This window comes from Cupressus sempervirens, chromosome 9 (genome assembly GCF_028749045.1).
Source record: "Cupressus sempervirens isolate cs-2001-9-10 chromosome 9, ASM2874904v1, whole genome shotgun sequence".
Classification (NCBI taxonomy): domain Eukaryota; kingdom Viridiplantae; phylum Streptophyta; class Pinopsida; order Cupressales; family Cupressaceae; genus Cupressus; species Cupressus sempervirens.
In genome coordinates this window covers 321,698,276-321,842,454 of record NC_143126.1, presented here as the reverse complement: position 1 = coordinate 321,842,454, position 144,179 = coordinate 321,698,276, and the positions used below count along the sequence as shown (strand labels likewise).

Sequence of the window (144,179 nt, the reverse complement as noted above, 5' to 3'; positions counted from 1 at the left end):
ATGGCCATCTGACTGTCATTTTTGAACTACTGCAATGGTTGTTTGACCATCAAATTTAATCTCATAGTTTTCTGCCCAGACCCCTCTCTAGATGTAGTTTTGATTTGACAGTCCGACTATGGGAGGCCATAAATAACTCATCTAGACTCCAAATCAGGTGGATTTTTTTTTATTTTGGGTAGAATTTCCTAAACTTTTTAGTGGTGCAGTTCTTTTTTGGTTTTGATGCATGGATTTGTCAATTATTACATTTTTTGGCAACTATACCTATCTAATCCTACATTTTACAACTTGAAATGCTCCATACGGGCTCATCTAGACTCAAAAATAGGTTCCATTTTTTTAAAGTGCTTAATTTTTTATCTATTTTCCAAATCTACATTCATATTATAGGGTTGTGTGGAAAAAAATATCACTTTCAGACTTAGGGCCTTTTCCGCATTGTATTGCTTTGATTACCTTTAAAAATTGTTGTACATTTGAGCTACAATGCTTAGTGATAGATTTGAGCCTCAAAAGGAAGTTGTAAATAGAAAAATCAAAAGCCCACTTTTTACATTTTGACAAGTGGCCTATTGTACACGCACTACATATAAAGTGTCAAAAGCATTTTTATTTTTTTTTTGGGGGGGGGGGGGGGGTCTTTTGATTGAGTGAAAAGGGGGGGTGTATTGTGTTTTTGTGTCTATCTTTTGTGCTCTTTTATTTTTATTCATCATGGATCCACCTAAAGGTCCACTTCTAACTTCACACAATTATTCTACATGGAAATATATTGTGTGGAGTAGATTAATAGAAAAAGCTTTAAATATTTATGTTGATGGTACAATCCCCAACCCACTAATGCTATAGCACTCTCTGATTGGAAAATTAAAGACCAATAGGCTTTAGGAATTATCAAGATTTGTGTACATAGAGATCTCTTCTTCCACATTTCTATTTTTAAGGAAGCCAAACCTAATTGGGACAAACTTGAATCATTGTATGGTAAGGTGGATGAGGAAAAGGGATACCATATTGAGGATGACCTACTTCTCTTGGATCCTAAGAACTTTGACACAATTCAAGATTATATCAACAAAGCCAATGAGTTTAGAGCACTACTTAAAGATTGTGGTAATCCTATAAAGGGTCATAGGTTGATTCATCACATCCTAAAGAGGTTACCTCCAAAGTATGCTTCTTTTGTTTCGAGTTATAACACTCATAGGTTAACCATGGGAAGTGCTTTCCAAAAGCCTACATTTGATGCTTTTGCAAAAATCTTGATGATGGAACAATCCAAGTTGATAGATATGGGATTTCTCACATCATCAAATACCAAATCATTGGTGGCAAGTGATGAGAACCAATCAAGTCAAAGTGGAAAAAGTTCTAACAACAGCAAGAAAAAGCAGTGGAAGCAAAAATCACAATTTGAGACACAACAATCCTCCTCATAGCAAGATAATTCTTCTTCCAACAAGAAGGGAAGTAATGAAAAGAAGGATAAACATTTTTGTGCATACTTTAAGAAACTAAATAATGATGAGAAGCATTACAAGAGTAAGAGAATCGATGAGTTGGAAAACCTACTCAAGAAGAAAAAAATTCAAGTGCCAAATGCTTCCAAGGATTCAATTCCAACAACTTCAAAGGGAAAAGGTCAAGAACTTATGGTTGGATCAAGTTCTTCATCAGAATGGATTCTTTACTTAGGTGCCTCATATCATATGGGTTCTTGAAAAGAAGACTTTTCTTCATTGAAGCAGTCATAAGTACCGCACATCTTTGTGGGAGATGATACAAAAATGGAAGTTGAAGGGAAAGGACATGTGGAAATGGAAAATGGGGAATTCAAAGACCTTCTCTATGTTCCAAACCTTACCTCTAATCTCCTCTCAATTTACCAAATCACTCACCTTGGAGATGGAAACAAAGTTGATTTCCTTCCAGATTCAGTAATGGTGCGAAGTCTCAAAGATGATTTATTGGTTGCAGTGGGAAAGTTAATCATGACAAGAGGCTTTATTCCTTCTCCCACTTTGTCCCTAAGTCTCCTTCACATGCCTTGTTAACTCAATCTAATTCACAAATCAAATTATGGCATGAGCAGCATTGTCATCTTGCATTCTGCTATCTTTAGCAACATTGCTCAAAAAACATGGTCAAAGGTCTACCTACAATCAACTTTTTTAAGGGTGAACGTTCAACATGTTCAGTGGATATGCATCTAGAGGAGAAGTTTGATAAAGGGAAGTCTTCAAGAGCACCAGTTGTTCTTTAATTGGTTCACATGGTACTAGCAGGTCCTTTTGTAGTGACATCAGTCAGCCAAGGCTACTACATCCTTACTTTCATTGATGACTTTTCATGCTACACATGGGTCTACTTTCTTCATCACAAGAATAAAGTGGTTGATAAGCTTCAAACCTTCAAGAGTCATGTTGAATAGCAATCAAGGAAATCCATCAAGGTTCTTTGGATGGATAATGAAAGTACATATGTGAACACAAGACTTAAAAACTTTTGTAAACTTGACGGTATTGATCTCCAAAATCCACTAGCATTCAGTCCGCACAAGATAGATGTTACACCACTGAGGATACAAACTCTTAAGACCATGGCAAGTTGCATGATACAAGTCAAGTCTCTTGATCCAAAACTTGAAGTTGAAGCTATCAGTAGTGCCAAACACATACCTAATAGGTCTCTTCATAATTCCTTAGATGGAAAGACTCCTTTTGAGGCGTGGTGTGGCAAAAAACCAATTGTGAAACACTTCAAAGTCTTTGGTTGTCCAACATGGGCAAAAATATCTTCCAGGGGATGCAAGGCACCACCACCTAGGCCTTGTACATTCATCAAATATGAAGATGATGTTAAGGCATATAAACTTATGAATCCTAAGACACATGAAATCTTTGTAGAGAGGGATGTACACTGTGAGAAAATTTCACCTAGCTTATCCTATAATCCTCTCTGCACTTCATACATTGTGGAAACTAATAGTGACACCAGCGATAGTGATTCAAAAGACTCATATTTGTGGGATGTATTGATAGAAGCAGAAAGAGGTCATATCATTAGCACATTACACATGCATATATTTCCATATTGATAGGTCTAGCATATCAGAGTACACCTTGTCTTCTAGCTCCAGCAATAGGGGATGACTACATAGTAGACATTTCAGGTTTGTTTATGGAGTCATACATAGCAAACTTGGGAGACATAATTGATGAAATACATCTTCACTTTGATGAAGAAGATCCTTGTCCAGTTGTTGTGAGGGCTCACTTTGACCCTCATGTCCATTCTCTACATGATTGATCTTCATAGGTTGATATGATTGTGGATCCTTATGTACAGTAGTTGTAGGAGGTCTCTTTATCATTTGAGGAGATAGTGGGTTCTTTGGGATAGGTTCTACATCCATCCTTGTCATATCTACACTCATTCTTTTTAGCAGTCTTGGAAGGGATGACCATCAGCATTGATATAGGGATAGTTGAGTAGGTTTTAAAGGTACCTTTCATCATTGGGATTCTTTCTACACATAGGGGAAGCATCTCACTTTTACCTTTTCCATTGTTTCTTCCAAAGGAGAGGAACATTATTCAGCACTCATAGACCAACTTCTACCTTGGAGTAGCTATCATTGATCAGCACTCTTCATTGGGGGGGGGGGGGGGAACTACCTTGTCTCTCTTCCTCTTCTTTTTTATGGGGGGGACTTTTTCCTCTTGTGGGGTTTTGCCCTTCTCATTCTTCACTATTGCATATACTTGATGTATGTCGTAATAGGGGCGGGTCTTGATTACTCCATCCATCAATGCACCTTGTCTTTTCATCTCTCTTTTTGGGGGAGGTTTTCCCTCTTTCTCTACTTTATGAGAGATTTCATTTTATTATGTACATGGGTACCTAATATGGCCTAGTAGCTGGGACCCATTATGCATTTCATCCTAGCTTTCGTAAGCTTAGCATTCCCCTAAGTTACACTTAAGGTAGGGGTGTTGGTGTAAATACATATTTACTATTTACGCTTTACTTAAGTTTACTTAGGTTAATGCATTATTTTATTAGTATGCATTATTTTATTATTTCTTAGGTGAGACACTTAGGAGTTTGCATACTTTTATGAGTTGTCATGTTGACAACACAGAAGTAAGCAACTCTAATTTAGCACATGGTGTCTACAATACAAGAGTTTGCATAATTAACTGAGTTGTCATGTAGACAACATAGTTATTCACACTCCTATTTTAGCACATGGTGTCTACAACATTATTCTTCATGCTACACCTTTGTAGGCTTATCCTTACATCATCACACTTACTCATGTGCTTAATGGAGGATAACCTACATCTGGTGGACCTGTGTCTAGTTGTATGACTTATCATGTTGTTGATTCTTATGCATTTTAGAAGCATTCCAAAGGCCTTTATATACAGGCACTCCCAGTGTACTTTTACATTGAATCAAATGCATATCGATATTATGATCAAACTCTTTTAGTCTACTCTTGTGCTTGTGCTTGAGTTCCTTGATCTTTGGTGAATTTTTCCCTAAGGTAAATTCTTACACATTAGCTCAGCATTTATAGAAGATTATCAATAACATCAACTAGTAGTCCATTGTCCTAATAATATTAGACTTTTGGAATGTAAAACATTAACAATAAATCATCACAGATAACTTCACACAAGTTGACACTAGGATTTAACATGGAAACTCAATTTGGGAAAAACCACCAATAACATGTCACCAATTTTTTACTCTTTTTAAGTGAGCTATGTTAGGATCCAACCCTATTAAAGTGGCCTTGTTAGAGGACTTTAGAGCATTCCATTAGAATGCCACCATGATTAAAGGATTTATATATGATTGTTAGGTCAACCTTGTTTAAAGGATTTCAATACTGATATAATGGTTAGAAAGTAATAGTAGGTTTGATCTATAAAAATACAACTCACTTTGCAAATACATATCACATTTTGGTTCACCTGTTCATCTATTTATTGGCCTCCATTATCATCTATGTCTCTAATTTTCTTCGAAACCCTTAAAACAATCACTCTTCACCTCTCCACAATACCTCGCAGCCTCTTTATCAAGTTCACTAATCAATAGCATCAACAACTTCTCCAACCACATTAGGTTAACCCTTGTACCTCCTTAAATAGCTAATTCTAATATTTTTCTTCTTAAACACCACTATAGATCTTAGGGTTTGGTAAGATTCATCAAATCTTTCCATCATTTAGTCTACTCTTTTATCCTCTAGAAACTTCTCTAAACTTCTCCTTGAATCTTCGAATAAAAATACACAAATAGGATTTTATTTGATTTAAATTATCCAACACAACATTCCTTATCTTCAACACACTTACATATTCCAAGAAATTAATTGTGTCGGCTAGAAATCATGATTTCCTCATAAACTGTTAAATGTTGTCCCCTACCCAACCCTATGTTCTGACACTTGGTCATCACTAGATTACTCAGTCGCTAATAACATTTCTATTTGACACATATACTAACACTCAGTGAATACTGATGCTCGATCAACACTACTTCTACTTGGCACATACTAGCACTCAATCAACATTAGTATCGTTCAGAATATACTTCTAGTTCCTTAATCTTCTCCTCTTTCTCTTGGTCAAGCCTATGCATTTAGTTATTATTTAATCACTTCTTCAAGGCTTCAAAGAAACTATCTTCTTTACTTGTGGCATGACTAAACAATCACTTTATCTTGTCAAAGTCTAACTAATCAAGTGCCCATTGTAGTTTCCTCATAACTCAACCTTTTCTTTAGGTGTTATTGTTATGTCTCCTCTCAAATCCTCTTCATCAATCATCTAGATATGACACTCAAATCAAATAGAAAATAGTAATACCAATAATATTTTTCATCAATGACAACATAATAGTTGTTCCAATTTTAGTTTCCAACATGTTTGAATTGGTCATTTATGGCTTGATATTGACCCTTGATTTGACATACCACCAACTCAATATCTCCTTTTACATATAAATTTTGAATTCCTTTGATCTACACCATGTTCAATCCCAATATCAAGGCCTCATATTTAATTTTGTTACTAGTATTGGGAAATTGTAGCTTGTATGGATAAGGGAAGCATTCCCCTTCAAGTGAAATCAGCAAACTATTGCACCAAATCATGTAGAAGCACAACTTTCCTTGAACTCCATGGTCCAAACATCATTAGAGATGCTTTTACTTACTTCATAGTCCATTAGAATAATCTTTCCTTTAAGAGAATTGATAGAATCTCCTTCATAAACAATTTCTTCTTCTTTAGCAGGATCCATAGGATCATCTTCAAGGTCAACTTTTAATTCAACCATGACTGGTGGTTGATTTGGAATGACAACCTCCTCTAGATCTTCAAAAGCATTTATAAATCTTTTAGTATCTAAAATCAAGGATGAACTTTTAGACATACTTGTCTAGTCCATTACAAATCTTATTCCTTCATCAACATGTAGGTAGAAATCACCCATTCTAGCTTATTCAAAAATAATTTGAGCATGTGGATCATTAGATTTGACCACCACATACTTTGTCTCTCTCTCAAAATGAAAGTTTTGCATAAAAGCTTTCACAGGTATTATGGCTTTGGTCATGTCCATATTGAGTTCTCCAGCCATGTTCTTACAGAAATTAGAGCCAAGTAACATTCCATAAGAAGCAGGTATATTTGCAACCAAGATAGACATCTTGATCTTTTTGTCTAGGAAGGACACAAAGGAAAATTGAGCATCTTTGATATGTCCTTTTAGTAGTACTTTATTATTCTTTATGGAAGAGAAATTGCCAATGGACTTAGTCAAGGTTAACCCCAAAACATCTGAAACCTTAGCTAGCATGACATTGTCAATGGTGTCAAAATCTATGATGCAATTTTTTAGTTTGAAACCATTGATCAGTAGGGAAAGGTAGAAAGGCTCAATCTTTCCTAAAAGTAGGGATGGGATAGTAACTAGGTTATTAGGCATGATCTTAGATTAAGGGGAAATAAAATGAGGTTGATTAGGTTGTGATTCCTTGACAAATTCGATAAGCCTGTCCAGCTTATCTAGAAATGCTTGTAGGTATTCTACCTTAGACATCTGGATTTTTGTCCTCTTAGCATGATCTATGATATCAAAATCTTGGAAAGAACTAGCTAAGGACGAATTAAAATGGTCATCCTAGGGCTTAGCACTAGTGTAAGGAACATTGGGCTTTGAAATACTAGATGAAATAGCAGGTAGCTCAGCACTAACTTGGTTTTTACTTGGATCATTTGGTAGGGTTGGCAGAGTTGTTCTCATCTTTGCAATGGTAATGAGCATTTGAGGACCATCCAGTTTCATTTCAACCTCTTCTTATTATTCAGCCAACTTTGTTTGTGAATGTGTCATGATTCTGTAAGCTTGTGCAAAATTAATCTCATGGTCCTCATCATTGTATTAGGCATACTCAATAGTAGAATTTCCTGTTGCTTGGTGATCTTCATAATATTGAGCAGAAGTATCTTTAGAAGGATATTCTTCTTGATCATCACCAATAGGATCATTTTCATAATAACTAGTGATTGAATTACTTGGTGGTGCTTCAAGTAAAAGCCTCTCTGAAGGAGGAGGAATCTTGTTCTGATTCTTAGTTGCATAGTTATTTATAGCATTAAGAGATGCTTTCCTTGTTATATCCTTGTATTGGGTAGCAAATGATCCTTGAGAAATATGCTTCTTGAGAGAAAGAAGTGTGTTTGCTAGTTTCTAAACCATAGGATCAATTGAACCTAATGAAGAAGATTTTGTATACAAATTATTCTTGAATTGATTAGAATCCCTACAGATTTTTCATGCAAGTATCAAGTCATCTTCAATCTTTGTTGCTAGAGTTTTTGCAAGAGTCAAAGTCATAGGGGTATCCCTTCTTACTAAGAAACTCACTAATGGAAGTTGAGTGTTAATGAAGAAACACTTCAAATTTGTAGCAATAGGTTGAGAATTAGTAGGATTTTTGTTAGCTAGTTCATTGAATTTGGCAATAAACTCTTCCATTCCATCTTGTGCATCCTTCTTCATTTACATGAGTTGTGCTCAAAGAACATGTTCATATCATTTTGGCTTGAATATTTCAAGAATTTATTCTGCAAAGAGGCCCAATTTGTGATGGAATTAAATTCCAAATTGTAAAACCAATTAGTTGCTATACCTTGTAAAGTCTTAATGAAGAGCCTTATAGGGATACATTCATGTTCAATGCCAAAAACTCCTATAGAAATGTAGAAAGCCTCAATGTGTTCATTAGGGTGTTGTTTTTCATCCCTACAAAATTTGAAAAAATTCTTATGGGTACCTTGGTATAGTGCATGTAAAGGTGTTGCAAGGTTCAGTGGGCCAAAAGCTACTCTCCATAGATTAGTACCCATATTAGTATTAGGAATATGAGTATGGGAAGTATGAGTAGTAAGAATAAAATATGCAACATTAATAAGAGGTTTGAGGAAAAGTAAGGAATCTTCATTGGGTATAGCAGTCTTTTTTATTGAAGGTAGGTAGCTTGTAGTTCGGGAAAGAGAAGGAAATTTAGTGTGTAAATTGAAACGAGTTTGTTGGGCCCAAAATGATCCAACAAAAAATTGAAGAACTTTTGGCCTTCTTTATCCTTAAAAATTAATACTCAGAGCTTTCTAGTGCAATAGTTTATAATTTTCCAAATGCTAATTAGAACAAGGACATAAAACTTCAAATGCAAGAAAGAAGCTTACGAATGTGTTTGTGTCCCCAGTGGAGTCACCAAAATTTGTAGACCAGCCACATCGTATGAGATAGTTTATCCTACATTTAAGTGAAGGCACCCCCTTCTCACAATTCCTTGGATCAACTCAAGGTAAGGAAGAATCTAAGAGATTTTGAAAGGGTTTTACTAATACTCTTTCCTCTTAACTTTCAAGGAAGAATCCAATTACCCATGGAGTAGGCAATGGGCAAAATGAAATCTCTAACTACACTTCTATCTAATAGCTGGAAATAGTGATACTGATAAACCAACACCAACTCCAATGCTTATTAAGAGCACACTAATTTTACTTTAAGTCATGTTTTAATCTATTTTATACAAATAGCCTCTACCACTATGGCACAAAGACTTCCAAAAGTAGGGAATTCTAATTATTTTTGTAAATTGAGAAGGTAATACAAGCTAAAGTCAAAGCTTCTAGCCCATGTATCACTGCAATTGCTCCTAGTCAAATCTTCATCTCTGATTGCTTCTTAACTCTTTATACTCAATTATTCAAATGCACAACAATAACATGAATCAAAGATAACATATACAAACTATAGTCAAAGCTTCAAATTTTTTCCATCATAATTTCACTCAATCAAAGTTTTAGCTCCAATTTCTTTCTTGTATTCACTCTTGATCAAAATAGTACTACACAATCAAAGTGATGCTTGCACAATTCTTCATAACTTTCTTGCATATAATAAAATAAAATGTTTACAATGAGGGAGGAACTTCTTATATTGGAGAACAAGGAAGAAAAAGTGGGAGAAACTCAACTAGTTTGACATGGTAAAACTAGGTGAGAAGAACTATTGGATTACATATCATGAGGACATGCAATAGAACTATGTGTAATTGCATCACAAGCAATTCATCTTCACCAACTATAAACATCAAAAACTAAAAACTAAAAGAAAAAACAGAAAAAGTTGAATGAATCCTAAAGGTTTTTTCTAAAAAGCCTTATATTTGGTGATACAATCATCAACTATAGAAAGATCTAGTACCTCCATTTTCTTTGAGATAGCTTCAATTTTGATTGTATTCTCATGTGCTAATTTTATAACTGTATAGTTTTTTGTAAGATAATCCCACAAGTTCCTTGCTACAGACTTGTATGTAGTAAACCTATCATTGTGTATGATCCAAATACTTCACAATCAAGGTCAAAATTGACTATGTCGGTATATTTTTTGGTTGTCTCTTCTTCTATTAACAAATTTTCATGTTTAGTAAGGGTATTGCATCCCACTTTCTCCAAATCTCATATGATCTATGTTTTCATTGTTTGACAACCTTATAATGGTCCTCATAACTTTGCATAAGTTTTCCAAGTACCTCCTCCTTATAACCCATGAGTCCCTGATATCTGTAGAACATTTTTAAAGATGGGATGACATTTCATGCAAGAAAGGTGTCTAGGTCAATGTTTTACATTTGATTCCAAACACCCAAAATTTCTTTCAAGGTATTGGTTTCTTGATTTAAAAAGGCAATCAGGTCATGTAGTCTCTCCTCAACACCTCTTATATGTTCAAGAACTTTGACCGCATCCTTCAGAGATCACTTCCTCAAACCAAGCCTTTGTTGCTTTGGCTCTCATATTCTCCTGAATTGTCTGAGGTGTGATGACTACATGATGTGAAGGTTGTTGATAGATGACCTCATTGAGATGAGAAAGCTAATTATTCTTCTCCCAAACTCATGATTTCTCTTTGAATTCCTTTAGAGATCACTTCTTCAAACCAAGCTTTTGTTGCTTTGGCTCTCATATTCTCTTGAATTGCCTAAGGCATGATGACTACAAGATTTGAATTTTGTTGATAGATGACCTCATTAAGATGATAAAGCTCCTTCTTTAGCTAGTTCTTCATCTCCCAAAGCTCATGATGTCACTTTGAAAAATTGGCAAGTGTATCTTGGGCATCCTATAAAAACCCCAATCATGATTATTTACCAAATTCAATTTTGGTGAACTTGTAATCTAATTGGTTGAGTTCCTTAGTTGGTTTGTCTACCAAAGGCTCTACAACCTCCACATACTTGGTTTTTTCACAATCAACAACAATCCTTGAAACAACCTTGGATTTTGAAGATTTAGACAGGTCTTTTTACAGGAAAATTATTTGTGGGTTCTACAAACTTACTTCTCTTTAGATTAATTTTTCCCATCCATGTGGGCAAGATGAAACCTTCATTTGTTGGAACAGGGTCTGTGAGGTGTGTGCACCAAGATGGTGTACAATTCAACAAACACCACAAAGAAAAAACCCAAAAATATCAATAACCCAATCGAGTTATTTGAAATTTCAAAAAGAGGCTAGGATTGGTTACCAAGCCTATAAAATATATATATATAATAATAAATGATTGGGTTTTGAAACTCAATCAGGTTACTGGGATGGAAAATCCCTTTAAAACTTGATCAAGTTTTGAAGAAATAAAAATAGGCTCCACTCTAGAAGCCATAACTTTCACATCCAAACTCTGATTGACTCTTTTAAAAATGTGTTGGAAATATATTGAAGAGATCTACAATATAATCCAACTAAAATTATATTAGGAAATCAAGATTTTGTTTTCCATCCATTAGAATCAATCATGGCCTAAAATATTAGTCATTATTTTCCAAACATGAAGTGAATAGGTAGGTAAGAGTATTATCATAGCTTTTATCTCTCTCTCTCTCTCCCTATGACACACTCATGCACATTAACTCCTAAAATGTCTCTCTTACTAGCTCATATTCTCTCTCTCTCTCTCTCTCTCTCTCTCTCTCTCTCTCTCTCTCTCTCTCTCTCTCTCTCTCTCTCTCTCTCTCTCTCTCTCTCTCTCTCTCTCCCACACACACACAAATAAAAATAAATCCTAAGATCTCTCTCTTACTAACTCTTAAAACCTCTCTATTCCATACACCCACATACTCATTAAATTCCAATATTTCTTTCTCACCATCTCTTACTAATTCTTAACCTCTATAATTATCTCACTAACTCCTAACCCTCTCTATCTATCTCTTATTAGAGAGATGGAGAAGTTAAGTTTTACAAGTGAGAGAGAGAGAGAGAGAGAGAGAGATTATTAGTTCATTTGAGAATGAGAGAGATTAGGCTTTACTAAGAGATGGATCCTAGGAGTTTGTGTGTGTGTGTGTGTGTGTGTGTGTGTGTGAGAGAGAGAGAGAGAGAGAGATTAGGGGATATGATGGAGAGAGTGAAGAGATATCAACAGAGTTAGAGGGGTTTGGACATGGATAAAGAAGGTGATAAATATGGAGAGAATGGGATAAGGTGGAGAGACATGTGTATGTGTGTGTGTGAGAGAGAGAGAGAGAGGGAGGGGGATAGGGGCTACTCAGAGAGAGACATCACTTAATGGTAACAAATTAGAGAGAGAGGTAAGGAGTTAGTGAGAGAATGTCATAGGTTAGGAATCTATAAGAGATATATCTTATGTGTTATTTAGTGATTTATTTATTGTGTGTGTGTATTTAAGAGAGAAAATGAAAAATATGTTAGCATTTGTGTTCATCTATTAGTTGCATATTTGGGAAACAACAACTACCTATTTTAGACCATGCTTCATCAAATTTATAGAAAATAAAATTTTGATGTCATAGAATTTGTTTATATATATAATTTTTTAGATCTCTTCAACACATTTTTTATGGAATCAATCGGGATTTGTATGTGAAAGTTATGGCCTCCGGAGTAGAGCCCATTTTTACTTCTTCAAAATCCAATCAAGTTTTGAATATACTTCTTGATTTTTATAACCCATTCAAATTATTTTAATCCTAGAGACCCAATCAAGATATGGATTGGTAAAAGGATAGAGAAACAACCCAAAGGCTTGGGAGACTATTTCTCCTCCATTTTTTTTCCTTTAGACATTTTTTTCATTTTCTCAGATGAATTCTTGTATTTGACTTTATCAAGTTTACCAATGGAAAAGTGGTATCTCTAAATTACAACCATAATATTACACGTCCTCTTAGCTTTCTAATCATATAATTTGTTCTATTTTTGGTTAACATTATCATTGTAAACTCTAATTATTTATACCAATGTCTTGATAATCCTCACAGACATATGCCTACCTTTTTTTTAATAACTTTTGATATAATTAACCAGATTCAAAATAAATTACATATTATTGTTATACACATCATTATTTACACTTTTTTTTAAAGTTTCCTTTTTTTATTATTTTGATGCAAGTTATGCTCAACACACAAATAGGTGCCAAAATTTCAAGATGTAGTTAGTTCAATAATTCATAATAATAAAATACTCATCAAAAAATTATAAAAAAATATACAACTTCTAGATATCACTCTTAACTATCATCCTATCAAAGGGATTGTCCAAATATCAAATATAACTATGTCTTTTATGTTTCACACAAAAATAGCTATTTTATGTTTTCGAAAAAAATTAGGAGTTATTTTTTCGTGTGTGCAGGGTTTGACCCACCTAATCTTATATGTTTTTTAAAAACTCTAGTAGTTTAGAAAGTAAAGTCATATTACTACAATTTATATGTTTTTACACATTTTGTCATTTTGAGCAAATGACCCTCAAAAGTCTCATCCAAGTTCACATTTACCTGATTTTAGAAAAAAGGTGTCCACTTATACCCTCCTTTTTGTACACCATCTTGGTGCACTTACCCAATGGTTACAATAGAAATTGATCTTGATGATTATTCCTACTTTAGTTTGCATGGTTGAAACCATGGTTTTCCTTTGAGATGACTCTATCATGAACATCTCAAACCGTGTAACCGAGGTATCAAGTTGGGAAGCTTGATCTTATGTAAGAGTTGAAAAATCTTCAAACACATTTCCCAAGTTCTCACACTACCTCAGAGTGAGGATAAGAGGTTTTTTTGAAGAGATGGGAGGTGTTGACATGTTCACTTCCAAGAAAAAAATGGTAGGTGCAAAAACAATGGAGAATGAGTCCATGTCGTTGTCTATGGTATCTAAGAAGGGGCTTTCCTAAATGGATGGATTCTAATTTCTTGTGGGTCGTGCGAGAGATATGATCAATATCTCTCCCTCTTACCCTTCATCTTCCTCATTAGATTCTTTTTATAATTCTTGGGCTTGTATAGGTGCTTAAGAAGATTCTAGAGGTGGTTGTGATCATTTTCCACCATTGAGCTTGAATTTGAGCATTTTTCTCAGCGTTGACAAGGATGAACTATCATTGCTTATTATTATCACCCAAAATATTCTTCCAATAGGTCAAAAATGATTGCAATCTAACCCAAGTTTTAGATGTACTCTTTTGAGGCCTTGGATTTTCAACCACTTATTGGTCTTTACTAAAATAGATTGGAATCTATCAAAGATGGAATCTATCAAAGATGGAATTGTCTTCCTTTTTTTGTCACTGAATAGGAAATGGGCTAACTATATAGGGACTCGGGCAAATTGCACTACTTACCATTACGTAGTGCAAGTACTTCAAGCCTACATTCAACTCCCTTGGGAGGACAAACTCAAAATGTATCTTCGATCAACTCTCATAGGAGGCCATATACTATGTCATGGACTAACTCCCTCAGGAGGCCAGATAGACACACCTTTGATCAACTCCTTTGGAAGGCTTGGTGCTACATAATCTTATTTTTCATTAAATTTATGTTCCCATTTGTTAATTTTGGTCATCTCTTATTTAAAACCTCTTTATGTTACCTTGTCAACCACTTTCACGTCGGGTTACAAGAGAGAAGCCATTCCACTGCCTACCCTACATGCCCATGGTCATCACATGATGAGTGCCCATAGGCAATTCAACTTCCCAACTTAACCCCAAAATGAATAATCCCTCAACCAGCCTATATCCAAGAGTTTGAATCTCGCAAGACCTCATCATATGCATGTGATCGTGTGTGGGCACAACCATCTTCACAAATGAAATCACATAATATCATTGTAAGGGTTGGATATGATAAATGCAAAAAATGATACAAGTACAATCTCACTCAATCAGCCTGTATTTGGGAGTATGGATTCAACATGAATTCTAGTGAGGCAACAAAATACCAAACATCGTGAACTCACTTGACTGACCTAAATCTAGGAGTGTGGATTATACACAAATCCCAATGATGATAAAGTAAAAGTATAGTAGAATTGGAAACCTATTATACATTCCAAATCCATGACCTAAATAAATGTTAATAAATACCTAAGAAAATTATGCAGCATGTAAAACAAGGCAATGTGAAAATCACTCAAAATCAATGTTGTCAAAAATTGACAAAATTAAAACCCATTATCCAAACGGTTGCCAAACTCCCAAAAATTAGATAAAATATGAGTTCTAAGCTTGTTTGCAAAAATGACCATTATAGCGGCATAAAACTTCAAACTAAAACTCCAGAAAATATTAAAAAAATTGTTCCCACCCAACAAGGTAGAACTAGCATACCAAAATAGAGGGGAACACTAGTTCTCAACCTCCAATCAAATTGCTATCAAAAACAAGAACTAAAACAAAGCCAAAACAATTAAATGAGAAAGCCCTACCTCACAACCAAGTGGGCATAATAGGGAAATCCATAGTAAAATAATCAGGCCACTGAGTTGGATGAAACCATCAGGGAAGTGGATCAATTCCAGTACGAATCCAATGAGTCACTCAATGCTCTAGTCCACCAAATGAATCTCAATCACAACAAGAAAAATGAAGGAATTTCTCCAAAAGGGTTTTAGAGGAAATTCCTCATTTTACAAAAATATGAAAATAGAAAAGTGAGTATAGAAACTCGATTTTGACCTAATATAAGCACTTTATCAACTGACTTAGAAAATATATTATTAATCACTTAATAATCTATTTTCCCCCTTTCCCAAATTAGATTAGGAAAATTCCAATTGAATTGGAATTCATCTACGGAAAATTAGTTGGGAAAATAAAATAAATTAGATCAAATAAATAAAATCCCTCTAAGCCATCAAAAACAATTGAATTTAATCTTTTCCACAACAACTACAGAATCCCAAATACACAGAGAAACTTACAGGTCAAATTACATATGCATTATTAATTTGAATTTACCAATTAACTAGAGGGTTTATTATTTAATTAAATAGGATACATCACCCACATAGGGACAAAATTGGCTCATTGTGAATAGTCAAATCACTAACTTCATGTGTCATTGCTAGGGATATAAGTACTACATAATAAACAACCTAATCAAGTGTAGATGTGCAGTAATAATATAGCTAAAGAAATAGTGGGTAAAATTGTGTAAATAATCATTTAATTAATTTCACTAAAATATTCTATTTAAATCATTCATTTGCACCATGGTAAAATTTAACTCCAAGAACCATGTAAATATGTGTAGTACAATCACATCACAATAAATCCAAGAATATCCATCTATAATCCTAATCCATAATATCATCAATCAAGAAAGTTCATAAACAACCAACTACAGCAACAATAATCAAATTATCCCAAGGGAGTCATCCACTCACTAATCCCAATCATGATCAACCAAAAAGACTTACATAAATCATATGGGAGAGGCACTACATCATCCCCCCCAAGACTAGGCTTACTCCTGGAACCTATGATCCAAGAATAGAGACCAAGCATCCAAACAAAATTCAATGAATCACAAAAACCTCATGTAGCTACAACTCAACACTGAAAGGCAAGATAAAACACTCAAAATCCTAGATCCCAAAGAATGCAACAATAAAATGCTCAGAATTAGACAAGAGGAGGAATGATGAGACACACCATAGATCTAGATAAACAAGTAAAAGCACATTATCAAGCCATATACTCTCATTTAACATAGCAAACATTAATTCACCCACCTTATAAGAAGTTATGAACAATTAAGCCAAAAGATTTTCACAACTAGTAGCAAGAATAAGTAACCATTTAACAAGTTCATACTTATATCAACTTCCTTTATTTTTCATAAAAATATTATATTCATCAACATTAAACCAAACAACATTTTCATTACAACTTTATATCTATTAACACACACACCAGCATGTTCTCAGCAATGTTATCCCTAGTACATACTATCAGCAGTCCAAAATGGACATGATAAAGTCACAATACACAATTGGGAAGTAGTAAAAGACATTCAAAATAGTCACCATGAAAAAAAGATGAAAGGTCCCAAGTGGGGGAATTATCAATTCCAATAGAAAAAATCTCAAAATGTGCATAGTTCAACAATAAATAAGTGTGACAACAGTCACAAAGAGAGCGATGGAGAAATTTTGATGGCTAGTCCAAGAAAGAAAGAAAAAATAATGAAAACCAATGCTAATCAAAACATGTGGAAAGTTCCACTAGCTAAATAAAATAAGCCATCAACCAAATCACATTACATGTGATGATTGAGAATAGTCACACAAGAGGGATTAATTACCACACATTGCTAAGGAATACATCACCCTAGCAATGTTGGAGAACATGCTCACACACATCAAGTAGTATACCACTAATGACCTCATGCATGTGCATTACTAGATTTTCCTTAATTCTTTTCCATACAATGCAACATTATGATATGTAGCAATATCACTACAACTTTTCATAAGCTTAAGAAATAAGCGATTTGGGGACATAAGTCATTAACCCAAATGATCTAATGCAATAACTATTACTTTTTGAACAATTTCATAATATACCCTCATTTATTTAAATAAAAGTAACCATTTCATTTCTATAATGAATTAGCAATTAATTACAATTACATTCATTTCTTTACTTTCAAAAGGAGAGAACAAGGAAAATAATCCACCTTACTCCACAAGGAGCAAAAGAAGAGGCACTCAAAGCCAACACATGGACACCAATTAGTGGCTCCATCTAAGAGGGTTTCACAAGAAACCAACCATGTCAAGGCACATCAATTTGGTCTAAATAGAAAAGAAAGACTCACTTCCTTCTCCTAACATTACTTGAGTTGCATCTATTGGATAAGAAAGTTCATCCCAAGTAGGTACCCAAGCAACATGAAATCATGAGCTCTCAAAGAGGCACTCACACTTGCACAATCACAACATCAACCATGTGGACAACATATTCATAGAGATCTCAATGTCTGAACATGGGCTCTGATACTAGATGTCATACCTCACCCAAAGATCCTTGGAACTCAAGGATAAAACATGCACTAAATAATAATAATAATAAATTGATAAGTTACTTAACCAAAACATAAAGTAACCAAGTGTAAGAATGAAACATCTAATCAAGATAATAAAATGGGAAGCATGGCTAAACTCACATGTCCACCTATAGCAACGGAAGTCTTACGGACAATTCGAAAGATCCCAAGCACTAAACCATAACTAACAAACCAAAGATCACACAAGTCAAGAGAATACCCAAAAGAGATCTGGATAACATCCATGGATCACAAGAGGTAATTACTGGACTATCAGTCCAAAACAAGATGTTCTTTTTAAATCCCAAGGTAAAAGTTCCTAGCATGGTTAAACATACAAGTCCATTTCCAACCAACCAAAATATAATCACGAATTACAAGAAGAGACCCTCATACGGTCATGCATGAGATGAGGGATCAAGATTACAACCACTCCTCTACTAAAGACCACGCTAAAAGACAAATGTTGAACCCTAAAATTGGCTAAGTTTGAAATCTTGAAGTCTAGACATTTTCTAGAATATGTATCTTATCTCACAGAGGTCTAGAACCTATCTTAAATAAATCGTTGCATATATAATGTATCTTAAGTATAAGAAATCATAAGAAATCATATATTTAAGGAAAAAGAGAATGCTAGATTATACATAAATTATATATACTATATATTCCTTGACTAATGGAAGTATGAACACCCACAAGGGTATCCAAAACAACTTCTAGAATGTAATGCCCCGCCTGGAGGTCCTTGGAACAAGGATTCAATTCAAGACAAGATTTTTTTTTTTTTACAAGTATGAATGCACATGACAACATCATACAGGGATCGCAAAGATCACAATGGAAGACTTCACCACAAACTCAGCAACCAAGAAATCTCCAGACACCACTACTGAACTGATACACACAAACTCAAGAACAAAAACCAAAGATGGTATCAAAAAACAAAATCTTTGAACTATCGAAGCATGGAACCACAAGAAATCTTAAAGGGTACTCAAAAGTCCAAGTTGCATTCCTCAAAGAACGGCGAAAAGGCTCCAAGTTTTTCACATGAGAGAATAATAACTAATAGTCTCACATGAGAAAGTACACTAAGCCACTTAAGGAAACACCATCTCATGCGAGGACATGCTTGGCCCAACAGCCAAAACACCCAAACTGGTGTGGGGTTTCGCATAAGGATTCACCAAGTTGTGCTAAGAAACCCAGCACACCATGCGAACAATTGCATTCTCACACTAGAAAACACAATTTCGCACGAGGATACAAATCAGCAAACCAGAAAACATAAAGGTAAAAAGATAGGAAATAAATTTCCTCCACACCAAAAATACTAGATCCACATAAATTGAGGAATGAACACTCGAGTGCATAAACAACAAGAAGGAGGAACATCTATCCATCTAACCATAGCAGTAAAGAATGTACTGAAAGAAACATCGCAGTGAACAGAAGTAACATCGCAATGTATAGAAATAACATTGCAATAACTGAACAACCAAACTAAGTATGCAATTCCTCCCAACCGTCAATAGCATCATAAGACCATCATGAATCTTAGCCATCCCTCGTCCATAACATCCCAAGCCACCAATCAAATCATCGGTACTATCGTAACAAGGATGTCACTACTAAAACATGCTTTAATATAAGCATAAGGAAATCTAATATGCTAGTAGTAAAGCATAAGATAATCCTTCAAGTAGATAACATCACCTATCACATGTTGATCATCGTAATAAGGAAATCTAACATGTTAAACCAATAAGCAAAATATAATCCAATACAGTAATTCACATCATCTAGTCATATGTTAAACATCATAATATGGGAATGCATCAAATAAACTAACATCATCTAAACATGATATCCAAGCATTCTAATGAAAGCATAAATCACAAGAAAGAATACTCTAGAACACGAAGTACCAAGTGAAAACATCCAGCAACGGTCGCACTAGGATAAAAGATTGTCTATGTACATCAGTCCCTAGCAGTGGTGAAGGTAGCTATACCTCTTAATCACGTGGCACCTACAGGTCCACACCCGTCGTGCTGATGAAGATAATGATCCAACCAAAAACACACACAAAAAACATCCATGGCAAGCACTCATGCCAGACATTATGATGGTTGTAACCAAGAACCTAAGACAATGCAAGAAGTACAAGTCCTGGTCAAACACTCGTAAGGCTACTAATAGGGGTTGACATCTTGGAGAGTCACTTGGCATCAACAAGCCCAAGCTCGAATCGTGCAGATTCAGCTCCCTCAATAGTAAGGCTCTAGCACACAACATTTTTTATTATCTTAAGTTTTATTAACACTCACACATTTTATTTAGTTATCACTTATATAAAGCTTCCTCTGCCAAACTCTGGTGCTATGATCACCGAGCTACAAGATAGAAGCCCCCTCCAGATGCTACCCTACCCTACTCATGCTCATCCTATGACAAGTGCTTGTGGGCATGCATACTCCCAACCCAACCCCAATGATCATAACTTCTAGAAGTACCATAGAAGATTGAGATCTACAAGTCCTTTGACAAATGTATGCACACGTACTCATGTGGCACACCACCATCATGAAGATCATAACACAAGGACTAGATGAGAACATAATGCAAAATAACAGTCAACCAAAAACAACTCAGGAGGATGGATTCTACACAAATCCCAAGAACTAATAAAACCATACACCATGAAATCACTCAACCAGCCTCAATTCGGGAGTATGGATTCTACATGAATCCCAATTATGCAACAAGACCAAACATCATGAACTCACTTAACTGGCCTCAATCCGAGAATATGGATTCTATACGAATCCTAGTGTCCACAAAGCAATAACAAAGGTCCAAAATAAACCATAATTTCAGGTATAAAATCACTCAACCGAACACAAAGTCGGGAGTACGAATGTGACATGCATCCCAATGTAAACAAAAAAGTGCAACAAAGGTTTGACTAATATCCAAATACATAATTCAAGTCCACAACCCAACTCATGCTAAGAAAACTCGAGAAAATAGGGTGGCACACAAAATGAGGTTAAACCCCCAACTTTTGGAAAGCCTCAAAATTAAAACCCATTTGGCCTTTGGGTACAAAAATACCAAAAATCCAAAAATAATTAAGTTCAAATACCGTATGCAAAAACGGCCAGCATAACAACTCAAAAGCCCAAACCCTCATCACAAAAAATAAGGAAATGCTCATAACCAACCAACTGGGCAAAACTAGCAAATAGAAACGGAGGGGAACACTAGTTCTCAACCTCTAGCCAAACGGCTACCAAAAATAGAAGCAAAAACAAAGCAAAATAATAAAACAGGAGAGCCCTATCTCACAGCCAAAAGGGCAAAACGAAAATCTGAACCAGAAAATAAAAACCCTGTAGAGGTAGCTAAAAAGTGTGGTAATCCAAGGTCTCCACAAGCTGGATCCAACGAGCTCAACCTCACGATGATCCCACACCCATAACTCCCTCAATGAACAAAACAATAAATCCTCATGAAGAGGATTTTGGGTTTTACTCTCTAACATTATAATTCAAAAGTGAGAAGTGAGGAATTAAATTCCTTTTTGGATACTTATTCACTTTTTGAGAAAATAATCGATTAGGGAAAATAACCAACCAACTTAGTTAAACCCTGAATCAACCCAAATGAAAATAGGCTATTCCTAGAAATAGGAATTCATCTATGGAAAAGCTGCTAGAAATTAAAATAAATCAATTAAAAGCCCAAAAACATAGAAATTTCCTTAACAACTTTCACGACGATGCGAACCTCTAAATGTATAGACACGCTCACTGGACTAATCACATAATGCAAATGAGTTTGGATTTAATAATCACCTAAAGGATTAATTAAACAATTAAAATAAGGATATGTTGATCATATAGGGATGACATTGGTAAAATATGAATAGTTGAATCACTAACTCCATGTGCCACTACCAGCAATATAAATCATGCACACTAAACAACACAATCAAGTGCAATTGCATATAATAACATTGTCGAAGCAATAAATGCATTAAATCACCAAATTTAACTATTTATTTAATTATATCAAAATAATCTATTTACATCACTCACGTTCGCGTGAAGCATAACAACGTAGGAATGAAGTAAATAACCATAGCATTAAATCCATCACATAACATAATTAGAGATATGTCCAAATACTAGATAACTAGATATCATCATAAAACACACTATCATCTCACAATGGCATCATCATGCAAATATGATCAAATGAACAGCATAGTGGTCAAGAATCTATGATACTGAAATCAAGGTATAACATTCGGCCCTCAAGTCATCTCAAAAGTAAAACATAACATAAGTAACAAAATATCTCTCAGATCAAAATGTAACAAGGCAAATATCTTCAGCAAATAACCAATGAATCCAGCATGGAAAATCCATTCGTAATTATTTAAGCATTTAATAATAGTTGTTTAAACAACATAAAAAGGCACTTAAAACGCATAAGCAAACTGAGAAGAACCTCCTTATAGCAATATCGTGAGAATGCTCGAAATAACAGAATACAAAGTGATAGCAGAACTCAGAATAAATCTACTGATCGCAGGCCACTTCGAGGGGGTAACCTCCTTTGAGCAAGCTCAATACAATAAATTCGTCCGTGCCCATCAAGGGCCTCAACCTATTCTTATATACTGGGTACGATCTAGAAAAGTAATAATACCTATGCATGTGGGATAATAAAATAAACTCACGGGACGACTTACAAAGCATATGCATCCAACAACTCTACTCTAACAAAATAAACAGAAGGAACACACAGGTTCCTAACATCCCCTCTCCCTTAGAAAAAAGCTTTGTCCTCAAAGCTTAAGGTGTGGAAATTGTTGTTGAATCTGAAGAAGGGGTTCCCAGGTAGCATCCTCTGGTTGCATGCCATGCCACTGAATCAAGACCTCAGAGATGGAGCGAGACCGAAGCTGGCGAGTGCGCTGGTCAATGATTGCCACCGGCTCCAGGATAATGGATCCTTCCGTATCCATTTCAGGGAGAGTAGTTTGTGCTCTGACAGTGGTACCCAGAACTTTCTTTAGACAAGAAACATGAAAGACTGGATGAATGCGGGAAGAAGGAGGAAGTTCCAGTTTATAAGCAACTGAACCAATCTTCTGCAGAACCTGATAAGGCCCATAAAATTTTGGGGCCAGCTTATGATGCCCTTTCAGCTTTAGGGAGGATTGTTTGTATGGCTGTAGACGAAGAAAAACCATATCCCCAACTTGAAATGAGCGCTCAGAACGGTGTTGATCTGCTTGTTGTTTCATCCGATTACGGGCCATGTGAAGATTATCCTGTAAGGTACGAAGAATCTGATCCCTGCTGCGGAGAACTATGTCAACTGCCTGGACTGGTGAGCTGTTGGGAGTGTAGGGAAGGAGCACTGGAGGTGCCTGACCATAGACTGCTTCATATGGAGTCATTTTAGAGGCAGTGTGGTAAGAGGTATTGTACCACCATTCAGCTAAAGGGAGCCACTTGGCCCACTGATGTTGCTGTTCAGAAGTGAAGCAACGAAGATAAGTTTCCAAGCATTTATTGACAATTTCCGTTTGACCATCAGTTTGTGGGTGATAGCCCGAACTCATCTTCAGTTTGGTGCCAGTTTTCTGAAACAGTTCAGTCCAAAAATGACTGGTAAAAGTTGCATCACGATCAGAGACAATGGAAGAAGGGAGTCCATGAAGACGAAATATCTGGTCCATGAAGATTTGTGCAACAGAGGAGGTAGTATAGGGGTGGCTGAGGGCACAAAAATGACTATATTTCGAGAGACGATCAACGACAACCAAGATCACTGTCTTGCCACCGGATTTAGGAAGCCCTTCAATGAAATCCATAGAAATATCAGTCCAAATCCGTGTAGGGATGGGCAATGGTTCGAGCAAGCCAGGAAGGAGGGTCGTTTCACCCTTGTGGCGTTGGCAAGTATCACATTCAGCCACCATCTGTTGAATCGTCTGTTTCATTCCTTTCCAAAAGAAGTTTCTCCTTGCTCGCTCATAAGTTTTGAGGAAGCCTGAGTGCCCTGCTGAAGGAGAAGCATGGAGTTCATAAAAAATAGCCTGATGTAGAGCTGGGTTCTGAGGAAGCACTAGCCGACCCTTGTATCGAAGAGAAGCACCATCCCAAGAGTAATGTGGTATAGCAGAAGGATTATTGGCTAGCTGGTGAATGATTTGAGATAAAGAAGAGTCACTGTCATAGCCCTGCTGAACAGACGCTAACCAATTGGGAATGGGCATAGAAATAGCGGAAAGGGAAGCTTGATTATCAAATGTGCGAGAAAGAGCATCTGCCACAATATTCTCCTTACCCTTCTTGTAGGTGATCTCATAATCATACCCCATGAGTTTGCTGACCCATTTCTGTTGTGTAGGAGAGGATACCCGTTGTTCCAGGAAGTATTTCAGACTTTGGTGATCGGTTCTGATGCAAAAATGACTCCCTAAGAGGTATGGCCGCCACTTCTGTACAGCATGCAAAATAGCCATCATTTCTTTTTCATAAGTAGAGAGGGCTAGATTCTTACCAGAGAGGGCTTTGCTAGTGAACGCAATAGGATGGTCATCTTGCAGGAGAACAGCACCCAATCCTTTGCCGCAAGCATCACTCTCAATAGTGAAGGGTTTGGAAAAATCTGGCATCGCGAGAACAGGTGTACTGCACATAGCCTGTTTCAGTTGTTCAAATGCAGTCTCAGCAACAGGGGTCCAGGAGAAGGCATCCTTTTTTAACAGAGCTGTCAATGGTGCTGCAATTTTCCCGTAATCTTTGACAAACTTGCGGTAGTAGCCAGTCAACCCCAAAAAACCCCGAAGGCTCTTGAGAGTTTTAGGATGCGGCCAAGTTTTCATGGCATCTATTTTTGTAGGATCCACCCGCACTCCATGGTGTGCAACAATATGCCCGAGATACTCCACTTCCTCCTGGCCAAACACACATTTAGATAGTTTTGCACAGAGTTGATGATCAGAGAGAAGTTGCAAGACAAGCTCCAGATGATGGAGATGCTCAGCCCAAGTTTTGCTATATATGAGGATATCATCAAAGAAGACTAGAATGAATTTCCGGAGGTATGGTCGAAATATGTTATTCATTAGCCTTGATGTACCAACGGAACCATTGAAGAGCTTCATGTTCCAAATGAAAAGATGCAAGGGAGACTTTGTGGTTATCCAAAGTATTATGCAAGCTGAAATACTGCTCTGCCCTATAGATCCATCCAGTCGGATCAGAACCATCGAAGCGTGGAAAATCAAGCTTTGGTCCACGGAAATTGCCAGAAGAGGACCCAGTATCTCCTGAATGGTTTCGGCTCATGGCTGACTGCTGAAAGTTAAGACCCAAAATTTTGTCATCCAGATCTTGAAGTCTGGTTTTGAGGGATGCAATTTCCTCTTCCATGATTTTTGCTCCTATACGCGTAACAACCATAAAACAAGGGTTTTTTTTTTTTTTTTTTTTTTTTTTTTTTTTTTTTTTTTTTTTTTGAAATGGGTAGAAGATGAGAAACAAAAACTTTTTTAGTTACGGCAAACTTGGATTTGGGTAAAACGCATATAGGAAATGGGTGTTCGACGGGTGGTGGGAGACTATCTGGGGACAAGGGAAAAAGAAAAATGAGGGTTTCAAGGGTAGGGAGGCGAAATGAGGCGAACAGTCCAAGAGGGATAAGGGAGCAAAATGAGGAATTGAATCTTGTGGCTCAGTTTGGTGGCGATTGGATGAGAGGTGAAAAAGATAGGGCAAACCCTAAAATTAGATAAATGAGGGATTTAGGGCTTTGATATGTAAAATTTGGAGTTGGGTCGCCAAGGAAGGAAGTATGCGAAATGATATTGCAGACGTTCTGCGGAAGTATGAGCAGAAACAGAAAGCAAACAAGGAAGCTACGACTAAAAAACAGAAAAATTTTTACTCTTTTTTTTTTTTTTTTTTTTTTTTTTTTTTTTTCTGAACAGTCGACTTAGAAAAATTCACTCACAGACAGAACAACTGAAAAGAGTTATTGCAATAACAAGAGATATTAGAAGTGAGAGGAACCTGAAGGCCACGACAGAAAAAAAATTTGATGTAATTTCCACCCAGCGAGCCCAAGAGAGTGCTCTGATACCAGATGAGAAGAACCTCCTTATAGCAATATCGTGAGAATGCTCGAAATAACAGAATACAAAGTGATAGCAGAACTCAGAATAAATCTACTGATCGCAGGCCACTTCGAGGGGGTAACCTCCTTTGAGCAAGCTCAATACAATAAATTCGTCCGTGCCCATCAAGGGCCTCAACCTATTCTTATATACTGGGTACGATCTAGAAAAGTAATAATACCTATGCATGTGGGATAATAAAATAAACTCACGGGACGACTTACAAAGCATATGCATCCAACAACTCTACTCTAACAAAATAAACAGAAGGAACACACAGGTTCCTAACACAAACACGGTTAGAAACATGACTAACCACTGCTATAGGAACATAGTCCAACATAGCACGGTAATCGTACACAGTGCAATCTCTACACACATCTCAAGGTAATCACAGAACAACCTCATGATACCACATCAATCCTGGTAACTACTGGTACAAACCGAAGTAAACCATAAATCACATCATAATCTCAGAAATCAGCCCAATCATAATCAAAGCAATTGATATAGAAACATAAATCAAATCACCTCAATGGTGTAGACCACTCATGGTCACAATCACAATCCCTTCTCAAGGAGAGATCAACAAAGTTGCATCCATCAGGATGACTTACAGAAGTCAAATGGGAGAGGCGCTACATAGAACACATCAGACAAGTCAGAAAGTACATGTTGTTTGCTCAAGTAGATTTTCTCACAGACCCTATGTGATACTTTCCACTATGGCCATGCAGTAGACTTTTATATGTTGGTGTGATACTTGTTCAATATCATACGATAATACACAAAGTACCCATACAATACTTTTCCAATATTGTACGGCATTCTTCAAGAGGTAGTATGATGCTTTCCAGTATTGTAAGATATTTTGCAACAAGGGGTGTGATATAAGGGCAAAATCGTATAAAATCTAGAAAATAGTTGCCTAGAATTACTCACAAGGCCAAATAGCCATTTAAAAAGTAAATAGGGTTAGAACCTTCACACCAAGGAGTGCCAGAAAACCATACTCGAGGATTAAACACTCAAAATCATATCTAGAAGATCAAATCATCCTTATAAAATAGAACATAGAAGCAAAGACATCTATCCATCTAAACTATATCATCAATATTCAAAAGGAGTGTAAACATCATCACAGTGAAAGGGAAAGAACACACATGTGAAATAACCAACTCAATACAACCATGCTTGTTTCCTCCCTACCATAATGGCATTGTGAGATCTTAGAGATCTTAATTTTCCAACAAGATAGTCAGAGTTGTATCATGAGATCGTTCCTACCAATAACCATCAATTAACATCATAAGAACAAGTACATCCAACATGCTAATCTACCAATAACATCACTAATCCAATGTAGTGGTAAGAAACATCATCTAGCAATATGATACAACATCATAATAAATAAATGCATCAAGTAACATACTAAACATCATCTAAACATGGTATCAATGCATCTAAGATAAAGCATAAATCAAAAGGAAACATACTCTAGATACACGGAAGTACCAAGTGAATATCTAGCACCTACCTCAAACAATAAGTAGACCATCTATGTACACCATTCCCCAATAGTGGTATGTGTAGCTACGCCTCCCAACCACATGGTACACGTAGGCTCACACCTTTTTTTCTCATGGAGATAATGACCTGACCACGATCGCATAAGACAATCACCCATGGCTAACACACACCAATCAAGAACATGATACCAACATCTACATGATCATGAAGACAATGTAGTACATCAAGTCATTGGTCAAAACCACTAAGGATAACTATGTAGGGACTCAAGCAGAGTGTCACTACTTGCCATCAGGCAGCACAAGTACTTCAAGCCTACGATCAACTCCCTTAGGAGGCCACACACATAATGTATCTTCAATCAACTCCTATAGGAGGCCAAATATTGTGCCTTTGATCAACTCCTTTAGGAGGCCAAGTGTTCCATAATCTTATCTTTCATTAAGTTTATTTTTCTATTTGTTAATTATGGTTATCTCTTATTAAAAACCTCTTCATGTTATCTTGTTAGCCACTTCCAGACTGAGGTACACAAGAGAAGCCACTCCACTATGTACCCTACATACTCATGGTCATCACATGATCAATACTCGTAGGCAATGCAAGTTCCCAACCCAACTCCCAAATGAACAATCCCTCAACTAGCCTATATCTGAGTGTTCGAGTCTCACAAGATCCCATCATACACAAGTACATGTGCTAGTGTGTCAGCACAACCATCCTTACGAATGAAATCACATAATACCAATGCAAGTGTCAGATATGAGAAATGTAGCAAATCATACAAGTACAATATCACTCAACTGGCCTATATCTAGGAGTACCGATTTGAAAATAAAATTCCAAACATCATGAACTCACTCAACTGGCCTAAATCCATGAGTATGGATTCTATATGACTCCCAATAATGATAAAGTGAAAGATGGTTGGATTGTAAATCTAGTACACATTCCAAATCCATGACCTAAACAAATGCCAAGAAATACCTAAGAAAATTGGGAGGTATGCAAAATGAGGCGATGTGAAAATCACCCAAAATCAACATTGTCAAAAATTGATGAAATTAAAACCAATTCATTATCCAAATGGTTTCCAAACTCCCAAAAATAAAATAAAAATTTGAGTTTGAATCTGATATGTTAAAACAACCAACATAGCAGTATAACTTCAAACTAAAACCCTAGAAAACACTAAAATGTACATACTCGCCCAATCAAGTAGAACTAGCATACCAAAATGAAGGGGAACACTAGTTATCAACCTCCAATCAAATTACTATTTAAAATGAGAACTAAAATGAAGCCAAAACAATTAAATGAGAAAGCCCTACCTCGTAGCCAAGTGGGCAAAACAAGAAAAGCCACAGAAAAACAAACAAGTCGTTAAGTTCGACGAAACCATCATGGAAGTGGATCAAATTTGCTATGAGTCCAACGAGCCTCTCCATGCTCTAATATGTCAAACAGATCGATCACAACAAGAAAAATGAAGGAATTCCTCCAAGAAGGTTTTGGAGGAAAATCCTTATTTCTCAAAAACATGAAAATAGAAAAGTGAGTATAGAAACTCACTTTTGGCCTAATATAAGAACTTTATCAAATGAATTGGAATTCATCTACAGCAAATTAGCTAGGAAAATAAAATAAATTCCCTTTAAGCCACTAAAAAGCATTTAATTTGATCTTTTCCACAACAACTGTGGAATCCTAAATGCACAGACAAACTTATGGGTCAAATCAAATTATGCATTATGAATCTAGATTTACCAATTGACCGGAGGGTTTATTACTTAATTAAATAAGATACATAGCCTACATAAGGACTACATTGGTTCGATATGAATAGTTAAATCACTAACTCCATGTGTCACTGCTAGGGATATAATTCCTACACAATAAACAACCTGATCAAGTTGAGATGTACAATAACAATAAAGTTGAAGCTACAGTGCACAAAATCGTGTAGATAATCATTTAATTAATTTCATTGAAATAATCTATTTAAATCATTCATTTGCACCATAGTAAAATTTTACTACAAGAACCATGTAAATATATATAGCACAAACACATCACAATAAATCCAACAATACCCATCGATAATATTGAACCATTATCTCATCAATTAGGAAAAAGCATAAACAACCAACTAAAGCAACAATAATCAAATCACCCCAAGGGCGTCGACTACTCACGGGTCTCAATCATGATCACCCAAAATGACTTAAATAAATCAAATGGGAGAGGCACTACATATTTCCATCATCTTCAAACTGAAAACCTGGTGGAATTTCAATCATGTTGAGGTCGATGATGTATTTCCACATGAGACTGTAGTAGTCCATCTTCTTGATCTCCACCTTTGTGAGTAAATCAATCTATACATCCTCAATGCAATGAACATGGGTGGAGTGCTCTTTCGATTCTTGAATGAATTCCTCGTTAATTAAAGTCAACCCTAGCTTTGAATTTATTCAAGGTGATAAGCTAAAATTTTGCTTCCATTGCATTTCCTTTGTATACTGAATCGAACATATACTGACCAATTGAAAAGATTTTAGTAATGGTAAAGTTGAATCTTGGCCTATGTTGACTGTGTTGGTATGACTGCACCTCCATGAGTTGTTTGGCCAACTCCATCAGAATAATCCTATCAATAAAAATATATTGGTAAGGTATATAGTTCCCCTTGAAAATAACCAACTCTCAAATAGGTGAAAGTTGGAAACTACAAGAAGATGCATCCCAACATATTTTCCCTCTCCTAGGCTTCATCTGATATTGTTCTGAATACCAACCATTTATCAATTTGACAACTGAAATGTTCAAAAAATGTGTCTTGGACTCTCCTGTAATGATATTTGCTTTTTGTCAATGTGATTTGATCATAATAGTTCCAGACAGGAACTAGAGCTCAATAACCCTTCGTCAAAAGTCATGAGAATGTTCACATTGCTACATTAATGTATAGCAAGTACGAATTCATATAGAAAGGTGTTGATGTTCTTACATTAAGAGACTACTAACATAACGTTGTACTTATAAATTCTCCCCCAGTAGATAGGTTCTTTGTTATCAAAGTTTTGAAGAATAAACTTATACATCCATGCTTCAAAATCACAAGATTCCTTGAGGCCACAAACTCTAATGGGAAGAGTTATCAAATCCTTAACTTTTCTTTGAAGTCAGATCTATCTACTATTTTGGGCCACCTAGACAAATTAGTTCTTTTCTTATCCAACCACTATGTGTTTGTGTGTCTTTGATAATCCAATTTGGTTTGATTCCATAGTTGTAAAGACATCTCTTTAGTCAAATCTACACATTTTGAATTATGAGGAACTTCAAAGATTTTCTCAATGATGTCCAAATCCAAGCTAATGATGACCTTGCCATCTAAATTCTTGATTATTTTTATCTTAGGGTTGAAATGTTCATCACATCCTAAGACAAACTCAGGTTCCCAAGCAACCATGGGAAAAGTAGAGACTAGATGAATATTGCTTCTTTTGACACGTTTCATCTCTTTATTACCAAGGGCTTTGATCCTTTTTAATAATTCAGTCATGTCTATTGCCCAATCTATGTATTTGATACTTGCTCCAAAGGAAATGAGACAAGTGATGCAATCGCATGAACCAGCTCCTTATCATAATGGTATTTCATCTTCCATTTGGATTTTGTTGGCATGGACATGTCTTTTGCTGCAAGAAGAAAATTCCATAGAGTAAATACATATCTAAAGGCATTGGCTTGATTAAGATATTAGTCTTTGATTGGCAAAGCAAGGTCTATGAATAACAAGGTGTTTGGATTATTGATTAGATACTCATTGAACATATGTGATGACTGGAAATAATCCAAAAATTGTATGCATTTGGATGAAAATAGCCAAAATGGGACATGGAAGGATGGATTGCATGTGGGTAATGATGGATTTTCGTTTATATGGCCAAGAATACAAGCTAGACGCATAGGAATTTGTGCAAACGATGAATTTGATATTTAAAAGAATGACCTTTTACCATAATTGAGTTCTCTAGAGGTAATTGCATGTATTAATTACTCGAAGTAAACATGTACTCAGGTTTGGAGGATGTAATTGCATGTGTGGGAAAATGGATGGGATATGCACTAACATGAAAATATGAAAGGTGAAAGGATGTGGATGCACTTGCATTCTTCGGTAGGAATCGTCAACTTTCTTTCAAAAGAAAAGAAAAAAAACAAGCAAACGACGAAGAAAAATAAGCACAAAACAAAATCATACCTCTCACAAATGACTCAGACATGACAAACTTTGAGATGTTCTTCTACATGCAATTTCATTTTTGGAGTTTGGAGAGTTTTCAACCATTTCAAATGAGAATATTTCATCTTATTTAAAGAAAAAATGCAAAAGATATGACATGCCTTTGAACAAATTGACAAAGATGACCCAAATAATGCAACATAATAACAAAATAAGCAAGAAATGAAAGAAAAGTTGAAATATTTTGCTTACTTGGAGCTCCAAGAGCCAAATGTGGAGGAATGAGAAAAGGAGTCTTCTCCAAAATCAAACTCTCTAAGTGTATTTGCATGCAACAACTCAATATCTTTTGACCATTTCAATGGAAATGTAAATCTTCATGCTCAAATCCTTGGGAATTTTTTCAAGTAATGCTGAAATGCAAATTACAAAACCATGCAATGCCAAAATATTTTTATGCAAAAAGACATTTTTTGGTTTAAAAGTGCCTTTCCAAATGCACAAATATGGCTTTTTTTATACCCTTAGCAAAAATCATGAATATCAAATGCAAAACTATGCATCAAAATGAAAAAACTCTCCATATGAAAATGTATGGATTGGAAGTGTAGATTCTTGGGCATTTTTTATAAAAATGTGCCCCTCTTATGCATTAAAATGCATTTCCTTGCAAAAAATGTGGTTTACAAATGCCCAAACGTTGCTTTGAAATATAAATTTCTAATTAATAATATCATATTTCTACAATCCATTCCTAATGATTTGATTTTGCTTCTGGATTTGATTGTGTATGTTTTTTTATCATCAACATTTTGGATCACACTCTGTGATCCATCATCAGGATGAAAGAAGGATGAATTTCTAAGTCATTTTTTTATCAAAATGTGTCCTTTTAGTGCTAATACATGAGGCATGTCTTTGAACAAATTGACAAAGATGACCCAAATAATGCAACATAATAACAAAATAAGCAAGAAATGAAAGCAAAGTTGAAATATTTTGCTTACTTGGAGCTCAAAGAGCCAAATGTCGAGGAATGAAAAAAGGAGTCTTCTCCAAAATCAAACTCTCTAAGTGTATTTGCATGCAACAACTCAATAACTTTTGACCATTTCAATGGAAATGTAAATCTTCATGCTCAAATCCTTAGGCATTTTTTCAAGTAATGTTGAAATGCAAGTTACAAAATCATGCAATGCCAAAAAAAAAATATGCAAAAAGGCATTTTTTGGTTTAAAAGTGCCCTTCCAAATGCACAAATATGGGTCTTTTTTTATACCCTTAGCAAAAATCATGAATATCAAATGCAAAAATATGCATCAAAATGGAAAAACTCTCCATATGAAAACGTATAGATTGGAAGTGTAGACTCTTGGGCATTTTTTATAAAAATGTGCCCCTCTTATGCATTAAAATGCATTTCCTTGCAAAAATGTGGCTTACAAATGCCCAAATGTTGCTTTGAAATATAGATTTATAATTAATAATATCATTTTTACACAATCCATTCCTAATGATTTGATTTTGCTTCTAGATTTGATCATGTATGTTTTTTTATCATCAACGTTTTGGATCACACTCTGTGATCCATCATCAGGATGAAAGAAGGATGAATTTCTAAGTCATTTTTTTATCAAAATGTGCCCTTTTAGTGCTAATACATGAGGTTCTTTCTCCTTAGGAATGCAAAAATGTGTTTACCAAAACCATTTGCATGTGTTGGAATGCAAAATCGAAACCTATGGATGCATTTACATGAAGTGTTTTGCCTTAGAATACCAACATTTTTACTTGGGAAGCAAAAACATGACCTAGGAATGTAACATGTTTAAAATGCATTCATATGTGGGTTGGAAGTGCAAATCACACTCTATTGTATGCATTACATGTAACATTAAGTTTTAAAATGCATGTAATAATGCAGATCACACTCTCTATGGACCATTGCATACTTAAAATATGTAATGCATGCAATAACTTCAATGTTTTTGGCCTTGGAAAACAAAAAAGAAGTTTTGTGTACTTCATTGCATGCATTCTAGTGCAAAATCACACTCTATTAGGCCCATTATATATTACATGTTAGCTGGGAAAACCATTTACATGCAAATTGGACTGTAGGAAAGTGATTGCATGTGTTAAAAACTCACTTTTTTATTTGCCTAAGTCCACAAAATGCTTTCATAGTGCAAATTGGACTCTCAAAGTGTTATTACATGTAAAGTTGTTTGCATGTAGAGGGAAGTTTTCATGTAAATGGACTCTAAAATGTTCATTACATATTCAAAATATGCATTTTCAAACCAAAATTGGACTCTCAATATGCATTTGCATTTAAACATGTAAAAGGACATGTTATTAAGTTTGCACAAGTTAAGTGGCCAATTAATCACATGTCTAATTGATTTTTGAGTTAATATCACTTCAAAGCGTCAAAAATAATATTTACAGTACATAGTTTATATATCATGTGCAAATTTTATTCAAAAAGTAATATTTAACGTAGATGTTTTAAAATAAAACATAAAGTAAAACTCAAAAATAAATTAGAACTATATAGTGATAAAGTCACATGAGTGAAAAAATAAAATGCAAATCAACATGAAAATATAACATAAAGTGCACTATAGTCACTTTGGTAATAAATTTAAGTGATCAAGTAACTTGAAAACACGAAGATAACATTTTTCAAAAAGCAAAACTCAACTATGAAATATAACATTCATATTTTAAATATGTGATACACTATGGAGAGTCCACTTTTAGGGCACTTAAATAGTCATGTGTTTTGACTGCCAAGTCCAATTAAGTGCTAAGATATACCAACTCGAAGGGAAAATTGAATGCAAGAGATTGGACGAAACAAAAAGAATAAAAGTAACTACACACTCAAAAACGTAAATAAGAACTTTGAAGGCTTCAAAAATCAAGCATAGACTTAATAAAATGAAAAATGAAAAGGACTTGACGAAAGCCTTCATTAAAAGGATTCATTATGAAAATTAGGGTTGATTCGTTGATCAATATTGATCAATTAATTAATTAATTGTCTCAAAGAAATGTGAAACTAAATTGAAAATGTTTCATATTGTTACCTACATTTTGTGGTGACAAAATGAAGGACGACATAATGCATAGTTTTGTTTTGTTTTATAAAAACACAATCTTCTCAAGTTTGAAAAAAAAGCAAATGTTAGATTTCAATAATTTAAATATTTTAAAACTTTTTAGAATATCCCCATCATGTAATCCTCTTGTTGCATATATCCTAAGTTTAAATCCAATTGATTAAGTTGTTCTAGATCTAGGATTCCACAGTGTCTTCACCATAAAGTAAGAAGTGAGAGAGAGAGACATAAGGATAGATAGAGGGGGGCAGAAGGATAGATACAAAAAGAAGAGCCATAGGTAGTGAGATTAAGATAAACATATAAATAGGAAGAAGCGGAGGTGGACAAGGAATAGGATAGCAAGGGATGAAGTGAGGGAGAAATAAGGATAGATAGAGGGGGAAGATATGGAGAGGGAGAAAGGAAGGAAAATATGGATAAATAGAGATGGGAGAGAAAACACACGAGGAAGAAAGAGGGAGAGATAAATATCGACATATAAGAAGTGAAGAGAGTAGGGGATACTAAGGTAGAAGTATGTAGGGATAATGAGATAGCTATAGAGATATAGGAAATAATACGTTAAAGAGATAAAGGTAGATAGGCAAAATTAGACCACTTCATAAGCCAATTGAACTTGTGCGTCACCGATTAGAAAGCCCTAAAACAACCAACATCCATAACAAATGGAATATTCAACAAGGGGTGCAAGCGCCAAAGTTCCTGCCTTTATTAGTGTGGTGGATTGAGGGGTAGGAGTTGAGTGAAGTTTGTGAAGTTGTACATTTAATGGTAAAATTTATAGTTTGTAAATTTTGACGTTAAACTAAATAAATTAAAACTTTGATAATTTATTGTAGATGGAAAATAGAAATTTTTGTCATTTTAAGAAATATTTAAATAGAAAAAATGTCTTTTGCCTTAAATCATATAAATCTAAGATCAACAAATCAAAGAAAAATAATAATGATCGTAATAACATAATAATAGTTTTGGCTTATAAAAATAATGTAATAGTATTGGTATGATTGATTTACTCATGACTAAATTATAGATCACTATTCAATTTTGAGTTATCTCATATGTAAAAAAACTAAGTCTTGAAATTATTACTTTAATAGTGCCAGAATATTGAACATTTAATAATAATAATTATACTTACTAAAAACTTCAAAGCTTGATATATGTTTTTCAAAGTTAAATAGCAATGATATCTAAATTTCATATAATATATGTTTTAAAATTATTAAATAATATTAAAATCAAAATATATAAGTATTTTTTTTAAATGACATTATTCAAATTCCTCATTATTAATATACTTCTAAATTTATAAATAATAAATTAAATATTATAGCACAATAATTTAAATTTTTTTTTAAAAAAATTATATAACTATATCGTAAAACAAATTATAATTAACTATTAATATATTTATTATTATTTAATTAATATTAATGTTAAAATATGTAAAATAATAAATTAATTATTTTGAAAACTAAATTTAGTCTTTATAGTTCCAACCAAAAAATGGCCTTCAACATTCATATTTTAATTAAAATATATTTAAGAACTATAATAGTACAGAGTTATCCAAAAATGGTATGGAGCATTAAATATTTTTTAATTGTCACATCGATGAGTGAGTGTAATAATGATTCCGAGAGAGTGAGTCGATGGGTCGTCGGGGCAACAATGTTGGTACACTTGGCATTTTTCCAATTTTTTAGTTTCAAAAATCATTTTTCTCATTGCAATTTTCCAAATGACCAATAAGATTTGACATTAAGAATATTTCTTGATTTTCATAAATACATTTAAACTTTTAACTTTGGAAAAGGTGTCAAAGCTTAAAGAATTATTTAATTTGATTGGTGAATGAAAGTTTTTAATTGTTTTTTTAGTATTCCTGTGTACCGCAGGAACTAATAAAGATCTTGTTAGTTGGAATGAGGAACATACAAATAGATATCTAGAGTTAAAACCTTACATAAATTACATTTCTAGCAAAGAATCCTCTTTGAAAGATTTACAAAAATGTGAATCCACCCATATACAGACCTACAAAAAAAAGGGAAAATATGACTAGAAAACATGTCTAGAAGAAATGTCTTGACGTAAAATTCTTTTACTTATCTGTATATGAAAAATTGAAATATTTCCACTAATTAGTCTGCACCATGTTAATGACCATATCCAAACTAACTTTGAATTGGCTAAAACCTTGCACTGTTTGGTACAAGTGTTATTTTATTTTTTTTATAAAAAAGGGGACAGGAATGCCCCAAACTATCTAACGTCCACGAGGCTAAAAATAGCCTATGGGACAGCAAGACAACTCAAGCAGACTTAAGTAGCGATGTTCGCCTCTTGTGTAGACTAATGATGAGCCCCCCCAATTGCTCAATGTACTCTTCGTTGAACAGGTTATGCCAAGAACTGTCACATATAGTATCCGCAAACTTATCCCTGCTATCCTTGTAGGCCTCACATTCTAGAATAAAGTGTTGTTCATTTTCCACTTTCCCAGAGTTGCAAAATCTGCAAATTCTCTCTTCCCAAGCCTCCTTTGGCCTCTTCCAACGCCCGATCTCACAACGAAGTTGGTGAGAGTTGGTTCTCAGCTGAGCAATTAGAATTTTAGCTCTCCAAGAAATGTTGGCTCCTATGTACGCTTTTTCGAGTTGATCACAAGTGGGGTTGAACTCATTTATATAATATAGTTTCTTCCTCCCAATCTCGCTTCCCCAATTTCTCTTGTAAAATTTCTCCATAACAAAGACCTTTATTTCTTTATTATTTGTGGGGCACATATTGAAATGAATATTCCATTTACTCATCCACTTGATGTTTTGTTGCATCCATGTCCTTTTTCGCTTACATAGTGTATCCCTAAAGACAACTTTCGACCATCTATCCTCTTCCATTTTTTCGATTCTTTTTAGATAGCTTAAAAGGCGAACCATAGCAAGTGCCTCAATAGGCGCAGCCCCCATTTCACTTAGCACGATGTCATATGGAACAGTGTTTTTAATTTTAAACTTGCTTGTAATCAAGCGCTTTTGGATTCCTTCGATTTGTTTCCATTGTGCTATAGTAGTGCTGTTGGCCCATAATTCACACCCATAAAGAACAACTAGCAGCACAAGAAGACCGAACAAAGTTTGAATAGTTTTTCAATCCCACAACTCCGCTTCACGGCACCTATTCTGAAGAGCGTAGAAAGCCTTCCATCCACCTAATGTCCTTTTATACTTGCAGCTAGACTAGCTTAGTTTTTTGTTGAAATCAATGCCAAGGTATTTATATTCCGCAACTTCTTCGAGAACACTTCCATTGTAATAAAATTCATGTTCATGCTGTTTTTTATTATTAGAGAAAATCATAACCTTGGTTTTGCTGATATTGACCTGCATCTCCACCATTCTACAAAAGCGCTCAAGAGAAGATAGATGGTCTTGCAAACCACAAGCAGATTTGGCAATTAAAATGAGGTCGTCCGCATATAGGAGTAGCTTTATAACAAATTCCCCTAGTTGAATGCCTTCATGCTTTTGCGTGTTTAACCACTCTTCTAGTTTGTCAATATATAAACCAAATAAAGTATGGGATAAAGGGCAGCCCTGTTTGACCCCGATATCGCTCCTAAAACATTCTGAAATGCCATTTGAAGTTCTGATTTTGACTTTCACCTCTTTGTACATCCTATGAGGAGCAGCTCTGAGATGCCTAGGAATCCCCAATTCTTCCATCCTCAACCAAAGCTTGTCTCTCAGAACGGTATCAAAAGCCTTTTTGAAGTCAACAAGCAACAAAAAACCTCTTCCTTTTTCTCCCACTCTTTTTCAATAATGTGTCTCAGAGTGACACAGTGATCCACTGTCGAGTGCTTTGGCCTAAAACCAGCTTGCCCTTTAGCACGTTTATGATTTTCTTCTGCCCATTTGTTGATCCTAGTTTCTATCATACTGCCAAAAAGTTTAGCAAAGAGGGGATTGATCATTATAGTCCTGTAGTTGGAGAGATTGTTAACATCACCACTCTTAAAAAGTTGGATATACTAGCACGAAATATTTCATTGACAAGAGCACACAACTAGTCCCATGGAGGTGGAAGTTTTTTCCTGGTCAAAACTACCTCTACCCTTTAGAAGTTGCTCCTTCCTGCAGCAAATATGATTTAGACTAACACCCGGGGTCATGCTAGTATATTTCCACTTCCTCCAATTGAACGCCCGATAGATGTCTGAATATTAATGTCGCCTTTGATAACCTTCCTTGTAGACCAAGAAGAAACAAACTGCCAAAAGAGGCTTTCATCATAACCAGTCATATTTTCAGTGAACTGGTCAATTCCACCTCTTTGCAAACAAGCTACATGGCAACATTGTTCCTATAGTCATCGTGCTTATCTGGTTCAACACGAACCTAATCTCCATCCATGGTGTTCGAAGCGAGAATTTCGATGATTGTGGAGTTAATTTGGTAATTCTAGGCAATGAGGATATAAAGCGGAGAAAACCCCAGGAAGGATTCGTCGACATAAACTGGCAGAATACCCCATAATAATAGAAGATAATTATCAGTCCCTTTAAAACAAATAATGTCACCATCTGCCAGTTCGAAAAGGCATCAAACTTGTGCCAATAGTTCGTCATCCGTATAGCAAGGTGGCTGAAATTACCTCTGACTTGTGATAAATCCAAGAAATCTGGCAGGTCGATTATTGAAATGAGTTGCATGCATAAAGCAAAGGAATATTTAGTATCATCCATTTTATTTCCTTAAATGTGGATTTACACCTGCTGGAATTTACTTTGCAGACTTATTATGGAAATAATTTCAAAAGAAAGGGTAACCTTACCCTACGCCAAAAAATGAGAATCACAAAACAAAGAACAAATATTCTGCAGATCACAACATAGCTTCCCTGCTAGACTAATTTAAAGGAAGCCTACAACTTTTGAAGCATAGAAGCCTGGAGATTCTACGGTCAATATTGAGATTTTGAATTAGCATTAGTTTTAAAACATCATTTTTTCTTGTATACATGGTTGGCAGCTAGCATAGCAGAACAAACTTTTGTAAAAGGACTCCTCCGTTCCAAATGTTTTTAATTGTGAACTATTTATCAGGGAAAAATTTACAAATAGCACACAAGTGAATTTTTCCGTATCCGCCTTTAAAAGCTTAAAATCGATGCTAAGATACTTAAGCAAATGCTTTTCACTTGTCATATTATTCCAGCTTTGTTCTTAAGCTCCAGAAAGGTAAATTTAAAGGACCTTGAGGATCTTCTTAGCGTTGCACAAAAATGGTGACAGAACTGCCAGATATCTGTTTGTACAGACTGCAATATACTATACAGCAATCAATCATTCCTAACATTCCCCTATTACATATTACATCATTATAACAATCATATACAGCAAACCTATTATTAGACTAATGTACATAACATACATATGCATCGTGCTTAATCATCTGCATCAGAGAAACGATCAGTGTTTGGTATACTTGAAATAAAGAGATTATCCAAGCTTGGGCAACCTTGAACTTTTAAATTATGTTCATTTGCTAAATGTAACAAGCAAATGAAACAAAGATGAACAGAGATATCCTCAGGTGCAGCAGCTAGGCATGTGGCTGGAAACACGTCAAGTAGTCTCCTGAATGATATTGTACTTTCTGGCATAGCTTCATCATCCTGACAAAATAAATTCCAATGTCACTAAACAACCACATTGATTTTCAAATGAAAAACAGAAATTGCACATAATCATTTCAATTAACCCAAAATAAGAACTAAACAAATAGATCGAAACCCAAAAAGTTTATCCTGTGGTATTTGTGCTCAATCCAGAATGACCATAGTAACTACGGTGATTTTATGTTCATTTATCAAGACGTTTAATGAAATAATATTCTTATTGATTTTAAGAGATACAAAAGCCTGAATTACAAAGTAAAAGATAAATAACTATTATAGACTTTCATGGTATAGATATAATCCATAGATAGAACAGAAAATAAGTATGCTTAAGTCAAAAAATGTTCAGTGTGATTGGTGAGAATCGTGATTTTTCATGATAGACTTGGAACTCATAGGTGAAGGAGAAGGAAGCCTGGGTATTTAGCACTCGAGACCAAATAAATTTTGATATTAGCAACTGACCTTAAATAGTTACTACCAATGTCGTGTTAATTCATCACGGAATGAAACAACAATATTCTGATTGATATAAGAGACTTAAAAAGCCTGAATTACAAAGCAAAACATAAATTAATTATAATAGGTTTTCATGGATTAGATTAAGTCAGTGGTTGTAAATTATATTGACCACTAAGTGCAATAAAGTCCAAAGTCTTTCATGTAATTTAGTGGTGAGAGTCGTTATTTCCAATGAGCCATATTGCATTCATGCTTGTTTTGCAAGATAAACTTGAGCTGATGGGCAAAGCAGAAGGATGCCTGGCTATATAGCATTCAGAGCAAATAAATTTAGAAGCTTGCAAATGTACTTTAGCTTGTATTTTCTATATGATAAAAGCATGCATTCTTACCATTAAAAGAACATCTTTGGTGGTAATAAATTATGAATGTATTTATATGGAGAAAGCTTGAAAGAAACCAACTCAAGCTTTGAAAGTATTGACTGGTTAAGTAATATTAACAGTCAATAGGAAACCATTTCTTGTAGAGTGGAGAATTAAAAAAGAAGAAAACAAATGAGGCAAGCCAACAAACATGTACCAATCACATGAACTTCGTGTCATCGTGTATTATGTGTATACAAGCTAAGCTTTCCACTTCCAACCAACTAGGTTTTTTCAAAACTCGTTTTATTTTTTTATCAGATTGAAATTTTGCCTCAATATTATTTTTTGGTTTTTTTACAAAAAAAATTGGATCTTCATTAGACTTTTGGGTTTTGTGAAAATGTATAGTGGAATTCCTGCCAAACGTACTTCATCTTTCTTGAAGCTTGTACATGAACCTACCTATTTTCATGCTTTAGGATCTATACATCAGGTTGTAAACTCTATTTTTTGCCTGTTCAAAACTTCTCAATTTCTTGCCTTGCAAAACATGCACATGGCATTGACCAACATAATGTCAGTGATTCAATGGAAAAAATTATAACACATGGAAGTGCCAAATGATAACTATCTTTGAGTATTTTTGCCTTGTTGAGCTCATTTTGAATAAAAAATCTCATCTGACCAAAGGTGGACAAGATCAAGATAATTTGATGAGTGCAACTGAAGAGTGGCCATGTTTATCAAGCTTGCAATGACAGATGATCAACTTCCACAAATAACATCTGACAAGACACTTGCAGAGATCTAGATTATTTTGCATGATCTCCATGAGACATCAAATAAGAGTTGTGCATTCTCCTTGAAGAACTAGCTAGTTTCTATCATGATAGATAAGGGTATGTCCTTAAAAGAGCATGTAACAAAGATTAAGGATGTACTCCCCCATTGGTCAAAAAATGAAGAGGATATGGTAGTCATAACTCTTAAAATTCTACCTAAATTCATTGAGAACTTCATAGAAACACTCAAACATTAATGTAACTAATGTTGACTTAAAATTTGTATACACAACTTTTGTAGCAGGGTCGTTGGAAACAACAATTTACTAATAGTGCCACTTCATCCTCCTTAAAACAGGCTTATGCAGCCAAATAATTTCACAAGGACAAATGATAATGTCAATAAATTTAGCAAAAGGCTCCAGTCAGCCTCAAGATAGCTCAAAGAAGAAGAAAGTTCTATCTAACTATTATCACAAATTCGGTCACTTGATAAAGGACTCTAGGAATCAGTTCGCATCTAAACTATGAAAACAGGGAGGGTCTCAACCTAAGGCCAATGGGAATGTCACAAAAAGCCCCAAAAGTAAACAGAATTTGCACTGTATGCTTTGATGTCAAAACACCCTATAGATCATGTGAAGTCTTCTTCTTGGGACAAAGATTCAAGCACTCCTAAAATTTTCACTCATCAGTCGTGTTTGGTTCGCAGACTTCTCAGTTTTACCAAATTCTATCATTTTAGGAAAAGAAAAGGATATTGTTGTTGACAAAGGGAATGTGCAAATAGAATATGGTGGGAGTAATCTCATATTCGTTAATGTATATTACATTCTTGGTATGGAACTAAATATTCTCTTCATCAGACAAATTATGTGGCATTCTCCTCAGCTTGATATGGTATTTACTTCACATAAATGTTTGACTATTCATCATGCGACACACTACTGTGGATGTTGGTATCAAGGATCACGGTATATACAGCCCTGTGGATTTTGGTGAATCTCTTGAGCATGCATTTGTAGCTAAATCATCTTCAATCAGCAGCCTTTGGCATTGGTGTAATGGCCACCTTAATGTTCACTATCTTGCTTATCTTGTTCGAGAGGATCTAGTTCTTGGTTTACTTGAGATTCAAACTCAACATCACCAAGTTTGTGGAGCTTGTAAGGCTAGGAAGCAACATAGGACACTATTCAAGGATAGTGACTTAGGATAAGTCGCAAAGGTATTCTAGTTGATTCATGTTGATATGTGGTCCAATGAGTACTTCTTCTATTATGGGTGTTAGATATTTCTTGCTTTTTGTTGATGTTTTCAGTCGTAAAATGTAGGTGTACTTTCTTAACAAGACTTATCTATAATTGTTGTATTTCAAAAAGTTAAGGCCTTATTAGAAAAATTGTCAAGTTGTCATTTAGTAACTTTTAGGTCAAATAATAGGGGGAAGTTTTGTTCTAATACTTTATCCAACTTTTGTGATACACACAATCATAGTTCAAAATATCACAGATATATTTATGATAAGTCTACTTATCGTAATATTTTCTACCTCCAAGAATTAATGTCAAGTATTCGCAAATAACTAATCGAAAATAAGTTTCAACTTATCACTGAGCAATTGATAAGATATTGGTGACATTTCTCTAACATATTGTGATAATTATCAAACGTATCATTTGTGGACCTATTATAGTCAAGGATAGCCTAACAAAGGTCAAAACACATTTATTTTAGTCGAAGAACATATTTTGACAAGATGAGGTCATTGATAGTGAGGAGGATACAAACAACGATAAGTCATCCCCAGTGCCAACACCATCTACATTCAAGATGGAGATTGAGTCAAAGACATAACAACAACAATGTTCTAGGGCTAAACTGATGCAGTGCAAGGCAGGAGCATACCAAAAGGAGGTGTCCTAGCCCCCAGCAAATAACCACACAGCGGAAACACAACAACAATGCAAAACAAATGCAAGATCTAATACCTAATCACAACTCTTTATTCATAAAATAATTGATTACATGCAATATGCCCGGCTGTAAGGCCTTTTGGGTTAGGGTCAAATAGAAACAACAATTACAATATCAGTTCTGCAAGATCCCACACGATCCAACTCACAACAATAATCCCCAACTAGTCCAGATCTTCGCTTTGGAAGAAAACCACCAAGGAAATCTTAACTTGTGCTCGCAAGCCCACCAAGCAATTTCCTAGCTTTCTAAGCCACAGCTACTAGCTCTTCAAAGTTCACTCCTACACTTATCCTTTTCTCCAAGCTGGATGAATAATGACTAAAGACTCCACAAGACCCCTTATACCCTACTAAGCCACAAGTCGGCCTAGCAATTACAAAATTAAATAAACCCCTTGCATTAAATGCATATTTAAGCCACAAGTCGGCTCACAACAAACATTAAATACAAAATGTTAACCCGCAGTTAACACGCGATAACTACAGAAAACACTTAAGACAAGCCCCAAGTTTACAACACTGATTAAATGCACATAAAAGAGATAATCAAGACCACTCATAGGTCCACACAAACTCTCAGATCGATCCACATCACGATCACATGCTAAATGCACCAAGAACTCTAGTCAGCACCAAGACACTGCCGAGTGTCAACAAACTCCCAAGCATTGTCGAGTAACCAACACATGCCGAGCAACCAACACATGTCGAGCAACCAATACATGCCGAGCACAACAATGAGTGCCAACCAACAGTATCTTTCGAGCTCTTCAACAACCAAGCACCACTCCTTTAGTGACCGAGTCGACAACTCCAAAGCCAAACACCCCCAACATGCAGGATTGCAAGCAAACCTAGGATGCTCCTACATCATAAAACCCCCTCCCACTCTAGTAGTTTTTACTAGATATGCTAGGAAGGTGATGAGGATGATGTAGTTCATATTGAAGTTGACACTTGTATTTGCTTATAGTTTTAGAATGAAAATTTGTTCTTTTTGGTTTGCTTCATAGTCTAGACTATGGCTACGAGCCACCAACACTATATGAGGATATGATTTGGCATCCTATTTGCAGTTATATATATCTAGATCAGCTTGTTTGGTTTCTTTACTTGTTGACTAACTCATTAAATGCATCTCATTATTGATTTTTGCAAATAAAATGAATTTCTCGTTAAAGCTAAGCAATTTTCTAAGTTCCCGATATTTTCCCAAGAAGTTTCCAACTTATCTCCGATATTTGCCAATATCATTTTTTCCCCCTTGGTGATAAATTTTCAATAACAATATTTTGAACTATGCAACACAACATCAAATGTCAGTTACCCACACCTTACACTCTAGAAAGGAATGATATTTTTGAATGTCGAAATTGCAACCAAAATGGCTAAGTCTGTTACATCCCAATTTTCGACCCAATTAAAAAGTTCATATAGTCATTGAGGCTCACATGAAGTTAGTTGATAGTTAAATTTGTTATAATCCTGTGAAATGGTAAGATGGTTAGTCATTATAATTTCATATGAAGATAACATGCTAGTTGATTATTTATCGTGAATTCATGGGAATTGAAAAGACGGCTAGCTGTACGATCATTTATGAATAATAACTCATTATGGTAATATGATTTAACTGTGGAGAATTTCCTTATAGCGAGCATGTCGAAGGGGTGAGAGCATTGTCAGAAAAGAATTAGGCACGGGGACATCACCATCACTGGGCAAATGTGTATGAATCTTGAATCACCATGGTTGAGGACTAGCGACTTGTATAACTGGATACAATCATTACACATGCATGAGCTATTGGATAATCTTTAAAACATTTTAACATTTTAACTCAATCAAGGTACATACCTTTAATGGTTTATGATCGAATTTCACATCACTTCTATATAATACATATATATGTATCTGCACCTAGATATCAAAATAAGGTGACACCATAGAATTATTTTATACAAGATTATATCTATTAAAATACGTACATTTAAATGCGTGTAGACTAGGAGTGGATAAGAAGATAAAATAATCTTCCAAGTGAAACATGTATTTAGATATACATACTTAAAAGGTACAACCTTATAAACATTCAATATGATGTCATCTTAATATATATATATATATATATATATATATATATATATATATATATATATATATATATATATATATATATATATATATATATATATATATATATATATATATATATATATATATATATATATATATATATATATATAAGTGCAAGTAAATATATATGTTTATAAATTATCCTTTTTTATTAGTAACCTTCGAGTTCTTTTCCATATTTATTTATTTCCTTATAAGAGGCGGAAATGTACAATTGGCATATGTTATCGGTAATGCAAGCAGACAATTCTTCTTCTTTTAACTGCTCACAAGTTACCGCTTCTTGGAAGCCCTTGTTATTTTTGAATGCCTTTTTATTAATAGATATTGGGATAGGCCAAAGATATTATTCATTTCCCATGATTTTACCTCTGCTCTCCTACGTTATTTTCCCTTTTGTTGCAAGTGATTTCAAACCAGACATAAGTCATATCTTCTCTGAGATTTGCATTTGAATTGCTCACGTCAAAGGAACCGGCTGCTTAAAGTCAAGCCTAGACTCACTTCTTTATTTCAAACCAAGTTATGTGGGCAGCCTTCCATTTTCAGTTTGCTATATGTTCATTTAAACTGCTTTCGAATTTACAATAGAAAGCAATGTGTCCATGAAATTCCTTACATTACTTTTGAATTGCACAATCGAATGGATATTCGATGAGTCTAATCTTTCTATGTTGTGTCAAGACCAAATGTATATGATATGTTCATACATCCTTGTTTTACTGAAGTATATCAGAATCCAATTATATTTCTTGCAAGCTATTAAGATTATTTCTCAAGTCATAAAGATTGTGATACGACATACTGAAATATGTAATATTCTTACACCAGCTGAGGTTCAGCAGAAAGAGTTGGTTTACTCTATGATTTAAACACCTGAGACTCACCCAGCTATATGGCCAAGGAAGAGGTGAAGAGGTGAGAAAAAGAAATCTGCAATAACATGAAACAAAATCAGATGTGACACAACAAATATATATAATTTTTAAAAAGGAATCATTTAATAGCTCATGCATATCCAATTTATTTTTTGTTGTCAAGTCAAGTGATGTGATTAAGTATTAGGATGCTCAGTGGCTGACAAGGTGTTCCATGTCTATTTCGAGTAGGGAGGGCCTTTCTAGTTAGAGAAAGTGTGGAGATAAGTTTAAGATGCATGGTTGGGATAAGCCCCTGACAATGTTTCTCCTCTCCACAAGATGTCAAGACGTGCATAAGACAAAGACAAGTTAACCATTCAAACATTTATTGGTAACAAATAATTTACTTTTATGATGTTTATTCAAGTAAGAATATATGATGGATTAATTTATATCATTGAATTCAATTATTTCCTTTAATGAAAGCAATCTTTTTTGTCAATGTAATTGGCAAATAGTTAGATCAATTGATCTTCCAACTGAACATAGAATATATTTATTTGCAAGAGATAGGTTTATCTGATAGGTTGTTATTTTAGTCTTTCATTTATAAGAATATTGATTATAACATATCTTCTAATCTTATGTTATTGCCACAGCTAGCAATAGAAAGAAGAGGAAAGATACAATGGTATTTGACACCCTAAATGATACAATAGTATTTGATGTCCTAAATGATACAGTGGTATTTGATGCCCTAAATAATGTAGTGGTAATTGACGCCCTAAATGATACAATGGTATATGATGCCCTAAATGATAGAGTGGTAATTAATGCCGTAAAAGATAGTGGTATTTAATACCCTAGATGATATATTGGTATTGGTCATTACGATAAAGTAGTATAGCTATTTGTTCCTTAAGAGGTATTTTATGGACTAACCTGAGTTTTGTAGAAGCATCCCTAGATGGGTTTCAGTTTGAATACTACGGTATGTAGATTTTAAATTCTTGGGTAAATTCATTGATGGTATCTTCAGTTGTTAGTTATGAGTTTTCCATTTAAGTAATTGTAACTGTTAATCTCATTCACATGAACATAACTGATATAACTGTCTTCCTATGAATATGAAGTAATAACTTTATATATTTGATGTGTTAGTTGTTACTTAAGACCCAAGAAAAGTGGTTGTTACAAGGTCAATGGTGGAAAACAAAACTCGAGGCAATATTCGTTGTAATCTACTCCTTAAACTGTCTCCAAGACAAGTTGTTAAGGGGAAGACTCGTAAGGAATCCTGAACTGGTCACAAACCTAGGATCAATCATCTAGAAGTCTTTAGTTCTTCAAAAAATGTTTAGACTCCAAGTGCCCAGCGCTCCAAGTTGGATTCCACGCATAAGAAACTTATGTTCACAAGGTACAGTGACAATAAAAAGGCTTACCAGCTGATTGATATAGATAATGATACAAATCATCTTACCTTCTTCATGATGTTGTCTTTGATGAAGAACAAGGACCTTTTAACTTTCTATGTCTATGAAGGACTTTTGAGGGTCAACCCTTGATGGTTGTAGATTTGGATATTTCACTTCTATTTGGTTCACCTAATGGGAGGGATAATTCAAACTCTAAGTTTGACGACGCACGACTTGAATTTTGTCTAGATAGTGCTCCTCTTGTTGACCTTGTCCCAGAACATGTTCGAATCATTCCTCCTACATCTAATGTTGGCTCTTTTACTCTTCACTTCAAATGGTGTGTTAATGTTGTAGCTTTAGTCGGGTTGAATTGACCTAGAGATAATCCTTTTATGGTTATTGATTAATCATCAACTTAGACAAACTTTCATGTATATATTATATACATATTATATAGATATGGTTATATTATTGTTAATATTGTCTAATTGATTATTAACTTATAAATTACCATAGAGACGTGTCTCCTCTACTCATATTTATATACATTCAAATTTGTACTTGAAACCCACTGAAATAATCAAGAGTGTTATTACATTTGGAAAGATCCTTTCCCTCAACATGGTATTAGAGCCAAAACTGCAAATGTAAAAAATTCAATGTTGATGAACCATGGTTGTGGATGGAAATATCTTTGACATCTGTGGTGGTTGTTCTCTTTCCTGCGATGGAACGTGTCTTCCCTTGCATGATGATAGGCAAGAAAAGAGTTGTGTTGTTTAAAGCCTTTGAGGAGTCATCACCATCAGCAAATGAAAGGTCACATGCTGGTCTAACTATTAGTATTTTGAGAGTCAGATATTGTTGCTGCTGAGTCAATCTTTCATATATAGTTTAACCAATTTGTTATGGTTCTTTGATTTTGTGTCTCTTGTCTGTTGATATTGTGCACTAAAGACGTGAAGAATCTGAAACAACACATCACTAGTAACTATCATCAATCCTCACACCACAACAATTTCAACAGGAAACAACATATTTTTTATGACATAGCTTCTTCGAATGGTAAGGGTCATTGTTATGGAACCAACATCTTTATTATGTCACTTGTGTTTGAGGCTGTGAAAACGAGACAAAGTATATTAGAGTCACTGCCTCGTCTGATTAATCATACGATGGATAATTAGATAGGTTGAAACAACATAGAGTAAATACAGCCACTGTGGAGTGTAGTTAAGGCCTACAAAGGCATCATGGACATAGAGTGGAGGGCAAAGGTAAGTTTCACCTGTCAACAAGCAAGGAGTACTGACATACATAGGTTGATTAAGGGCTTTAGGTGTCGAGCCCATTAAGATCAAAATGAGGAGATTAGAGGCAGCAAACAAACTAGTTTATGGAAAAGAAGGCAGAGTCAGAAAGGAATATTGTTACATCCCAATTTTGGCTCATATTAAAAAGTTCATATAATCATTGAGGTTTCATGTGAAGTTAGTTGACAGGTAGAATTAATTACGACCATGTGAAATGGTAAGACGGTTAATCATTATAATTTCATATGAAGTTGGCATGCTAGTTAGCCGTTATGATGATGTTTTGATGTTATCTTGGAAAGTTGGGTCTCTGTCATGATTTCATGGGAAGTGAAATGGCGGTTAGCCGTTCTAATGGTTTATGATTAAAACTTGTTATGGTAATTGTTATTTATTGAGGAATATGATATAATTGTGGAGAATTTCCTTGTAGGAGCACGTCAAAGGAGTGGAAGCATTGTCAAGAAAGAACTAAGCACAGGGTCACCACCATCACTGGGCAAATAGGTATGAGTCTTGAACCCCCATAGCTAAGGGTAAACAGCTAGGCAAACAAGAGTATATGTTGGACGACCATGAGATAACTTGTTAAATTATATATCGTTTAATATTAAAAGAAATCACTAGGCATGAATTCAAATTTGATCAAGTTGGTACCTTTGTAGTTCTGTTGTTGGATGGAGCCTCTTGGTGTTTAAGCGTTGCCTAACATATCAACATCATGATACCTAAATATGTATACATGTACCTACATGTATATGGGTATATACGTAAACAAATTATGTATATATAAGGATGCATAAGCATACTTGATATTTGGCATATACGTAAGAAATATATGGTTGGGGTTTACACATATAGACATAAACATACATACATATATAGGTATCTATAGATAGCAAGACGTTATATATTAAGAAAATATTATTATTTCTTTCACCTCGTCTATGGTTTAATAGTATTTCATGTATGGGCATTTTTCATATTTCTATTTATTTTCCATCGGGCCTTATAATTTGAGATGGTCATTTTAAATATTTGGGCAGATGGCTTCTTGTTGGCATTGTACCTCTCACCACCACTTCTCTCTAAATCCTTATTTTGACCCCATACCGATGATGGGTGGCCACCTTATCGGCATCAATCTTTTTTATTTTGAATTTATGAAGCTCTTCTTGTAACCGATGTCAAGCTTCCTTTTGTAACTGGAGGCACAGGGAGGCCATATATTCTTCCCCCACGGCTATAGAATCACGGAAGCAAATTTCACTTACCTCGTTACCATGCATTTTCATTGAACCAAAAGATCTTTAGCCTCCTCTCTCTCATTATTGTTTTTAGAAACATAGTGGCATTTTTGGTCTCTGATTGAGGGCACGTTGGTGGAAGTATTATCATGTGGAATCATCGCGACAATAGACTGGATTGTTTTGCAGGTCGTGAACCATTCACGCCAGCTTTTCTTTTCATGTTTTGTCTCTCTCAATCCAAAATTGTTCTTGTCACTGTCGAGTAAAGGAATTTCATGTTTATGAGTCTGATTACATAACTGGGTCATAACCAAGGCTCAAATGTAGAAATAAACTCTAATAAGCACCAGCTCTACTTTTTTATTATTTACATCCAGTTTCTAATTTATACATATCGGTTGCATAACAACAGGACCTAAACCAATATAGTTCCATTTAAACCGGATGCTCATCAATCGCTTATGCATAATATTGTACATTATATAAAAACTTGTCCCATATTTTGGCATAAAAATATATTCTAACTTATACACTGGTATCTGCTATATACCAGTTGTGATGATAATCAGAATGGTATTCACAAGAACCTGATTGATAAGGATCTCATAATTATCAGCAATCTCCTAGGATGGACCCAAGGCTAGCAGAGCCAAGTGTGAATGGGTGAAGAGGAGAGATAATCCTGCAACAAGAATAAACTATTGATCAGTGTCTAAATTACATGAACATTTTTTTAGTCCAAGTCAGCTCATGGTAGTCCAATGATAGAGCTTGATGTCTAGTCAAGCAATGGGATTGATACTCTAGTACGAGGATGCTCAATGGCTAGCCAAGGTTTTCCATTGTCTATTTTTGAGTAGGGAGGGCCTTTCTCGGATGAGATTGTGTGGGAATAATTAAGGATCCGTGGTTGGGAGGTTAAGCCCTTGACGATGCTTCTCGTCTCCATCGAATGCCAAGATATGCATAAGACAAAGATATCTTATGCATTCAATTATCTTCTAGTATCAAGTATTTTATTTTCTTGAGTAGGAATTAACAAATTGAAGATATGTTAGATTGGCTAATATCGGAAAATAGATTTTTCTTGATGTGTTCGGAAAAAAGTCAAATCGATTGTCTTTCTAAGTGAACATGAAATGTGTTTGCATGCATGGGATAGGCTTACCAAATGGTTGCTATATCTGCCTTCATTTAGATGAATAATGAATAATGAAAGTATCTTTTGCCTTAATTAGCAATAAGAAAGAAAAAAGATAATACAGTGATATTTGATGCCCTAAATGGTATTTATCATTATGATATAGTGGTATAACTATTCCTGCCCTAAGTGGTATATGTGGATTAACTTGGGTTTTGCGAATGTTTCCCTAGGTGGATTCCAATTTCGGAATTTAGGGTATGTAAAACTCAAATTATATATTTAAATTTATTGATGATGCTATCAATTATTAGTTATGAAATTTCCGTTTAATTGATTGTGACCATTAATCTCATTCACATGAACATAACTATTATAATTTATAACTATCTTCCCATGAATATGAAGTAGTAATTGTATTTCTATGATATAGTAGTTGTCAATTAAGACTTGGAAAAAGGGATGTTACAAATATGGCATTGAACATTAAAAGAATTTGTTTTCGAATTTCCACAATGTTTGAAACTAATAAAATTACAGTTTGAGCATAATGATAGAGACTATTGAATTATAGATAACTTTAATTGGACCCTCGGCACTCTTTTTTCAAGATAGCTTGCAAGCCCTTCAACTAAGCAGCAGATAAAGATGTATAACAGTCTGTATTGAACAGTTAACACATTCTGGGTCTTTCTCTTGGGTGTCAACATCACGGGATTCTTATCCAGATTTGACTAAGATCGCTAGAAGAGAGGATACAATCACTATGAACATCAGATACACCCAGTTATATAAAAGAACAACATCAGCGTTACATATAGTTGATATTTAGAAAATGAAAATTCGGTTGAATGTTAATAGAAGCAGCGTTCATAAGACAGGATACAATCATCAAAGATGGGAACATCTGGAATCAAGTCAGAGTCTGAGATATAAATATACCAAATATATCAGAAATGACTTAAGAAAAGCTATAGGAAACAGGGAAGATATGCGGGTCTAGGGTACTGGTAGATGATATTAAACATAAGTGATCAGAAAACAGTCAAGGCATCAACACACAAATATGTCAAGGACAATCTCTGCCATAATCAAAGAAGAGGAATCAGACCATCCAGAAGGCCATCATCAAGCCGAGTATGATAAATGGAAACCAGTCAAAGGCAAAATCTCGTTACAGTCATGGCAACATAACACCAATCCCTCAAATTATTATCATATAGAACTAGTTGAGTGTAGAGGAGAAGATAATCCAAACTGCAATAGTATCATGAGAAAATAAAATCACATCAGCGTCGGATATCGTTAAAAAGACTCGACACCATAAGATATGGATATTAACATAAGGGTCGCAGGGAAAAAATAGGAAGTGGCTAGCAATAGCATGCAAAAGTATGGATATCTATCAATGATAGATCTCTGTTCATATTGTCCAGGAACACAAATACTCATACATAGTTTAAATTTGTCAATCCATATATTGTTGGAATTAAATTTGTCAATCCATATATTGTTGGAATCAGCAATACAACGTCAAGACACATAATGACCATCAGATAAGCATCAGATTAAAATAGAAAGGACAATAATAGGTATACCTGGTCCATTCATCAAAATCTTAAGTATTATTATAATTATTAAGTGACAATAAGATCTCCTTGATTGGACAGAAATTTAGTTCCCAACATAAAGATATTCAACAAATATAATAATGGACAGAATAAAAGGTGGTTATTCAAGAGCAATAAGAAGATTTTGTTACATAATAAAATAATATGTTGAAAAACATAGAAGATGGAATATGTGCTTACATGTTTAAAGTATAGACATTTATCTATACTATCATATATAATTGGGAACTAAAATTACTCTGCAAGACACACATCATCTGCACACTATTAAGGGGTGACGAGACCCGCAGCTAGAGACGAGGCGTGTAATGGAGATTGCTAATAAAATCCTGAGTGTTGGGGTCCACACTGAATAAGTTAAACTAAGGTAATGTATATCTAGGTTTCCATTACATTATATATATATAAAAGTCCACTTATGGTATGGAATTAAATACATGATTCTATAGCATTGAGTTGAGATGAAGTTTAAGAGTGAAGAGCGAAAAATGATTCTTTCAAGAAGGATGGTTACCATTGAATATAGATGTGGACGGAATCATTGACTTTAGTTGATTACCAAATGAATATAATTCTAATCGCCACTCTACTTTAGAGATTAATATGGTACAATTTAATTAATGGTCATATTCTCTTAGCATAAATTGATTTTTGACAAGAGTCATTAGATAATAAGGAGTTATAGGGGCACCTTTGAGATTGCGACACTCATTTATTTGAGGACTCCCAAGAGGGTTAAGTAGTGTGAATTTCATATCATTACAAATGCCAACTATAATTTGCATAGAGATAATAAAAGAAACTATAAATCAGACTCTCACATACATATAAGGACTCACATTGAGAAGGATATCATTGGCTACTTGCTCCAAAATTATGAGATAAGTATTTTTTATCTTCAGTATTGTCCTTATATTTTTGTGGCCAACCTTTTATATTTATTTCTAGATGTACTATAAGAGAAATTTGCCTTGTTCTTCTCCTTGATCCTTGAGGATATTTTTGCAACAAGAGAAGAATAGTGTACGTATTTTCCCCTTTCCGGATATTTTTCCAAAATCCATTGATATTAAAGGGCAGATTTAAAACCGAGCAAAAAACCAATATTCCATATAAATTCCAAAACTTTAATCGATTTATAACTAGAAGATTTGCATATAATAAAACTCAGAAAAGACTGTTTTATTTCTCCAATATTCAGAAGTGCAATATAAACCAGTAATTAATCACCAATGGTTGCCTAATAAGTACTGTATTATACAACAGCAATACAATAACATGCAACTAATCTAGAAAATCCAATCTTATGAACAGAAACAACAGTCATATTGGAAATATAAATTAAACCTGTAAGAAGGCTAGGTTTGCATCCAACCTCCAAAAGCTTCTTCAAGGGTTTGTGTCCTCAAAGAGATAACTAGTCACTGTTTCCAACTCCCAGATTAATATTTGTTTATAAATATTATCCTCTTCATAACCTCCCATGTGGAGCTTGTTGTACCTTTTATCCATTTTCCCCAATGTGATGCACAATCTTTTAACCAATGTGGGATAAAGTACCTTGTTTGTCCTTTAGTCACTTAAGTGAACATAGTACCTTTTTTAAATAAAGTGACAAGTTAAATGAACTTTAAAAGTCACTTAGTCAATAAACCATTTAATCATCAAGCATTAAAATAACTGACCAAACGAACTCGCATAAGCACGTGCAATAGCTCGTTGGAAAGCTCTCGGTGAGACACTTCCAAACCAACACTAAGATACCCAGAATACTGAGCTCTGTTCACTTACTAAAAATAGTAAGCATCTAGACAACCTACCAAAACTGCTCTGATGGGTTTGAAACTGGAAATGTCTAGGCCAAATCTTGAACTGAACCCCGTAAAAAACCTTTTTGCCCCCGAAACCTAGGTGAAGTGAGCTGGCAACACAGAAATATAATGTCCCAGAAAAAGAGGACATTACAGTGTATTAGGAATGTTAATGATTCTTTAGATAAGTATTGTTGGTTATTCATTCTTGAATACTAATTTTATTTGAATATCGTAGTCAATCTCTTAACTATATTCATGCATGTAATATAAGAGTTATTTGCTTTATTATAATGCTCTTGCTCTTTTCCTTGATCCCCAGGATGAAGGTTGTCATATTTGATGTGATGCAAAATTGTTTGATGATATAAGAGTGGGAATGTCACACTGTGGAGATGTCAGAGATGAGACACCATCAAGGATTTGAAGGAATGCTCTTTAGGAAAAGAAGATTGGTACATTAGGCATGCTACCAAATATTGTGCAGGACTCAATTTGATGACAAATTCATTAGTCATTTGATGATCATCTAGATAAAGTGAGGCTCTTGAGGCAACTTTTTATATCAAAAGGGATCATGACAGTTCATTAGTGGCAACCTTGGACAAAGAGAGGGGGGAGATAGAAGATTTGCTTCAATCACACTTTTGATGATCTTGATTGTATTGATTCAAATGGAGTCGACCATGTCAAGATGGATTCTCCAGCAGAATTCTCTAGTGATCATTAGGTTAAAAAGCCTACAGATTAAGAGGGAGAAATTCGAGGTGAAATTCTTTGTAATACATTCTTCTTTGTGAGAGAGAAGTTTGAGATGAAAACCCTGATTTCAACCTCTAGGCGCAGCTATGGTAGATCCACCCTTTGACTTGATTCATCGTGGATATCATGTGAGTTATTACATGATTTTGTTGGAAAATATCATAAGAGGTGACAATACTTCATCGATGTTTATGTTGTGAGGTCAATATTGTAAGGTGAAGATCTTAACAACGATTTGAGTTATTATCATGATGGCGACTACATTAAGTTGTTGTCCCAATAGATCATGATAACGAATGTATCATAACAGACTACATTACATTGTTGTCTAGAAATGTGTCGGAGATCATGATACTTGTCATGATGGACTATATTCAATTGTTGTCTCGGAGATCATGACATGCTGATTACTTTTCATGATGAACTACATTAAGTGTTGTCCATGAGATCACGATTGCTATCTAATAGACTACATTCAATTATTGTCTCAGAGTGTGTTGGAGATCAAATAATACATATTTTTTCTAAGATATAACATATTCTTTTGGTAGGGATCATGAACCTGATGCTAGTTCACATACCACAAGAATATGAGATTGATAAATATCATATGGTTGACATTCCTTGTTTAATCATACTTTGGATGATATCAAAAGATAACATCTATTTTGATGGATATATGTTGATATCCTTAATTATGTCATTCCAAGAATATCATATCGAGATGATATCTCTCTATATGTTTAAGAGCATAATGTGTTCTACAACAAATCCTCCCTAGCTAAGAGGCAGTGTTAATGTTGTTGCTTCAATTGGATCGAATTGACCTAGAGAGAATCATTTTATGGTTATTGATTAATCAACTTAGACAAACTTTCATGTACACTATATATATATATATATATATATATATATATATATATATATATATATATATATATATATATATATATATATATATATATATATATATATATATATATGTTTATATTATTGTTAATATTGTCTAATTAATTATTAACTAATAAATTACCATAAAGACATGTCTCCTCTACTCATATTTAGATACATTCAAATCTACACTTGAAACACGCAAAAACACTCGAGAGTGTTATTACATGTGCAAAGATCCTTTCCCTCAACATGATGGGCTAAAATCATGAATGACCTTTGTCCTAATGAACCCATCGAGGGTAGATCTTCAAGAAACAAGAGCAAGCTGTAAAATAGAGTCAACTCTTCTCTCATGGTCAACATTCATAGTATTCATGAGCCTCAAACATATACTAAGGCTAAAATGATTCTTGATTGGTATAACGCTATGGAAATTGAACAAAATATTCTCTCAAAGAATAACACTTTGGTTCTTTTTTATATTCCTCTAAGGAAAAAGCATGTTAGCTGCAAATGGGTCTATAAATTCAAATAAAAAGTACAAATTTGTCTACTTTCTAGGGGTTCTCATGAAAAGAAGATACAAACTATAAAGAGACTTTTTCTCCTACAACCAAAAGTAACGAATAATTTGTCTTTGTGTTAGCAACTCAGTTTAGTTGCAAAGTCAATTAGATGGAGTGCTTCATCAAATATGAGTGGTAGGAAGAAGTCTACATGACGTGGCCTCCTAGTTTCAAAATTTCTAGAAAAGAACATCAGGTGTACAAACTGGTGAAAGCACTCTATGGCCTAAAACACGCTACTTCAGGCTACATAACATCAAAATTGACAAGTAGCTTACAAATAATAGCTTTCAAAGGAGCCCATATGATTCTGATTTGAATGTCACAGACACTGGTGGTGATATTCTTCTTGTTGTTGTCTATGTTGGTGACTTGATTATCACCGGTAGTTCAGCACTTTTGACCATTCAGATCAAAGAGTTGGTGTCAATCCTTTGACATAATAAACTTAGGACTCACGCATAATTATTCAGATGTTGATATTTGGCAGACTAAAGGTAGTATCTTTTTATCTCAATCTAAGTATATTCGTAATCAGTTGGACAAATTTTTGATGCAAGATTTGTAAACATGTATCCACACCTATGGAGAAAGGGTTCAAGCTGATAGCCAAATCAGATTTAACAATGAATCAGTATTAAGGAAATTGGTGGGCAATCACATCTCCCTTACTACTACTATGTCTGATCTTAGTTTTGCAATGAGCTACAATTGCACTTCATGACAGCACCCAACATTGATCATTGGAAAGTAGTGAAGCGTGTGCTGCCTTATGTGAAGAGAACTTCTGATTTTAGTCTTTTGTACAGTTAAATTCACGATCCTAGACTTATTGGTTTTATAGACTCAAAATGGGCAAGTTCTGTTGATAATAGAAAATGAGCATCCAGATATGTTTTCAATTTGGGATCCAGTGCAGTCATATGAACTAGCAAGAAGACACAAGTGGTGGTTCTTTCCTTACTAATCCTTATGAAGAGTTTAAAGTAGTCATTAAACAGTCTACAAGAGAACAGAATTTCAAGCCAGCTAATGAAGAAAATCATATACAAGATGTCAAGAAAGGGCATAATTTGAAGGATCAATCTAAGCTTGAGGCATGTGATTGGGAGAAATATATTGAACCGGTACTTGATAGAGAATGCCCATCAAAGAAGGAAGAGGAGTTTGAGAATGTTGATGATGATTCCTATAACATACATGAACCTACCATTGATGAAATTGTCCTTCAAGAAGACGAAAAATCGGTAGTTGAGGTTGTGCATGATGAGTTCCTTAATGTTTCTTATGCAGGTAGTGTCGGTGTTGAGTGCAGTCATGGGCATCCAGAGGAAGAATGTATGAAGATTGAAGAAGATATTGTAATCAAGATTATAGAACCAGTCATTACAAATCAGCCACAAGGAAGTACAAATTCATTTGCTTTCCTTCCAATTGGTTCTAGCATTGTCTCGTCACCTTCACTGTATCATATCAAGGATCAAACAATAGTTTGGAATTGTTGAGTTAGATGTTCATGCACATGAGGAAACTCAGGAAATTTGGAATGTAGTAAACTAAAGGACTTAGATCACACATCCCCCAAGCAGAGCAATCAGCAGTGTTGCATTTGGGATCTGGGTGTGATAAATCCTATAGATGACATCGATCTCTCTGTAACAGACCTATTTATGACTGTACTACAGTCCCAATTTCTTCTTACCAAATAGGCATGAAGAAAGGTACTACTAACAATACTGACGTAGAAAACATCCTTTGAGATTTTTGTAGCTCCAAATTTGTGCTTCGTGATCAGGAGCACCCTTTTGTAATGAAAATAATAATGTGCCCAAGACTTCCAAGATTGGTACTCAAATTGAGGATGTTAACATGAGGAAAGAGATAGGAATTCAGATTTCTTTTGGGATGATTTCACAATAGCAATTGAAGGGGAGCATAGGGGAAATGAACCAATCCACAGTCATGCATATAACAGCTTGCTTGTGCATGAATTCAATGGTAAAGGTAAATTCATCTGGTACGTTGATAAACCCTTGACGTGGGTGTTGACATAGTTCGTGAAAATCCACTCCTTGAACTGGCAAATGATGTGGATCCTCCATACATTAATGATGATGATTATGAAGAAAAACAATCCTTTATAGAAGCCACTTCTATGGTACAAGATGACAAGAAAAATGGTGTAGGATTTTAACGAGCTGAATAATCGATTGAAGAGTCCCATAACAAAATATCTTACAGCAGTGTGACATCTGTTTAAAAATATTTCTTTGGGCTACTCCCTCCTCTAAACGCTTGACAAGAACATGAGACAAATCAAGAATTGATGGTGTTTGTTGACTCCAAAGAAAGCATAGATCTCAAAAGTCTTTTCTAGGACAGCAGTCTTTGGGTTACATGTGGTTAGAGTCTACTCCACCAGATGCTAATGTGGAGTTGTCTTCTAGGGCTTCCAGTCTTCTGGGAGTAAGACATGAATACTTCACTGTGTATTTAGGACACAAGATAAGATAAGATCACTTTATTAATGTCTAGCAAGAGACCACGAGGGTCTAAGGGACTCCAAAGATACAAGGAAGAGATCAACAAGGAGCACCAAACAATGCATGGGAAAAGCAAAAAAAGAGCAAAGTGATACAAAAGGAAGCAGGAAAGACTACCAGGCACACCCTAGCTGTCTCCCACCACGGTGAAGACTGAGATACTATTGCAAGATATGGTGATTTTCAGATTTGTAACAGCAGTTCCTCGCCTATACACTACATTGGGACAACGGTCTATGATTATATCTCTAAAGGAAACCTTGCAAGGCATCTATCTGTTCATGGATTCACATACTATGTTGTAATACAAAGACATATGATGAATTGTTAAGTACCATATGGTCTACAATGTTTTTCACCATATGTCGGTTTCATGACAACGTGATTTATTCATCACATTTGCAAAGGATATGTATTGTATGAAGAAAACATCATGGAGCACGTTGAAGGAACCAGTATCTCATGTTTACACCATTTGGATCTTCGTATTGGCATGTTTGGTGCAATACTTCAGTCGAATTTTGATGAATGGCTTCACAACTTCGAACATGTGTATATCACTAAGTTGCACAGGTACCTCTCACCCCCCCCCGAGGTCTGCAAAAGTTCAAAGTTTGGATCCGGTTCGAACTTGGTTCGACCAATGTTCCAATTTCTGCATGTTGGTTCGATCTGGTTCATACCAAGTTTGAACCCGGGTGAACCAAGCCAAAAAAAATGAACAAAGTTCAAACTTAGAACCACGTGCTTTCTGAGCCCCGTGGATGGCAAAAAAGTGATATTTTTGCAAAATTTATTAACTTGTTAGCATCCAAAACCCTAAAAAGTTGTTACAAAATGCTTTTGGTGGCCTCTCATTGTTATATTTTGTGACCTTTCATTGTCATTTTTTGAAGAATTTGATGTCAACAGCATTGTTGCCGCTGATCCCATTGGTCTTAGCTCTATTGCTAAGTCAACTAATGTGAATAAAGAAGAAAATGAAGAAGGCGAAGAAGATGAATATGAAGATAAAGATAAAGATTGAAGAACTTAGAATATTAATAGATTTTTATTCCATTAGTTGAACAATGAATGTGAAACAATGATACTTGAACTTGATGCTACAATTTATTTTTAATGTTTTGAATCTTTGATGTTGAGCTATATGATGGTATGAGCACTATGACTATATGATGTTAAGATCACTATGATTACAAGTTTATGGTGTTTTTGTTATTTAAATGTGTTTATGCTACTATGCTACATTCTAATTCTAACTCGTACTTCATAATGTGTATAGATACATATTTTTTTTATAATTTTTATATGTTTTGTACTAGCAAACCCAAATGAACCCAACCCCCTTTCCAAATTTTTGACGAACTTACAAACCAATTCTTGAACTTCGAACTTCGAACGGAACCCGAATCAGTAACTTAGGTAAATCAGAGTACCACAACAGATTGGCAGCACAACATTCTTCAAGTTGATATGGGATCTAGGTATTTGGTTTCAACATGCAAGTACATATTACTTAAGAGCAAGAAATTTCTTAAAGGGAGTAATATAATGTCATGTTTTTGGGACATTAGAAATCAATTTAATTAAAAAAAAATTAATTTGTTAAATTATATCATATTCAATGACAACTTACTTTAATTATTTAATAAAGTATTAAAACGACTAAATGGAACCTAGCGAGTATTTAAAGTCATTTTGATATAAAGGGAGAAATAAAGTGACAAAGAAAAGGATGATGAAGAGATGGGCAGAAGGAAAATGAAGAGTCACAGAGATGTGGGATAAAAGAACATTGAGAGGCTCTTTCTCATTATGCTTAAATGTGCTTGATTATTGTTTTCTGTTGGAGAATTCTGGGAATCTTTGGCCATGAGTTTGGTAAACCTGAGGATGGTAACCTAATTCATCTTTTGGAGATGGATTTGCAATGGAATTCACAGTTGCACAGATTTGGGAAAGTTTAATCTAGAGATAGACTTTCAATACTAGAGGTACTTTATGTCTGTTTGGAAAATTAGGTTGATGAATTACCTATAATGCAGATCTCTATTTCAATCTGATATTATGTGAGTTTCAAATATAATCAAGTGGATGAATAGAAACCAATTACTTGTTTAAATTTATGGACATTTGGTACAATCTAGAACATATATTTGAGGGGGATATTTCATTTTTCCTACCTAAAAGATGTGTGCAAACCTAGAGGAGGGTGACGTGTATATAACATGTTTACACTCTGGGATATCCCCAACCTATTATGTTTAACAATCGAACACCAATTGCTGCCAGGGAAACCGGGAATAAAATGTACTATTTAAGCTTCAATGAACCTCAATATACAATATCAATGCCATTTTAAAAGCATGTGTGTGAATCCACATACCTCTTCTATACAAAAGGATAATACTATGTTAAAATGTAAACACCTAGGCAAATAATGAATGCACTTAAAACACATATGAGTCAAACTGCATACCTCTTCCTTAGTCTTGCCACAATCGACAATGCAATGCCAAAGAGTTTCTTTAAGAATTCTTACATCTACATCTTTAGATGTCTTGTCATAGTCCACATCAATTTTCACAACCTGTGAATTTTATATACAATACAAAATCAGTACCATGCTTCTGTTAGGCTTATACATTAGCATTAGTTTTGTTTCAGTGTATATGTGACAGTAATAGTTCAACTATATGCACTCTTTTAACTTCACATTGCACATAAGAATAAGTTGAAATTTCAATATCATCTGTGGAAGCTGTCCTTCAAATTGTGCACAACAAAAGAAATATATACAAAAAAACAAGGTTCTTTCCGTTCAAATAAGAAATATAGTCTCAAAAGCTTCCCACTCTACACACAACAAAATCATAATTATAATCAAAATAAAATCTCAAAACTAGAATGAAAATTAAAATGTTGCATAGGATTAAGCTTAGGAAAACCAAAAACTGTACTCAAACTTGAACCTAAAATAGTTAATGATCTGACAAATTCACTGAGGGATTCATAATGTCAAAGTTCAATTATTACCATTAGGTAAGGGAAGTAGAATTCTCTAAGATCATCCTAGAAAGGCAGAACAATGTAAGAAAACAACTAGGATATTACAAAACTCTAAGAATGCCATGTTCTTTTTCCAAACAAAATGCTAATTCATTAATTGGAATATGATGCTAAAACTGTAATCAAACTTAAATTTGAAGCTAGCAGAGTTAAATATTCCAACAATCACTGATGAAATCGCATAGTTCAACTATTATTGTCTGGTACACAAAATAAAATCCACCATTAGTACAGTAAGATCATCATAGAAAGACACAACAATGTAAGAAAACAACTCAAGAAACTACCATGTCCTTTTTCAACTAATTTATATTTATGAACAAAATGTTCATTCCATCATCTAGCAGGCTAACATGAAAAAAATAGGGAAATAATATTTTTAATGTTGAATTGACCCAAAAGGAATTTTGTATTCTCAAAACGTTTTGAGGGGCAATCAAATGTCAAATTGATTAATTGGACTCCAAGTAGGGTGTGGGATTTTATGGGATGCTCTTGTGATGGTAAATTCCCAAAATAGGCAGAGTATATGGCAAATGTATGACACAGTATAAGATAGCTATATTTTAATATGCAGATTGGAGTGAGGATTTTGAAATATATTTTATTTACTATTTTATCAGCATATTTTACAGTGGAATTCAGGCACCAAATTGGCCTTAGTGCATTATAAAGAACCAAATGTTTGTATTCAGTGGCAGTTTTGGATCATTTTATCATTGAAGTTTTCTTTATGAGCATGTGTGCATATTTTTGTTGCAGATTGTAGGTAAAATTGTGGAAGGTTTTGTTACCAATATGCGTTGCCTATTTTGGAGTGTTGCTGTAGAAGATAAGCTTTGTGTTGGTTTTGGGTTCAATAAAATTAGCCTCAACTGTTGAAGATCTCATCTTCTGATTTGGAGCAAACTAGTGTTGGTAGTGTTAAGAGATTTCCATATTTCAGGTTTTGTTTTATATTTTTACTTTCCAAACTTTGCTGCTTCTGTTAATGTTGGAATTTTTGCTGTCCTAACAGCATATTTCATGGGTAAAAATAAGATTATGTCAATATTTGTAGTTCAAATAATTTTCTTTAAACAAATTGTCAATTTTGGATACTAGATTTTTGAGGAAATTGCCAAATCTTTATGATTATTTCATGTTTTATGAAACTTTATTTTAAAAGGCTTTGAAATTAATTTATTTATCATAGATTTATTGTGTTTTGTTATATATTTGTCTCATATTTGTTGTGTATTGTTATATATTAAAGAAATTTGAAGAACACTTTATTTGAGGATATAACCAAGAAATAGCTAACATATTTTCAGGCTATCTCTTTACTGTTCAAGCAGTGATGGTAACTCCTACAACATAAAAACCATTAGGTAAGGTTGGTGTTTATTTTTTCCTTTTCAAGAAAATGCAAAATGGAATAGAAACTAAGGGCCAGTTTGGTTGCTGGAATACCATGGGAATAGGCATTGGAAATTAGAATACGAATTATATTCTTTGTTTGGTTGGCGGAATTGGAATGTAGAATAGGATTACCAATTCCCATAATAGCCCAAAATGAGCTTTTATCTAATCCCAAAAATACTTGTAATTGGAATGCCCCTTCCTATTCTCAATCTCACTTAATCATATTTCACAATTTTTTCAGCTCTGTGGTAGGCGTCGATATTTTTTGGGGTTTCATTGAACTCCCATTCATTTTGCTCTACGTACTACCAGTGAGCTCTACTTATTTTGGGGTTTAGGGTTGGAAGGTGTAGCTCTCCTGGACCGAGTTGTGCTGGTAATTTTATTTGAATGCTCAATAAAACCCTTCTTTCGTTTCGTGACTACCAACAAGTGGCTCCTTTATATTACAAGGTTGAAGGTTAGCAGTGACTTCCGTTTGCACTGCTTCATTCTTTGTGAGGCGACTTCCATCAGAATTTGAGGTTAGCAGCTGGTCTCAACGCGGTTGTTTACCTTATCTTCCCTGCTACTTGTATGTCTTCTACTATTTCTCCATATTATCTTTGCAATATTAATGTTTGTGCCTTTAAATGTTCTTGTTTTGAGCACTCAAATTCAGAGAAAATTTGAGATTAAGCCTCATAGTGATTTCCCCCTTTCTACCATTTTGGTTTTGTCGTGTTTTGTTTTGAAGGTCTAGGTTCAGAAAAAATTGAATTAATCCCCCCTAAGGATCTACCTATTTTCTCTTTTCATTCTGCTAAGTTTTAAACAAACATCAAACCCTCTTCTTTATAGTTTTATCCTTCCTCACAAATAATCGTTGCAGTGTTAAATGTTAAGAGGTGCAATTCTAGAGGTTTTTTTCATGTCAATCATAATGCCTCATACCTGGAAAGTTCGGAAGAAGTTGTCGTTCGTGGCTAGACCTGATATATCTAGTAGAAGAAATTTGATACACAGACTTTATATATTCTGTTAAGAAAAACTGAGATAATTCCTTATAGAGCTTTCTCCATCCCTCCATTTTGATTCTAACGTGCTCTAAGAATGTTATAAACGCCAAACCCTCTTCTTTGTACAGTTAACCCCCACTAAAATAATCATTACAGTGTTAAGAGGAAATGTTCAATTTTAGATTTCATCCCATGAAACATAATGCCCTTCACCTAGAAAGTCTTGAAGAAGTTGTTATCCCATTTCTAGGCCTGATCTATCAAAAACTTATGTATGAGAAATTTAATTCACTGTCTGTATTAACTCTAATAAAATTTGTAGTTTTTGCTCACAGCGATTTATCCATTAAGTAAAAAAAAACAATTCTAATTATTTTAAAAAAACCCAAAATGAATGCTTCCAAATTCACACACATTATCAATGAAAAGCAAACACAACACCTCAAAATAATCGTGTTGGAGAAATTCAAATCATTTTCAAATTAAAAAGAAACTTGCTCAAATTGAAAGCAAACCATTAATGTAAAGCCCAGAGCTCAAATGCAGCGACATCCGAAAATGAGGCAAAGCAAAGCCAAAGCCAAGATCATCAACCACAGATAGAACTTGTAAGGAAGGATTGCTTACCTATACTTACTATAATTGCTTAAGTAGACAACAAATTTTATATTAATTTTAGCTCCTATAAACGATAGAGATGGCAAAATTTGTTTTAATCTTTAGTTCTTTGTTCAATCTTCCTTATTTGTTGCTTCATTGGCACTAAACAAGAACCTTATTTGTTGCTTCATTGACGCTAAACATCACGACAAGAATGTCTTGCATTGCCACAAAAGAAGCAACCGCCAATATAAGTAACAATGACAAGTCAGCAAGGCTAATTAGTAAATAGGGATATACAAAATGCTTTTCATACAAACCAAATGAATCAACAAATTAACCTTTTGTTTCTCCGTAAATTTAAGGAAAACTTCTCTAATTGCATTGGCATCCAAACCCACGTCAATACATGACACGCAATAAGTTTCATCTCTTAACAATAACTTATTGGCTAGTTCGATGGCTGTGGTTATTCCTAGATAGCTTCATAAATGAGGGTTAAACACAGAGAAACTGTTTCATTAGGAAAAGGTGTAAAAGATTGTTTTACTAGATAGCTATACCATTTTTAAGTTCTCAGTTGTAATTTGTCCATGTGTGTATCTATGTACAGGTTTACCCTAATCCTCTTCAAGTTGTCTCCATTGGAAGATGTGTTGAGGATCTTATACTAGACCCAAATAACCCACAATGGGCATCGTTTTTGACAGAATTTCGAGGTGGTAGGCATCATTTTCAAATTTGGAATTAGATCTTAGACTTGAAATTGGCTCTTTAAATATATTATAGACATCTTGAAATTTTTAGGTACACACTTGTGAAATATACGAGAAGCAAATGCATTTTCTTTTGTATCTGAAGAAGGAATTGCGAAGGGTGTGCGGAGAGTAACTACCTTTACAACTAGTGCAGCCATCGAGGCAATTGAAACTGCAGTATCTTTTGATTCACGTTTAAATGATGGGCATGCTCATGTTCTTTTGTATTTTTGTTCATTTCCCCCTTGTAGATCCATCAATAGTTTGCTATTTCATTTACTTGAAATCGTGCATAAATTTCAGATCATCTTCTGTGATTTTTCTATAAATTATTGTCATCTTTATATCATCATTTCAACTTTTAGGTTCTAAATGCCCACCAATAACTTTTAGCGTCTAATTGTCAGCCTACCTAGTATAGATCATACATAATTGTGAGATTTTGTCGGTTTTAGTTGCAATTAAGGGACGTCCTTGATAAGAAGCAATAGTAAGATTTGTAAGGTATATTTAAAAAGTCTTTATGACCAACACACCTAGTACCTTTATAGGGAGACTATCTGGTTGCACCGTTGCACACTATTTTCATGTTGACCAAGATACCTAGTACCCTATAGGGAGACTCATGTTGCACACTATTTTCAAGTTGCTCTATATCTCTATTTTCATAACTTAGATTTCAGCCATTTTAATTTGGGCTAATAACAGTGTTTCTAGTAGTTTTTGACATTATCAACAATAATTATAATTTATAATTACGACTCTCATCTATAAGGTATATCACAATATTTTTCCATATTATATGTTCATGAATGCTTTTCAATTCAACTTATTTTTTGAATTGTAGAATAATATTTTTAGTTTTTATCCAATCAGGAAGTGGCTTCATTGAAGAGCTCATTTGATTCTGCTGTCATTCCAGCAGCTAGAAAGGCAGATTTCAGAGGGAAAAAAACTAAATTGCAAGTAATGTCTCCAAATTTAAATATGTTCTTCATAAATATGTAATTCATTTTCATATTTAAATAGAAATTTTGAATATTTTCATTTTCTTAATTCCGTTTACATTTTCCCAATTCCAGGTTGTTTGATATCATAACAGTGCCATGCCCTAACATCATGTGTTACCATGCAATTATAGGTTCTTTGTGCGTTTGAAATACATTAGCACAAATGTGTGATTTATTTTTTCTATATTATGTGAGTGTCGTCTTTGTGAGTTTGCTGTGTTTACTTTTTGTAATATTTAATGGCAGTAAATATGACAGTAATCACTCATCAATAAAATGGAAATTTTGAATGTTTCCAAGTTGTTTCCATGTTGGTAGTAATCACTCATCAGTATCAAATGCTATTCATGGAGATTGCAAAAAAAGACTCCAATAGTAACTCCATTCATTCGATGGATCCTATTGATGATATTGAGGTTCATGGAGCCATAGTTAGGAAGATCAAGATCATGCAAATACTTGTTTTGCTTGCCACACTGTCAGTATACATAGTAGCATCTTCAAAAGAGGCTAGAAGACGTAGGCATAAGCGAAGAAGAGTTGCATGTCCTTTTTATAAACATATTATTCATTCCAATAACATAGATTGCCACGACCAAATACACATGAGTAGAGTAGCCTTCTTTCGCTTGGCCATTATTCTAAGGCAAAAAGGGAGCATTCAAGATATGACAAACATAACATTGGAAGAACAAATAGTGATGTTCCTCCACACCCTTGACCACAATCTAAGGAATCGAAAGATTGGCCATAACTTTGGTCACTCAAGAGAGACAGCGAGTCAACACTTCCACAAGGTCCTAAAGGCTATCTTAGCGCTTCATTGTGATTATCTTTTACCACCTGTTGCAACTACACCTCCATAAATAGCTGGGAAGGACTGTTTTAATCTGTATTTCAAGGTAAATATCCTAGTGGCATGTATTTCATTGCTAGAGAGTTATGATTATTAATTTATATTAGAAATTAATATTGCTTGCTATAGGATTGAATTGGTACAATTGATGGAACCCATATGCTAGTTACTGTCAATGTGGACATTAAAGCCAAATATCGCAATAGAAAAGGCAATTTGTCACAAAATGTGTTTGTTCAACTATAAGTTTCAATACATTCTTGCTGGTTGGGAAGGGTCTGCAGCAAATAGTCAGGTGTTTGCTTCAGCTTCGTCTAGAGCAGATTCACTTGTGGTTCCTCCTGGTATATTAATTCATATTTAATATGATTATATTAATTCAAAACTTTTATGATGTAGTTTGACTATATCTTTATTTCCATTTGTGTAAGCAAATTCTATTTAGTTGATGTTGGGTATCCAAATGTAACAGGATTTCTTGCCCCTTATCGGTGTAAACGCTACCACCTAAACGAGTTTTGTAGAGCAAACCCGATCCTAAATGAGTTTTGTAGAGCAAACCCGATCAACATTCCCCAAGAGTTATTTAACCACCACCACTCCTCACTTAAGAATGTGATAGAACGAACATTTGGTATATTAAGCAACATTTTCCTATCTTGAAGCGTGAGATGTCTTATAGTATATTTACCCAAACAAAGGTTGTTGTGGCATGCGGCATACTACACAACTTCATTACCATGGAGGATGGTCTTCCATCCAAATAGGATATTGAAGAGGATGATGATCGTTGCTGGGATAAATGTGCTGATTCTTGATACTTATCGAATGAATCAGCAAGATAGAGATGACTGGGGTAAATTTCAAGATGAAATAGCCCGAAGGATGTGGGAAGACTACAATTCTAGAACTTAGTTGTATTGCAAAACATTAACATTCATTTGCACTTTTTAGTATATTGGTCATGGATCATAACCTATTCATGATTGTTCTGTATCATTCAATGCTAATGGAATCTTGAAACTAGTCTATCATGACATAGTTGCTGGAACCTTGAAACTAGTCTGTTATAAACTAGTCTGTTATGACACGTTTGCTGGAATCTTGAAACTAGCCTGTTATAAACTAGTTTGGTAAGACACGTTTTTGGAATCTTGAAACTAATCTATTATGACTCCTTTTTCTTCTGATTAGTGGCTCCAGGTTTGTTTTTTCAGATTTCTTGATGTTTGGTGATACTTCTTACTTTTTAGTCAGCTTTGGAATATATTCAATATCCCTTTCCAATTTATGTCATATTGTAATTTACATTTCAATGTGCAAAATCACCTTCATATTGCAAAGCTGTATCTGGGATTTAAATTTTATATTCATCACAATCAAATTAGGATTAAAGCAAGTCAAATACTATTGTAACTGAAACCATTTTTGTAATTGGTCAAATACTAAATTCTCACTGTCGAAATAGTTATTGCCTTTGTCTCCAGGGTATTTACATCTAGTTCATCAGTTTGCAGATGCCAATCTTAAAGTTGGATACAATTTTTTTTTTATTTAAGACCACGAGGATTTAAGTCCACAGAAAATGTAAACTATAATGGGATAGGTAAAGTAGAACTTCAGTATTGTTAGTGTGATGGCCAGAAATTTCAGATGTTTTTTACTTAAAATTTGAATATATTCACTTCTTTTACTAAAAATATCATAGTGATATTACCTTTGACTGATCACTAGGATCATTGTGGATTCTATTTGGTTTATATGGTTCTGAACATTTGGAAATGGGCCTCGCTATACTGGAAGTCTCCTTATTATTCTTTCTTACTGGAGTTGCTGCTCTAATTAGCTTTGTTACTGAATTTGCTGCTCTTAAGCTAACTTTCCAGTGTAGCATGGTGGCTATATTTTTATTATTTTACTAGATACCCTTTTATACTATTGACATATTATAGAGTAGTATTGTATAGCTAACCATTGGTTTTTGGAAGTTCTACTCTTTTATACTATTTGACATATCATAGATGCTGATTGGTTTTTGGAAGTTCTACAGCTACCCATTGATAGCTGCAAATGTCATTCACCAATCTGTTAACAAGAATGGATGAGGAGGACCTGTGACCGCGGTTGCTACTTCGGCTAAAAATGCCAAAGTGGTGTGGGAAAGAGAGATGGAACGAAAATTACTCAATTTTCTTTTTGAGCAGATTCAATTAGGCAGAAAAGCAGGGGCTTTAAAAAAGAAGCTTGGACAGCAATACAAAAGAAATTCAATGAAGATATGCATATGAATCTTGGAAAGGACAACTTTAAAAACAAATTAAAGACGTGGAAACAAGGTTTCAGAATTATAAAAGAGCTGCGAAACATGAGTGGTTTCACTTGGAATGAGACGACTCAATGTGTGGATGCCGAGGATAGTGTATGTGACGAGTTGCTGAAGGTAATGTTCTCTAGACAATATTTTTATGTCAGTACATTATCTCTCAATCAATTGTAACGAAAGACATCTAATTCCTTAATTTTTCCATCATGTAGAGAACTTGCTTCAAAAATACTAGAGTGTACGAGAGGCAGTCATTCTTCTATTTCAATGAGTTAGCAATCATTTTTGGGAATGACATAGCTGAAGAAAATGCAGCAGCAACACCTACTGAGACTGCAGATGGGCAGCTATTTGAAGAGGATGTTGATCTTGACAATTATGGGGGTTTCAAGACACCTATGGATGGGGGCTTCAATACTACTGAGTTTAATGAAGAGTTCCTTCAATCAAACAATTCTACTACATTCGTAAAACCAAATCCTTCTATGCCAACAGCATGGAGGCAAAAGAGGAAGAAGCCAAGCATGGCTACTTGTTTGGATGTCATATGTAAGAGCATCCAAAACATAGATCCAAGCATGAGTAAGGCTCACAATATCAATGTTGATAAAAGGGAAGTCAAGCATGATATATGTAGTGCATATGCTGCATAGACTATAATCCTAGGCATAAATTTTTTTGTTGTCCAAATAGTCGAAAGATTGTTACTATTTTTTTTAATGTTTATTTTTTATGCACTAAGTTATTGTGGCGAGCACTTATGTAGTTTTGGAAGGCAGGGGGATAATGGCTGCAATTTCTTTCAGTGGGCCAAGGATGGCCCATCTACCTCAACCGCATGTAACTATACAGAAGATGAAAGGAATGGTTGCAAATTGTGCAACATTCAAGATACTGCTGCCAAGGAGATTGCTTCCACGGCAAAAGTTGAAATCATGTTTCAACGATGTATTATTTGTGTTCTAATTGCTATAATCGCAGTATTGGTTTATGGTGGTTTGGGAACAAATGCGTAAATATGGTTAAAAGACAAATATTGGAGATGTAAATTGTATTATGACTTTGTATACCTAATGCTAGACAAATTAAAAAAATGATATATCCATTTTGTTGTTTTCAACTTAATTATGATCGTGGATACTAATTTTTAAATGATTTTGTATATAAATGACCGATATATGTGTGATGTTATCTATTTATTTTTAAAAAGTTAAAATAATTTGAATTCCTCATTAACTTCAACGAATAAAACAAAAACAATATACATTATTTGAATTCCTCATTATTTGAATTCCTGTTAAGATTTGGGTTTAAAAATTTGTTTTTTTTTTTTAATTAAATTACATTGGCATTCATTTTGGGCTTGTTCGTGCAAGAATATATGTATGTATGTATACGTGTGTTTGTGCAGCAACAAATAAGTTCATACACCACTTAGTTCACAAATGGACAAATGACATAAAACAACCTTTTTATTCTTTTAGTGGTCAGTCTTAGGGTTGGAGGGTTGAATAGACCTAATTCGGCATTTAATGAAAACTTTTTTTAAAAGTCAACAAAGGGTGTTTTTGGACCAAATGCCCTCCAAATTCTGCAAAATTCCATCTTGATTCGTCGGTTGGAAACTAAGCTGCCCAAAATTCAGGCATAAAAGTAATCTTTGCTAAAACTAAGTGCACAAATAGTGTTTACAAAAATTGCATGCTCATACAATCAATCAGTTTTGTAATTTGCATTACACTACAGATTACTGCCTAAGTTTCCTGTTAAGATTTGGGTTTGAAAATTTGTTTTTTTTTTTTTAATTAAATTACGTTGGCATTCATTTTGGGCTCGTTCATGCAAGAATATATGTATGTATGTATATGTGTGTGTGTGCAGCAACAAATAAGTTCATACACCACTTAGTTCACAAATGTACAAATGACATAAAACAACCTTTTTATTTTTTTAGTGGTCAGTCTTAGGGTTGGAGGGTTGAATAGACCTAATTCGGCATTAAAAGAAAACTTTTTAAAAAGTCAACAAAGGGTGTTTTTGGACCAAATGCCATCCAAATTCTGCAAAATTCCATCTTGATTCCTCGGTTGCAAACTAAGCTGCCCAAAATTCACCTAAATTCTGCCCAGGTTCTTCTACAAGAATTTCCACAGAATTTCGGTCTTTGTGGAAAAATTTTGGCTGAATCTAACATGGACCAGACTTTTGAGCAAACCGGTTTCCGAATACCTAGGTCCACCACCGAATTTGGTAACGTAGCATATTTGACAAGTAATGGATCCATTTTTTGGTGAAACAGTCAAATAAATGATTGCATAGCTTCTATTGCAGTTGGATAGAGCATAGGAGTGAATGTCTGTTTATGAATAATTTGCTGGGCAGTCAAGTTTCTAGAAAGGGATTTCAGGTGTATTTTTAGCTGTGTTCAAATGCTGTGTTATTTTTAATTGAGGCTAATGTTTTTGTTTCTTTCGTTAAGTGTGTTAATTGCTAACATATGACTGGAATTGAATAAGGTGACCAGCTGAGTGGTAAGAGAAAGTTTGTGACTGTGTGATTACAGGCAGTGTAGTCTTTTTAATGTAGGGGGTTAAGGGGTTGAGGAAATGATTTTTGATAGAGAACTCCAGTTCATTCTGTTATTGAAGAATTATGTGCTGCTCCTGTCTTCTAAATTCGGGAATTGTTTCATTTCAGTAATTTTGAGTAGGTGTTCAATTGAGGTTGGTGCTTCAGCTACTGGAGTAGGTGTTTCAGTTGTTTAGAGTTGGTGCTTCAAGGAGAGTTGGTGTTCTGTGAGTCGATGCTCACTAATGTAAACTGGATTGGTGATCATTTTGTTAATGAAAGTTAAAGTATTTTGTGGTCTTGTTTTCCACAAGAATTTTAGGGTTTGCATCTTGATGAGTTATCTTTATGTTTCAAGTGGTTTCATACATTAAAAGTTCAAAAGTTTTGAAATACCGATTCACCCCACCCCCTTTCAGCATTTCTTGTGTGCTCTTCAATATTAACCTAAATCACTCGAGAAAAGTTAGCCTAAACTTCAGTCTTGGGACTCTTCCCTACATTTGTTGCCTTTTCTTCATTCAATTTTTTCCATAAATAATGACGGTTGATAATAGTATATACAAATGTTACACTAGATATACTAAACATATATAAAGTTAAAGCACATTTTTGAACACATTATGTGCTGATTATGCTGAAGAACAAATAGAAGTGAAATGGATATTACTGTAAAGAAGACACGGTAACTTGCAAACCATACCTTCCGAGGTTGAGCAACCATGTTACCATTGCTCAAATCTTCAACATCGCTTTCATCATGTATATTATCCCAGTTATCACCTGTAGGATTATGAAAGTCTCCACTATCACACATAAATGATGCTTCGGAGCTATGATTTCTTTCCATGGAATCATCTGCAAGTAGCATTGTTAGTAACAAACATTAGAAAACTCCTTTTAATAAATATAAGAAATATACATATGATTCCTGGAGGTATCAAACGCTTAAAAATCATACTGGTCCCAGTAACAAGATATATAATGTACCATTTTCTTTTCTTGCTCTCTTCCGAATGCACTGCAAAATTGCAAATACAATAACAAATAGTTACAGTTCAAGACACCGAAGTTAAAGATCAATCTTGAAGGTTCTTTTGGCATACAGATGAGCCACATTTCATTGCCTCTCTATAAGGAGGTAAAAATCAAGAGTATTTACAAAGAATATGGCTTACCAATATGGAAGGCAATACAAATAGCCTAATAAGTTCCTCTGGGTGATAATGGCAGTCTTCTGGGAGAATAGTTTCAATATAAGAATTACTCGGGGACAGAAGCAAGGACCGCTGATTTTTGGGTGGAGCAAATGCAGTGTTTTCAATATCCTGCGAATTCATAAAATCAACCAAAAATGGTTCTCTTTTCGCTTTTCCAGTCTTCTTTCCACTCAAGGATGAATCATCTTGAGCCTCGGTATTTTGTTTAATATCTACAAGCATATCAAAATTGAGTTATTCAGAAACAAATGTTAAAATACAGAATTAGGAAGAACATAAAATATGGGATTTCTGTGCTAGTCCTTACCTTTTGATTTATGTAACTTCCAGTGTTCTGGCCCTGCCCAAGCATTCTTGCTAGAGGGCATACCCATCCCCAGTACTAGAAAATCAACTGTTTTCTCGCCTAAAGAATCCTCATTAACTGCATATTCTTCTGTACATTCATTGGGTTTTTCCTGAAAAATAGAATTGAAAATTGATTGTGCATAAAACAGTAACTGTCATTAAAGAAGCACGTTTTAATCAATAAAGAAATCACATAATAGGGTTAGAATGCTATTGTTTAAAAGCTTATTGGACCTCATGGTTGTGACTATCTGGAGCAAAAGAACCCCATGAAGCTGAATCTGGGATCACATTATCCAATCCATCATTAATGTCTCCATCAGCTGTAAAGTTGTTTTCCAAATATTGAGGCCTGCCTTCATCTGTAACTTCATCATCACAAGATAAATCAAAATCTGTGTTTTCATGTTGTTTCGCTGATGCATCTTGAGCAGCATAGTCATAGGGATCATCCAGCAGCTTAACAATTCCATTAAGTGTGGGTGAAATTTCTGTTGAATCGTGCAGTGCTGCCAATGAATGCAGAAAAATATCTGGATAACAAAATTAATTTAGTCAAGTTGCAAACTTGGCATGAAAACATGAGTGTAATTTATATTTTGCAATACAAAGTAGGTCCAGCGATACCTTTCATTAAAGAAAGGTCTATCAGGGATGATGTTTCTGTATTTTCTGCTGCAGATGACTTCATACTCTTCTCTGGGGCATCCCAAGAGTCAAACACAATGTGGAAATCATCATACACACTTAGTGTATTGAACAGAAGACCCTTGGCTCCTCCCTCATCAAATTGTGCAGAAGTTTGATGGTATAAAGGGTCGACCGTGAATGCAACTACAAATATATTAATCAGAACTTGTCCAAATCAATCGAAGAGTTAACAAGACCTTCAATCCTTATGTTCTGATCATAGTTTGAAAATACATACAACTATACTGAAAAAGAAGAGAGAATATGCTTCCAAGGAAAGTAAGTGTACCATCAAACTTTTTTATGTTAAGCATCTCAAATGAAGGTTCCAAAGAAGCCGATGAAGCTGGGGTCTGCGGAATAACGGAAATATCACAAAAAAAATTCCGACTCATAAACAAAGCATCATTCATACATACCAAACACCCATAACCCAAGGACAGAGACCTTCTTAGGATGTTCCTTCCTCATTTCATCTTCCTCCACATCTCTAAGTTCTCCTTCTTCTCCATTTCCTATGATGACATTGTTGCAGGTTTTGTAACCAAAAATGTTTTATTGAAAAACGAATTGGAAAAGCACCATATTCGAATTAGATTAGCAAGTAAAATTTGTTATAAAAAACATAAATTAACATGCCATAAAATGCATGCACAAATGCTGCAAGAGAAAAACAATAAAACTAAAAAACATGAGGATTTAACTGACCACGATAAATGACATTTAGTATATATTACATTTACGCACTATCTAGAGCAAAGAAAGAAGCTAAAGATAACATTTATGATATTATCATAGAACTATAACAATTCACAACTACTGAAGTTGGTTAGTAGTAATTCATCGTAAACATTGCCCTTCACCAAACTTTGTACCATTATAGATGACTTCCATTTAAGGGACGCAAGGTGTTTCCCTGTACATTTTGATTCTTGCATGAAACTATGAACTGTGCATGTATATATGTGCAAAAGGTCAGTTGTTGATCACGAACAACCAGACACAACAAAAAGAGCAATTATGAATATTTAAAAGGAAATAAAGCTCGACTTTGAAAGCCATTATCTTGTCCTCAGACATACAACGCATGAAAAAAAAACAATACCTTAATGCTTTACAGAACCCAATAGCACAAGACACCTACAATTAAGATTTCAACTTAAGTATAATCCAATTTTTGCACCCCTTGGGGTTGGACCTCACATAAACTGGGTACTTCCTAACTACCTATTACAAAAGCATTTTAAATAATAGTTAAGCCTGCATGGCCTACAAAGATAACCAGCAGTATAGATGGTAGGAATCAGGTTGTTAATATGACATGTAACATTGGCAAGCAGGAGCACACTGTAGCACACAAAGGCATGGGCACTTACATGCCTGCACACAAAAGAATGTGTGTATGCAAGGGGTAGACTCAGGCAGTAAGTGGAGAGAGGAGGGGTGGGGGGGCACTAATTTTGAGCAAGATAATAGTTAAGCCTGCATAAAATGCATAAAAAAGAAAACAATACCTTATGTTTTACAGTACCCAATAGCACAAGACACCTACAATTAAATTTTCAACTCAAGTATAATCCAATTTTTACACCCCTTGGGATTGGACCTCGCAGAAACTGGGTACTTCCTAACTACCTATTACAAAAGCATTTTAAATAATAGTTAAGGCTGCATGGCCTACAAAGATAACCAGCAGTATAGATGGTAGAAATCATGTTGCTAATATGACATGTAACATTGGCAAGCAGGAGCACACTGTAGCACACAAAGGCATGGGCACTTACATGACTACACACAAAACAATGTGTGTATGCAAGGGGTAGACTCAGGCAGTAAGTGGAGAGAGGAGAGGTGGGGGGACACTAATTTTGAGCAAGATAATAGTTAAGCCTGCATAAAACTCATAAAAAGAAAACAATACCTTATGTTTTACAGTACCCAATAGCACAAGACACCTACAATTAAATTTTCAACTCAAGTATAATCCAATTTTTGCATCCCTTGGGGTTGGACCTCGCATAAACTGGGTACTTCCTAACTACCTATTACAAAAGCATTTTAACTAATAGTTAAGCCTGCATGGCCTACAAAGATAACCAGCAGTATAGATGGTAGAAATCATGTTGCTAATATGACATGTAACGTTGGCAAGCAGGAGCACACTGTAGCACACAAAGGCATGGGCACTTACATGCCTGAAAATAAAAGATTGTGTGTATGCAAGTGGTAAGTGGAGAGAGTAGGGGTGGGGAGCCCACTAATAGTGAGCAAGATAGAGTCACCTGCACTATTGCACACACAAGAATGTTTGTATGCAGGAGCCATCAGGTGGTGGCAAATGGAGCTAAAGGGAAAGAAGCAGGGAGCAGGGGAGAGGCAGAGAGAGAGAGAGGCACTTGCACCCCTGCTCATACAAAAATATGTGTACATAGGGAGGAGAGAGGGAGAGAGGGAGAGAGAGGCACTGGAGAGAGAGAGACAGAGAGAGACTTGCATGCCTGCAGATACAAGAATGTGTTTATGCAATGGAAGCAGCTGGGGATGGAAGTGAGGGGTTGGGGGACGGAGGGGGAGAGAGAGAGAGAGAGATGTGCCCACACAATTAATGTTCTACTGTTGCAGCCCTTGTGCTTGGACCTCATGGTCAAGATCGAGAGTAAACTAGGCCCTGCCAAACCACCTATTCTAAGAGCATTATAGACAACAATTAAGGCAGGTGTGACAATCATAAAGATTGGCAAAAAGATAGATGATGACAATGAGAATATAAGGATACAACAAAGAACATTACCAAGCAGGAGCAAACTATAAAGGACGGAGAGAAAGAGAACTTCCAAACATGCACACACAAGTGCTGTTTAATTTTTATACCCTTGGTACTAGACCTTATGACCAAGCTTGGAATTAAACTGAGAACTTCCAAACCTGCTATTCCAAGAGCATTGTGAATAACTATTAGCAAGTAAGGACTGTGTGACACCCACAAAGATCAGCAATAGCATAGATAATAGCTACCACGGTGTTGGGATATGATAAAGAATACTGGCAAGTAGATGTGTTATGCCAATGCAGCTTGTCCAGATTCCAGGCATTGCCCTTATTTTCCACAGACATGTCAGAAATTGTAGAAAGACATTTGAATGACTAACAAATTTATATTACAGAAGATAAAACTGCATCCAATAAATAAATTGACCTGTCATGATAACTGTCAACTATGAAAACAGCAAATTTCTCTCTCATTTAGTGGCATGCGAGTGTGAAAGACCACCCAAGGGCTGCTGCGCAGGAAACCTCACACAGAGATCTCACTTATGCTTATTTCAAAGGATTTAGGATAGCATCGTTAAATTCATTCAGATAAAATCAGTTGACGGATCCATTTATGAGGTTGCAGCAATGGAGGAGCAGGGATTTTTTGTCATTTTCAGAATCTGGAGGCCAATCCAAGACAATTGAGACATTCTATAGCAGCAACACTCACATTCCAGCCAGCCGCACCTTCCTGGTGCAAATTACAGCACTCCGGCTTTGTTACATCGTCTCAGAACAGTCAGATCAGGAAACTTCTTCAATAAGATCATATTGTACAGACGATAAGCTATAGCATTTTTCATCAGCAACTTTTTCATCCGGTCTGGATGATTGAATTGGGTTGTCTGGCCATCCGAGGGTTTAAAAGAATCAAACTTATGACTCTGTATTAAAGAGTTGTGACACATTGATTTGTTGCTGTTAGGAGATTTTTCAGATCTACTGATATCATTTGCTGATGAACATTCCCTGGCCTGAGGTGCTGAAGGGGAAGGGCACATTCAAATGCATTTATTGCAATCAAGAGAAAGTTTCTTTAGTTCTAATTTAAATAGTATTCAGAAATTGTTTCTTGTTATTTTTCTTGCAAATTATTTCCAATATTTAAAAACTTCAAGAAAACCAGAAAATTGCCGGAAAACAAAAAAATCAGGAAAGTGCTTAAAATTAGAAATCAAACAAAAAAACATCCAGAAACTTCATTTCCAGATCAAAAGGGCATATTTCAACTTCATTGAACTTATAGATATAGATTGGTAAGTTAATTTGCAATCCTCCATGTAGTTTATTGGCAGTTGACAGCATAAAAATTGCAAATTTCTGGAATCTTTCCAATAAAACTTGCATAAATAAGCTCCAACCAGTCATTGAAATAGCCAATTGATGTTAAATCCCTTTCCCAGCTTCATACATCAATCAACACCACATAATACTGACCGAGATTTCAAAAGTTGCATGAAGAGGGCAGTTTTCATTAATAGTTCAACTCTGGTCATCTCCCATTCTAAAGTTATTTTCTTCAGCACTGAGCTCACTCAGAAAACAAGAAGAAAGCCTACTGATAAACTGCAGAAACATCAATTTTTAATGATCTTACAGAGCAGTAGTTCAAACCAAAGAAAACAAAGCATTGCAAAGTGCATATTAAAAGGAAAAATATGAAAACATACCATTTAGTTCCTTCTCGATGCCATTTGTACGATTAAGCCCTCCAAGAACCTTGTACACTTCAGAGTAAACTGAGTCAACTCGAAACGAATAAATCTTTACACCTGCTTCCAATGTACAGCTAGCCTGTCAGATCAGTGACTTAAGGCATTAGTATTGATTACAAATTTGACAAGGCTGCATATCAATTATGATTATATTTATCATAAGGACTGAGGAATGCTATACGGAATCATGCCAATTAAGTCAACCTTGAGCTTATTACATAATACTTCACATAGAAATTGAAATCAACTCACAAAGGACGTACTACTATTGTATTACCACATACAAACAAAAGTTCACAAGAGAACCAATGCCCCAATTTTGAGTTTAATAGATACATTTGAGAACTCATTGATTCCAACGATAAAACTATAAAATCAGTGGCCAGTTTCTAAGAGCTACCCAAGGTGAGGAACCCTGGAAGATCTTAATTAGAAATAGTCTTGCAAGAGCTGTCCCTATTAAAGGATCTGCATGGAAGATTTGCATATGAGTGATATTTTATCTCGTAACTTCTGAGCCAAGGTAGCAGAATAGAATGTCTTCAAGGCTATATGGCTTTAAAGGTGGGGAATATGACAGACAGTTTGTAACAGATAACAGCATCATCAATGAGGACAAATTGATATGTGGTGAAAGGTCTGTGCGGTGGAGCTGAAGGCATGGTGACAAACCTTTAGCCTTACTGCAAGGATGCTCTATCGGAGTTGGGCAGCAAAAGGTATCAAATGTCTTGCAGATATCATAATATATGACAGAAAACTCTTGAGCTGGAAGGAGGTGTGGCAGAAATATGATGGTTTTCGGGCTTTATCCAACAACCCGGACAGCAATGTGCCAACACTTGTACACTAGTTCTTGGAGAGGAAACAATAAGAGAAGTACCTGAAAATGAAGCTTATTTCGCTATGAGCTACATCAATAGACTGCAAATTCATAGCATCCTATTTTAGATAGCAATCTCCAAATATACACCTATGCGAGGAAATCATTTTGCAGTGGCTTTTGACAATATTTGACATCATCAGACACTTCTTTCTGTTAATCAATGGAGCCATTAGAATCATCTGTTTGTGCTGAAACCTTGGAATCCTCAACCCAAAATGTGAATCACTTTCTGATACTCCAATATGATTAAGACTCTTGAAGCTATTGGACTCCAATTTTTTTATTCTTGTTTAGAAGCTATTGGATATTCATTGGGAATGGAGGCCAGAAAAACCCTCTTCACAAATCTCAGGTCACAAAGGAAAAACCAGAAATGGTGCAAATTTGGGTTGTCACTGTTCGCATTGAAGCAGATGAGTGTAGAGACTCAGTTACCCTATGCAAAGAGAGGGCGCTTTTATAAAGAGTGGAGATGGATAGCCTGACTACCCTTCGATCCACAAACAATGTGATGAAAATCGAGTTAAGCACTTCGCTCTGAAAGCCCTTCCAAACCAATTCTTTCTTGTCAATATTGGTAATGCCAAGGAGAAACAAAGGATAATGTACAAGGGGTCGTTTCTGATCAGGGATATTGGAGTTTTTATCAAAGGTCGATTCCCTAACTTTAACCCAAAGCAAGTCTCAATAGATGAAATCCCAATTTGGGTAATCTTGTACGATTTGTTCCATGAGTAATGGAATCTGGAAACTCTAAATATCTTAGGTAATAAGATAGGGGAGTTTCTGAAAGCAGATGAAGTTGATTAAATGGAGTTGGTGTTAGCAATGGTGTTCGAAAAACAAGCGAGGAGCGAGGGTGGTTTGGATCCAGATGGAGGATAGGCGGAGTCCAACAAGTTGGATAAAATTGAACTAATTAGAGGCAGAGTCTTATGGATCCCTTTGTTGATGGGGGGAAAGGCTTAAATGATGGGATCTTCTCCCCTCCCATGATGGACCTAAAGAAAGACATTCTGATTCAAAGCCAAGAAGCACATATTGAGGATAATGGACAGAAGGATTTGGATATTGAACAAGATAATCTAGTAGCATGTATAGCAGTCGAGTTTGAGAGAAGATGAACCCAGACAAATAGCAAAATAATAAAGGGGCTACTGAGAAGAGTAGTGAAGGTCCAAAGGAGGAGGATTGTTTTGTTTCTCTAAGGCCGCTAGGTGAGAAAGAGGTCCATTATTCTAACTCTCTATAGGATCCTTCAAATACAAGTTGGGATGAGCGATCAAGTCAAAGTGACATGATTTTTAAAGATATTCATGTCTCACCCATCCACGAAGAGGCAACAAGAATTAAGAAAGTGCAAGTAGAAGAGGATGGGGTAGCAGATCCTTTTGGGGTCCTAGAAGGGGAGGGAATTTCGAAGAAAAGAACCTAAGTCAAACTAAGACAAATTTCCAAAAAACAAATAAGGGATGCAAAAGAACTAAAGGCAAACTAATTAGGAGCTTTTGTAAATGGTTAGCAATATGGAAGACCAAGTTGTTGGAAGGATAGTTTGCAACTGACAATTTTGGGTAAATCTAGTGACAAAATAGGTAGACCAGCCACAGTGTGTGAGACAAAGTCTCTCTTATATTAAAGGGAAGGCTCCCCCTTCTCACTATTCCTTGGATCAACTCAAGGTAAGCAAGAAGTTGAAAGATTTATGAGGGGTGTTACCAATATTCATTCGTCTTAGCTTTCAGGAAAGTTTCCACTTACCCGCGAAGCGAGTAATTGGCAACATGAAATATCTAACTACACTTCTATCTAATAGCTAGAAATCGTGATACCGATACACAAACACTAACTCAAAGACTAGCTGAAAGTGTACCAGTTTAACTCTAGGTCCTGTTTTAATCTATTCTATAAGAAAAGCCTCTACCATTGGGGCACAAATATTTCCAAAAGTAGGGGAATACTAACTATTTTTCATGAATTTAAGATGGTAATACTAGCTACAACCAAAGCTTTTAGTCTATGTATCACCACAATCGCTCCTAGTCAAAGCTTCAGCTCTGATTGCTTCTTAACTCACGACACTCTATTATTGAACACACAATAATAACATTAATCAAAGACAATAGGCACAAATTACAGCCAAAGCTTCCAATTTGCTTTATCACAATTGCTTCTTGTCAAAGTTTCAAATTCAATTGGTTCTTTTATTCACTTTTCTCCCAAATTCGTACTACACAATCAAAGTTATGCTTGCACAAGTGTGGTAGATCTTTCTTGCATACAACAAAAGATGATTTTTACAATGAGGGGGCACTCCTTTATATAGGCAAAGGAGTTGAGGAAAAGATGGAGGAAAAAGTGAGAGCAACTCAACCAACTTGACCCGGTCTAACTAATAAGAGAAATAGTGTAAATCGTATTACATGTAATTACACATTTTCATGTAATACATCCTCTTATATTACAAACATGCAAGAAGAAGAAAAAGAAAGTGTTGAGGCTTATTGATTCTAAATGAATCAATCTTGTAGATTGTTGGCAAAGGCCTTGTACTTGATGATGCAATCCCGGATGATAACAGGATCGGGAGTTCTTGTATTTCTTGCCACTGCATTCACCTTAATAATCATGATGTTGAATCTTTTGATAGTCTTTCACTCACTTTGATGAATTGTTCATTGTCACTTTAAAACTTGATGTGATCAAGCTTTTTCTCGTTCAAGTTGTTGTGAATTCTCCTTTGTAGATTGGCACATTCTAGAGTCTCTAACACTTTGAAAAACTTCTTGATGGTGTTCGGAGGTAAACTTCGAACAACTTTCTGACAAGCATCTGCAACTTCTTTTTTTGTGTGAAACAAAGTGCTTGACGCATTCCGACACGAACTCAAGTTCTCGAACAACCATTGGGAAAATGAAGGTCAAATGAATTACTACTTCTTGATAATCAAAACATGCCTTTTTGACAGGATATCTTTGTTTATCTTTTTGAAAAAGTTTTGACATATCTTGAAGAGTGTACCGTAACATGAAGATGATAACATCTTCCAATGAGATTGAATCCTTGAGAACTTTGGGATTTGAGTTACAATGACGAATCCATGAGGGGTGGGTATTCGAAGTATGGATTCGACACTTACGGAACACATATGATGGCTGGAAATGAACCGGACAGCATATGTATTTGGATGGAAAGGGCCAAAGTCGAGCTTGGGAAGATGGATTGCATGTGGGCAATGATGAGCTTTCGTGGCTATGGCCAAGAATGCAAGTTGGGATGCATATAAATGCGTGCAATTGATAGCTTTTGACTTTAAAAGTGTGACCTTTAGTCACAAACGGGTTCTCGGGATGTCATTACACATAAAGTGGATTACATGTAAAACAAACATGCATTTAGGTTCAGAAGATGGAAATGCATGTAAATGGGAACGAAGGATGAGATTGTTGTAATATCCCCATCATAAAATAGATTATTTATCAAATCTTTGTTAGTGGGCCGATTAATGTAAAATATCTCGAACCCATTTTAGTTTTGCTTCTATAGGTAAGTGTAGTTGTCGGCTATCTTTGTACACCATTGGAAAGTTAACCCGATGGGTATTTAAGCACAGCTTGTAGGTAGTTGTAAGTATGCAATTTGGATTATTTCTTTCTATTGCGAATTCTTGTTGGGGTTCTCTGTTGTTCACCATTTCGGAAGTGAAAGACCTTCCCTATTTGGTTTTGTCCGATTTTGGTGGTATTCAATCCTCACCCTATTCAATCACCCGTAACACTTCGCTCAGATCTAGCAAGTCAGAGCACCATCATATTGCGAATATTCATTGTGTTTAATTTGATCTACTCTCTTATCCTTTGTAATTCCATTTACTCTTTATCTGCATTAAATCTCGTTGTTTGTTCACACTATCTATTGGTTTGCAATCACTCTTTGTACATCACCAATACAGACTCCTGCCATCCATTTCCAGCCACTACCATACATCGTACGACCTCCAAGTTCAGTCTTAAGCTCATCGTACATCCCTCAGCTTCCATTACTCCACTGTACGACCTTCATTAATCCACCGTACGGCCTCCATTATTCTATTGTACGATTGTCGTGAGCACATTCCCACCGTACAACCACACACACATCCCATCCATAAGGCCTTGTTGCTTCCCACCGTACGGCTCCACCGCTTTGATCACCCGTACAGACATCACCTCGTGCATCTTTCCTTCAAGATTGTACGGCCATTCCTGATTTTGCCACCGTACAACAAGATTTTGGTCAACATATACCACTATATGGACTCTCCTGTGCATCCCTCCTTGATACCATACGACGTCTGTAAACACACGCCAATAATTAGTACACCATTGTTTTCGATTGTTTCCTCTCTGAAGAGCGAAAGGTAACATTACAATTGCATGTAATCGCATGTGGAGAATGAGATGTAGTGTGTCATGACATGAAAAGTGAAATTTCATTTAATTGCTCTTAAAGTATAATTGCATATGAAAGGAATGGATGAATTATGCCTTGGCATGTAATGGCGAATATGGAATGAAGTGATGCACTTTCACGAAGAGGTGGAAGGTGGAGTGAAGTGAAACATGCTCAAGTCTTTGGGAAAGAACTTGCAATTTCTTCCAAATGAAGAAAAAGGAGAAAGCAAGCAAGCAAACAAACAACGAAAACAAACAAGTACCTTTGATCTTAGACTCAAACATGGCAACAAGCAAGTTACTTCATAATGCAAATTCGAATTTGATATTTGGGAAATAACCAAAAGTATGAAAATGAAAATTTTCATCATATTTAAAGGCAAAATGCACTTTTCATGGCATATATATGGACAAGTGTGCAACTTCAAGCACAAATATGCATCTAAATAGCAAGATAAACATGAATTGATGAGCAAGTTTGAAAATGTTCACTTGGAGACCATAGAGCCAAAATAGCAAGAATCATAGACTTTGAAGACCAATTCTCTCCAAATCCAGATTTTCAAACAATAATTTGACTTTTTCATACTTCCATTCAACAAATATTAATGAGTAATGAAGGGTCAAATTTGACATGAGAATGCCAAAAACGTTGTCTCCAAAGGCAATACCATGCATTAAAACTCAAAAATGACCTCTATTGATCCAAACATATGGGCTGGAAATGTCATTTTTTGAGTGTTTTTAACATAAATGTCTCCTTTTAATGCAAAAATCTGGGCCATTTTTTTCAAAAACGTGGCTCACAAATGCATCTAAATTCATCGCTTTTAGCTTGGATACGCAAAAATGACTTCCCCAAATGCTAATACATGGATCCAAATACAAAAATGTGGCTTCAAAACATATAAAAATTTATTAAAAAATGCAATTTTCTGGTTTTTAGCAAAAATGTGATTCATAGAGGGCATGAAATGAAGTATTTTTGACATCTAAAGACAAAAACGTGTTTATATATATGTGTGTGTGTGTGTGTGTGGATTGAAAGCTCGGAACAACTTCTATTTGAGCCAAAAAGTGATCAAAACTGCCCCAAATCTAGGCTTTTTTCATAGAAAGGTGGTTCAAATGCATATAATTTTTTTATTTTTGATTTGGATATGCAAAATCATGACCCCCAAATTCATATATGCATTAAAACTCAAAAACACCCCCCTTGTAATGGATTTCAAGCCATTATATGGACAGATTTAAGCATTTTTGACGAAAAACATGTTCTTGGAGGAGGAAAATATCAAGATTTTTGCCCTAGAATCTTCAATTTCGGGTTTCTTGAGGACATAAGCATGTTTTAAATGCAAATCACACCTTTTAGATGCAATCACATGTTTTAAATCATCAAAAGTGACTCCATAACAAAAACGCACCTTTTAGGTGCTATTGCATGTTTTAAATGGAAGCCACAAGCAAAAATGCACCTTTTAGGTGCTATTGCATGTTTTAAATGGAAGTCACAAGCAGAAATGCACCTTTTAGGTGCGTATACACATTTTAAAAACTTCCAAAAATGAGTCAAAAGGAAAAAACACGCCTTTTGGGTGCAATTGTATATTTTAAAAGATATATGTAATATGCATGTCTCACCTTTTGGGAGTCATCGCACATTTTAGAAAACATGTTTTATGTGTTTTTACATGGCATTTTCATTCAAAATCACACCTTTTAGGTGCAATTGCATATTTTTTATGAAAATGTGCTTGTAGACATGTTATGCACAACTTAAGTGATGAATTAAGCACATGTCAATTTAATTAATAATGAAATATCACTCAAATGGGTCACCAATGATACTTACACTATTATAGTTAGTATATAATGTGCAAATATCATTTTAAAAGTAATATTTACTAGGATATTTGATTAAAATTCAAAAATTAAATCAAACAATATAGTTAATTTAGTCACTTAAGTAAAAAATTAAAAAGCAACACAACTTAAAAATATAAGATAAAGTGCACTATAGTTAATTTAAGTGAAAACTAAAAGGATAAACTAACTTATAAACATAACATAAAGTGAACTTATGTTATATTTTTCAAAAAGTGAATGTTAACTTAAAAATATGACATAATATTTTTAATTCATGCAGTTGCGTGTAAAAGGTCCAATTTTTGGGCACTAAAATGGTTATATCTTTTGATTGCCAACTCTGATTAGGCTCTAAGATATACCAAATCGAAAGGAAAACTAGAAGAAATGATTTGAGCAAAACCAAAGGACCAAAAACCAACAAACATACACTCAAAACTGAGAAAAAGGATGTTGAAGGCTTCAAAAATCAAGCATAGGCTCGACAAACAGAAAAACTAAAAAGACTAGATGAAAGCCTTCAGTAAAAAGATTCATTATATCAATTGGAATTTGATTGATTGATCAATACTAACCAATTAAATAATCAACTAAACTCAGAGAAATGTGAAACTAAGTTGAAATGTTTCGTACTGTTACCTACATTTTGTGGTGAGAGAGTGCAGGACAACACAAGTTAAGACTCAAGAGGGACTTGTTCTATCCTAGACAGTAATGAAGATGCTAACATGGAATGTCAAGGGTTGCAATGCCCCTAACAAAAGGTGTTGAATGAAAAGGTGCTTTTGTCGCATGGAATTAGATGCTAAATGCTAGCAAACAAAACTCAAGCAAGAGGAAGTACCTGACTTATTTTGGTATTAAGAAGTTATGGTCTAGTACCTTTGTTCGTTCTAATGGGGCATCAAGAGGACTAGTCTTTTTATGTAATCCAAGAACAATGAAGGTAGATTGTATATCGCAATCAAAGTTTTGGAAATTAGTTAAAGTTAATTGATGCACTTGTGCACTCTCTTTTTGTTCGATGTATATAACCTGACTAAGACTAGGGGGGAAAAGATGTGTGGAAAGTCATTCAGATATTATGAGCAATAGGAAAACGAGATTTATATCCTTGTGGAGATTTCAATGCCACCCTTGAGCTGGAGGAGAAGAGAAGTGGGAATGGAATTTTGAGTAATGTTCAATCTGATTTCTAGAACTTTTTAACAAGGAATGGGATGTGGGAAGTGAAGACCCGAAATGGGGTATTTACATACACCGGTAGAAGAAAGGGCTTCTCTAATATAGTCGAAAAACTAGATTATTTCTTTTGGCAAGAAACTGGGATTCTCTTCTTTTGATCTTTAAGTCATCTATACTTCTTGCAACTAGTTCGTGTCATTTTCCAATGGCTCTATTGGTTTAAAAAGGATGTGATCCCCCATTAAGACGTCCTTTCGAGTTTGACAAAGTGTGGTTTCAAGAAGCTGGTTTCATGGAGATGGTGACAAAATGGTGGAATATCTTATAGAGATTGTAGCTGCGATAGAGATCTTTATCTCTCGGCATTAATACTATTGTGGTCACCTTCAGTTGAAAAGGACATTGATGGTAAATTATAATATTAAATATAAAGACATGTCATACGACATCCATTGTGGCATGGAATTATGAAGAGTTGTATTTCAAAATAAAAAATTATGTTTTGGGGAAGTTAAAGAGACCTTCAATTGTAATGTGAAAATTCTCTCTATGTATTATATATATATATCATACCAAGAGAAAGACATTGTACACTTGAATTTTTAATATCTATAAAGTGATCTTTCTTGTGTGGTTGGATTTTTCCCTTCATTCTAGAAGTGTTTTCCTAAGATATTTTTGCGTCTCTTGCATTTTTTCTAGGTATTCATTATTGTTGTTTATCTTAATTTTCTAGGCATTAAATGCAAGAGCTAGGTTTGATAACACCATTTAAGGAAAAGTCTCTTTTTGTAATATCCCCTTTCCAGATATTTTACCAAAAACCCGTGATATAAAGTGCAGAATTAAATCTGAACAGTAAACCACTATTCACTATAAATTTCAGAACTTTAATCGATTTCTAACCAGCACATTTGCATACAAGAAACTCAGAAAAGATTATTTTATTTCCCCAATATTCAAAAGTTTATACAACAGCAACAGCAATACAATAACAGATTAATACCAATAATTCTCCAATAACATTATTGTATTTTACAACAGCAAAACCAACAGATTAATACAAATAATTGTCCAATAACGTTACTGTATTATACAACAGCAATACAATAACATGCAAAAATCTCAATAATCCAATCTTATAAACAGAAATAATAGTCAGATTCGCAATGTATATTGAACCTGTAAGAAAGCTAGATTTGCGTCCAACCTTCAAATGCTTCTTCAAGGGTTTGTGTCCTAGAAGAAATAAGCAACAACTGTTTCCAGCTCCCAGACTAATATTTGTCTTCAATATTATTATCTTCATATATCCTCTCATGTGGAGCTTGTTGTACCTTTATTACTTTTCCCAATGAGATGCACGCTCATTCAAGCAATGTGGGATAAAGCAACTTTTTTGTCCTTTAGTCTCTTAAGTGAACATAGTATCTTTTTTAAATAATGTGACAAGTTAAATGAACTTAAATGGTCACTTAGTCAATAAACCATATAGTCATCAGGCATTAAAATAATTGACGAAATGAACTCTAATGAGCGTGTGCAATAGCTCATTGGAAAGCTCTCAACGAGACGCTTCCAACCCAACACTAAGGTACCGAAAATGCTGAGCTCTGATTACTTACTAAAAATAGTAAGCATCTGGACAACCTGCCAAAACTGCTCTGATGAGTCTGGAATTGAAAATATCTAGGCCAAATCTCGAACTGAACCCCGTAAAGAACCTTTTCACCCCCGAAACTAGACGAAGTGAGCTAGCCACACAGAATTATAATGTCCCAAAAAAAGAGGACATTTCACTTTTCATGTATCTATTATGATTTTATATTGCTTTTTCTATATGTAAGTGTTGAAACTCTACCAATTCAAGATGAACAAAAGAAAATGTACTCTTCTTGATGAAATATCTGTGACATGCATCGTGTCTTAGTGATCGTGTCTTCTGTTCTATTCTTTGTATCTTTCATTTTTTGCGATGTTGGTGGTTGTGTTACTTGGAAATTTATTTTCTTTCTTTGTTTGTGATTGTGCGATTCATGTTTGATGTTGTAGGTCCTCTATTATTAAATGTTTGTTGGCAGCCTTTGATGTCTTGGCATCTATATGCTTAGTCAGTTTATTTCCATGCATATACACTTCTTGCTTTGATTCAATGATTTCATTGTTTTCTCTATGATCTTTGTTAAAAAATAATTTAAGATGCTGGGATGGATAGATTTTAAGTCATGTGAATTTCTTAGGTTGAACAACCCCTTCATTTTCAGTAAATCAAAGATTTTGAAGTAGTGTAATTTGTTAAACTGTCACAGTGTTTTGGAGTTCATTCGATCGAGCAACTTTCATTCAGGCTCCTCGCCATGTTATCTCCTCTCAATCGATGAAAAGTGTCAGATATTTGTGTCTTCCTGAGGCTCATCTTCGATGAATGAAGAGTAACTCTGTCAATATTTAACATCTCTTTCCCAATGGGAGTTGGCAAGTGAAGTTTTTCATGCACATGGATTCTTTTCCACTGTGAAGCTCCACATGGCTAAAACAGCAACAATAAGTATTCATACTTTTAACGGCATTGTGTCTCTAGAAATTTTAACTCCAGCAATCTCCCTTCCTCAAAATTGACAGTTTATGTTCAATGGAGTAGCTCTTGTGTCCTCTTTCAATCGGATGACACTCTATCATTATTCCTTTAGCATTTCTTTTCTAACGCATACTCAAGATATTGTTTGTGCTTTCATTGTTGTGAGAACAAATAGTTTTTTCTTACCGTGCTCTTTGTGCAATGTGATTTATTATATGAAACTTTGAATCTTCATGCAGAACACGAGTTTTATTCCAGATACTATTCAGAATTCAGCTTGTAAAAGTTATGTGAATTTATAATCGACTCTGACAATTTGGCAAAGATTCGTATGGACTATAATATGTAGGTGCAACTTAGAGAATTGACCTGAGATGTTGAATTTAGATGCAGCGCTTGTTATTGAAACTAATTTGTTAAATAATTATTGAGGTTATCCAAAACTCCGAAGACCCTATGGCAGTGTCTATAGCGGCAGAATGGGACGCTGTAGACAATTGGTATAACCGAAAACAAGAAATCTATTCTATGGCCTGACAATTTCGCAAAAAATTTGTATGGACTATGATATGCAAGTACAACTTAGACAACTGATTTGAGATGTTGAATTTAGATGCAACGCTTGTTATTGAAATTAATTTGTTAAATAGTGCTTTTGTCGTTGAGGTTATCCAAACCTCAAAATATCCTATGGCAATGTCTGTAGCGGCAGAATGGGAAGCTGTAGACAATCAGTACTACCAAAAACAAGAACTATGGCCTAACCTATTTTGGAGGGCCTGTTGTAATCATAATGGATGATTCTAAGATAATCTAGTTATATGTTAAGTTAGCAACGCGTAAGTTGGGTTCGTCTATCAATATAACATTCACAAGGAACTTCAGCAGCCCCAAATATGTATGGGCAAGGACTGTAGGGAGCAGAATGTTATCAAATGTGTTATTTGGGGAAATGGAGTGTTTTGTCTTACAGATGCAAATTTGTTGTTTTGTATTCCTAATTTGAAGAGTCGAAAAGCAATTGGGCTTGCAAATTCTAATCTAGAGGTGCCTCTGTTGTCTATGATAGTAATTGAGCCTCAATGTGCAACGTCTAAATGCTTCTTGTCATGAATGATTATGTGCAAGTTGCAAAGATAAGTATTGTATAAAATTGCAAAAATAAGAATTTTATGATTTTTTTTAATGTTGTAAAATCCCTAGATAAACATAATGCAAAGTATAGAAGAAGATCTATGACATAAACATCTTGAAGTATTGAGAAATTTAGACATGGATGTAAGGTTAGACTAGCATCCTTAATGACACCTATTGTATTGACAGATGACCCATCTAACTGTACTACACCTTTCTTCAAAGGTTGATATTTCAGCCCTAGCTGGTGTGCTACCTTTTTAGGCATGACCAAGCTTGTAGCTCCATTGTCAATCATACAATTGTGAACCAAATTGTTACCTATAATCAATGAGACATAAAAGGGGGGAGATTTGACAGTTGGAATTGCTGGTTTGCTGCTATTTTCTTCATTATTTGTAAATACAGCACTTGTTATATTTTCACCAACACTACCTCCTTTTGACAATTCAGATTGCAAAATATCAACTTGACCAGGAATCGCCAAAGAATTCCACATATTGATAGATACGTTCATTTTCTTCATATTTTCAACAACATTAAAAGAGATTGTTGTATGTACCTTAGGCTATGATTTTGTAAGAGCAGGTTGTGCTTGTTGTTGTTGTTCTGTATCGGAATGTGGAAGAGTTGTTGGTGGAACTTGCTGGTTTGTTGGCTTAGATGATCCGACAACAGTTGCATTACTTGTATTGCTGTCATTACTGATATTTTGGTTGTCAAGAACTCTCTTTTTATTTCTGGAATAAACAGCAATCTTAGGATCATCACCATTTAGACCACAGAACTCGTCCCCTTGCTAGTTGAGGAATGAAGCATCTGCAAGAGGTATACCTTGTTGCTATTCTATTTTAGCCTTCGGTGCATGCTGCATATTCATAGCATTTTGTACCATCGAAGCTTGACTAATCGCACCATTTGAACACGCAGCTTAACTATGGGGCTGATTGCATGGAAAACACCACCCGTATTCGGCAGTCATATTATTTTGTGTAGGTACAGGTACTATATCCTTTACCAAATTCACAACATTAAGGGATGTTGGATTGTAAGGTCTCCATGGCCTCTAATTTATATCCTGTCTATTTCCAACATTATACCCTTGAATATTTTGTCTATTCTAAGATTGACCTTGGTTTTGTTGCTGATATCCTTAATTTTACCACTGATAGCCTTGATTCTGCTACTGATATCCTTGATTTGAAGCAAAATTTTGTGCTTAAAAGGGCTGCCTTGGCTGAAACTGTTGCTTTATTAGATTAACCAATTCATTCCCGAATGTTTGCATTAAGCTTTCGATCTTTTACTAACTTTGCTTAATCTGTTGCAACTCCTGAGAAAGTCCTACAACCAGTTGGCAATGAATTGAATGATGCCATTTGCAAAGGCATATTAGGCTGTATATTCAAAAAAATAGGCATAGGAGGCCTAGGAAAGATTTTACTTGCCTAGATAAGGTTGTCTTTTGCCTTTACTGATATAGTATATGATTGTGGCAGTGTAGTACCTCCCATAGATTGAATCATGATAGAAATATCGCTGTTCAAACTCTTTGAATAATACAAAAATGCGTGATCAACACTTGGTCTAATAGCAACAGGTATCCTATCCCACATTTTTTTTAAACGTGTATTACAATCAGTCATCTGCTCTTGTGGAGCCCTTTTTATAGTTGTCAGTTGTTCTACCAATGACAAGTGATCAGATTTATCTTCAAAAAATTGGTGAATCCACCCGATTCATCCCATGTGCTTATTGAAGCCATCGTAAGCTTCTGAACTATTTCAATGCTCTTCCTTTGAATGAAGCTGCCAATAATCTGATTGCTACATTTTCTTGTGTTACATGATGAACATTGCAGAGGGTTGCTACTTGTGCTTTGACTCTCTCTAGTAAAATACTGTACCCCTTTTAGGGCAGCCAAAGGGATGTCATTATACTATTGAAGATTTAAAGAACCCCCTTGATTAAAGGGCACAAAAGAAAAAGCTCTTGGTTGTGCCATGAATGGTAGCTAATAACTGATATGTTGTTGGTGTATTGAAACTGCAGCTAGTTTTGAAAACAAATTTGTTGTGGAACTAGAGCTTGTTGTTGTATTCGTAAAAGTAAGAGAAATTTCTTATTCAAAAGGCTCGATTCTCCAAGTTGGACTTGCTGAATGTCTATCATTTCTTCTACCTGCATGGCTTTTCCTTTGATAAACTTGAGTATCTAGTGCTAATTGTTGATTCCTCTTTGCTGGTTTTGTCCTAGCAAGGGTTTTCCCACGCCTTTTAGGTGTTTCAAGCTGCAGATATTCAAATGTATGCAAGCTTCTAGTCTGTACTTTTTTCATTAACAGCACTGATTTGCACTTTTCTTTCCCACAGAGTCACCAGATATGCAGATTTTTAACTCCTTGAGTTGTACTTTTTTCATTAACAGCACTGATTTGTACTTTCCTTTCTCACAAAGTCACCACATATGCAGATTTTAAACTCCTTGAGCAAACAATAATTATACCCTATTGTTTGCATATCAAAAACAGTAGTAACTTCCTTAAAAAATAAGGCAAGTGTCCCATCGAGCATGCCAAATATTGTTATCTCCAAAATTTGTACCCTAATTTGCTTTAAGTCCAAAAATTGGAACAACCAAAGGTTGTGGGTAACCTATGACCCGATTGAACCTCCGGATTTTAGGCCTGTTTCTGTCTAATATATCTGATATCTCACCTATGCTAATGAAGACGTGAAATTTGTATGGAAAAGGGTAAAGAGGTAAACTTGAAAACTGCAAACCTAAATGATAAAAACTAAGGTGATACATCAGAATTGATAGCACAAAACACTATTATACTTGCAACACAATGAACAATTTCAACAGATAACCACGAAAACGCAGCTTGAAAGAACTATTAATTCATATCAATATTTTAAGAGAAGGTTAAAATATGAATATATGAAAGGAAATCAATCACAATTGAATATATCACTAAGCAAAACACAACTCAAAATCTATGAAAAACAGATATCATACATGGAAGATCCAAAACAAGACATAATTCAAAAGGTTTATCAATAAAACACAAATGAATAACATCAATCACCACACAACATACACCAAATCCTTTACTTCAAAAGTTGAATCCAATGAAAATTGTATTTACGATCAGAGGCCCAAATAACAATATTTTTGCATAATAGCTCAAAACAATGGAGAAAAAGATGCCAAGGACGAATATCACATGCACATCTCTCTCCTCTCAAAATCTGAACCCCTTCTCTAATGACAAGAGGGGTATATAACAATAACAAACTCAACACCACCTTCCCACAAAATTCGGAAGTGAGAGTCAAAATTATGAGTTAACTGTTTATAAAAATAGCCTAACAGCTCCAAAAATATGTCTCATGCACTCCAAACCATAGTTCCGAGAATCGCGTTGAAATCGCATGAATCGCCGAGTCGGTGATCAAATTCATGCACCCCAATTTTTTTGGTGTCGAAAATCCTGATCGGCGATTTCATCAGCTAAATCACTAGTATCGGCAATTCACTCCAAAAATTGCCAAAATCGGCCATGTGAATTGGCATGAATCGGCTGGTGGCAGCAAGCATGTTTAGTTGGAAATAATAATAAAATCACTTTTTTTTTTGCTTTCTTTTTTACGTTTCCTCTTTGTTATAACCCTAAAGGGCCTTCTAGTTATTAAGCATGAGTAGAAGAGAGGAAAAGTGAGAGAGAATAAGAGAAAAGAACCATAAGTTTTTTAAAAAAAAAAAAAAAAACGACAACAAATAAAAAAAGTTTAGAATGCATAACGGACGATACCCAAGGGAAGGGAAAGACATAATCAGGTAGTAAAACATCAGTGTTTCCCAGAAAGAGCGTGGGATCAAAAGAAAATCACAAAAATACTGTGTTCTATGTAGTTTTGTGTGGATTTTAGAGTGCTAATTTGGTCTTGGCGGCAAGAGTGCTGCCCCTTGACCCCGCCCTGTATCGCGATATGGAGCGCCCCTGGGGTGCTGCCCCTCGACCCCGCTGGGGGCATTGCCCACTAGACCCCCAGTCGCTGCAATTATCAATCGTGGGAAGTCTGACCAGTTGATGAGACTGAAGCTATTGCAGGCATGGAGTGTCTATGGTGGAGAACATCAGAGCAAGCTTTTCAAGAGGGGTGATACACTTTGAAGCACTTGGAGTAGGTGTTGGATGTGAAGCTGTCTTATAATAACTAAGGCAACTGTCTTATAAAAACTTTTTACCCCATGCGGTAAACACAAACTTCCATGTTTATGTATGTTAAGTTTTAACTTCTATTTGATGATGTTATAGTGTGTTTAAGTTATATTCAATAAAGGGTGCATGAAATAAGTCTTAAATTGTTAAAATCTCTACATTTAAAGGGTTTTTTCAAATTTGCAGATTCACGATTCGATTCGGTCGTGCCGATTCCGATACGATTCTGATTCTAGTAACTTTGCTCCAAACTATACCTTGACTATACACGCATGTAAACAAGTCCAAGAAAACTCTGATAATGCCAAAAATAGCTCCATAATTGACTCTAAACTCATCAATCTGACCTACGAATCCAAAAATAGCCATTGCACGTCTACCCTCAAACTTAGGCATTTAAAATATGCAGATTCCCTTTTGAACACACTTTAGTCCAAAAATAGCCTAATTCAACCTTTCTATTATTTGTTGCATTAAAAATTAATTATTATTAAATAGCTGGTTTTAATATTTCATCAACTCAAATAATAATATTTTACAATACCAAAATAATAATGCAACAATAATAATAAATTATTAATAAAAATAATAATAAAGAATTTAAACGATAAGTCCTTTACTATTATTCCAATTAATAATTTATATCATTTTCCTATACCAAGCAAAATGCGAACCCAAGAACTTCTCCAATTTAACATATTGGCATATAAAACGAGGAAAAGTTAAATATTTCTCTCATTTTGCCCTTGTCGATTCATGAAAGAGGGGAAATAGGGTTTGAAGAAACCCTTAGCCGACATGCAAGAAACTCTAGGTTTTTCCCAACGATTTTTTAAATGATTGAACATTCCATTTCGTTGCTCTGCTTCACTCCACTCGGATGGCTCTTTGTTGATGCCGTGGCTGCTAGTTAATGTTTGCTGATTTCTGCTAGTGCTCTTGGACAAACATCTCTAATGTTGTTGTATTTGTCATGAGCTTCATTATTGTTGTGCTCGTCTTGGATAGACGTCTTTGCATTCTATGAATATAGTCGTCTTCTCACTGTTGTTTGATGCCATGAACGCCATGACTTCTTCTGGTAACTTGATCACTCCATTTCGTTGCTAATACTTCATCATTTCATGGTATGCTCTGCTAGGCTGTTGTTTTTCGTGACTCCATCTCCTATTCTTGGCTTCTTCTTTGTTGTTGAGGTTTTGATTATAGCCACGCTCTCCTTGCGAGCTAATGCCTTGAGTACTGGGATCTTTATTCTAGGTTCTCATGTTGTTTGATCTGTGAGTGCTGGTATGGCCCAACTATTTTGTGTTCTATGTTGTCATGAACTTCATTATCATACCATGAGTTCCTTTATTTGTTTCTTTATCTGCTATTCGAACAATAAACCAACATGGAAATTGTTTTGTTTTACTGGTATTTTACATACAATCATTTTGAAAGAGACCCATGTTATGAATTTCACGCTTTCTTCTTCAATTACCCTTTTCTGGAATGTAGTAACTAGATTGTCCATAATTCTTCCTCTACTGCAAATTGTAAAAACTGAAAGCTTATTTCATTATTCATTTGCTTCAATATTGGACAGCTCTATGTGCTTAAACTTACAGCAATAATGATGAGTGACCTGGGCATTTCAGTCTAATTTAATGTTTAACAATCATAACTGCTCAACTCCATTTTTCTCTTTGTATCTGATGGTGGGAATCTTCTCCTCTTCTGCAAATCATTATATGTCTTTAAAATATTGTAATAGAATCTCCTTTCGTATAAACATGAAGCATGTTGGTATTCACTACTTAGAATGCATTGCTCATCAGCACTATGAATTTTCTTTTCTCCCATTATGTTCTCAGCATTACTGTCATTTGGTTACTAGCAGTGGTTTTCTTTTTGCTTGTGATTTCACCTTGCTTTACTATAGCATATTGTTTCAAAGCACCATTACTTTTATTGTAGTATTTACTAGTTCACCTTTAACTCCTTTTGTAGCTTTCAGTTTGTTTTTGATGTAAATCTGAAACTTAAACTTTTATAAAACAAAAGGTTTCATAACTAATTTAGTTTGTCCCTTTAATGTTTCATTTACTTCACTCAAGTTGCATACTATTTTCACCATAAGGACCCATTTTAAAAAGATGGGCATCCCAATCCCACTTGATGCATTTATTCTGATTTCTTCAATTATTGACAGCAAAAGGTTTCAAATCAAAGTGACTTGTCCCTTTAATGCTTTTGCTTTCGTGATTGTCCTCTTTATTCACTGATGTATGCCTTTATTTTGCTGAGATGAGTAGCATGTTAAGACTGTAAATATGAGGTGAAGCAAGGTAGTGCATTGCTTAGATCCTAGGTTACCATATTCACCCAAGTAACTAGGAAATCGCTAGTCGATTCACTGTATAGTCGTATTCGATTCGAAATCGAATCCAAATCGCATTTTCTCTATCATATGTGTAGGAAATTCACCCATACGGACCTGTGTCGAATTTGCATTGAAATGGAGCGAATGTCAAAACACGTCAGCGAACCTCGAAACAATTTGGAGTGATTTCGAGAATTAAAACGAATTTGACCTATTTGTAATTTTGTTGACTTCAACGTCATGCTAAAGTAAAGTTGTAAAAACAATTTTAAACCTAAAAGGCCGCGATTTTGTGAAGTCTACAAGCCGCTATGAAGTCCGCCGCAATTTTGCAAAACAAAAAAATTATGTTACTTTCTCACGTCGGCTGCTTTCTGTCGTTGCTCTCTTAGCTTGGGTTTCTAACATAAATTTACTGTGTTGCATTCCTAAACCGTGGATTCTAAGCAGGGTCACAACAAATTTGTGGTGTTGCAGTCCTAAGTCCGTGGATTTTGAGCAGCTTGGGTCAGAACAAATTTTATTAATTTTGTGTTGCATTGCAAGCCCATCGATTTTGAGCATTAGTTTCATCTTGTGGTTCCTCACAACAAGTTTTTTAGTTGCATGCCTCTGGATTCTCAACAACAGTGTCATCTTCCTCTCTACAAGTTAGCATTTTCAATGTTCATGTATTATTTTATAGTTAACCATTCTTCCATTCTTCTATACAATCTCTTAAGTGAATCAGTAATCACAAATACAAGGTTCATTTTAAATTTTAATTACTAATTTACTAGTTTCCTGCCAATAAACGATTAGCCTGTACATGTTTAGTAGTCAAATATCATATAACAGTATTGGTATATATCAAGAATCATTTTTGTTAATATTATTTTTTCTTTTTTGTTCTTTGTAGATTCTTGAAATGGCTCCAGGTGGTTCTGGCACCGAAAATCCCCACTTCAAAATCGACAAATGCTCCCCGTTATGGAAATACGTGGAAATACTTCGACCAATGCCCAGTGGAGGAGGTTGTGTATGGATTTGCCGCCATTGCAAAGAGGAATCAAGTAGTTCCTATAGTAGAGTGAAAGCACATTTTTGCTTTATTCCTCAGAAAGGCATTAAATTTTGCACAGGGAAGCCGAGAGGAAATGGAAAGCTACCTAAAACCCTCCTTCCAAATCACATTGTGAACAAGTACATTCAAGAACAAAAGCAAGCAGATGAAGCCGCTGGGAGAGCAAGTGTTGCTCATCCATTACAAAGTGGTAGGCCTTCAAAGAAAGGGAAAATGCCATCTATGTCTTCAACTTTCGTTACCAATGAACCACAAGCTAAGGGTCATCCATTCTTACGTTCTCCTCAACAACAACTTATAAGTAAGAAAACAACGAGACCATTGGAAGCATCATTTCAAAATGACGCTAGAGACATTGCCGATCAAGCCATAGCGAGATGTGTATATGGAAATGGATTATCATTTAATGTTGTTCACTCACCATATTGGCAATACATGGTGAGAGCAGTTAATGAGGCTCCAAAGGGGTTCAAGGGCCCTGGTTATGAGAAGATACGCACCACTTTACTTGATGATGAGGTGGCCTGTGTAGACGCTGCCATGCTACCCATCAAAGATACATGGACCGAAACAGGTGTCACAATAGTATCAGATGGATGGAAAGATGCAAGGAACTGTCCTTTGGTAAATGTTATTGCAATGTCTACAAGAGGTGCAATGTTTTTTAGAGCTGTGGATTGTGAAGGTTAGGTAAAGGACGATCCTTTCATCGCAAACATTTTAATCTAAGCCATTGATCAAGTTGGCCCTCAGAATGTTGTTCAAGTAGTAACCGACAATGCAAAGAATTGTAGGGCTGCCGGCTTATTGGTTAAGGAGTGTTACAAACACATGTTTTGGACACCTTGTGTTGTGCACTCACTCAACCTAATGCTGCAAAAAATTGACACTAAGGTTGAGTGGATTAAAAAATTGTATGAAGAGGCACAAGATATCCAAATGTTTGTCACAAACCACCATATGACACAAGCCATACTTGCACAATTCTCGAAATTGGAGCTCTTCAAGGTAAGTTCAATTGTTTAAAATTTAAATATGTTTAGAAATCTAGTCGCATTAGTTTATTTAACATTTTATGTTTTTAAATTTAAATAGATTAGTTGATTTTAATTTTTTAATCTACTATTGTTTTGATCTTAAAATAGGTTGTTGAAACCCGCTTTGCCTCCAACACTATTGTTTTGAGATGCCTTATCAAAGTGAAAGAGGCATTGTCTAGAATGGTAACTAGTGCTAATTGGAGAATATGGAGGCAATCTAATAGTGAAAGGGCAGTTGTCACTAAGGAAAGGATATTACAAGACTCTTGGTGGGATCGTGTTGAGTACCTACTGAAGTTCACTGAGCCTATATTGAGCATGACCCGATACACTGACAAGGATAGGCCTTGCTTGGGTGAGGTATATGATGGCATTGACTCCATGATTGAAGATATTAGAACCATCATAAATGAGAAAGAGCAAGACCCTGATAAAACGTTCTTCAAGGAGCTAAAAGTAATCATGGAAGAGAGATGGAATAAAATGACTACCCTTTTGCATCTACTTGTCTTTGCATTGACTCTCAGGTTCTATAGCCAAGATGTCCTCAAGGGGAACAGCACTAGAGTTGCTCCATACAGAGATCCTGAAGTTGCTGATGTAATGTCCCCTTTCCAGCATTCATAGCATGATGTTGTCGTTAGCCTATTTCCCCACAGTCCCGTAGGCTAACTAGGACATTAAAGGGGCTTAGAGGCCATTTGGCTTAGACAGTTTCGGTTGCAAGTCTTTCTGAGGGGTTCTGAGGCAACTTTGGGCATACTTATTATTTATAGTAAGTCATCTTGGACATGGCCGGACATTCAGTCACAATGGTATGTCGATGGTAATTGTTTAAAATCGACAGGAAGACTTATTTATCATTGATAAGACTTGTTATGCATTGATAAAGCCATTTTATAAAATTAAATTTAAATATTTAACTTTATTAATGCATAGACTATAGTTTGTGGGAAATATTTAAATTTAAAAAGTTCCCTTTATTTTTATAACACATTGGAGACATAAGGTACATAAAGGGAGTTATGTTTTATCCCACATTGAGAAAACGAAGGATTGAGCTCTTGTGAGAACACTATAAAAGAAATGAAAGAGTTTTTTTTTTGTATGCTTGGATGAAGATTAATGTTATGTTGCTAGATATCTGATTATCGGGCTTGGAGGACGGAATCCCTCTTTGCTAGCATTCTCTTCGCTGTTGGAAGACACAGTCAGGAGGATCAAGGGTGTTTTCACTTCAGGAAACACATTGGGTTTCATTTGGGGCGTTTGCATAAAGAAATTTACAAGGGTTTGAGGTGCAGATCTGAAGTTAGTTATTGCTATAGTGCCGCATGAACAGTATTTTGCTACAGTACGGCGTGAACAGTGTTGGTATCAAGTTTACTTGTTTTTCCGGCTGATTAGAAGTTTGGAGGGCTGGCCGACTACATCTGCAAAATACTACGGCAACTAATTCCAGGTTTCTTCTGTCAAATTTTGATATTTTGCATAATAATTGTTGAATACAAGTCTGAATAGTTGTTGCAGCCTTTAAGGCAGCTGTAAGTGCACATCTACATTTAAAAATCACCCTTTATTAGCAGATTGAAAGAGTTTCCAAATTTTTCATATACTATTGAATGTGTGCCAAGTGTTTGTGAAAATGTTATGATGTGTATTATGCATTTTAATGTCACTTCATAGTTGTTCGTAAATCTACTCATTGGAAAGCAATTTATTGAGGAAATCAGCTTTATGAGTTTGCATACAAAGTGTCTGACAATATTCCTTAAGTTAAATTTCTGCAAGTCAAGTTCAAATCAGGGGAGGATATTACAGCTGAAGGGTACAAGGCAGCCCTCCAAAGACTCTTTCCAGAGCACCTACAATCAACAGTGAGGTCTGAAATTATGAGTTTTGTGAGCACCGATGATTGTGGCATTGAAGCTCTTGAAAACAAGAACAATGCTAATGCTCATAAATGGTGGTACTTCCATAGACAAAAGTACCAATTCTTGCAGCCTGTTGCCATCAAAATTTTATCACAGGTATGTTCTTTAATCTTAACATTCTAATATGTAATTTCTTATTCATAAATATTCAGAACTCTTCACTCTAAAATTTTAAATTTATATATCTTGATAGGTTGCTAGTTCATCATCATCTGAGAGAAATTGGAGCACATACTCCTTTATCCACTCAACAAAACGCAACAGACTCAACTCCAAGAAGGCAAATAACATGGTCTTTGTGCATTCAAACTTGAGGCTCACAACTCACAAAGAGAACACCTACAAAAAAGGGGACGCAAAACAATGGGATGTTGAACCAGAGTCTACAGAGTTAGAAGCCCACTTTGATGCACTAGCAATTGATGATGATAATGATGATCATAATGATGATACACATAATGATGTTGACACTGATCCTGAGGCTACAACTGAGACTATTGATACTAGTGGCATTAATTGTGCTTCTAATCTACAAATTCCTAATGATGAGGAATTCTTTGATGATTTTTTATCACATGATTGATAGCGATTACTGATCACAGCGATGTTGGCAATACTGTTTTTTAATTAAAAAATTGATATAGTGGTATATTTTGACATTTTGTAATGCTATTTGAACTAAATCGTGACTATATATGGTGGTGTATGTTGCTAAATTGCTATAATATTAGCATAGTGGTGTATAAATTTATTTGTTGCAGCATATGTTTACATATATATAATTTTTCTTTAGAAAAAAAACTTTGTATGAATGAACCTAAAACGAACCGAACCCAGCCCAAAAAAAAATTGAGCGGATGTCGAACCCGAATATCAAACCCGCATACGAACCAGAATCTGAACCAGCAACTTAGCTTAGATCCATTGGATCTAACCTATCTCTCTTCATGAATGCAGGGATCAAATGCATGGAAAGGACGCAGTTTGGGGTAACAAACAAATGGACGCAAATGGATGCAATTCAACCAGTCATTATAGGCAATGACTGGTGCCCATGACCTTTCCTCTCTTTATTCTTCTTTCATGTTATTCATTTCAGTAGAGTAGGAATATACATCAGTAAATAGAGACTACTCTCACAATCAAATGTGTGAGAGAAATTTACTTTCAGCATCTTCATTCCACGCTTGTAACATCAATTGTACCATCATACAAAAACATTGTATACTATTTCAAAATCAATAAAATGCTACTTCTTTGCAATTCCGAGTATAACTTGAGAGTGCTAAACTTGTATGATTTACTACATTTGAACGTGTGAAAATTGAATAACAGTCATCACATTGAGAGCTTTTGTAATGAGAGTTAAAAGTCATGTTAAGAGAGTCCATGACAATATCACATTGAGAGAGTTTGTGATAAAATGTTGGTTAGTAAACCTTACTAACTTGTCATGTCAAGAGAGTCCATGACAACATCACCTTGAGCGGGTCCGTGATGAAAGTTGATTGTGCTTCTTCCAAGTTTGTCATGTTGAGAGATTCCATGACAGCATCATGTTGAATGAATCTGTGATGAAAAGTGAATGTGATTTTTGCAAGTTTTCCAGGTTGAGTGATTACATGATTATGAGTAGTTGTTACAAGTCTATCATGTTGAGTGATTCAACGATTATTAACAATGAGTAAATATTTCTCTTAGTGTCATGTTGAGAGATTCCATAACAGGATGAAAGTTGGTTATGTTTCTTGCAAGGTTTTCATGTTGAGTGATTCCATGAATTTTATAGGATCGATATGATTAGATTTTATCATTGACATTTTGGTTGCAGTCTTGTGTAACTATTTAACTAAAGATCTCTATCCCACTAAGAGGGAATGTTCGAAATTGTAGTTGTGATAGAGATCTTTATATCTAGGCGTTAATACCATTATGGTCACCTTCACCTGAAAAGGACTTTTATGATAAATTGTAATATTAAATATAAAGACATGTGTCATACAACATGCGTTATGGCATGGAAATACAAAGAGCTGTATTTGCAAATAAGGAATTATGTTCTGGAAAATTAAAGAGACCTCCAGTTGTAATGTGAAGAGTCTCTCTATGTGTTATATATGTGTGTGTGTGTGTGTATCGCATCAAATGAAAGACATTGTACACTTGAATTTTTATAATCAATAAACTGATCTTTTCTTGTGTGGCTAAGTTTTTCTCTTCATTGGAGAAGGGTTTTCCCAAGATATTTTTGTGTGTCTCTTATATCTTTTATGATTATTCATTATTGTTGTTTATCTTAATTTTATGGTCTCTAAATCCAACCAAATAACTCTCCTCCATATAGAACTAACAAAAGCTTCCAATTTTTCAAGAAACTTCAATTCATCAAAAATAGTTTGAAGGTATGGAGCAAGATACATTTTAAAGAGATTTTCGTTGAGAAAAATACATTGGAGGGTCAGTTCGAAGCCCTATGCAACAACAGTATTACAAGCTATGGAACAAATTGACCTTCTCACATAAAAAGATCTTAAGACCCAGTATGAGGAGATTTAGTTACAGAAGAGATTTATTGGCATCAAAAGTCTAGAGAAAATTGGTCGAAGGATGGTGATAATAATAGGAAAGTTTTTCATAGCTTCATCAAATCTAGAAGCTCTTTCAATAGGATATCTTCAATTGTTGCTGGTAATAGACATCATTGTTTTGAAGTTGACGAAATTAATAGAGGGTGTCTCTTTCTTCTCATCTTTATGGTCAGTAAACAATGATATCAGTATTCAAGAGTGTGATGAGATCCTTGGAGTAATTTCTTAAATTATATCTGATTCTAATAACAAGATGCTAATAGCTCAGTTCAATTTAAGGAAGTTCAAAAGGCGAATTTTTCCTTAGAGTGAGATTAAGAAGGATCTTTGGGCAATTGTTAAGGAGTGCAAACAAAAAGGTTTTGTTTTAAAGGATTTGAACCATACTTTAGTGTCATTAATACCCAAAAGGAGGTGAGAGTCATTAAAAGATATTCGCCCTATATCGCTAAGTAATTTTGTGCATAAGATTATTTCCAAGGTGGTCACAAATAGACTAAAGAAAATTTGGGAAAGTTGATCTCTGAAGAGCAAAGTGGGTTCACCCCAAACAAATGCATAGTGGACAGAATAATCATTGCTCATGTGGTCATCCATTCGATTCAAGTGGGAAAGCAAAAGAAAATGTTTGTGTAGTTGGATATTCAAAAGCCTATGATAGAGTGGATTGAGAATTTTTGTTTAGAGCTTTGAGACAATATGGTTTCAATGAACCATGGATTAGTTGGATTAAAGAAATGTCAGTTGAGTAGCACGCTTCAATTTTGGTTAATGGAAGCCCACAAGGATTCTTCTTAACTTCTTGAGCCCTACGACAAGGACCCATCTACCCCTTTTTGTTTAAAATATATATTGGTATCTTATGTGTTGACGAGGTTGATTACCAAGTGAAAGAATCAAGGGCAATGGAAGAGAGGTCTAGATGCTAGAGGAGTAAATCCTATGTCACATCTTCACTTTGTTGATGATATTCTTTTGATCAGAGATGCAACTCTAAGGAAAGCAAGAATTATGAAGAGAGTAATGGATAGCTCGAGCAAGGTCATAGGGTAAATGATTAATTGGACAAAGTTAGAGGTCTTTTTCATCATTGCCAACTTGGAGGCCTAGAGAGAAATTTTGTGAATCTTTAATATTCAATAAGGTAGATTACTAGGAAATATTATAATGGTTCCTCTTTTAGTGGGGTTTTGCAAACTCTTTCTTTGGAAAGGAATGGTTGATGGGTGCATAGGTAAGATGGAAGGATGGAAGAGTCAAAGGTTAACTCTTGCAAATAGGATTTTAATGTTAAAAACCGTTATTTCTACTATGCCTTTATTTTCTATGATGTGTTTTAGGATTCTAGTGAAAGTTATTCGTTAACTAGAACAAAGGATGAGAAAGAAAATCTCTTTTAGCTTGGGATCAGATCTATAAGCCAAAAGAATTAGGGGGTGTAGGATTCAGGAATTGGAAAATTTTAAATGGTGCAATGAATAATGAGTTAATTTGGCATATGTACAAGTATCCAGATCATAAGTGGGTAAAAATGTTAAAGGCTAAATATTTGGATAGCAACAAGAAGCTGAGAATCTTGACAGGAACAATGTACATCAGCAATCAAATCAGGATATTCGGCGTTTTATATCTCAGAATGATTTCTTTGTGTTCTGTGTAGAGAGTTCATATCGAATAGGATAGGATGACAGGGGATTGCACACACAATCAATTCCATGACTGAATAGTTTCAGTGATAGCAAGTTATACATTCAATTCTTTGATATTCATATGATTCAGTCAAACACAACACCCTTAATCATAACATGAAACACAAAGAAGAAGCATTAAAGTCATAGCATTTACAGGCCTTCACAACCAACAATATAGTCACCAAATTCATTGGACACCAATCACAGTGTAATCACAGTGGTTGCTAAGAAGAAGCTGGACACTTTCAGAGTTATTTAGAAGTAATAATATACAAACTAGATAATCATCAAATATTGGAAGAGAAGACTACTACTCAGTAACAGGAAGATTTCAGAGATTCTTAAACAGTCAAATAAACAATAATAAATACCTAGCATTCGATGAATGAAGTTCTATAAATTTATATTATCTAAATAGGGAACAATGGCATATGTTTATATTGGCATCTCAGAACATTGGCACGATATATCTGATATAAGTTTATACCAGTAACAAGATGACGAAGAGAGTATGAGATTATTACACAGTTCAGAAAAATGAATAATAATAGCATCCGAAATTGAAGGGGAATCTATGATTGGAAACTAAACTGTTGGCAGAAATGAATACATTCACCACCTAACATATGATCATAAAGAATCATAGACGATGTATACAGGCAGACATAGCATTCAGCAGAATCAAAATATTCACATAGCAGCTACAGGAAGAAAGAAAAGAATATGAAATGATGGCAAGGAACGATGCCAGTATAGATGTTGCCTTCGAGAGTCCACATGATTACATCAAAACAATTCAAAGCCCTATCACAATCATATACAGTAATCAAATTGATTATTAAGCATTGAGGGACAATATGGTGTTGGAGTGATCAGTCAACAAGCGGGCATGGTGGAAGGTAGCAATCCTATTAAGAGAAATCATAAACAAATGACACGAGTAAGTAAATATTAAAATATGATGGAGATAAGAAACAGAAGTGATACTTAGGAAGATGAAATTAAAACATATGAAGATTATATATAAATGGATAGAATCATCAGAAGACACATCTAATCATATATGAAGAGTTGTAACTTTATATATACAAGAAAGAAAATAAACAATATAGAGTATCAGCAAGCAGCTATGAGATTAATAGGGATCAAAGAATACTATAATTGCACTAAATTCTAATAAACATGAAGACATGGAATGGGTAATGATACAAAGCATGAGTGAGAGTAAGATTGACTGATATAGAGATACCCAAGATTACGACTTTGTTGATTGTATATCATACTGAATACATAAAAGAGTAGAGAGAACTCTTACAAATTACAGTAGTTAGGTCAAATATTGAGGTATTCTAACAAGGGACATTATAGCGAAACCTCCTTCTAAAAAGGTGAAACAATAATCACGGAATCCTCCTAACATAGGATGGATTAAAATTAACTTTGATGGAGCATTGAAAGGCAATTTGGGCCCTTCTAGAGAAAAATATGTAGTGTGTGACTGGAAAGGTGATATTTTGTTATTAGGTGCTACAAGTTTAATGGGAGGGAATGCAAACAATGAGGCTAAAGCACAGCTATACTTTAAAGCTACTTAAAAGGCAATAGATTTAAAAGTCACCAAGCTCCATCTAGAAGGGAATCATTAATTACTATTGATACTACCAAAGGGGAGTCTGGAGTATGTGATGCAAGAGCATCTTGTATCAGAAAATAGAGGGGGAAATAATTTTGTTTTTGTTTATTTTTCAAAAAAAAAGAGAGAAAATTTTATTTTAAAAAAAAGAGGAGAGATAAAGTGACGAAAATTAGAAGAGAAATAATTAATAAATAAATAAAATTGGAGAAAAGAGCGAAAATGCATTTAATAGGTGGCATTATTAAATGTAACTTGTGGCTTGAGGGTTAATTTAATGTAACTTGCTGGTGGCCGACTTGTGGCTTGGTTTGGTATAAGTAGAGGACCTTGGCTTGTCATTATTCATTTATTCAAGTGGAGAGAGTCATAGACAGTGTGGGATCCAGCTTGGAGAAGAGCATGGAAAATGGAGTAGCTAAGTGAGCGAAGTTTTCCAGGGTGTGTGGACAGAGCGCCGAATGTGAGGCAATTTACAATTGGATTTTGGATAAAGTTTGAGAAGAGCTAATAGTTGTGGCTTGGAAAATAAGGAGATTGCTTGGCAAGTTTGCGAGCACAAGTTGAGATTTTCCTTGGAGGTTTCTACCAGAGTGTGGATCTGGACTAGCTAGTGTTTGGGTTGGATCTTGAGGGATCTTGCAGAATTACTATTGTAATTACTTATGTATTTGGTTGTAACCCAGCAGGCCTTACAGCCAGGCATGTTGGATGTAAATTTTATGATTATATTATGAGAATTGGCATTATTTTCGATCTAAATATATGCGTTATTATTTATTCTTCTGCTGTGTGGTTATTTGTTGGGGGCTAGGACATCTCCATTGGGGATTCTCCCACCTTTCATTGCGTAAACTAGTATCACACTGCTTCAAGTGGTATCAAAGCAAAGATTGTTCTTGAGTGTGTAGACAGATCGCCGAAGTTAGGCAATTTGCACCAAGACCTTGGGAGGACATGTAGATGGATCTATGGTTGTGAAGACAGAAGGTTGATCTTGTTCGGGAAGATTGATCTGTTGGTGATTTGTTGCAGAGGGTTTGCGAAGATCTTGGAAGATGGCACCGAGAGGATTGGACCCTGGGATGATTGCAAATCTCCATGATATAGTTAAGAGGATTAATGAGACAATAGCTCAAGTGGATGCTGCTTTTTCAAAAAGAGTTTGAGAAACAAAATAAGGAAGTTGTATGCTACTGAAGTTGGAGTCTACCAATCCAAAAGAGAGTTGTCTGGCCAGTTAGAAGACTAGTTCGAGAGAGAAGATGGCATAGCAAGGTCAAGGTGGAAGAGTTTGGTTTTGTTGATCAGTTTGTGGAGTCTGATACAGAACCTACAAAGCAACTAGAGGTTGTTGTTGAGGATATTCCTAACCTTGTTGATGCTAGGATCGAGACTTGTTTTCATGATCAGTTAGTTGAGTCTAACATGGAGATTACAGAGCACTCGGTCGTGGATGATCCGGTTGTTGTTAGTGGTGACTTGTATGTTGTAGAGCATCTTGTTGTGAGCAATGAGATGGTTGGTGTTGAGAGTTTGGCATATATTGATGAGGAGTTGCATATTGTTATTGATATAGAGTTTGTTGTTGTCGGTGTGGATTCACTAGTTGTTGATGTGGATGAGGGTTTGTTGATGAAGCATTATGTTCAGTTTGTTCCTAGGAATGAGCGAGTTGATTGGATGGTTGAGATTCTGATGTTTGATAGAGTGATGCAGATGTGGATAATTTACATGTCAGTTTTCTTGCCTCTGTTGGAGTGGAAGCTTTTGGTGAAGATGAAGATAGTTGCTGATATTTCTTTTGGTATCAAAGTGTGGGACACACTTTTCTATCTACCTGGGGAGTCTAATGCAGGAGCATCTTGTATCAGAAAATAAAGGGGGAAATAATTTTGTTTTTGTTTGTTTTTCAAAAAAATAGAGAAAAAAATGATTTAAAAAAAGTGGAGAGAGAAAGTGACGAAAATTAGAGGAAAAATAATTAATAAATAAATAAAATTGGAAAAAGAGGAAAAATGCATTTAATAGGTGGCATTATTAAATGTAACTTGTGGCTTGAGGGTTTATTTAATGTAACTTGCTAGTGGCCGACTTGTGGCTTGGTTTGGTATAAGTAGAGGACCTTGGCTTGTCATTATTCATTCATTCAAGTGGAGAGAGTCATAGAGAGTGTGGGATCCAGCTTGGAGAAGAGCATGGAAGATGGAGTAGCTAACTAAGCGAAGTTTTCCAGAGTGTGTGGATAGAGCGCCAAATGTGAGGCAGTTTACACTTGGATCTTGGATAAAGTTTGAGAAGAGGCAGTAGCTGCGGCTTGAAAAATAAGGAGATTGCTTGGTGAGTTTGCGAGCATAAGTTGAGATCTTCCTTGGAGGTTTATACCAGAGTGTGGATCTAGACTAGCTCGTGTTTGGGTTGGAGCTTGAGGGATCTTGCAAAATTACTATTGTAATTGCTTATGTATTTGGTCGTAACCCGGAAGACCTTACAGCTGGGCATGTCGAATGTAAATCTTATGATTATATTATGAGAATGGGCATTATTTTGGATCTAAATATATGTGTTATTATTTATTCTTCCACTATGTGGTTATTTGTTGGGGGCTACGACATCTCCTTTGAGGATTCTCCTACCTTGCATTGCTTCTGTATGGTACAAAAACAAATACATGCACAAAATTAAATCCTCGTTGGGCCTTTTTGAGATGTCTAAAGTGTCTCATACGGAGAGAAGTTGATCAAGTTACAGATACTATGTCTAGGGTAGGAATATCTTTAAAAGATCAAAACAAAGAGAAAATTTGTTAAGAACTTTAGAGGGATTGAGGAAGGAGATTTTGATTCATGGTGTCCTATTGATTAAAGTAATGTGCTAGAAGATGGCCTCAAAGGAAGGGTAATGTAGCCATTTAGTGTTATTGAAACTTGATAAAGGGTTATTCCTAGAACAGAATTCATAATTCAAAAAGGAAGTTTTCCATCTATATGCTATCATCGGGTGGGCTTAAGTTTTCATGATGATGCTATAAGGAACTAAAAGGTGAGAAAGGATTATTTAAATGTAGATGAATTTGTGAAAGTATGCCTTCATTATTACATGATCAGCCAAAGGTGAGATGAATTTATTGATTCGCATCAGGTTTGAGGAAGAAGCCTCTAGATTAAGCAACATGCGAGCATGGGAAAAATAAACGCAAGACGTATGATTATTAATTTGCATCTAGTAGTAGCTCCTTCATCCAAGTTGTCAAGTTAAAGAACAAAAAAAAAGAGTGGAATCGAGGCAAATTTTTCCCTACTTACTTTCAATCAATTGCAAGTATTTAAAGGGGAGGTGATTGTTAAGAGGACGGGAGGGATTTTCTTAATAGATGGTCCAAGATTCTGGCAATGCATCAACATTATCTTTGGCAAAGAGTTCATGACGACAGAGCATAAGTTTAGAACAAATGTGGATATCTCCTCTATGTTTTTGGCATGCGCTTTATAGCTTGGGTTGAGAGAGGAGGCTTTGTGGATGATGAGGGCATGTGTACAACCTTAGTGGTCTAAGCGAATGGTATTGATTATTAGATTGGCAAAGCTAGGTGTAGAGTTGAGGACAAACGATAGTTTGTGGAGGGTTATGAAAGGTTTGTCTTAGGCTTTCAAGTCTCTTGTGGTGTGAAGTACCAGAGCACACAAGGTGAACAGAATTAAAGGAGCAAGGAGGGGATGGGAAATGTTGAAGCAATTGTTGCAAATGTTGGAGGAGGAGAAGCGCTACATGGTGATGGATAAGCAACCTAAAGAAAAGCTAGTCAATAAAACAAAGAAAGCTTAGTCAAATACCAGGGGTGGGTTCCTCATACTAGTTGAATCCAAGGATGCTATGCTCAAGGCAATACAAGACAAGTAGGATGCTTGACAATGCTCCGTTGGTTTTTTGTGGGTCTTCCTTTTTGGATGGTAATTAGGTATAGGAGTTGTCATCCCATTTGAAGAATGTAGGGCTTATATGAATTTTATTCATGAATGTAGTAATTATGTGAGTTATCTACACAATTAGGGCATAGTTAATCATGTTTGTGTAGATCTTTAAGGTGTGTAGTAGGAGATAATAGGATGGTAGTATAGTGCCTTTCATGGATAACTATTTGAACAAACTATAAAATATTTCCATTTATGATGTTATAAATTTAATTTTTAGTATTAAAGAAATATATAAAATTATCATCAATAAAAAAAAATCATTTTCACATTTAATTGTTTAAATTTTCACATTTAATTGTTTAAATTTTAACTTAAAAATTAAAACTGCAACAAAATAAGTAAATATATATTCCAACAATGTTAAAACTTAAGTAGTATAATTTAGTAAAGAATAAACAATTAAAAACATATTAATAGATTTCATTTATATTCACTAATGCTACCCACGGATGTGTTTCCACCCAAATTAGAGGCATTTCAAAAATGAGTACTGTACTGAGGAGGGGAAATGGCAAGAATCATTTCCTAGCCATCCCAAGAGAGGCAAAAAAATCAAGAGACATTTCCAAAACGTGCAAACGGTAAGGGCATGGTTTGGAGATGGCAGACCATCCTTGAGAGAGTTGGGACATCTCAACCGTCCCCAACATCAATAAGCAGCAAAACAAAAACAAAAAAAGTAATGCTTAAAAAACATTTATGGGCAAAACCATGTAATCTTTTTATCTGAAGCATTTTATTATGAAATGCTAATACAAATCCTCTCAGTTAATGTGATTGGCTATTATGAAAAGCTTGCTTTTAGTACTATGTTGAATGTATAATGTAATGTTCGTCTTACTATGTTAATGTAATGTTCAAAAAGATAAAATCCAGTAGTAGCATCTGCAATACAATAATCTTCAGCATCGAAGCCTATATTTTGCACAAACTGATCTATGCAATGAGAACATATATCTACTACTCATAAGGAAAGAAATTAATTGTTAAGGTGCTACTTTGTAGAGCATTGGTGTATAGTTTCCTAAAGCCCTCAGAAGGCCATATTAGCTTCATCTTGTATTAGACAATTTGTTGTAAGTTTGGAAGGTAAATCATTACTTCATTATCATTATGATCTATAAGATCAAAGAGGAAAAATTTTAATTTTATATCTATTAGTGTGGAATTATTCATAGATGATATTGAAACTTGAACTCTCATTTCAAGTTTCAACTCAATTGCTATGAATAATGTATATATCTTGATGAATAATTTTGGATTTGTCAAAGTTATCATATGAATATAATTGAAATTTCAGATTTCCCTTTATATTTTATATTTTCCCTTTTCTTATATAGCCATCGTTGCCATCCCCTATTCCGGATTTAAAAAAATTGTCTTGTAAACTCATTTCTCCTTCCCCCCGCCCATATAACTAAGGGTAACTCAAAGATTTATTTATTTTAATATAAAAAAAAAACTCTAGTATTTTAATTGACTACAAACAACTTAATATAAATATAAAATTTTGAACAATAGATTTTTCTAAATCTATAAAAATTAAAATCCTAAAACATAGTATAATTGTGTTGGAAGAAACTCAAGAATATGGGCCGCTGAAATAGAAATAAATAATTGCACAATTGAAGTTTTTAAAATTATATTTAGGAAGGAATTCAATACCCTCACTTTTGTTTCAGTTAATTAAGATGCAACAAAGGTATTCATATAGGCATCCTATACCTAATTACAAATGACAAGGAAAGGCTAAAATGTGTTCTTAAAACCCTTCATGGGTTGATTCTCTTTGTCGTTTGGTGAGTTTTGGGTAACGAGTTCATGATGGAAAACCACAAATACAAGGTAAATACCGACATTTTGCTTGTGGTTTTGTTGTTGTTGGACATTAGGGAGCCAAAGGAGAAATAAATGACCTTTGCAAGGCTCTCATTAAGAAACAATTTTTGGGTGATTTAAATTTGGTTTTGAAGGTGGCCAATTTTAGAGGTGGTGTAGTTCTTCCCTCTAATTTTTTAAAGCTTCAATAGAAAACAGAAATGATTTGATGGTTCACCTTTCTTTTCTATTTGAGATCTTCCAATCCTGCACATCAGCGCCAAAAAGTTGTGGAAGGCATAACTTTCCAAAAGAAAATTTTAGGTTTGGAGACTTCAAACAAGATCAATTGGCCAATCGAGTTCATCAACAAGGAGCAAATTAGATGACACAATTTCACATTGTGATTGCAATTAATATGTTTCTAGCATGTGTTTGTTATTAGAAGATTTTGAACGTACAGCACTTAATTTTGTTTATCTCTAGTTGTATGGAGCCCCTAGAAATTATTTGTAGTGTTTATTTAAGTTTATTGGATGTACAAAAAACTTGTATCCAAGCTTTTTTTGTATTTGTTTATGATTCATAAAATTAGGAGCAACACCCAAGGTTGCAATTTATCTATCAACAAAAAGAGGCAAATTACATCAAACTTATTAAATCCAAATCTCAAAATATCAAACTAAATAATTAGTGTTTTGGAGGCATGCATGGGTATGTTATCCAACACGTAACCAAGTCATATTGTACCCATATCCGTATTAGATACAACAATAAATGTGCATGGGAAGGGTTTGTATGTGTATCTAGCTATTCTGACTCCAACAACAAAATGTCTACAAGAAACACATTCCAAAAAAATGGCTTGATCATAGGTTACTATTATCTGGTCAATATTTTACCTTTAAATATTAGCATCTATGATAATCATCATGCATGATATTGGATTCATTGATGCCAATAAAACAAATATGCAGTTTGATTTTAAATTTTCACATAACATGATTCTGCCTACTCATAGAACTAATAGATTTCAATATTAAGAATAGTAGGAAAACATTTCTCCAATATTAAAGTTTTATATCCTTACAATGATGTTGGAACATCAACAAGGTACCAAAACAATGAAATAATTGCTTGCACAAACTTACAAGCCACCAGTTCTCCTGCAACCATTAAATGTTTATCACCCTCCTATGCCAACTCTTATGAATGTTGATTTTAAGGACCTATATGATAGGGGAGAGGACCCAATAGTTGAGCGGGGTCCAATAGTCGATCACCCTATCGTGAATATAGAGTCCAATCTTCCAACACATCTTTACTATATGTTGTAATTAATTGATCTATTTGTAAATATATAAAAATTCAAATGTTGATCAAAAATATACCAATACTTGAACACATGAAAACTTATAAATGTTATAGAAAAAATAAATAAATGAATTCATTAATAAGTGAAATAAATAACTTTTTATCTCAAACAAGATATCATAGCTATCTAATATATGTGTGTCACTCAAAACATAATATGCTCACTTAAATAAACATTGATATCTTAGTGTACACATACTATTCTTATGTGTACAACTATTGGGGTAGCAATGTCTATGCATAAAGTAAACCATATCAATAATATGTATCATCACAAATATAAAAGGTGAATACCAATAAATGTCTTGTATTTTCTTATGAAATGTGTGAGATTGTCAAAAAAAATTAGTGTTCAACTAATGGTCCCTTTGTGTTAAATATATGTTGTATTTTATATAATAATGTGTTATTTTCATAACAACAAATAATTTTTTTGTGTTGAAGTATTTGTCTTTTTGTGTTATTTATAAAAGTTAAATATAACAAATAGTTATGATTAATAATAATTATTTGATCCATTTAAGTTGCATATGTGTTACATTTCATACAGTTATACAATATTCTATTAACAACAAATGATAGTTTTAAATTCAATTAGTAGAGATTTTTAGATTAAGCTTTGGTCGAATGTTCAAAAAGTCATTTTTTAGACACATTTTATTAGGTGCACTATTTTAACGAGTTGCGTGATGAGTCACACCTTCAAACCTTAGTTCTAGGTAGCTCAATGTCCATTTTATATTTCAAAAAAAAAAACGAAGGTCTTACGACATCCCATGTAGCGGCTACATGTTGACGAAGTTAGCCCTCACGACTACTGGTTCCTCTCCCCCACCCATTGTTTATGCAAATCAATTGTCTTATTAATATTAACCATAGTTGGTTCATTGTTAGCAAGTTGTCGTGCAAGCTTTAAATTAATTGCCTAGATTAACAAAGGACAAAGAATGGATTAAATTAAGGTTCCTCAAATACAATGTAAAATGTTTGGCAAGGAAGGGAAGTGAAACAGATTCATTCCCTCCCTCATTGAGTTTTCATAGAGTCGAATGCATGTCCTTTTAGTATAAATGTCAAAGGAAAGCTATTGAGCTGCAAATCATTTTACAAAATATGGATTTGTATGGAGCAAGAGGAGATCCAATTTGATAGCACATCCACTCAACCAAAAAAGTGTTCTGCCCTCAAAGCTTTCTCTAAATGTGTTAAGCAAAAAGAAAACTTAAATGAAACCATATTTTTTGAGAGCTACAAAGCAATGTAACAAATAACACGTATATTGTTCCAAAAGAGGTAGAGATTTGTAATAGTATGTTTTAAGGACTTAGTTGGACAATTTGGATATCGAAGATTATACACTTAAATCATATCTCTTTCCTCTTGGTTTCACAATTATCGCGGTGGTACATTTTTAGGTAACATTTATAGTTTTCTCTTAATGTGTTACCTCACATCTAGTAGAGGATCTACATTATTTGACATTAATATTAAATTTTAATATACTATCCCTTTCATACCCTAACTACTTATATATAGCTTGTTGTTGTTTATCCTTTATATTTTTTTGATAAATACTCAAGCTTGATTTGTACCTAGGATGAAAAGGGCCTTCTCTAATTCTTTGTTCCCTTTTTCTCTCACATTTTGATGTTGATGGTTTCATAAAGTTGCCAACATGTGGGACCTTCTCAATAGGTGTACTCTATCCCTTTCATATCCCAATGACTCATTGTATATACACATGCCAATCTCGACAGTAATTATAACTTATTATTTTGTGATGTATATTCAAAAGCTTGATTTGAGCTTAAGGCCAAGAAGGTTTTCTACAATTCTTTGTTGTTCTTGTTTACTCTCTTATTTTGATGTTGATTTAAGCTTATATCACTTTGCTCCTATAGCATTATGGCCACCAAATTTGTACACAGTATCAGAGTTGTTATAGCCTTTTTTCTTCAAGATACAGGGGAAGCAAGCAATTCAAAGAAGAGGCATGCTTTGGGAATTACGTTGCACCTCCACTACTTTTTTATTAAGGTATTTTAGAGTATGACAAATCAAGTTCATGACAACATTTTGCAGTCCTAGAAAGTTTTAGGTAACTTGGGTGGTAACTTTCAAACCCATGATAACTTTTAAATTTGTCATGAAATTTTGGAGGGTATCTCTTCTCTTCCCTTTCTCTAGTTTCAATCAACATTTATTTTCTCCACCTCCAAGAGAATTATCATGATGCTTGCACTCCATATCCTCCCCTCATGAAGATTTTGAGCAACAAGTTACTCTTTTTTGCTTTTGTAAGTATATAACATATCACTTTTACCATCTTTGATCAAGCAACACTTGTTTTCCCTACCATAATAAATAAATTTTTGGTCAAACATGCATCCAAAGGAACAACATCCACAATCAATTCATCAACAAAATTTTGGTTCACTCCAAACTTCAATGCACATTGTATACTAAAAAGTAAAATGATGCCTTCTTAAATCCAACCCCAAGGCATAAGACTTGGGGAATTGGTAAGTTTTTTTTTAAAAAAATTGAACCAACTTTTTACACATGAAATTAGCTATCTAACAAGAACTAAAAGTGTAACATTTTTTACACCACCAACTTGAACTTTGAAGTTAACAATTTTTTATCACTCAATCTCCTCTTGTGCAAACAAATTAAAAGTATTCTTCTTTGTAGTCCAAGAACTTTCAAACCTTGTTTCCAAGCTATAGTCATATTTTAACCTTTGTTAAATATTATACTATATCCTTGTATATTATGTGTAAAATAATCTTCTTTTTTATATTTCTTATATGAGGATTTTTCTAAATGTGGCTTCCAAAAAGATTATCCACATCATGATGACAACAACAGTATACTTATCACGTCATTATACTTGTAGAATTTACCTTTTTGGCTTTTGCTCCTTTTCTCCTTGAATAGTATGGAAGACTTATCTACCTAGATGTTGAGTATGGCCAGACTCTTTATCTATTTCAACCAACATTATATGTTTGCTCCTTCATTTTAACTACTATGCAAATCATAAGATATGTTGATATGAACTCTCCTGACAATTGATAGATTTATGAGACATTTGACAACATGCTTGGGTAGACAAAAAAGTCATTCATAGCAAAGGTTGTACTTTGGGATTTTATGAGAAGCATTGTTGGCTCATTATATCATGGCAATGGAGCACTATAAACACCCCACTTTATTAAGGTAATATGTAGTTGACGCAACCTATGTTGTAAATCCCAAATGATATGTAGCTATGCATGGTAGAATGCAACTATCACATGATAAAGTGGTAAAAAAAAGGCTCATTAAGATGCTCTTAAAATGCACACTAATGAAGAGTCTACCTTAAACACACTAGCTAGCCTTTGTCAATCTCTAAGGTCCAATATTCAACAAATCAAAGGCAAGGACAAATAGAGTTGCATTAGCTCAAACTAATCCTAATGAATGATAGATGTGGAATGGCAATGATGTACTAAAGTTGAGGATCCATCTCATTCATGGGCTTTCGAAAACAATTGATCTTTCCTAATAAAAGAGGAAATGGTTGGCATACAACTTCATTCAATCCATCAAGAGGAGAAGCTTGTGGTTGAGCACATTGTCTTGTGGTTGCCAGATCAACAAATTCCTAAATATTGTCAAACTTCAACTACACAGTATAATGTTAATCCAAGAGATGCCACACAAATCAATGTGGAAGCATAGGATGAATTGGTTGGTGTTTCGTTGGTTGAGGCAACCCCTTGTGGTGGTAATGACTTAATGTTCAAAAAAGTTAATTAGGGGCAATAGCATTTTCTCTATGCTTTGTCATTTTGGTTAAAAATTGCAATCTTTGATTATTTTGTTGTAATTCTTATATAATATACATGCACAATCACAGTGAAAGCAATTAAATTTTATTCATTGTCTTGTTAGCACTCATGAAATCTATTCAACTCTAATCTTATGTATTAAGGCTCAACGGTATATATGCTCAATGTTTTATCAAAGTAACCACATGAATATTGTAGTCTTCTATACTTATCTAATTTTCCCTAGTCTTTGATAACCATCCTCTGCCTACCAAAAATCCATCTCAAAAAGGAGACTTTTTATCCCCTACCATCCTTATCTCAAAAACTTGTGTCTCACCACGTTAAGGTTGGTCTCCATCTTTGGAGTGTGCTTTTTTGTAGCTTTTGATGCCTTTGAAAAAGCACAAATCATTGGTGAGAGTATCCATGATGCTTTCTGCCATCTCCATTAATTAAAATATGTTTGTGACAACGACTTCTAGTTTGAGGTACCTCCCTTCATATCAAGGTCTTATATCATTCTTCTTAGTTCTATCTTCGCCTATGGGATTCTATGTCTCTTTGCAAAGTTACTAAATATCTTCTTCCACTTGATCTTGTTGTAGGCATGAACTTGCAAAGTCTCTCGCAGCAATTTATACAAAGAAAAAACTTACACTAATGTCACTTGATCCATAAACAAGGATGATTATACCATATGCAAGTCACTAACATACAAATTCATGAAATATCTTAAGCGCTAAAAACTTGTCAAACAATAACTTGTAATGTGTAAATGAGTGAAAACATTAAACACAAATAAGAAGACAAAGTATTTATTTCAGAGAACTACATAAGAGAGAAAAATCTGTCAAAATATATGACATATTACTTGAGCACAAATGTTCAATGGCAATTACAAGCTTTTGCACTTGGGCACACAATGAACTTGAATCTCAATGAATTCAGTCTCAAAAACCTCTAGAACAAGCCTTCTAACAAGTTTAATTAACTTACAACACATTTTACTGCTTAACTTACATTTGTGTAACGTTGTATGCAATTCCTATTTTGGTCTCCTAGGTCAACATAGATCTAGTGTAACAAGGGGACGCGCCCCCCCCCCCAAATCTGGGTCGTCTCGGAGACAGGCACGTCCCCGAGACAAGGGACGATGTTTTGGGCGACACCACTGCCGCCAAAAACAGCGAGACATCTCTGAGTGTGGGGGTGCGGGGGGATGCCAAAGAGTCTCCTTCATTGTGGGGGGATGCCTGGATGTTCTCGCAGCAAGCAAAAGAGGCACTTAAAAAATTAAAAAGTTGAACTCATTTTTTAAATGTTTTAATGTTTCTAATTTTATGGTATTGGATTATGGGGCTCATCCATTCCTCCTCCTTTGTTTAAAACCCTTCTATTCTTCATTTTAATTCACATTTGCATTTCTCATTGTTTGCAACAGCAAGAAGAAGAAGAGTGAAGAGTTGAGATAAGGGTTTGTGCAAGAGTGAAGAAAGTGTTTGCAAGTGAAAAGGGAGAGCCTAGGAGCAAGAAGAAGAAGAGGAGGGTGGTTTCGAGTTTACCAAATCTTGTTGAAGAAGTTTTTCAAGCAAAAGGTAGGGTTTGTAACTTATTTTTATGATTTTCAAATGCATGTTTATGAATTTTTTCGTTTGTTTAAACAACTTCTATTATCTCTGGACTCTTTGAAATGTCTATTTTCGTTTGTTTAAACTGAGACTTCTATTCTCTTTCTACTGTATTCATTAAATTTTTTTTTTAAAAAAAAATTGACTTCCAATGGTTCCATAGGATTTGGGCCATTTTGAATTGATTTCAGTATGTAAGAAATAACAAAAAAAGTTAATTTTTTTTTAAATATTAATAAACAATAAGCCTTTCCTATTCCGATTTCTAAATTTTTTGTTTCTTTGGTTGTAAATTGTTTCATTTTGTTATAGTTATGATTATCATTTATAAATTTAAATAAATTATAATAGATTAAGATTCTTGATGTTTTAGTTTTACAGTTTTTTTATTTAGCTTTATTAACTTTTGTTTTTTCATTTTGTGAAATGCAGTGTCACAATGAGCTCCTTCATTGATACTCATAGTGATGATGAGATGGAATTTCATTCAGATAGTGGCAATGAATCAGAATATGAACCTGAGCCTGAGGTTGGGGCTGAGGATGATGATAACACCGTTGAGAGGGGTGACCATGAGATTGGGGTTTTCGTTGGGCCAAATCAGCAAGGGGCCCAAACTAGTTCCACTTCCATGAGTACTAATTTTATACCATCTAGTACTCCATCTATTGGTTGCCCCTCCCCAGCTTTGGCACAATGTGCTAGGGGTAAGTTTGATCCAAAATCTCTTTTAAAACAATTTGCCACTAGAATAACAAGCGGATCAGGAATAGATGGCACAAGAAAGTGGAGATGCAATATTTGTGGTGAAGACTGGTATGGTAGCATCACTAGAGTGAATGTACACTTCCTCTTTTGGACTAGTAAAGGTGTCTTACCATGTAAGTTTTTGGCTGAATCCAAAAACTTGAAGATTAGAATTGAATTCAACAAGTTTTGGGAAGTTCCAGAGGACTTGGGCCTTCCAGTGCCTACTACCTTGGCTGGTAGGCAACAGATTCAGACTATACAAGAGGTGCATGAGCAATAAATACAGAGGTAACAACATCAACGCATGTCTTCTTCTAGACCACAGCATGAGCTTCATCTACTTCATTGCTAGGGGCAGCCTCTGCACCTTCTTCTACTTATAGCTCTATAGGTGTAGCAGTAGCTGAGACGACCAAGGGGAAACGCAGGGCACAATCTAGTGACAACAACCCTATAGCAAAATTGTTTGCAGCCCAGACGAGAGAGAAGTTAGATGCATGCATTGAGAGAATGTTATTTGTCAATGGCATTCCACTTCACATTGCTTGGTCTCCTTATTTTAAGGAGGCATTTCAGAAAGTAGCGAAAGCAGGATTACCATCATATGTGCCACCAAGTGAGCACAAATTGAGGACTAAAATTTTGGATGATGAGTATGCCAAGATTAGTGAGTCCACGGAGACCATGAGCGTTGTTTGGGAGGAATCAAGGTGCAACAATGTCATGGATGGGTGGAAGGACATTGCACACCGTCCACTCATCAATGTCATAGTCACATGTATGGAGGGCCCATTCTTTCTTAGGGCAATTGATTATTCAGGGCATCGAAAAGATGCTGATTTTCAGTTTCAAATTCTTCGGCAAGCCATTGAGAAGATTGCACCACAAAATGTGGTCCAAGTAGTGACATATGCAGCTCATGTGTGCAGAGCTGCTAGGAGGCTTATTGAGGCCACATATCGACATATTTGGTGGACCCCTTGTTGTGTGCATGCTATGAACAATGCTCTAAAGGATAGGGGGAAGATTAGTTGGATAAAGGGAGTGGTGAGTGATGGTAGAGATGTACAAATGTATATTTGCAACCAACACACCTCACATGCACTATTTAGAAGCTTCGCCAAGAAGGAGTTCCTGAAGCCAATTGAGACACAATATTGTTGTGAGGTTTTCACACCATCGCCCCAAATTTTGGGGACCCTGTTTTTTTATCGCCTCAGCAATAGTTTTTTGAAGTTGTCCACAAGTTTTTTTGAGTTTTGAAAATTTTGAGCCTTGGACAACTTTAGGCCAGTGGGAGAGACTCAGCTTATTTTCACCCTTTTTTTTAACTTGATTTTCCAGAACCACCAATTCTATCCTTAGGCCGAACAAATTTCAAAGTTAATTCCAACTTGGCAGGATAAAATTGTGAATTTTGTACTTAGACAGTTCCTTTTGAAAATTTGGATATAATTGTGTAAATTTGGATAATTTTCAAAAAATCAAAATTTTGTTAAATTTGGTCTTTTAGAAAATCTTAATTATTTTTGGTGAAAATTTTAATTTTTATGAAGATGAAATCAAATTGCACAATCGATTTTAGACTTTAGAGAAATAATTTTATGTGTTAAAATGCTAAAATTGCTTAGTTGAACCGATTGGAATTAAAATTGCAAAATGGATTAAATTGTCTTGAAAACTTTTTTGTCTTTAATGAAATTAGTAATTTAATAATGAAAAATGGCTTTTGGCTAGCCAAAATCCAATTTTAATGACGTATTAATTACTAAATCTTAATTAAATGGAAATATTTAACACCTCTAAGGCATTATTTATTTTGTTTTTGCAATTTTGGTCCAAATGGCAATTTAAAAAGTTAATTTTCATCATGGCAAAATTAATTTTGGTTAAGTATTTAATTGTGGGCCATAATTTTGCATTAATTATTTGTTTTTCTTTCTCTCAGGGTCCAAGTCGGCCAGCTAGGGAGGATTTGTGGAGTTGGCTATAAGAGGAAACTCCTTCCTCTTCTTTCCTCACTTCTCATCTTCTCCTCCTTGCTTTTGGGCAATTTTTATTTGAGGGCAGATTTCTCCATTGTTGGGCGAATTTTCTTCTTGGAGCAGCTCTTTGGTGTTGGGCGATTTTCCTTGCAAGGCAGTTTTTTCTCCATTTTTGGCGATTTTGGTCTTGAGGGCTGATTTCTCTTCCATTGGCGATTTTCTTAAGGACAAATTTGGCCATTGTCTTGGGCAATTTTTGGTGGGAAGGCAGATTTTCCATGGTGTTGGCAATTTTTTTTTTAGCAAACTGATTTTTTGCAAGGAGCTGCAATTTTTGCCCTAGGTTGGGCGATTTTATTTGAAGTTGAATAACATGATAAATTTTCGATTTGCAAGTGGATTTGAAATTCTCAAGGTTTGATCCTAAATCCGAAAAGTCATTGTTCGGCTATTAGCTAAGCTAAATTTTAATCATTTAGAGTTGAAAGGGATCCTTAAGCTGACATCCTTCTTCCATTCTAGTCTAAGGATTGCTTCCCTTGGTTCTGCTAGCCTTTTGGTCCACCACTCTACCATCCCGTAATAGGGCGATGAGTTGGAGGATGTTAGTGCAAGTAAGAATCCCAAGCGGACAAACACTAAGAAAGACAAAGAGGATATGATGCCCAAAACACCTTTCTTCTAGAAAATGAAGCGAATAACTAACACCAATATCGGTATAGCAGACATGATACGGATGAAGGACAGACTAAAAGAAGTGCAATCCCCCTTGGCAAAGAAGATACAGAGTACGGTGCTACATCACAGCCCAAGCGTCGACACTTCCATATCAACCATGATGAGTGACATTGGGGTGGCACTTGATTTTGAAGACATCAAAGGAGGATATCAATGAGACAGGACCTGGATCGAGATTGGATGAGTTAGGAAAAGTTGCTATCAAGAAGAAGCATCTGGGCACCCTTTCCTCTCTCAATGCTTTTATTGGATTTGCGAAAGAATATTAGAAGGATCATGAAAAGATGCTACAAGCAGCAGGCAACGTGGTGAAGTCAGCGAAATTTAGAGCGAAGCACACACCTTGTCCTCCTACGGAAGAAGTTAACGAAAAGCTAGCTAAGTTCATTGCCTTAGCTAAGAAAATGAAAGAAAGGGAAGAGTTATATTAGAAGATCATTTGATGTAAGCCCAAGTGGCAATTTTTCTTTCTTCTAGAATAGGACAAGTGTCTATTTCTGATTGGCCACCATTTTGGTGCCTTCTCATTGGTTGCCACTTTTAAACTTTTTTCATTGGTCCATTGACGAGGTGGTAGCTTCTCATTGGCCGATGGGGTGGCAACCCTAATTAGGATTTTTAAGATCCAATATGGATCGTTGATCTTGTTTTGATCTCCACCATCCGTTGCATTTTTTGCCCCTATATAAGGCCATTTGCTCTCATTTGTAAAGGGTCAGAGGAATTGTTGCTAAGATAATACCAAAATTGCTCTCTTTTTCATTGTTGTGACTTGCATGTTGATTAAGAACATTAAGTTTATTGCATGACTTCTACTTTCACATAGTTAGATTTCTTTTCAAGTTGTTAAAGTTGGTTGCATTTCAAGTTGTTTAAGCAAGAGTAAAGTAGATGGCTAATTGTATGGTGATGTTGGTAAATGTTTGATAGGGATCAATACTAGACCACTAGCATCCTAGCGGCTGGTTGGGAAGCCTTGTGTGGTAAACTAGTTCATTTTCCTTTGAATCATTACATATGTGGAGGTGGGGCTGCTAGTTAACCTTCATTAGATTCGATCCCCATCCATTTGCTAACCTTCCATTCATAGGAGTAGGAGTAGAATAGTGAGTAGCTCAGTAGTCGAAGTTTAGAGAAGGAAGTTAGAGAAGTAAGTCAAGTATCAGAACACATCCATTCACCTTCCACCACCACTGCTTTCCCACCAACATCATCATTGGCAGACACATCCTACATCATCACCACCATCAATATTGTCTGCCACTCGCATATTTCACAAACCCATCATCATCTCCATCATTCCACCAAAGTCCAAGTCATCCTTGAATGAACAACGTAAGGTTGCCTACGTGATTACCAACAAATCACATCGATAAAACTAAGTGAGTATCCGTCGGTGTAAGGAACATTGGAGTTATACTCATGTCTCATGAGCATTAACTTTTCAAGAGAGGGGTTGTATGTTTGATACTCTGTATCGAATATTCAATCACTAATATGTTATGTAGTGACATAAAACTCGCATCAACAAATATGCATCCTATTTCATTCTCTTGGAGAGAATGCTTGAGCTGCAAAAGCCACTGCAACTAATGGTTATGACAAATGAATGGAATAGGTGGGATGGTTCCAGGTCAAAGCAGGGGATGAGGGTGAAGGATATAGTTAAGAGTGATGTATTTTGGAGCGATGCAAATACATTGTCTCTATTATTAGGCCAGTCCTTGAGGTGATCAGATATGGAGATGGGGATGCGCCCACACTTGGAGAGGTGTATGAGTGCATTGATTCTATGCTTGGGCAGATGAGGGCAGTTGTGCGAGGGAAGGACCCCACATTAGCCTTCTACAATGATCACATTCGGCCTATTATTTAGCATAGATGGGACAAACTTACACACCCTTACACATGGCTGCATAAGCATTGAATCCAAGGTGGCACATGACTAGGCCTGGTAGAGTTACACCACTTCACGATGATTCAAGGTGATTTATATTATAGAACACTTTAAGACTTAGATTCTTATCATTTTATAAATTAAAATCATTCACATTACTAGCATCTTGATTCTTCTATTTGCTAATAATTTGTACTTTTTAAATTTTTTCAGGTGAAGGAGGGGTTCTTCAAGTGCATAGATAGGATGTATGACCTTGAGACAACAGCTAAGGTTCGCATTGAGTGGACCAAATTTGCTACTCTTAGGGGTTACAATCAAGCGGCAAAGGCGGATATCAAGACTATGGCACAAGAGGATCCCATTTTGTGGTGGTCAGCTTATGGAGCGAAATCTACAACCACCACACTAGCTATTTGTTTGCTATCCCAAGTACTTAGTTCCTCAACTTTTAACTTTTCATTATTCATTGTTCAATGATCATTGTTCAACTTCTAATTCCCGAGTCTTACATTGGCCAATTATTTTTCATCTCAGGTTTCTATTTCCTCAGCTTCTGAGAGGAATTGGTCTACGTATAGCTTCATCCACTCTCTTAAGTGGAATAGACTTACCTCTCAAAGAGCAAAGAAGCTAGTGGTTGTACACAGTGTGTTGTGTATCAATGACTGCAAGACAAGTGTGTGTAAGGAAAGCCCAGCATCACGATGGGATGTAGAACTTGAGGAGCCATCGCAGATTGATGAGGAGGAGGATGCTTTAGATCCAACCACAGGGCTAGTTGGTGTTCCCCTTTCGGCTCTTGATCTTGGAGAGACTGATAGTTCCTGTGGCGATGAGTTTCAACTTCCAACCTCCAGGGGATGATCATTGATCATTGATTTGGCATTTTGATTTGGACTCTTGGAGACTTGTAGTTTTTGTTTGCATTATATACTTATTTTGATATCATGATTCATGGCACATGATACTTATTGTAATCATCTTTATGTTATGACTCATATGTTCATTGATTACTATTAGATAGTAGAATCTAAATACTCATACTATTGATCTAAAGACTGATATATAGACTAATATTTATTATTTTCTGATGTTCAACGTTCAATGTTCATTGTTTGTTTGTTATTTGATCATGAATCATGACGTTCTAGTTGAAAACTTCAATGCAATGTTTAAGTTTTTTGCATCTTTGTATCTTATATTGTATAATTGTAGTACATCTTTTCATAACTAGCATTTTAAGTATCATATGTGTAGTATATGCACCCCTGCTCCCTCCGCCACCCCCCCCCCCCCCCCGGTCCCCCCGCCATCGTACCCTTGCCGTCACCAAATCAAGGCCCCTCTGTCCCCCCGTCCCCCCATCTCCTAGGGCGGTGTAACTATGCATAAATCATATGGCAAAAATATTATCATTTGGAATGCATTTATGAGAGGCAACTAATGTTTTTGATAAGAAAAATAGGTTTTTTAGAGTTCCTGAAACCTAAAAGTTATTACATATCATAGGGCTGTAAATAAAACAACAAAATCAATCATGTTATCATATCATAGGGGCAACTAATGTTATCTATACTTTCAAAATCAGATTTTGATTTGTGAAGGTGGCATCAATCATCTAAGTCAGCCTTAAACCTCCAATGGGATCTAAGAGTAATTCTAGACAAAATTGTAGATGTGTCTTGAGAATTGAGACAATGATGTGATCTTCATGTTTCAATGTGAGTGCAATAATATCTTGATGAGAAGCAATCAAAGGGCTCGTATAAATGTGGCTAATTCCCATTGCTTTAGATGCCCAACATGAAATTGAGAAATGAAATAACATTTTTTATGGCTTTAGGGAGGCTAAGGCAATAATTAGTATTCCTTACCTTTGCATATATAGTTATTGAGAAGATGTTGACTAGATATGTCATTCATAAAAATGGATAATATGTTGATTTTATTGCAAATGAAATCCAGTTAGGGAACGGCAAAAACCACAATCAGGTATTTTCCTTTTGGAGTCATCAGTGACGATCTGACTGCTAAGTTACCTAAAGAAAATTTTTAAAATGGAGAACCATTGCTGCCCTAAACTAACATTGGAAAAGGGATTAACTAGAAGAAAGATTGCATGGATGAAGCAAGCTAAATATTTGATGAATAACTGATAAGCGGGATGTTAAAATGCCCAAATGTTTAAAAACTGATGAAAAAATAGAAAAGTATGTGAGAATAAGTTAGGAACACCAAATGGACAATACAAATAAGATGAGAAAAAGCTTATTGTATCAAGAATTCGATCCTGGGTGAGACCGTGATGAAAAAGTCAAAGTAGGAGCAAATATTAAATGGAAAGCCAAAATGTGATATCTAATAAGAAGTGTAAAATGAGAATTTTCTGATTTTGAAATGAGGGAGTGGTGGAGGCGGGCTAGCACCTTGTCATAGAGTGCTCAGCCTCCAACAACATTCATACCAGCTACGAAGAAACCTTGAAAAAGCACCTTATTGGAGGAGGCAAGGCGTGACAAAACTACAAAGCTTCTGATCAAAATTCAATACATAAGGTCTGAGCTCGAGAAGAGATTACAAACATTATAGAGCTTTGGTGCTGAGAGGTCATGTGCTGACCCTGATCCCATATGCTGCTTCGCCTTAATGAATATTATTAAAAATCTTATATTCATTCAAAACGCTTTAAGAGAAAATCACTTTGACATACTAACACTAAATTTCAAAGGTATGAGTCAAAGCTGCAGTGCACTGATGGAACAATTGATAATTATATCCTCCAGTCAGATGCTAAAATTATCTTCACAGAACACGAAAAAATTAAGTTAAAGCCTGTTTCGATTTTATTTCCATATTAAGCGCATAGACTGTTTTATAAACATAGTACAGCTTCAAATTTTGATCTTCAAATATAAGTTAGATAGATATGGGGAAAGTGTGTGTGTGAGAGAGAGAGAGAGACCTTCTGGAAGTTTGTCTCCGTGTCGTTGTCATTGATGTAGATGATCTCACTAAGATGGTCAATTAACTTGAGCTCCCAAGTGTTCCGCTGGTTTATTTTCTACAAGCATTCGTCTACATGATATTATTTAAGTAAATCACTAGATTTGAAAGCAAATGGTTTTGATAGAGAAAGGACTAATGGCAAATCAAACGAAGGGGATTTAGAAAGTTACATTTTCGCTGGCGAGCTTGATGGTGTTGTGAAAAAGATCGAGAATTTGGTTCTTTGAAAGGAGGTCATCGTGTTCATTGACAGGGGGAGGCAGATCAACAATGGATTTCCTCCTGGTGGCTGCGGCACGCGCAGCTCGCACCTGAGCCCTCTCAAAATCGTCATCGTTGGGGCTCAGCAAACTGTTAGTCCTCCCTACGCCTTGAACCCTGCTCCTCAACGGTGTTTTACCATTCATCCTTACTGGAATTCGCTATTGCTGCCCACAGTGGAGAAGCCACGCCCTCATTCACAGCTCAAATTGACGGCACCTATTTTCCCCCGCTTTTTATCAGATTCAAAACAACTACTGCCGCTCTACCCCATGGGCTCCTCCAAATATCCATATACGATTATTTTTCATTTTATTTTTAAATCCTTGGCTTTAAGTCTCTAATTTTCTTCCTATTGCAATTATTTATTATTATTGCTATATTGAAGAAATCAACTTACCTTTGTTGATCAATGGTTGAGAGTATATTTAATGTCTTGCAAGACGATTGAAGAGGACTCGCGATCTTTTTTTTTTTTCCATTTTCTAGACAATTTGCTTTCAACTCATTTACCAATCCGCTTTCAACACATTTATTGTTCACATTTACTGTACTGCATTTTCTTTTAATCAACACATTTACCAATCCGCTTTCAACACATTTATCGTTCACATTTACTATTGTATTTGTCATTTAAAAATAATATTGCCATTTCTAGTATCGCGAAGGATGTGAATACAATAACAACATTTATTGGAAGTTGAAATATGTTTCCCATGACTATGAGTGTGTAACACCCTATCAAGGGATCCAAAAGAATTAACCTAAAACTAAGTTTTACTAGGTTTGCCAAACATTTTTTCTTTTGAAGTTAAAGATAATAACCTAACAACAATTGTTATAACATAGAGGAAACAATTAACATTCACATAAACACATACCATAAAACAAATTACAATTCTTGAGGATTCCATGACGCTGAATCACATTTAAGTTTATCCATATTAAAGAATAACTATAAGTACAAATTTCATTTAAACAATATACAATTATCTCGAATGCACTTGGCAATAATTAGAATGCACAATTATCCACTATAGAGGTCATAGGGTATGAAAGGTTGAAATAATATACATCATGAAATAAATTACATCATCTCTTAAGATCTTATGAAATCAAATACAATACAATAGTACAACCATCCATCATAGAAATACAAGAACAGATAGAAAGGAACATCTGCACAAACACATCTAGTAGCGACATCTGACGATTGGATTTCAATGGTATAAGAAAAAGACACTACCACCTGACCTTGTGGAACCCAAAAAGGTCCACTCCCACTGTGCTGAGGAGATAGTCTCAAGTCCCAAACAGGATAACAAACTCAACAATCAAATCCAACATCCAAGTTCAAAGAATCATCTAAAAGCAATCTAACTCAAAGGTATCCAGATACAAGTATCAACTAATCCTAGAGGCAACATAGACACGTAGGAAATCTACTATGCAAGCGGGCAAGTGTCATTGCACAAATTAACGCTAGAGTTACCCTGGCAATCTAACTTGACCCTGACCCCCTAATGACTCTATGTGGCACTAGTATCATTTTGTATTGACAAGGCATACTAACGATGCATGGTCGCAACCAAACATTCTCTCTACTCTCATCCTAGTTTATACTAGCACTCGAGGCATGGGCAAGAACAAACAAAAACTCTTATTAGGTTCATTTTAATCCCCTTTAATGTAGTGTTTTCACTTATTAAACAACTTACAATAGGTTACCCTAGCAACCACTTTGGGTCTTGACCTCTATTTCAAGCCACTTCCCAACATTACATATAGATAACCTACCCTAAGCTCAGTGAAATCAAAATATCACAAAAAACCACATACCCTGCATCAGTTTTTAAACAAGCAACTGACAAGTATTAAAAAAACACTGATCATAATCATGGATTCCACCAATTCAATCATCCTAATAGGACTGTTCCCAAAATCAAGTATACATAAACCAATCCATGTCAAAATATGACATCACCAAGAATAAATCATATAAACACCTCAGTCCTCTACAAGCAACTGAAAAGTAATCCAAATACAACTAATTGAAGACTCAAAGGTTGTATCAAATAGGTCACACCATACACCTCAGTTTCACATGAGAACACTAGAAAGCAATGACAATCAATGCATCAAGACATCTCATAGAGCATACCAGACACATTATCGTGGTTGAGTATAAAAGATCGAGATCAAAATATCATCATGACATCACAAAATAGAACTCTCGAGCCTTTGGTAAACATCCCGATTGACCAAAACTAAGTCAAACCCAAAAACCCCAACACTAGTAAATCACACATCACATAAAGTGCATGCAAAAGTGAATTTCATAATTCATTAGGTTTTGAAAACCCTAAAGTTCAATATTTATTAAAAGTTTTCAGATTAAATCACAGACAATTCTATAATGGAAATCAATTTTCTCAAACAAGAGTTTCAACCTAGAGAACTTTTGAAAACAGAAACACAACAAACACGAAGAAGATAGGAATTCGAAGAACAAGCAACTATTGCACAAACCCACAAGATCCTACGTGGATCTGATGCTAAAATAATAAATGGACAAACACACAAGAATTTTCCTTTTCCTTCGAAAATCTTCTTTTTGGAAATTGTCTCCCCCAAATCTGTGTGTCTAGAAATGAGCTCTAATTTCCTTAATAAAGAGTTTTTCCCTCAAATCAAGGCTTTGATCATACAATCATGTGAAAATCCTCTGTCTTTAATTACTATATTTTAATTTTCATGCACACGCTTTATGCAATTTAATTAAAATAAATTTTATTAAATTAAAGCTTTCTCTCCCTTATTAAATTATGCGACGTTTTTAATATAATATTTATTAATTTAACTAATAATATTATTTATAGTTTATTAAAAATAGAACTTTTAAATAAATTATTATTAAATTAAATAAATATAAATATGCCTAAATTAGAACTTTAATCAAATCTTTAAATTTAATTATTTCATGCACATTTAAATAACTTTTTGATTAAAATATTTTTTAATATTTTCTTTTCCTCCACTTTATTAATTAGTGTAAGCACTATTTAAAGCATAGTTTATTATTTAAATTAATAAGAATAATTAAAGTTCATTATTTAAATGCAACTCTAATTTAATAATTATTAATAAAATAATCATAATAAAACAATATTAAATCTTTAATCTTTTAATTCTATTTTTATCCAACTTCTTAAATTAGACTTTTAAAAATAAATATTTTAAACTATAGTACATATTTAATTAATTTCTAATTAATTAAATAACATCGTATTTTAATCTTTCTTTAACCAATTTTCTAAATTTAGACTTTTTTTAATTTTAAAGCATAAATTTAATTAGTTTTTGATTACTCAAATAGTCACATATTTTAATACTTTCTTTTTAATTACTTACTTTCACAAAGGCTCACAGTTACTATGAAATATGAGTAACATTATTAAACCAACTACGATAAAATTAGTATTAGTTAAAATCCCGATTAATATCTATTGAAATTTTCACCTTTATTTCCTTGAAATTAAATATAGCAACCAATTTAGATATTCTCTATTTTTTATCATAGTATGTCTAAATGAGGAAACCGACTCTTGGCACCGATCACTCTATTTTCTTAAGATCTTATATCGTTCGGCTCTTATAACTTTTCCTCCTTGGATTATTATTTTGGTGTTTACTTCTTCTCTAACTTTGGATTATCAATTAACAATGTTTTTGTGGTTAGTTTGTGGTATTTCTGAATGACATCGGGGCTCTTATTTTACAATCCAAGACAACACTCTTCATAGTTTGGATGGATCCCCATCACTAAACTTTCAGAGTTATTTTGTATGTTGTGAGAATTTTGTACAAATTCTTACTAGGGTATGCCCCTTTTATTTCTATATAATAAAGGACATTGGTCTCCGGCTAGACCAGAAGTTTTCTTCTTCGTTCTTTTCTACCAGTGCTCGCGAGAACGAAGATTCTTGTAATTACTTATTTTTCATTAATATAATACAAGGCTTCAGTCATTTACTGATAATAAATAAATAAAATAAATAAATAAATAATTTTTTTTATTAAATAATATTTATTACTCAACTAATAATTTTATTTATTTTTTATTGGTAAACGGTCGAAGCCTAGATTAATTATTATTATTTGTTAGAATTAATTATTATTATATGTTAAGCGAAGGTAGATTCAAACCCAAGACCTCCCACGTGAGAGGCTCACAAGTTACCGTTGCGTTGTAAGCTTTTGCCTAACTCTTAAATAATTTTTTTTTTTTTATCGGTAAACAGTCGTAGCCTTCTATTATATTATATTTATAAAATTAAAGGAATAAAAGAGTTTCTTCGTTCTAACGGGCACTAGTAGGAAAGAACGGAGTAAGAAAACCTTCAATCTAGCTCGAGACCGAAGTCCTATATTATACATCAATAAAAGGGGCATACCCCAATTTATAAAAATCTAACATATCAAGAGGATTACATCATAATATGTTTAAAATTGATCTTTTAACCATCTAGGCTCTGGATGTTGCATAAAGAAGGTCCTGACTTCTATAAGACATCACATAATAAACAACGAATGGCGTTAAATATTAGTTAAATCAAGTTATAAAATTACTATAATGTGATAGTGATAAAAGAAATTCAAAGAGAGCAAAATCCATCTAATAACTGATGATTATAGTATCTTGATGTTTAAAGAGTAAATTAATACTAGATTGTCTAAAAAGGGGATAAAACGAATAATCTGATGATATAAGTGTACACCCCTCTTTATAATTTGATACGGATTTTAAGAAGTGAAAGTGTCAAAATCGATACGAGGCAAAAAGTCGATATGGTAAAGTGGCATGCGTACACACGAAGGGAAAACCAAATTAACAGACTAAAAGAGATCCGCAACCAAAATCACAGAGGCCTTAAACCAGTTCATGAATTGAGAGAGATGACATAAAACTATCTTTATCTATTCTGAAAACTATATTTACATGTCAAAACTATATACACGATAGCGTCAGACAAATGAGATGACTACTTATAAAATGCAGCCTTACTAGATAGTAATATATTAAGAAATTGAAACTAGATATCTGTCAGCTAGAAGTATAGAAACTAAACTTGTATGTAAGTACTATATCCTATATTTAATTAGGTCGAAATAATATTACCAAAATGACCAAGAATTACAACTATAGATGTCAATTCTATTTCTTAAATACCATTATGATCTCCAATGCCTCATGCAGGTTTGTGGCCTTCGAACCCAAAGGAAACTCATAGGTCATCCTGCCTCTGCTTGATTTGTCATAATTTGGGTGGCAGAATTCCACATTTTCCAAATCAACGAGGTCTGCATCTGGGTGGATGTATGCATCAAAGACCTGCAAATAATTCATGAGCCAATTTCTACCAGGTTCCTCAATAATTCCTCTCTGTCTTAGTAAGAAGTGAATGCTTGCTTCCATCCTCAACCACTCTCTAAAGAATTGAACATTGTCTCTGACTACTAGACACGAGTGCCTTGGGCTTCTAGCTAGCTCTGGACTATCCATTCATATTCCATATACGCTTCAAGAAGGGGGATATGTAGTCTATCATTAATGTTTGCTACCACTATCTCAAGCCTTAGCAACCAATAGGGGTCGAAAAGGTTGTAGCTTAGCTTGACAATGTCTCATTTCTCAACCCCTGCCCTAACAAGGAAACCTACCCATATCACTATTCGTCTTCCATGAATATTCATAATTGAATACCCCTTCACCTAGCGCTCTACTTACTGCAATTCAACTCATGTCATTTATCGGCCGAAAGATCCTATTCCACCTTTCTTACTTAATAAGACCGTAGAAGGCCATCATGCAACTTTTGAAAGTATGATACAGGCAAATATTTGTATCTATGGAGGAACGAAATCGTAAATTAACTGGCTACAATGGGAATTAACACTTTCGAGCCTGATCCTCTAGTTATAGATTTTAGGAGGAAAAATCTAGAACTCGAAATAATGGCAAGGACACCCTGAAAGGTTCAAAAATGTCACTTGAGATCATAATTAGGTGGATTTTCATACACGAGTGATAGATATGCATCATAATCTGGTACTTGCTCAATTTTATAATAATTAGAAACTAGATATGTATGAATATGAGGGAAATAAATCAACCTAAATTCATGATTATCCTCTTATACTTTGGATAAAAATTAATAACCTTTCTCCATCGGTGCCCTTATTAGCTAAGCTGTCAGCTTCCATGTTAATTTCTCTAATAATTTGAGGGTTGTTTCTAATCTAGAATTTAAGATCCAATTAGGTGTTCTCCCTTTCCTAAGAGTGTTTAATATGATATGAGAGTCCCCTTCAATAATAATCTTTTTAATGCTAAGACTATTACAATTTTTTACGTCTTCTTCTACTGCTTCCAATTCTGCTATATTATTGGTCGTTATTTCTAGTGGCTTAGATCTTTTTGCTAACCAGTTTCTCGATTCATCCCTTACGTTACATCCTATACCTGCCTTACTTGGATTGCCTCTAGAGGCCCCATCAAAATTCAAATTTTTCCATCCTGACAGTGGTGGTTCCCATTTACATGCTTTCCTAGCTAGATTGTTTTTCTTTTTATAATAGAAAGAAGGATTAATTATGAGAGGCCGTAATTTTTTAAGCTTTGCATCCCAATATGTAAATAATCCTTCTTATCTTGGTCTCTTCCTGAGGTCGCTATTCATAACATCCGTAATAGCTATTTCCATTTTTGTGAGAAGAGCTTACAAGTTAAGATCTTTATTTTGAAAAATACGTTTGTTTCTTTCTTTTCAAATCTCCTAGGATAGGATTGTTGGGGCTATGTTCCAAAGTTTCCCATATACTTTATTGGAAGAGTCTTTAGGCTAGTCCATTAGGTGATCTAGCCATTTATTTGCAAGAGGAGCATTCCAATTAAGTTTGTGTTGGAACCACCTCCAGCACTCCTGAGTGTATTTATAGAGATATACGAGGTGTTCTATAATTTCTTCACTTTCTTTTCATAGTATACATCTCGATGGTCCCTCAAGACCCATTTTTCTAATTTTATCTGCTGTTAGTATTCTCATTTGCATGGCTGTCCAAAGAAATATACCTGCTTTGGGGAGCTCTACTGGATCCCAACATAGGTTTATTGGGAGGGTACTAGCCTCCCATCTTTGGGAATTTGTAATCAATCTATACCCTTCTTTGACTTTATAAGTTCCATCCTTAAAGGCTGCCCATATTAGTTTGTCCTCCCTATTTTTGCTTGAAATTGGTCAATTTTTAAGGATGATTTCGAGTCTCTCTTGATCTACCTAGTTGAGTCCAATATTAGAGAGGGTTTTCCATTTCCACATCTTTCCTAATTTAGAGTAATGTTCTTGTATATAGTCTTTCACTTTTGACCCCCATATAGTCTTGAGGTAGGTAATAGCTTTTAGGGTAATGTTTGATGATATTAGGGGTGGATGTCCATTCCATGAGTCCTCCTAGAACAGAGCTTCATCTCCTTTCCCTATGTCCCAAGTGAGGTATTCAGATATCAAATGTCGACAATTCATAATGAAGTTCCATTCTGCAGAACCTTTAGGGGGTTCTTTAATTCTAAATAAAGAAGTGTTATCTGATGGGTTAAGATATTTGTTAAAGAGAATTCTAGCTCATTTCCTATCTTGTTATTGGTATAGTCTCCATACTTGTTTAGCTCCTAATGTTTCATTTTTCCATTCAAGATTTTTGATTCCTAAACCCCCCACTTCTTTGGGTTTGCAAATATTACCACAGTTGATAAGAGTTGCCTTCTTTTTATCTTCTAATCCATTCCAAAAGAAGTCTTGTAGTTTCTTTTCAATTTTTCTGGTTTATGTTTTTAGGTAGTTGTAAATAGGAGAGTTGATAGGTGGGAATTGCTGATAATATTGCTTTAATTTTAGTCATTCTCCTAGCTTTGGTCAGCCATCTTCCTTTTCAGGATTCTATTTGGTTATCTATTTTCCCTAGTATATGCTCCCATCATGGGTTGGATTTTCCACCTTTGTCTAGGAATATTCCTATATATTTAAAAGGTAAAGAGCTCTTTTTGAATCCTAATTTGCTGCATATTTGGTTTTCTCTTTCCTCAGGTGTATTTAAGAAGAAGATTTTTTATTTCTCGACATTAATTCTTTGACCTAAGGCTTTAGTGTATGTCTCTAAAATATATTGCATGTGCTCTGCCTCGTTTAGAGTGTGAATTCTAGCTAGAATTGTGTCGTCAGCAAATTGTTAATGGGTCATATTTTCTACATCATTTGTCACTTTAATTCCTTTAATTTTGTTTTTTGCTTGCGCAAATTTGAATGCTCTCCCAAAGGATTTTTCCATGATGATAAACAAAAACGGGATATCGAGTCTCCTTGTAGGATCCCCCTGGAGGTGTTAAAGAATCCTTCTGGGGTGTCGTTAATAAGAAGGGATATTTTGGGGGTAGATATACATTGGTAGATGATGTTTATCCATTGTTTAGAGAAGCCAAAAGCTTCAAGAGTTTTACAGAGGAATCTCCAGTCTACTTTATCATAAGCTTTTTGAATGTCTAGTTTTAATAGCATACATGCTTCATTATTTTTAATTGCAGAGTGGATGGTTTCTTGTATGATAGAAATTCATTTTAAGATGGATTTACTAGGGACAAAACTAGTCTGTTCTTTCAAAATAAGTTTAGGTAGGAAGTTTTTGAGATGATTAGCTAAAACTTTTGAGAATACTTTATAAATAGGGTTACAAAGAACAATTGGTCTAAAGTCCCTCGGTTCTTCACATACATTTTTTTTGGGAATAAGGGTGAAAAAAGTACAATTGATTTATGTTAAGATGGATCCTCCATTCCTAGATGCTTCTAGTGCTTTCCATATATCTTCTCCTAGTATATCCCAACATTGTTGGAAGAAGAATGCTTGAAAACCATCCAGACCTGGGGATTTATTTGGATTGATATTGAAGAGCGCAGTTTTGACTTCTTGAAGGGTAAAGGGTTTATTGAGGAGTCTATTATCTTCATCTATGATCAACTTGGGAATAGATTTTAACATTTCCTCTTGATCTATTCTATTAGAAGAGTCATAATTATTAAGGGTATCTTTAAAGCAGTTGATAAAGATTTTTGCTATTTCTTTTGGATTTTTAGCTTGCTCACTTTGTGGATTCTTAATTTTATTTATGTTATTATGATTTATGTTGTAAATTGTACTGTTGTGAAATAATTTTGTGTTGTGATCTCCTTCTAACAACCACTTTTCTCTAGATTTTCGCTTCCAAAATATTTCTTCTTGTTTTAAAAGGTACTCTTTCTCTAGTTGATATGATTCATTATTCATACCTTTAGATATTATTTCTTTGTTTAATTTACTTATTTTTTCTTTTGTGTCTAGTTTTTCTTCAAAGATGTTTTAAAATCGTATTTTATTTCATTTTAAGATTTCCTCTTTAATGTTTTTTAATTTTGAGACTAAGCAAAACATTTTTGAACCCTGAAACTGTTATTCTTGCCACCATCCTTTTATCTGATCCATGAAAGATTTGTCCATAAACCACATCTTTTCACATTTGAAGGGGTTTCTACTAAGTTTAACTTGCTCTTTGATTTCCAATTTCACTAGGAAGTGATTTGAACCTACCATTGGTAGTATTTCAACATTGACTACTTTATCCAATATGCTAGACTCGCTTTTCAAAAAAAATCTATCCAAACGTTCTATGATGTAACAAAAGCCTTTTCTTTTGTTGTTCCATGTATATAAACCATTTTTGGTATTTATATCAATGAGGGAGTCCTTTTGGATCCAATTTTTGAAGTCTTCCATGGCTCTGGTAACTGTGTTGTTTCCTCCATACTTTTCTTCTTTTTTTAAAATAGCATTGAAGTCTCCTCCTATGATAATGGCCTCATTTGGTTTTGTATTGATAAATGTATTGATTTCCTTCCAAACAGCTAATTTCTTTGGTGTTTGAGTGGGCCCATAAACATTTATTACAATCAACTATATGTTTGATTTTGTGTTGACGGCTCTGCTTCCCATCCAGTTAGTATGGGAGATTATTTCTTCTATATTAACTTGCTGAGAATTTCGTATAATTCCTAGTCCACCTGAGGGTCCCTATGACTGTTTAAAATCTGATTTCCACTTTCCTAGTTTCTGACTTAACTTTGTTCCTTCTTCCTTGTTTAATTTTGTCTCTTGAATTAGTGTAATGTTCAAATCAAATAAGGTTAGGTTATGCTTTAATAAGCATTTCTTGCAAGGGGCATTTAGGCCCCTGGCATTCTAGGTGGTGATTCTCATTGATCCTTGGAAAGGCTCTTCCCCTTCCCACCTTGTAAAATATCAAAAATCTTAGTTTGATCCTTTACCTATCCTACTGCTTCCCTAAGCTCTTTTAGTGATTTCCTTCCTCGTTTCTACTTTGTTTTTCCATAATTTGGTGTCTTCATTCCTTCCTGATTTACTGAGATGCCTATCTTTTCCAAATTCTACTCCTTTTGCACTCTTCCGCTATCTTTGAGTCTTCTTCTTCTTGGAAGTCTTCAGTAAGTATTTCTTTGATAATCATCTCATTAATTTGATAATCTTTAGATTCTAAGAATTGGTCTTTCCCTGATAATTTTAGCTCATTACTTCTTATCTCTTTGCTAGGGTTGTCTCCTAAGTTGTTCCATATGGTTTGCTCTAGAGTTGTTATCCTTATTCTTGATGTTGGTTCTGTTACTTCTCTGATTGGGGCAAACATGTCCTTGCCATTGCTAGGTGTTTGCCAAAATTCTAACTCTTCTTTTTTGCTTTCTTTCTAATTTTGATGTTGCTCCATTGGGCTAAATCTACAGGAGGGATGATTACTCCTTGTTATGAGGTCCTTAATTGATTGGTTATTCTGTGATTACTTTCTTTTGTAGGTTCTTCTCCTTTATTGTTCCTTTGTTCCAACTAATCAATTTTTGGTTTTTCAACTAAGACTTCTGATAGTTCTTTTTCTCTGACTTGAGTTTGGTTGCTTCTTGTTTTTGATGTTTCCTCTATTTATGATATTAGTATCCTTTTACCTTTGTGTTCTTTATGAATGGCTTCTACCAATATGCATTGATCCATCAAATCATTTTATAATAAAAGGATCTCATGAAATAGCATGTTTACTTTTTAAATATTTATTTCCATTTCTTCTATTGCCTCTCTTTTCATTTGACAGTCCTTGCATCTTTTAAATTTGTCCAGTGAGTGCTGGTAGTTTATATCTGTCATCCATTCTTTTTCTTCCATTCCTTCTATTTCCTAATTCTCTTGTAAGTGTTACTCTTTTTTCTCTGAGTTTCTTTTATTTGGGCTTTTAACTTTTTTTGCTGCTCTTTGACTTCCTTTGTTATCCTTTGCTATTGACATTTCTTTTGTATTCCTTTCTTTTCCCATGCTTGCACTTTCCTTTCTTTTTATGTTGTCTTTAAGGTTGTTTTTTATATGCATTTTAGTTAAGTTTGGATCCTTGATCTTATCTATTTCTCCTAAATATTCTCTGAATGATAAGTTATAAATGGATCTGTTGGTTATGATTTTCCTACTTACTATATTTCTTAGATCTGATTTTACCATAACCCTAATTTTATTAGTTTTGATTTTGCTATCTTCAAATCCTACGAAGGATCCCAAAGATTTGCATATTCTCTTAATGATGTTGTCTTCCAATAGTTCTGATGGTATATCTGAACATTCCATCCATTTGACTATTTTTATAGTTTTAATGTAATTTTTGTCGAAATTAGGTTTCCATGTTGTAAAATTTATGTGATGTCCCTTATAGAAGTAATAATCAACACTTAAGATTTCATCTTTAATTTTTGAATTTTGACACAGTATGAACCACTATTTATCTTCAAAGGAGATTATGTTACTTACCTTGTCACCCCATTTCTTGGAAATTATACATTCCAGCTTGTTTTTTAATTTTGATTGTCCATTCTGATACATATAAATACCCTTTGTTGTGCATTCCATCCACCTTCCTTCACTATGTGAGTTGCTAATGATAATTTAGTCATTGCTTTTGTTCCTATTTGTTATCCTTAGATTAGGGTTTATTGCCTCTCTTTGATTAATTGCTACTTGTAATTTCTTCCTGTGTGGTGGAATGTAAGTCTCCTTTGCTGAGTTGAATGTTTCCTTCCACGGGATGTTTTTGCAGTTGCTTATTTGTGAGTTATGTGCTTTGGATGGCTTCCAAAATTTTATCGGCATAGGGTCTAGAGGTATTTATTGGCCTCCAAGATTTCTTTAGGTCAATTTGCATGCTTGGTTTGGAATTGCTTCCTTGGGCTAGGGTTTTGAATTGTTGGGTAGCGTACTTTGTTTTGTTGAAAAACTCTTTTTGGATTTGCATTCATGATGCTATGCCATCTTTTCCCTACTGAAGCTTTCTTTGATTCTATTTTTTCCTATTATGTGTTATTTGCCATCCTTCCTCACCTCTATTGTTTTGGCTTTCAATAATTGTCATATTTCATTTTTCATGCTAATGGATTAGGTTTTCAAAGTTGTCTGTCCTTCTTGTGGCTTTGCTCTGTCGATTGCCATTAGAGAGCGCTTCAAATTTGTTACTGGTGGTTGTTGGTTTGACTTCTTTTGATTCTGATGCGCATGGTGGAATGGAGCGAAAGATTTGGGGTTTTTCTGCATTTTTTTTCGCCATTTTACAAAGCAAAGCTATTATCTAACTCTTAAATAATAATCATTAAATTAAATAAATATAAATAAGCTAAAATTAGAACTTTAATTTAATCTTTTAAATTTAATTCTTTTATTTGATTAATTTTTCAATTAAATATTAAATTTTCTATATACAATTTTCATGCAACAACTTTAAGCAATTTAAATTAAAATATCTTTATTAAACTAATTTTCTTTCTCACTTTAATTAATCATGAGATGTTTTTAATATCATATTTATTAATTTAACTAATATTATTATTTAGAGTTTATTAATTAAAATAAAACTCCTAAATAAATTATTATTAAATTAAATAATTATAAATATGCCAAAATTAGAACTATAACTTTATCTTTAAATTTTATTTAATTAATTCACAACACGTTTTTAATAATATATTTATTAACTTAATTAATAACATTATTTAGAGTTTATTATTAGAATAAAGCTCCTAAATAATTATCATTAAATTAAATAAATATAAATACG

At 34.8% G+C, this 144,179-nt stretch overlaps 1 protein-coding gene across 2 annotated transcripts; it reads right to left on the bottom strand.

Moving 5' to 3' along the window:
- Positions 1–40,157: 40,157 nt before the first annotated feature.
- On the bottom strand, positions 40,158–131,242 carry LOC149538665 (condensin complex subunit 2-like). Of its 2 annotated transcripts, XM_089799995.1 has the most exons (14): positions 130,850–131,242; positions 130,636–130,734; positions 81,014–81,137; positions 76,977–77,044; positions 76,819–76,882; positions 76,467–76,673; positions 76,074–76,372; positions 75,799–75,949; positions 75,450–75,703; positions 75,262–75,292; positions 74,975–75,129; positions 63,165–63,275; positions 47,381–47,426; positions 40,158–40,763 (listed from the first exon to the last, which is right to left on the bottom strand). In XM_089799995.1, the coding sequence occupies exons 1-13, from the start codon at positions 131,084–131,086 to the stop codon at positions 47,385–47,387; spliced, it is 1,842 nt and encodes a 613-aa protein (XP_089656121.1). In that variant the 5' UTR covers positions 131,087–131,242; the 3' UTR covers positions 40,158–40,763; positions 47,381–47,384. The 2 variants fall into 2 exon arrangements, with proteins under 2 accessions (XP_089656121.1, XP_089656120.1); XM_089799994.1 differs by lacking the exon at positions 47,381–47,426.
- Positions 131,243–144,179: the final 12,937 nt, after the last annotated feature.

Excerpts from the sequence above, each read along its gene's own strand:
- LOC149538665 (XM_089799994.1), bottom strand. The coding sequence starts at position 131,086 with ATGAATGGTAAAACACCGTTGAGGAGCAGGGTTCAAGGCGTAGGGAGG. Across the intron at positions 75,704-75,798 it reads GAAGTTACATAAATCAAAAG|ATATTAAACAAAATACCGAG; the intron begins GTAAGGACTAGC and ends ATATGCTTGTAG. Across the intron at positions 75,293-75,449 it reads TTGTATTGCCTTCCATATTG|TGCATTCGGAAGAGAGCAAG; the intron begins GTAAGCCATATT and ends GCAATTTTGCAG.